The sequence below is a fragment of the Cavia porcellus genome, unplaced genomic scaffold (assembly GCF_034190915.1).
Source record: "Cavia porcellus strain 051 isolate PalLab524CR breed Dunkin Hartley unplaced genomic scaffold, mCavPor4.1 scaffold_17, whole genome shotgun sequence".
In the NCBI taxonomy this organism is placed as follows: Eukaryota; Metazoa; Chordata; class Mammalia; order Rodentia; family Caviidae; genus Cavia; species Cavia porcellus.
In genome coordinates this window covers 41,933,494-42,075,454 of record NW_026947500.1, presented here as the reverse complement: position 1 = coordinate 42,075,454, position 141,961 = coordinate 41,933,494, and the positions used below count along the sequence as shown (strand labels likewise).

General features: G+C 52.2%; 2 protein-coding genes across 6 annotated transcripts; one reads left to right on the top strand and one right to left on the bottom strand.

Annotated features, from left to right (window-relative positions):
- The first annotated feature begins 17,445 nt into the window (after positions 1-17,445).
- Syt13 (synaptotagmin 13) lies at positions 17,446-55,147 on the top strand. Its single transcript, XM_063227816.1, has 6 exons — positions 17,446-17,756; positions 39,528-39,753; positions 41,611-41,745; positions 43,995-44,296; positions 49,555-49,684; positions 51,418-55,147. The coding sequence occupies exons 1-6, from the start codon at positions 17,574-17,576 to the stop codon at positions 51,720-51,722; spliced, it is 1,281 nt and encodes a 426-aa protein (XP_063083886.1). The 5' UTR covers positions 17,446-17,573; the 3' UTR covers positions 51,723-55,147.
- A 5,779-nt stretch (positions 55,148-60,926) lies between these two features.
- On the bottom strand, positions 60,927-135,149 carry Prdm11 (PR/SET domain 11). 5 transcript variants are annotated; one of them, XM_063227812.1, is made up of 8 exons: positions 135,018-135,138; positions 107,855-107,979; positions 107,507-107,610; positions 106,744-107,006; positions 88,122-88,189; positions 75,218-75,405; positions 70,524-71,150; positions 60,927-69,495 (listed from the first exon to the last, which is right to left on the bottom strand). In XM_063227812.1, exons 2-8 carry the CDS (start codon positions 107,971-107,973, stop codon positions 67,331-67,333), a joined length of 3,534 nt encoding a protein of 1,177 aa, XP_063083882.1. In that variant the 5' UTR covers positions 107,974-107,979; positions 135,018-135,138; the 3' UTR covers positions 60,927-67,330. The 5 variants fall into 5 exon arrangements, 4 of the variants coding, with proteins under 4 accessions (XP_063083882.1, XP_005001620.1, XP_063083883.1 ...); XM_005001563.4 differs by lacking the exon at positions 135,018-135,138 and adding an exon at positions 108,526-108,662; XR_010040217.1 differs by lacking the exons at positions 60,927-69,495; positions 70,524-71,150 and adding exons at positions 81,267-81,917; positions 84,796-85,223 and having other exon boundaries at positions 75,266-75,405; positions 135,018-135,149.
- Between the last annotated feature and the right edge of the window lie 6,812 nt (positions 135,150-141,961).

Sequence of the window (141,961 nt, the reverse complement as noted above, 5' to 3'; positions counted from 1 at the left end):
AAAAGAAAAAGACATAAATCAGGACTGAGCAGAGAGAAACAGAATTACACAGAAAACACAAGAGAATCCACAAATTATGAGCATCCAGAAAACGAGGCAGTGCTGCTGCATGTAAGATCAATGAGCAGGGATAAGACACATTTCCATATCAAAGCAGCACAGAGCTGGAAAGAGCAATTTTTAGTATTCCATTAAATATAGCAATGGAAAGAAGCAAACAAAGAATAAATCTAGCCAAAGATATGCCAGATCTTCATGTACCAGACGATAAAACTTCACTGAAAGTCACTAAAGCGGGTCATCGTAACGGGGAGAGAAGCTATGCTCACAGCTGGAAGGTGTGGCCTCCAGGCATGAGAATCTCCCCCATGTTGGCTTCTAAATTCAATCCGATTCCAATCAATGTCCCCAAAAGGTTTGTCTTGAACTTGACAAGGAGATCCTAAAAAATGTGCATGAGGGAGCAAGAATGACCAAGACGTTCGGAAGCTGGTAACATTGTCTTGCCAGGTAAGTAAGATGCAAGATGAAGCCACTGTCACCACGAACATGCACTGCAGGGACGAGGATGGGTGTGAGGGATGGGATAGAAACATAAAGAGCAACTTGAGGGTGTCATCTTTATTCTTGCCCAAAGTGGCACCACAAATCAATGTGGACAGGCGATAGTCAATCAACTATGTCCAGTAATTAAACTTCCTCACCTAAAAAATAAAAATAGAGCCCCACTTCCGACCAAATGCAGAGCGAAATGTCCTAAGCAGACCAATGATCTGAATGTAAAAAAAACAAGAGCTTAAAACATTGAGAGTAAAAGGTAGGCAAAGGTCGTCATTATTTCAAGGTAGAAAGTTGGGAGGGATCTCTTAAATAAAACTCAAGGCGCAGGTATGGAGCAAGTTTATAAATTTAACTATCTTAACAGTAAAAATGTTTGTACGTCAAGCAGTCGCTACGTTTGGAGTGAAGCGGTGAGCCAGTACCTGGGAGAGAAAATCTTCCCTACCGATGACAGAGCCAGAATTAGGACGCATAGTATATAAAGAAATTCTAGGAAGCAATAAAAAAAAAAAAGACAAATGACTTGACAGCAAAAAGAACAAAACAAAACCAAAAGACCAGTAAAAAACATTTCTCAGAAACAACAGAGTTAGTAAAGCATCTATGAAAAGAGCATTTCACTGGTAATGAGGAGAGTACGAGATTTTATTTTACCTTTATTGTTATGGTGAGGAGCTGGGGTGACTCCCTAAGCCTCGTGTGTGAGGAAGGGGACCTGATCATGGGGCACCACGGCCCACACCAGATTCACCCACTGCTACTGAAGTGTCACAGCTCAGCTGCCGTTTGGAGGTGAGACCTGACTGGTCTGTCTTCCTCTACTTCCGGCCTGGGCCTGCCGTGCTGTGAGCAGCTTCCCTCCACCAGACCCTCCCACCACGCCCTTCCTGCCTTGGAGCCATGGACTGAATCCTTAAAAACTGTAAGCCCAAGCCAACCTCTCTCCCTGTAAATTTTGGTTGTCAGATCGGCCCAGACATTCACATTATCCTCTGGACTATTTTTTGCTATGTCAAAGTATTTCATGATTTATCAATGGAATAACAGAAAATATAATAGACAGCCAGAAAGTGCCCCAGCAACAGGGAAGGACCAAGACACCTATTAATGGCAAAAATTGAAACTCAAATAACAATGAAAGATGGCAAAGGCACGGGACAGCAGAAAGCGTCCTTCAGCCCCGGGGGCACCCTCGGGAGTGGTCCTTCACAGTGAGCTCAGGTGTACATCTCTTACAGCCCGCACACTTGCTTCTTCCTTGCACACACACCCTGTAAAATCCTGGGCACCTTCTAGAGCAACTCTTGTGCAGAGAGAAGACACATTAGAGCACTGGGCTTAACAATGTTCATTGTGGGAAAAACTGGAGACAACTTCTTTGCCAATCAGCAGGAAAACAGAGAGACTCTTATGTGCTATGTAACATATGAATCAGTGCTAATGCCATATTTGAACGAAAACATACGCACCAGTGAAAACAAATGTACCTATACTATAGATGCAACATGGATAAACTTCACAAACATAAAACGGGGAAGAGGGCTGAGCTAATAAAAGCATAAAATAAGATAGTATTTATCTAGAATTTTGAAATAGAAAAAGCACAATATATAAAAACAGACATGTGTAGCCAGGTGGTGGGACACACCTGTAATTCCAGTGCTCTGGAAAGCTAACGCAGGAGGATCACAAGTTTGAGTCCAGTCTGGGCAACATAATACTTTACTGAGACTCTACCTCAAACTTTAGGGCCCGGGATACAGCTCAGTACAAAACCCTGTGTTTAATCCCCAGTCCCACAAAAAGAGAAATAAGGCTGGGTGTGTGGTGCACATCTGTAATCACAGTACTCTAGGAGGCTGAAGCAGGAGAATTGCTGAGTTTGGGACCAGCCTGAACTGAGATCCTATCTCAAAAAAAGCAAGCACAAAACAAACCAAAAATCCTATACATGAACTGCACAGTAAAAATACAAAAATGCGTGAAAATGATCACTATAAAATTCCAGACTTTCCAGGTCACCATAGAGAGTAGAGAAGGGTGGAGAGAGAGCAGGACTTCTAACGGTTCCTGCCATGGTTTCTTTTACTTCCTAGGGGGTGGGAGATCAGACATTCATGTTATCCTCTGGACTATGTTTTTAGTTTTTCTTTGTTGTTGTTGTTGTTTTTGCTATGTCAAAGTATTTCCTGGTTTACCAACTGAGTAACAAAAAGTAAAATAGTGAATAAGCAGAGGCTTTTGTAAAGGCCTGACTGTACCAGTTATGAAGGGAACAGGGACCATGTCCCTGAACGGGTCCAGTGTGGGGACGTGGGGGCTGAAGGAGGAAGCCATGCACAGCTCTGCATCTGGCATGGGTGTTCACTGAAGGGACAGGGGTTGGCCACAGTCCTAGGGGCTGTGGGGATACTGTCCAAGGATCATAGAAAGACTGATGCTCCCTCCCAGGACCATCAGCTGCAGGGACTCTCCAGCCCCTGGTGTTTACTCAGGACGCACAAGGAATGAATCGCTGTGGTGTGACAGGGCTTGCACCTCAAAAGTCTGCTCTGGCGACAGTGTCAAGTGCTGGGCAGAAGGCAGACAACCCTGTCTGTGGCGGGAGGGAATGCAAAATGGCACCACACGTCAGGAAACAGCCTGGTGGCTTCTCATAAACACACACTTGCCATCTGACCCATGAGGAGTGCAAGCTTGTTTTCACACAAAATCTTTACATGACTGCTTGGTTCATAATCACTAGAACTGGCCACAGCCCAAGTGTCCTTCAGCAGTAAGTGGATAAACAGTCTGGTACTTGCATATGATAAATCCAACAGAAAGAGCAACCTCCTGCTATACACACCAACGTGGACACATCTCATACGCAGTCTGGGCGAAGACAGGAGCCAGACGCACAGGGCTTCGTTCTGAATGATGCCATGTGGTGATGGGGGACAGGAAGTTCTCAGGACAGAAACTGATTGGTGGTGGCCAAGGACTTGGGGGAGGGGTGATTACAAAGGGGTACAGGGGGCATTTGGGGGATGTTCCATTTTGCTTATGGTTATGGTCCATGACTGTCTACAATTATCAAATCTTAGAACTGTACCCTAGTCAGGGTGAATTTTACCACATTTAAATTGCCTTAATTAGAAACTAAAGTCACTCTGACTGCCCTTGGAGAAGTGTTAGAAAGACTTCCAGGCAATATGGCGGCCTGGACTCCATCCAGTGGTCCCTGCCCCCTCCAGATGCAGACACCCGACCAAGACAGCCTTCTTCCCACCTACAGGGGGCGCAGCGGGATGGAGCTCAAGAAAGGAAAGGTCACCATGCCAGAGCTGAAGGAGAGTTCCCACATCAGGGTTTCATTAGAACTGAGGCTGGGCGTCACCGAGGTTCATAAAGACCCTGCAGTCTTTCTCACGGCCTGGGGGAGCTCTGGGTTCTCTGTGGGTCCAGTGATTCAAAGGGCTTAATGACACCTTGGGACCAAAGCTTGTGGGGAGGGCGTGGAGTAAAGCAAGCCACAGGAGCATCTTGCTGTCTTATTGGGGTGAGGCTGCGTGGACCTCTTGGAGAGATGCCATGGGGACACGTAAAGACCATCTCTGGGGACCCCTCAATTCATTCATTCATGAAATTTAGGCATAGAGGACACCACAGACGAGCCCTCCATCCATGCTGGGCAGGGAAACTGAGGCACTACACAGGTTCGACAAAGTCACCCAGAGATGACTGACGCCCAGCCCAGAGGTTGTCTGACTGACACAGAGAACTAATCCAGGAGCCAGCAGTGCTCAGTCTTGGAGTCCGGTGGGTTCTCTGTGGCTCGGGGGCCTCCGGGTCCCCATTGCTCTGCTAAGGCCCCCCTTCTCCACTTCTCACAGACCCTCAGGGAGGCAGTGAGCACCTGGCCGTGGTACGGCGCTGCACTGGGAGCAGGGAGGAAAAGGAACGGGACATGGTGACCGTCCTCAAGGTGTTTTCAACCCCAGCAGCCGAAGACAGGGGACCCCCAGGGAGCCCAGGCTCAGGGCTCTGTTTTGAGGGCTTGGCTGGCACCCCACATGTCAGGAAGACACAAAACGGCAGAACGTAAGCAGAGATACGCAGAGAGAAGGTGCAGACAGGCTCTGACGGGGCTTCCCAGGGCAGGGCACTGAGGGGTACAGCCGAGTGAGGCGCGATCCATGGGGGAGGAGACCTCACTGGGCCGGCCCAGGGTACTCCACTGTCCCTCTGCCCTCCCACGGGCCCCGGGGCTGTGTGTGGTGAGAGAGAGCAGATGCTCCAACCTCAAGGCCACACTCACCCGCTCCCCGTACAAAGCTTTGGCTTTTTCTGAGCAAGGAGGCTACTGCTCAGGGGAGGCCACAACTGGGGAGCAGGACCAAGGAGCCGGAGAGCCAGGAAATTGGGGGTTAGGGAAGTGCTGTCCAGGAAGCCTTTTCTCTGGGCTTAGGAACAGCCCATAGGCTCTGGGAGCCAAGGGGTGTTTATAGGCTGCTGAAAATGCTTAGTCTGCAGCTGGGGGTGCAGGCAGGAAATGGAGGTTTAATGCATCACTGAACATCAATGGAAATTAAGCTCAGCTGGAGGCCCCGTGGCCCTCTGTGGCCCACCCTAGGCCCGAAGCACTAAGCATGCCTGCAATAGGAAAGCCATCTTTTCCCAGAGATCCTCTCTCCCAGCGTCCAACCAAGCCTCTTCCTTACACGAGTGCCATTAGTTTAATTTAGTTAGCTTTGACTTTCCAAAAATTACGGAATTTAATGACTCTTTTGCTCAGAAAAAAAATGAGAGAAAGAGAGAAAGCAAAAACCAAAAGACAAAGAAAAACATACCCACCCAAGAGTTTAATAAAAGGATAAGAGGATGGACAATTACGAGGTGAACTGCTTACAGCAGTGTTTCAAGGGTAAACATATTCCCTTACCCACTTGGTGCTCCCCCCAGACTTTCAGGAGCAGGAATTATCACCGTCACTGCACAGAAGAGAAAACGGAGGTTCAAAGGTGCAGAGACTGGCTGAAGGGCAGCAGGTGACCTGTAAGTGACGTTAGTTGGGATGCGGTGACTCCAGAAGTGGTCAGGTTCTGTCACCTGGCATTCTAGGAGCCTCCCAATAGAAAGGCTTGTGGGAACTGTGGGTTCTTCCATTGGCTATAAGACAAGGCTCCTAGTTCCATAAGTGATGCATACAGCTGTATTATTCAGGGCTTTCCAGAGAAATAAGGCCAATACCAAGGGTAGTGGATGGATGCATGTATGCATGGATGGATGGATGAATGGATGGATGGATGGATGGATGGATACAAGAGTGGTTGTATGGGTGAGTGGATAGATAGATAGATAGATAGATAGATAGATAGATAGATAGAAGAGGGGATTTTTTAGAGGAATTGGTGCACATGGCTTTGGAAGCTAAAAAGTCCTACAGTAGGCCATCTGCAAGCTATAGAACCAGGGAAGCCAGAAGCATAGCTCAGTCCGAGTCTGAAGGCCTCGGAATGAGGAAAGCTGCCTCAGGGTCTCCTCTCAGCCCACAGGCCTGGTGGTGGGGAGACGCTGGGACAAATCCTGGCATCCAAAGGCTGGAGAACCTGGAGTTCTGATGTCTAAGGGTAGGAGACAAGTCTCAGCTCCAGAATACAGAGAAGGAGAAAGGTGCAGGGTGGAGGGAAAGAAAAAATTTGCCTTTCCTCTGCCCCCCCATCTCAGTCTTTATCTGATTGGATGGTGCCTCCCCTGATGGGTGAGGTCAGGTCTCCCCCCATCAACCCCCTGACTTCCAATAATGCTCTTCCAGAAACACCCTGTGTTAGTCTGTTTGTGCTATTAGAGAAATACTTGCAGCTGGTTAGGTAATAAAGAACAGAAGTCTCAGCATTCTGGGTGCTGGGGAGTCCAGGCAGCATCGGGAGGGGGTGCCTCCCTACTTCCAAGATGAGACCTTGAATTCTGGAGGGGAATCTGCCTCCTCACTCGGTGGGAGGGTGAAAGGGACAAACCCTCTCCTGTCAGCCCTTTCCACAGTGGCAACTGTCCACTCGTGAAGTCTCTGTCTTCCCTCCCTGAAGCCCCCACTCCCAGCACCACCACAGTGGAATCAACTTTTGAGCACATGAATCTTGGGGGACACGTTTGGATCCCAGTACAGGCACATCCAGAAATAATGCTTGGCCAGCTATCGGGGCATCTTTTCCTCCTTAGCAAGCTGACCTTTAAATTAACCATCGTGACAGCTCTTGGCACCTTCTTATTGCTTCATGGTAAAAAGAAAAGGTGGCTCTTAGAGATGAAAAGGATAAAATCACAATATTAAAGAGAAAACATAAGACAAATAAAGGCAAGACTGACTCTAAAGGAAATGGAGTTAGTTCAGGAAATAGGCATTAGTTTCAAACCTTCTTCCAAAAGCTTCTAGAAGATGTGGACTACAAGAATACCTAAAATTCCTATGAAGCTATAATTCAGAAAGTACTTGAGAAGTAAAGAGATGCTTGAGAAAATAAAAAATCGAATTGAAAGGTTGAAATCCAAAGTCTAGGGAATGTCCCAGAAGGTAGAACCAGACACAAAGAGGTGGAAACTGAGAAAGAGGACGTGAAACAGGACATTGGCCCAGGAAGCCCCAGTGTAACTAATAGGAATTCCAGGAAGAGAACTCAGAAAACTAAGAGAACAGAAGTGTCTCTGGGGCAAGAGCACACAAGCACGTGGATTGAAACGGCCTCCAAGTGCCCTGAAAAATAGATGAAAGACACCATACATTGTGGTGGAGTTTTTAAACACCAGTGGAAGAGCACTTCCTTGGTCCATGCAAGGCTCTGGCTTCCATTCCTGCACAAAACGTTAAAAGAGGAAAGGAAAAGAAATGAAGCAAACTCTTTAAATTATGAGGGAAATTAATTTTAATTTAGAATTCCATGAACAAAAGATCATCAGAGTTTAACAGAGTCCGAGGATAAGAACTTATTTCCAGATTTGTTTAGGACTCACACTTTTTTTTCCCACCAGCTTTTCTGAAGAAGTTACTTAAGGGTATGCTCCAGCAAATAGACTGCTTTTCTTGAACTAAAGAAAGAAAAGCCATATCAGATAACTTAGGGGAGTGACTGAGGGACATCTACGACCCGGCCTTGAAAAACAGACCTAGAGGATGATCTATTCTATTGAAAGAAGGAGATGAAGGATTCCCTCCTGCGTGTGTGTGTGTGTGTGTGTGTGTGTGTGTGTCTTTCTGGTTAATGCAGCCTTACCTGGGGGCAGTGTGGGGGGAGTTGTCTATGGCACTAAGTGAGCACAAGATCTGACTACAGACCTAACCTTGTCACCAAATCTGGGAGAGTCCCAAGGCAGGGGAGAGCTGGGCTTTGCAATGCAAGGCTTCTCTGGACACTGGGTGAAGATGGGGTCACAGGTTTGTGTAGTCACAGAGTCCACACTGTTCTGAGGAAGCCACTGAGGAGCCAAGTGGCCACAGCTCAGCATCTCCTGGAGGCCGCGTCCATGAAGCCCTCTGGACAGCAGACCTCAGCTGGATACCTTGTGGGCAGTAACTTGGAGTCGCCCTGGTGGGCTGCAGGTGAGGCCAGGGCGGCCTTGCAAAGCTCTTAGGGCAGCTCCCCAGAGGTCTACTGACTTCAGCAAACGCCCATGTCCCCATCGTAAGTGAGGGTTCATCAACACGGGTTTCCCAGGTGCATTGGAGCAGCTCTGGTGCTCCTGAGGGTGCCCAGGGTGCGGGGGGTGAGGGGGCCAGGAGATGAGGGGACCCAGGCGATTCTCCTCACTCCTTGTCTGCAGGCCAGCTTGCTTCTGATCCAAATATCCACATGTAAGTTGTGGAGAGGTTTCCAAATAGCAGCAATGACAGGTGCTTCTCCTGCACCCTAAGATTGCTAACTGGCCTTTTAGCATTAATATTTCAAAATAACATCGGCAACTTCCAACAGTTCAGGGCTAACCATGTGCCGGGGATCGGGCCAAGCCCTGGGTGCCCATTATATCATTCCACCCTGTCCATTTTACAGATGTCAACACAAAGCCACATGGAGATCAAGTGTTTTGTCTGGGGACACCCAGCTGGTTCTCCTATAGCTCCTGCGTTCCTTAAAGTTTCACATGTGCCAGGGCCCGCTCTCAGGCTTGACCGTTCCCCTGTATCACTTTGCAGCCAGTCTAATCACTGGCTCAGACTGTGTTTAGATCACAGTTTAGCACTCTGTTCAGTTCGCCTGTGCTCCAACCCTGGAGGGTTCAGCAGGGCCTGGGACTCCCCTGCCTTCCCTCAGGCAGAGGGTGGAAAGGGAGCCACAGAGCAAACTTGCAAAGCAACTGTGCGTTAAGGTGCAGCAAAGCCCCTTGTGTTGAGGCCGACAGACAGGGACGGGGCCTGAGACAGGGACACATTCCCTGTCTGTGTACTTGTCATGTTCATGGAGGAGCTATGGAGCGCCAGCCCTTGCTCCAGGGCTGGGACTGACCAGGGAACACAGACCGCTACCCCTGCCTTGCTCTGAAAGGGAGACTCCCACCGTCAACCAGGTAAACGAGGCAGGTCAGGAGCATTGTATAGAATAGCACACAATGACTGGTGCTAAGTGTTCGCAAAAGTAAGGCGGGGAAGGGGGCCAGGAAGAGCAGGGACAACGGATGGCAGCCTGGTAATTTAAGATAACGGCAGAGAGGGAGCCCTTGGAGCAAAGTGATGCTGGGAGTTCAATTCCACCTTCATCCTCCAGGTGGCAGCATCTCCCCATCTGCAGGACAGCACCTCCCCCACTCTCTCCCACCCTAAAGATCAACAGTTTAACCTATCCCAAAATGTCTCTAAAATGGGAATATTCAGCCAGGCGTGGTGGCGCACTCCTGTGAGCCCAGCATTTGGAAGGCTGAGGCAAGAGGATCATTCCAAATTCGAGACCAGCCTGAGCAACACAGTGAGTTCAAGGCCAGACTGAACTGCATAGTGAGACCCTGTCTCAAAATGACAAAATAATAATAATAAATAAAATAGGGATATACTAGAAGTAATACATAAGAGTTTCTCGAGCATAAACGTTGTCCTATTTTATGACCTAGGTCCTAGAGGAATAGGTGCGTCATTTTGTAAAGACTGCCAAGCTATCCTCAGGACCTTGGTGCTATTTAGATTATACATCAAAGTAAGTTCAAAGTGACAGCAGCACCTTAAACACCTTATTTTAATCTAAGTCATACCTTCCATAGCTTTTGTCTCCCGGTTGATGATTATAAGTCTGTGTCACAATTTATTCAGTATATTAGTACCTACGAAAAGCTTGGAGCTGTGCTGGACAGGTAGGAAGCACTTAATAAACGCCGTCAGTATCATGTCCTGTGCACAGCCACATGGCCTGGCTTACAATTGCCAGTCTCGTGTTCTTTACAGTGGAGGAAGAATGTGCCCAGCAATCTGATGGCAGAATCCTAGCATTTTATTGTTTTCCCCAACCTTTGACAGATAACTACCTACCTTGACAGCAGCATACCTATGTGGATGTCTGCAATGAAAAAACTTTAATTTTCATAAAACAAACTTTTTCCTGCTTCTATTTCATCCGATTTACCAGTTAAAGTGTTCAATTCGATAATGAGATCAACTGACATAAAAAGATGTGGAGACTGTGTTAGATGTATGCCACTGGGACAAAATGTCTCAGAGGATCAGTTTAAAAGGAGAAAAAGGGGGTGCGATGATGCATGCCTGTAACCCCAGCATTTGGGAGGCTGAAGCAGGAGGATCACAGTGAGTCTGAGGCCAGTCTGGACTGCATAGTAAGTTCAAGACCAGTCTGAACTACATAGCAAGACCTTGTTTTTAAAAAATGGATCAATTCTGGCTCAGTTTAGACTTTTCAGTCCATGTATAGTGAGCTGGTTCCATTGCTGTGGGGAGGAAGATCATGACAGGGAGCACTTGCTGGGCAAAGCCTCGCATCTCATAGTAGAGAGAAGAAAAAAGGCCTTGGTCCCAATATAACTTTTCAAAGACTCACTCCTCAGTGACCTATTTCTTCCATCTTCAAGGGCATAAAATTTCCACTGTTTCTTAATTGTGGCATTGACTGGGACCAGGTCTTCCACACATGAGCCTTTGTGGAACAAGTGGGATCCAAACCACCAAGGACAAACACAATAAGCCTGAGGGCGTAGACACTTCCACCAGAGGCGGAGAAAGGGTGGGATCAGCTAGGGCGCCGGCTGGGGACTCCAGGGCTTCATCCCACTGTGGGCACCAGACACCAAGTCCCGCAGATGGAGCGGAGAACTGGGGTTAACAGAGAAGCTGGCTCAGTGCAGATTGGCCGGACAAGTTAATACTGTCCCCTTGTAAGTGCTGGGATCTGCCAAATCAATTTTTATGCAATTGCTAATGACCATCAGGCCTTGCTAGAAGGGCTTGGTAAGGCTGGCTGTGGGAAGCTTGAAATTTGTTTTACAGTGTAAGCCATTTATTTTCTGCAAAGGCCCTATGCTAGGTGCCTTACAAAAGCTAGCACCACATAATCTCTCAGGAATCACCAGAAAGATAGAATCTCATCTCTTCTTTTATATCAGTTAGCTCCTGACATGTAACAAACCTCAAGACTTAGTGGCTTCCAGAGACTCACAGGTTAATATAGCTCTTAGCTCTGTAGATCAGCCCCTGGTTGGGCTCAGCAGGGTGGTTCTTCTATCTCTAGCAGAGCTGGGACATATGTCCTTGATGAGGGCTGGGCAGCTGGGCTCTGCTGCTGGGAATTGGCTTGTTGTAGGTTAGGGTGGTAGGAATAATTAGCATCCCTGATCTCTCATCACCCACAGCATAGACCATGCTTCTTAACACAGGAGTTGGGTAGAACTCCATAATGGAGAACAGAAGCTTCTAGGGTATCTGGAGACCTAAGTTTACAGTGATGCAGGGCCATTTTTACCACAGTCAAGAAGCCATCCTAGATTACAAAATGGAGCAATAGACGTGACCTCTTTGCAAAGTCACACTGTAAATAGGTTTGGGTCCAGAAAAAGGAAGAATGGTGGCCATGTCTGCAACCAATGTCTCCTTTCCTTTTTGCAAAGCAGGAAAGAGAAACTCAAGTCAGTGCTACCTGTCCATCCAAGCTTTCCTCGCTGGTCAGCCACATAACTGGGTTAATAGGTATCCATGGGACTGCACTAACTAAACTTTCACTGACCTAAGCTGCTTTATTAAAAAATTCAGGGATCTAGAGCAAATGAGATCATCTTAACTTTTAGGGTTTTTTTTTTTTAATTTGGGGTATTTTTTTTTTTTTAATTCCGGGAATCAAACTCAAGACTGTGCGCTTGCAAGGCAGGCACTTATGCCGCTTAGCTAAATCCCCAGGCTATCTTAAGTTTTAAATCAACAAATCCTTGTGAATGTTCATTACTTAAACAGCACTGTATGTTAGGTCATCCCCACAGCATCCTTTTGGGGTGCAGATGATTATCTCTTCGTACAGATTAGGAAACTGAGGCTCAGAAAAATTAAGGCCACAGCCTATCGTACATGTTGGCAAAGACATTGAACCCAGTTCTTCTGTTTCCCTCTTCTTTTAGGCATGCTTGAGTCCCCTCCCTAATCTGAGGTTCATACACGTCTAGAAGGCAGGCCAAGGTCCTTGAGCAATTTAGGGTTACACAGAAAATTGCAGTTATGTGTAAGTAGCATTCCTCTGAAAAAAAGGAAATATTTTATTCAGTTCTCAAAATAGACTGTGACTGTCACAAAGTCAAGCATCATATTTGTAGAAAGGTCTGAACTTTCTTTCAACCAGGAGGCAGAACCCTACAAACTGACCCATTATCTCTGTATGTTCCAGAAACCTCGAAAGCAAAGGAGCCTCCTTCAGGGCTATCTCCTGAAGAGTCAGAACAGAACCAGGTCCAGTGCCTCTTAGCAAATCTCACTGTGTCCTTCAGACTGTGGTGGAACATGAATAAATGCCAGGTGATAAAACAACTTCACCAAGACAGCAGGCAGCTGCAGTGGGCAGAACAGTGATGCTTTGATGTCAGAATTTTCTACACCATCTGCAGACCTAGACTTGTGAATCAGAGCCCCAAGGCCTAACACCTTTCTCCTTAAGGCCCATGTGGTAATTCATCACTGGCTTTGAGATGTGGCCCAGTGGTGGATTTTTCTCTAAGTACCAACTTCCTTACAATCCATGAAATTTCATCTTTGCCATTTTGATTTGTGCTGACACTTAAAAACATTTTTTAATTTTCTTTATGTTTTCCTTGCCTTATGAGTTATTAAAAGTGTTTTTAGATATCCCCAAAAATGTGGTTCGGGAGATGCTCAGAGCCAGCCCACGAGTCCTGCAGGTGGCCTCCCCTTTGGGCCTGTGCTGCTCTGAGCTGTCCTCTCTGCAACCACTGGCTCAGCTGTACTGGGATGGACAGGGTGCTGTATGGGGCCCAGGATCCCCCCACACCCCAGGCCACTTCCTCCTGCACATCCCCCTGGGCTCAAGGAACTTCTAGTGAGCAGAGACAGCCACAAGGCATCAATGAGAGAGCCAAAACACAGAACTGGGACCAATACCAGCGAGGAAAAGTAACTTCCCTAGTGGCACCTGCCCTCTCTGAGTGCTGTCCGCAGTTCCAGCTGCTGCACAGCTGCAGGTGTCTGGAGGCAACTACGCCACCCTCCCCTGGATGCCAGCTGTCAGCTCCTCCCTAGTCATTTTCAACACTGCCAGGGGGTCTGAGAGCAGCTTCTGGCCTCAGAAGCTTCGTGGTTTCCCATTTTGGTCCACAAGCCCTGTCCCCTGTCTTCTTCTGTGCCTCACTCAAGCATCATGACATGGTGAGCTTCTTCTGATGGGTGCCGTGACCCGCTCCTCCTCGCTCACAAGAGCCAACTGGTGAATAACCAGGGCTTTGCTGGTGACTGGAAATCGACCACAATGGGAATAGACTCCACCAGGAAAATCAGCAAATGCTACAAATCAGATTCTCTCCTCTTTCTCCCCCTCCCTCTCTTTGAGAGTGAGTAAATCAGCTCCCTGCTAGCCCAGGCCCCATGTGGTATGTGGTCACAGGATCTTTGCCCATTCTATGTCCAGCCTGGAACGCACTGTCCTCTTTATCACAGAGCTGACTCCATTCTTCAAACCTCAGTTAATTGTCACATCTGGCAAAGCTTCCTTGATGTCTCTGAATAAAGTTAAACTCCAGCCATAAACCTTTGCTTCTGAGCTGGTATCACAGTTGAAACTCTCCACAGGTGAAGGATGATTATTGTCCCTCATCCCCAGGGGAATGTCAGCTCTCTGCAGTGGGAGGGACCAGCTTGGCTTCGCTCATCCCCGGGCCTAGTGCTTGGTAGTAGACGCGCACATCTGGGGAAGAATGAGTGTCTTAGAGGGATGCACGAGCCAGCGAGGCCTAAGTTTTGGCTTCTGCAGTAGAAACCATCCTCGCTCATGCACCCACAGTCCCCAGTCTTCTTGCGTTTATGTTGCTCCTGTTAATGGCTCTGACCCTTGAAATGTACAAGTGTCACCTGTGCCTCGTTGAATTATGGTGAAGATGCACTTCTATTGAGCTCATTTCTGAAGTTTTGAGCTGATTTGTCATTGCAAAAGAAGCTAGTCTACCCTTGACCTGCAATCCCTGCCCAGCTCTGTCATTCATTCCTTCTCCCCTTGAAGCAAGCCGCAGTTTCTCTAGAATTGAAAGGATCCTACAAAATGATCTCTGAGATCTTTCCAATGCTAAAATCCAGCTGTTCCCTTTGTGTGTTTTCCTCGCTCTTAGCACCGTCTGCAGACACCAGAGATGCTGGCTAAACAAGAGGATCTTATTAGGTGTGAAATGCATCGCAGCGATATTTTACTTAATGACGGGCAGCGGATACAACAGTGAGCCCATGACACTACGATGGAGCTCATGGATGCCCACAGCACATCGCGGTCTTTCTGTGTGTGAAGTGGTGCTGTGTAGACAGACCTTGTGCTCTGCCAGCCATAGAAAAGCACTGTGCATATGGTTGTGTATGGTACCTCATACTGGTCAGGAGCTGTTCCCAGTTTCTGTATTTACTATGCTATACAGTTTTAATCATGATTTTAGAGTGTGTTCCTTCTGTGTACAAAATATAAGCTTGCTGTCCTGTAGAGTGCTCGGTCACACTGGCAGCAGCCTCATCAGTGTTGTGGTAGCTGTATCGGAGGCCACAGTGCGTGGCTGACCTCTACCATGCAGGTGAGTGTAACTGCACTGCCCTGCACAACCACGATTGCCCCATGATGAGTACTCGAAATACACTCCTGTATTTAAGAGAATCTTAACTGTATTTGAAGTCCTTTCTCCTGGGTAAAAGCATTTTAAGACTTTAGAAATTCGAAGTGATGCCTCAGAGTGCTTAAATAGCCAGCAAGTACAATATTGATCAGAATACCAAGGGTGACATTTCATCCTGAGACTGGGGGACTCTTGGGGATTCCTCCCTCAGCCCTGCATCATGACCTTGTCCGCCCTTGGAGCCTGGCGGCCCCAAAGTTCCCAATTACTGTAGGCCTCTTCCTCAGAGGCTGTCTAATCGTTGTGCATGGCTGACTCTGTCAAATGCCTTCCTCAGAAGACACAGGCTCATTCTTAAAGAAAAGGCAGTGGTGCCTTTTCTTAGAAAGCTGCCGTTAAAGCCACCATCCACACATCAGTAGCCAGAAGCCGAAGTCACCTCTTTGATGAGATGTGTGAGGATGTCAGGTTGAATCACAAAGGCTCCCCATATTCTGATGATTCTACTGGAGTTCAGCTTGACTGGGGTCTATTTCTGGCTCTTTCATGTGAAAGAGGGGAGGTGCAAGCTCTTCCTTCTGGGCTGGGGTCCCTCTTCCTGTTATAAATGAAGGCCACTGCAGCTGCTTGCATCCCAGTAACCATAGTAATGGACCACATGACAGGTGTCTGATCTCCATCAGACATTTCCTGCTATTAAGCGTTGTTCATCCTTCCTTCCACCCCGCCCTGGATCCTGTTTAAATTGGTGGCATTGAGGGCTTCCCAGAGGAGCAGCTCAGGCCTAGGAGACCTGGAGCTGATTGCATTAATTAAACCTCTTATTTTCCCAGAACATTTGGATTGCCAGGTCCGGGAGCCAAGAAAACCTCCCAGGAAGCTCTGATGAGAGAGACTGCTAAATCTAACACCAGGGATTGAGGTAGTTCAGCTCCACAGCTGGCAGCAGTGGGACTCGGGGGTAAATTAAGCCTGGTATACAGCAGGCACAAAATCAATATGTGTGGAAGAGTCAAATTAATGAAATGGAGCTCACATAGCAAATGAGAGTCCTTCTAAGCCACGGCAATTCCTACATGACATGATGTGACTCATTCAGCATTTAGTCCCCACTGTATGCACCCATCGGTGAAGCTGGAATGCACTAAAGATGTTAGCTCCTTGAATGAACCGTAACTTGCTGGGAGCAGTTGAGGCTCAGGACCTTAATGGGAAGTAGGTGGAGTCTGGAGAGGCTCACAGGGATCATCTCACAGAGGGCTTGTATGGAAATTACTTCCGGACTTTTTCCCTGGAATCTGGGAAGGTCACATGCACAGACAGGATGAGTTTTGCATTTCAGAAGCACCCTTTTTGATACCCTGTACAGAAAAGATCAGGGGCAGACTGTGGCTCCGATCAGAGGAACTTCTGAGCCCAGCTCCTAAGAGAACAGGTGGCCTTCCCTCCTGCCTCTTGGAACCCGGCCACCACACTGTATGACGCTCCTGCTGCCTGGCTACGCTCAGTGGAGGGGAACTGAAGTGTGTGTTAATTGTCTTGCCACTTTTCCTGCTGCAGCGGCCACTATTGACTGGCCACGTGAGTGAGCCATTGGACATCCAGCTCAGTGGGACCCCAGATGGCTGCAGTCCCAGAAGGTGTAGCCCTGAAAACCACCCAGCTGAGCCTGGCCAACCCACAAAGCCAGGGTCAGTAGGGAAGTGTTCTAAGCCACTCAGCCATGGGTAGTTTTTATTCGGGCATCAATAACTGAAAACCTAGATGGGGGCACCCAGCAAGATTCAACCTGCAGGTCAGCAGGAAGAGGCTAGCTGGAGAGATGGTGGACTGGGCCCTCACTGGTTTCTTGGGAATTCATGTGTGAAATCCTGACAGCCCTCCACACCAGAGTCCAGCTCACCTGGAGCACAGCCAGCTTTGCCGATATTTGCTGAATCGGACTCTGCTCTTAATGGAAAACACCGTGATCACTGTCGTCTTGATCCAAGACGGCCCCTCCCCCATGCTTGTGATTCTAATTTCCCCGAATGCTGAGCATGCTTTTATTCTGAATCGTGTGTACTCCTAGGTGCTGCATCTGATGCTCTCTGTCCTCCATAGATGAGTCCTTCTGAGCCTAGGCTTGAGGTTGGGTTCCACATGACCGTGTTTCCAGCTGTCCTGTGTGCCCTCTGAGCCCAGCACCCTCCTCTACACATGGGATGGGAATTTCTGCAGATCAAATGAGATGAGAAAGGTGAACGGCAAGGTCGAACCCAGGCAGGACACAGATGCAAATGGAAGTACTGAAGTTCACCACGACATTGGATTGTCCCGAGTTGGTCTCCCTGTAGGAAGCCTCCCTGCAGGTGAGCTGGGCTGTCTGCCGCTTTACCTGTTAGCAAAGCTCGGAGGGCACTGATGTAACAGCCCCTTTCTGGAGGAGAAAGAGAGTGGTGCACAGAGGGTTAACAGCCTGGTACAGTCACAGGCCTGGGTCTGAGCCCTCCTGGAACCCAGCTGTCCCTCAGGCAGGCAGAACAACCCTAGGTGAGGCTCCTGCCACCTGGCAGGCTGGGCTCCTGTCGGTGGGGGTCCGGTCACATGTTGCTGTCTGACGCGGCTCCAGGGTCAGCCTCCTGTCTGACGTCCTCCCGGTCGCTGCCTCCCTCCCCGCCCCTCTGGCTCGCGGATCAGCGGCAGCGGGAGAGCAGCCTGGCAGCGGGAGGCGGCGGGAAGAGCCCCGCGGAACCAGCACCACCATGGTGCTCTCGGTGCCTGTGATCGCGCTGGGCGCCACGCTGGGCACGGCCACCAGCATTCTTGCGCTGTGCGGGGTCACCTGCTTGTGCCGGCACATGCACCCCAAGAAGGGACTGCTGCCGCGGGACTGCGAGCCCGACCCAGAGAAGGCGAAACCGGGGGTGCTGCAGCCTGCCCAACAGGTGAGCGGTCCCAGTCGCGGGACACCTGGGGAGGTGGCCTCTCCCTGGCGTGATAGGGTTTGACAGGGAGGGACAGAGGATGTGCTCAAGAGCGGCCGGAGGGCTGGGGGATGGGGTCCGGAAGGATAATTGGAGGAGAGGGGCGTGGGGGCTAGGCGAGGAGCCTGAAGGCAGCGAGGGTTATAGGGAGGAGCACGGGGGGGGGGGGGCGGATGGGAGTGGGGGCGGGGAGTGTAGGGCTGCAAGGCTGTGAGGGGACAAGGCGCTGGGAGGGATGGGGGAAGAGTCTGAGAGGGACTGCGGTTTAGCAGTGGCTGGGGACAGGGACTGTGGAAAAGGCAAGGTCTGCAGGACCCGGGGACAGGGGGAAAGTGGGGTCCACGAGAAGGGGGAGCACAGTGGTGGGGCTTGTGTTGGGCACAGGACACAGTGCAGAGAAGAAAACCTGAGCTGGTTCCTCCCACCCCGCTGGCTGTCCCCTAACTGGGGAGCCCGGTGCAAAGGCCAGGGTAGCTGGGGTCTGCAGAGACCACTGGGGGGGGGGGAGGCTCCAAAGGACCCTCCCTGCCCTGAGCGGCTCTCAGCCCCAAGATGCCTCTGAAGCCATCACTGGAGACCGGAGGGCTTTTATCCTATGCCCTCATTCAGTCCAGAAAAGGGCTGTGTCCCCTCAGCCCAAGGCAGCAGCAGGGTCTGCCAGGGGTCCAGACGTGTCCCTGGAGCAGCTGTGATCTCCAGTGTGGTTTCTCACGTGGCTGGCACCGTGTCCCCGGGGAATGGAGAAAGGTCTTGTCAGAGTGCTTAGAGGAAGGAAGCCGACTTAAATGACCTTCTCCGCCCACCCTGCCCGCCCCCAGCTTCCTTAAAGGTCCTGCAGTTCTGGGAGCAGCACTAAAATCCCCCTTTTTCCAGTCAATTATTCACAAGCTTCCAGGACCCCGCATGTGGGCCTGTGTTGGTTACCCGAGAGCGAGCGCAAGTGGCAGGGGAATGGCTGCTGTCCTTGAGGCACTCAGAATCCCAGCAAAGTGACATTGACACTGGTAAACAGGCTGCGGGATGCCACCTGGAGCAGTCTGGGGTTGGCTTTGGTGGGCCTCCCACTGGCAGGGACCCAACGGGCTCCCATCGGGAAGTTGTGACCAACCCTTCAACCTCCTGTCTTGCTCCAGGGACAGTCACACTGCTGCTTTTCAGAGGTGGCACTGCCCTCCCTTCCCTTCCTGGAAAGAACTGCTAGGGACACAGCAGGTGGGACTGATTCCCAGTGGAGCGGACCCCCCACCTCTGTCCTGCTGACAACCAGAAGCCCACACGAGGGCTGATCATCTGTTCAAGCCAAACCAGACCGTGTCTGTCCCCGGCTCAGCAGAATAAGCCAAGGCGAACGGTGGCCTAGCCCTGGGCCAGGCACTGCTTTTAACATACTCCTGAATGCATTGAACAACTCAGCCAAGGCGCATGTGCTGATCTGACTTAACGAGAAAGAAACAGAGGTTCAGAGAGCAGGCGACTTAGCTAAGACCGCACAGAGAAGGTTCAGTCCCCAACTGGAGCTGAGCTGGTCTGACTTTGGGGTCTGTGTCATAGCGTTTCCACTCCATCCCCTCACCTGCCTGATGTATCTCCAGTGTCCCCAGGATGCTTCCATCCTTCCGCAGGCTCGGGCCTCCTGGATTTCCGATCATTCGTATAATACGCCACCTTCTTTCTGCCCGTGTCTCATTTGCTTCTGGCTTCGCACCCTCTAGGCTTCTTGCTGTTGACATGAGAAACAAAGAATTCCCCGTTACACCTTTCCATAATCGTGGCCTGGGTCTTTCACAGCACTTGTTACAATGGGGCCGGGCTTTCAGATCCGCCTACTTGGATACGATTGATTCCCACCTCCTGAAACTAATAGGGGTCCCATAGGACACTGTTGACAAGGAAAGGCATCCTAGCATCCCACCAGCTCGGCTGTGTCTGGGTTCTCTCTCCATGTGCGGCCAGTTACACTGGGCTTCCCCAACCTTGTGTGCTCGCTCTGTAGGGATCTGATAAACACTTGGTACTTGGCACCTGTCCCTCCACATCCTCTCCCCTGCCCTGTTTCCCCCCGGGGATATGGAATCAGGCAACCTGGGGCTGGATCGAGAGGTGTGAATGTGGTGACACTGATTTGTCATAGTAGCTTGGCCGCCACTGTGCTCAGCCACTGACCTAGATAAAGTAAATAAAGAGAAGAAACACAGTCCGTGTCCAAGAAAGTCCACAAGGCGGTGTGCAAGGTGGCCAGGGAGCGGGCGGCAGGTGACAGCGCCAGATGTAAGCAGCACAGGTGCACAGGGAGGGCCTAAATCAGGAAGGCTCTCTGGAGCTGTGCCTAGTGAGAAAGGGTGTGCAGCAGGGGAGCGGAGTCTAATTCCCATGGCCCCAGGAGAGATTTCTGAGGTGTAACCCGTGCCACTGGAAACTGGGGTGTTTGTAGGGTGAGACCCACTCACTGCCTGTGTCTCCAGATGGCATCCTCTCCCTTGCTGGAAAAATTTCTTCCTCTCATTTCTAAGCCAGACTTAGAAATCTGATTTCTGACCTGGATTGGCTGCAGGAAGTTGATATTTCTAGTGATTCTGAAAAGAACTCTGAAACTTTCCCAAGGCTTTGCCAAAGAGTCTAGATTAAGTTTAAGTGGTCTCGGATGGAAAAAACTCACATCTCTATTTACCACTCCTCCCGGCAGATGGTGTTAAGTAGCAGGAAGATCATAAGTTCCACCCCAGCCTGACTAACTTAGCAACATAGCAGGAACTCGTCTCCAAACTTTAAAAAGACTAGAGATGTAGCTCAGTGCAAAGGCCCTGAGTTCAATCCCCAGTACTACAAAAAAAAAAAAAAAAAAAAAAAAAAAAAAAATATATATATATATATATATATATATATATATATATATATATATGAAATGACAGTAGCATTATTAATCCCCGTGACTTTGTCCCCAAGAGAAATCATAGATGGTCCTGGAACTACGGATGTTGCAGCTACTTCCCAGTATCACTGATGCTCATCCATCATTCTAAATTACGGTGTTCAGTAAGGTCCCTGCTAGATCCTGTCGGCTAATGCACTCATACAGAAGCACACACATAGCTAGTTTGCAAGTTGATCTCATTAGGTATTCCTTTGTAGTGTTCCGTCTTTCATTTTCTGCTTTTTCAAGTGCACAGAGAACTTCTCTAGACCACAAAAAAAAATATCGTAGAGCCCGGAAGGTCAGGAAGCCCTGCTAAGTGCGAGGTGGTGGGCTACCGTGGAAGCCTGTGGTTATGGTTCCCTTCCAGGGCCCTGGAGGGTTTCTGCTTGCTGGTCTTAAACACACACGCAGCTGGCTGGGCCTTTTATCCTCCTTTCTTGGCCAGCCCTTTGTTGAATTCAAGGGATTCGGCATGGTCACACTGCCCTCTCCTGGTCACCAGATCACCAGAGACATCCCTGTCACCAGCCCAGCTCTGGAAGCTTGACAGTGACCTGGTGGCTTAAGCAAAGAGAGAGAGGCAGGCATCTGGTGACTGCATCCCCTTCGCTGGTTGCTTCTAAATTTATTTGCATGCAGTATCTATGCCCCTGGCTTCCTTCTCCCCAGAAACTCTTCTTCCTAGGCATCTGTGCAGTGCCCCTCAGCTGGTGCTGGTTCTTTCAGACCAAGACTCTTTCCCAGCAAAAGAGCTGCAGAGCGACAGCCCACTCCTTTCCCACAGCCCAGGACCCTGAAGCCCAGTACCTGGTAGGGTGTGGTCCTGTTTTCAGAAATCTTGCCTTTTAGCATCCTCCCACATGGCCTTGCGACCTTAAATGGATCTTTTCAAATGCATAAGAGGTCTGCAGGGGAACCCTGGTGCTAGCCCCAGAAAGCTGACAGGTGTTCCAAGACGTTAGCAAAATTGCTTGGCCTGTAGAGTGGTCACCACCCCTCTCCCATCCACACCCACAGGTCCTCCTGCCTCGGTGCTATCAAATTATAAAATCCTATCCTCCCTCCACAGACTTGGCGCACCCAAGTGCCTTTCAATGGAACCCTAGTAGATTGATTCCAAGTCTGGTGAACTGATATAAATGAACGCTGAATTTGTATATAATATGTCCATCAGTCCTTTCCCAGTGGCAGGTCCTCACTCTCGGACCCCAGGACACCTCCACCCCAGGTGCCTTCATTATGCTTGTAGGAGTAAAGGTGGGCTGACATTCTCTGCTAATTACTTCATTCATTAAAGGTTAGTGAGCAGTCCCTAGGCCTGGGACATAGCTTTGAAAAGACATATGTTCTTCCTGAGATGGGAGCCACATACAACAGAACAAGCCTCACCATGAGCATGTTACCGGCTTGGGAAACCTTTCAGAGTTATTCCCACCTTGTGTTCAAAACATAGCTCCTGCTAGTTCAGGCTGCTTGTTGCTCTCCTGGGGGTCTCCCTGTCCATCAAAGATCAAGGAGGCCACAGTCATTGCTAAACCCTGCTAACCCCACTTCTGGAACTGATTCAACTCTGGGCTGCTGTGGAGCTACAAGAATTCCTAGTCATGTATTTACTTACTTATTTACTCACTGACTCAATTTTGATCCTGGGGAATGAACCCAGGGCCTCCTGAACCTACTTTACTGGCCCGATTCCCAGCCTTTTAAAAGATTCATTTCTCAGATTCCTATTAGTATCCTGCTGACTGATAAACTCTCCCACCTAGGTAAACAACGACAGCAACAATGACAGCTCCATTTCCATAGGGTAATAAATAACAAAGGTAGAATCGCTTGCATTTATGGAGTCCCTCATCTGTACTAACCACTGTTTGAAGCACTTCAACCACATTAATTCCAATTCCGACAAAAAACCTATGCAATATGCATTATTACTGTTTTCATTTCACAGATGAGAAAAGTGAACCACAGATTGCTTCAGTCACCTCTTCAGTGGCAGAGCCGGGCATCACATTTAGGGAGTTTGGCTCCAGAGCCTATACTCTGGATCACTTGGCAGAACTTAGCAAAAGGAAATTAGTCAAAATTATATACAGACCCTTATGAGCCCTGCTCCTCTGTGTGTCAGCACCCAAAACCTCTGGTGCTGTCATAGCTTTGCTGCCTCGAACATCCTGGCTTCAGGCACAGGTGCAGTTTGGGACCCTTGGGAGAGATTTGACACAGTAAACATGTTTGGGCTGGTTGCTTAGCAACAGAGAAGACAGTAAGAATTTTTCACCAAGAAATTAGCATAGCTTATTTCAGGGGGATGAGCACATCCCTGCCGGAAACACTAAGCCCTTCGAAACCCTCAGCCAGTGGACCGCTATGACTGTGCCTGTTGGTCCTGTCCTTCCAGAGGCAGGTCCTCACCTGTCACATCTCCTTTTCCTTCCCTAACTTCTCCCCTGGGTACAGAACCAGATAGATACTGAAATGCATGGTTCTTCTCTTTGTAGAACTGTGGGTCACCAGAACCTTTCATTAACTCTGTAGAAAATATTGCTGTACCCTTTTCAGAGTTTTAGGGACTCTGGTGCATGATTTAGACAGTGTCCTAGTAGCCAATGACAGCTCCAGTGTCCCATAACTCAGCACCCCCAGAGCTTCCCTGTTGGGAAATCATGCTTTGAGGGTGGAGGAGAACTGCTTCACAGAGCCAAGCACTGGGCACTAAGGGCCTCTGCTCATGCAAACAGGGCTGGACATGCCTGTGCATACCAAGAACACCCCTAGGCAGTTTAATAAGTGGAATGAGTTACCAGAGCGCTAAAGAAAAACAGATGAAAGGGAGTATTCTTTTCTCTCTTCTTTCTACCCTTCTTCTGTCCTTTCCTGCACTTCTTCCTCTCTTGATCATGTTTATTGAACACACACTGTGTGCCCTGGACAATGCTAGGGGTGGGAACCTAGTGGTGACTGCCCCCCCTCCAGTACTACAGTGACCTACTCCCAAGATATTTATGCATGGGGGAAGCCACAGGAAATAGAAGCAGAGAACAAATAAAGTGTGTGTGTGGTGGTGAGTGTTGCTAGTTCTATAAGGGTGCAAGGTGGAGCTGATTCAGTTACAAAGGACAGGGGAGGCTTTTCTGGGCATTGTTGGTCCAGCAGAGAGTTGGAGCTGGAGGATAAGTTAATCAGAACAGTACGGCAGGGTGTCTGGGGCTCCACTCAGAGGAAGGAGCTTGTGCAAAAGTCCTGGGGCAGGAGAAAGTCTCGAGGGGCTGAGAGATAGGCAGGGCTTGGGTGAGCAGGGTTCTTCACTCATGTCTGTACCAAAACATTTACTAATCCTCCTAGGAGGCCATGGAGCTATGTGTGGATGGTATGAAAGCTGTGATTCAAAGCATTTTTGTATTAAGGTAAAATTCACATGAAATTAACCACTTAAACTAGTCTGAATCTGTGCATTTAATACATTCACATCGTTCAGTCACCTCACAACAGGCATGTGGACTATATTTGAGAACATTCTCTAGTTCTAGAACATTCCCTCACTCCAGAAGAAAACCCTGCATCACTCTATCTCTCCCTTCTGAACATTTCATATGAAGAGACCTGTGCAACAAGGATCCTTCTGAGTCTGGCATCTTACACTTAGCATGTTTTCAATTCTATCCATATCATACCATGTGTCAGTTTCTTATTTTTGTGTCTGAAAAAATGTTATACACACGCACAATTTATGTTAGTCTTTTTATCCTGTGGTGGCCATTTGGGTTAATTCTGTTGTGTTTTGTGAATAGGACAGCTGAGTTCATTCCTGTGTATTTATTTGAATATCTTCTCTCAATCCATTTAACTGTACACCAAAGAGTTGAGTTTCCTATCTTACAGTCACTCTACATTTAATTTTGGAAGAATTGCCAAACTGCTTTCCCGAAAGGCCACATCATTCTCCTTTCCCCCGGCACAAACTCTGAGGGCTCTAATTTCCCATCTCTTCCCCATCACTTATTACACTCTTCCTTTCCTGCTCACTGTCACTCTAGTGGGTGCAAACTGTATCTCATAGTAACGTTTTTAAGTGTTTCATATTAAAAATCCCAACATCTTATTTTAGAGTTATCCTTATGTATTCCAATTTACAACCCTGAAAAGCATATTTATTGAAAAACTTAGCCAGTGAATTGGCATGTGAACAAAATGCAGCAAGTAAAAATTCATATAGTGACAAAATAATTGCTAATATGTAATATTCTCTGTATGAGGCAGGAATTTTTAAATTGGTACACAGTAATCGTATTGTATGCAATGTCGTTTCAGCACATCTGTATATTGTGGAATGATCCAATAAGGGTGGTTACCATAATCACTGTAGTGAGAGGACTCATAAACCTCTCTTCTAGAGATTTTGAAATATTGAGTACATTATTGCTGTTGTGGTTTGATCTATAACGCTCCCCGATACCTCATGTGTTCAGAGGTGAATCTTCTAGAAAGTGACTGGGTCATGGGTGCTCGATACTCATCAGTGTTTTGATCCATCTAGGAATCCATAGCTGGAGTGGGGGCAGGGCTGGTTAGTAGAGGGCGTGGCCTAGAGGGTGTGTCTCTCCTTGGCTCCACAACTTTCTCCCTCAGCTTCTTGGCTGCCTGGTAAGAATCACTCTTTGCCCATCATCCCCTCTGCCATCTTGTTTCTGCCCTGGAGCCAGCCAACCACAGACCGCAACCATGAGCCAGAAACCTCTGCTCCTTTGAGCTGGGCCTGTTGGGTATGGTGTCCAGCAGTGGGAAAGTGACTGGGACAGAACCACAGTGACTTCCCTGTGCCACACAACACGGGCACTCATTCCTTCTATGTAACTGTAACTCTAAACCTGTCGGCCAGGCTCTCCTTACCTCCCACCTCTCTGCCCTCCGAAGCCTCTGTGACACGATTCTCCTCTCTACTTCTGCGACATGAACTATTTTGGAACTTACACATCTGAGTGAGATCATATAGCGTTTGTCTTTCTGGGTCTGACCTGATCCACGTTGTCACATATGATGGGATTCTGTTTATTTCCCAGCTGGATAATGTTCCATTATGTGTACCTACCGCATTTCCTTTATGCATCCAACCATCCTTGACTGTTGAAGTTGATCCCAGTCCCAGCTAACATGGGAATGCAGATGTCTCTTCTTTGCATGTATACCCAGAAGGTGATTGCTGGATCACATGGCATTTGCATTTTTTCAGGACCCTCAGGAAATAATGGCTGTGCCTTACTTTTATTCTCCCCAACAGTGCAGAAATTCTCTTTCCCCACTTCATCCCCAGCACTTGCTGCCTTGTCTTTTTTGATACTGGCCATTCCAACTGGAGGAAGGTAGCTCCTCTATGTGGTTTGGATTTGCATTTTCCTAATGATTTGTGACTGTCTTAGTCACCTTCTCATTGGTAGAACTCAATACCTGACACCAACAGATTAAAGAGGAGACATTTATTTTGGTTCACATTTCAGTTCTTAGCTGGCTCCAAGGCAGGACAGCATGGCACAGGAGACAGCATGGCACAGGAACACGGCAGAGGAGGGCTGCTCATAGCCTGGCAGCCAGGCAGCAGAGTGAAGGGAGGACCTGGGAATGGAGATAAACCCTTCCGGGTCAAGCCCTCCGTGACCCACCCCTTCCAGCCACACCCCGACTCCCAAAGCAATTCAGCTATAGGCCCCCAGGATCCAGTCACCTTCCAAAACCCACCTAAGTACACTTGGGGAGACCTCTAGACACAAACCATGATGATAGTGCTGAGGAGTTTTTCACGTACCTGTTGTCCACGTGCATGGCTTCTTTTGAGGAATTACTTAGGTCTTTTTCCCACTTTTGAAAAGGATTGTTTGGGCTGCTCTGACTTTCATTTTTAACACACTCATCCATCACTGGCAAGGTTTTGGTTTTTTGTTTTTTTGTTTTTTATCGGTACCAGGGATCGAACTCACGACTGCCTGCTTGCAAGGCAGGTGCTTATGCCGCTGAGCTAAATCCCCAGCCCACGGCAAGGTTTTAACACACATTCACTGCTGTGGTGAGTACTTATTCAGATAATCCACATGGGCGTGGTGAAAGCTCGGTGTGGCCCAGGAGTCTTACAGGAGTGGGGCCGGTGGTGTCCTGACTCTCCTGTTCTGCCCATCAAGTTGGCACCTGCTGCTCTGCTCCATAATTATGTTGAATGTCTGTCCTTGCCCCCCCATTCCCAAGCTTTAGCCCCCCATGAACCTCATCATGCTTCGCCCCCATCCCTGGGGGCCCTACGATCCCAGGTGTTATATAGCATCTTCCCACATCATTTCCTCATGTGTGGGCATTGCCAGGCCAGTGTGGCATCCTCAGCAGGGCTGCTGTGATGCTCTCACACATGGGTTTTCTCCCCCAGGAGATTCAGTAAGCGCTGATTCTTTAGGTGACGCGTGCTTCCGCCACTTTAGATTATAGAAAACTCCTAGGCAATTTGTGCAGGACGCTGACTGGGGGCTTAGGGGCAGACTTGGTCTGCATTATCATTCTCTCCATTAAACTAATGGCATACAACCAGCTGCCTTGTGGAATCCACCGGCCAGCGCACTTCCAGGAACATAGTACAGTTAAACGACCAACAAGGGAGGGCTCTGCATATGTAACTATAAACAAGGCAGGAGGGAGAGCCCTGTGGAATTCTGGGATGCTGCACCTTTGACCCACACTGAGCCTCCAGTATTTTGACATCTTCCACTGACTCACCCACCCTTGTCTGCTCATTAAATCCAAGGCACACGTTTTCTTCTTAGAAAGCTGAGCAGGGCTTAGTAGATATCAGAAGCCAAGAGGAAGCTCGAGTGACTGAATGAGAGAGACTGGGTGAGCAAACGAAGCAGGAAGCGAGGAGGGGCTGCTGCCTCTTCCGGAAGCCAGAATACAAATCCCAGGCGCAGAGAGGCGAGGGAAGGCACTGAGTTTTCCAGTGCCTCTTTGGGCTTGCCCCATCTGTCAAGGAATCCACACAAGCAGGGAGTGTGGCAGCTGTGGCACTGACCCCAGGGCCTTCACACTGAGCTAACCTCTAGCCTTTTCATTAGTAAAACTTTTTTTTTTTTAAATTTTGAGACAAGTTGCTCAGGCTGGGCTCAGACTTGCGATTCTCCTGCTTCAGCTTCATACAGTGCTGGGGATTCCAGGCATGTGCCTCTGTACCCAGCTAGCTTCACTTTTTATTAAAGTGGGCTTTTCCGGGTCTCCACTTCCGGTCCCTGATCCCTTGGTTAAGGATGAGTGGGGGCACTGGAGGGGACAGAGTTTGGAAACCAAGGTGTGGTTAGAGAAAGCAGATGGGGCTGCAGGAAGAGCTGGTGGGAACTGCATTTTAGACAGCTCCCTCCCTTGGAAGGCATGTAACTGGCAGCTCCACGTACTCTCGGATTTGCAGGCTGGTGCTTCACCTCCAAGAAAGCACATGGCTCTCAGAGAGAACCCAGCAAAGGCAGGGGAGCTACTCCAAGAGCAAACATCCCAGACCTGCATACCCGCTAGAAATGTGTCATCAGATGAGCCTGTGACTTCCACACCAACAGAGCCGGTCCTCAAGGCAGGAAGCAAGGCTGCCATCCCTTACAGACACGCAGAGGACACAAAGGGACCTGGCCTCATTCTACCACCCTGGAGGCTGTCCCTTGATGTCAGACACCCACGAGATTCAGTGTCGGGTCACAGTCTTTGGGATGGAATCTGTCCCCAGTATGACAGTGGTATGAGGTGCTGGGACCTTTAAGAGGCGGAGCCTAACAGGACTGGTGAGATCACTGAGTGCACTGCCCAGCCCCCAGGAGGTTAAGGTAGTTCAGGACAGGGGTGCATAAGAGTGAACAGCACCCCAGAATCACTTTCTGGCTTCCTGTCTTGCCATGTGACCTCTCCATCCTGTGTGTGTCCCCACTCTAGTGTCATGCTGTGGGCCCTTGATGCCATGCTACTGGGACTACCAGCCTCCAAAATTTTGAGCCACGAAATCTCTCTCCCTTTTCTTTTTTTTTTTTTTTTTTTTTTTTTGTATGAATTACTCAGCACTGGGTTCACGGGAGTGCAAAAGATATAGCTCAGCAGGCACAGGGCCTGCCTGGCAAGTGCAAGATCCTGAGTTCAATTCCTGCTACCAAAACAAAACAAATATATATATATATATATATATGTTCATTCATGGAAAATGGACTCATCTGCTACCCAAAAGAGAAAACTGGCCCTTAAAATGAAAATACTCATCTCATGATTAAAACGATGAGCTATAATAAGATGCAAACAGACTAAAAAAAATAAGCCTGAGTGTGAATTCAGAATCAATCCTGTTCTAGCTAGGCAGCCCCGCCAGGCTGACCCTCAGCTTCCTGGAGGAGGAAACGAGGCAGGGGTAAGGTTCGCTGAGAGACGCTGAACACAGAATGAGGCAGCGCTCACAAAAGCCCCCGGCAGCCTCCGCACTGACTCAGAGCACACTTAGGTGCCTGTGAATCATTTCCCTGTGTGTGACAGGAGTGGTGCGGGAGCTCAGGGGCCTCCAGGAAGTGGTCACTGAGACCTGCTCTGATCTGCCGCAGAGCTGGAGACCCCTGTCTTTAAAAACTATGTATTTCCACTGGACTTCAACTCAGTATGAAGCCCAGGCAAGCCCTGAACTTGCAGTGATCTTCCTGACTCAGCCTCCCCATTGCTGGTATAACAGGCATGCACCACCCTGCCTAGCCTGTAAAAACATGTTGAACCCCTTATGGTGGATCCATAATTTCTTATGAAGCACATATGTGCTTATGTATTGTTTATGCATTTACATTAATACATCTTGTACCTAATACAGCATGTACAATCACACCTCTTTAAATAATAAAATGAAAATAAATTATAAGATGAAATGCTATTATTTTATGCCCTTCCCCAAACAGACTATCTTGCACACCTGAGTTGCATACAGTGAGTGTCACTTACTGGGTAAAGGGATAGAAGATGAGGCTTTCAAAGATGCTAGGCATAAGATACATGCAAAGGCCCTGTGGCAAGAAGTATCACATAGGAGGGACTAAATGAGGTCTCAAGTGAGGGCACAAGAAGGAATGGTAAGGAGTGAATGGTGGGCCAGGCTGGTATAGCACCACCCTCCCAGGGGCTCCAGGGCCACCACATGTAGGCTTTTAACACAGGAGCAGCGGGAGCTTCTGAAAGGTCTGGAGCAGGTAGGGATTGGATCTGAATTTCGGGAAGATCTTCCCGGGTGCCATGTGGAGAAGACTGGATGGAGGAGAACAGAAATGGGGAGACCTGGGGAGATCTGGGGAAGGATTGGAGAGTGCCTTAGTTACATTTACCCGTTGTCAAGACAAAATACCTGACGCCCAAAGCTGGGAAGGAAAGGTTTATTTCTTACAGTTCTTGGAGATTTCAGTGCATTCCCAGCGGCTCCAAGGCAGGGCGGTGTGCCAAGGCTGCCATTCATAGCGGCCACAAACAGCAAAAGAGAAAAACTCACCTTCTTCCGGCCACTACATCATATCCTGGCTCCACCCCTAGGTGGGTATAAGCACTCACACGACCAATCCGAGGACTAGACAACAAACCAATCACAAAGGCTAGATTTGGTCGCATCCATAATTGCATGAGTCTTGGGAGCCACTAACATAAATCACAACAGAGAGACACGGGTGGCCTGACCAGTGTGGTGGCAGAGGTTTGTAAGAAACAGACTGGCTTTCAGGGTGGGCCACTTGTGAGCTCAGGAAGAAAGAGAGGTTAGCAGATGACAGTGGGTTTCATGTATCCAAACAGATGGGGATGACATTTAGCAAAACAAGAAACACTAAGCTACCCAGGCAGGGCTCAAACTCACAATCCTGCTGCCTCAGCCTCCCAGAGTGTAGAGTGAAACGCTGATGTACTTACAGTCAATATGGAGAAGGGCAGAGTCAGTCAATGGCCTGTTCTACCAGCAGCCCCTGTGCCATACAGTGCTCCTGGGGGCTGAGCGGTTCCTGGGTCTGCAGCCTGTGACACCGTGCAGGATACAGCTAAGGTGTTCACAGCCCGGACCTGGTTTCTGGCTCAACTAGTGGTTTGGAGTCTTTAAAAAATGAGCCAAGGCTTCCACAGGGAGCCTGGCAAGCTCCACGGCTCCACAGACTGTCCCCAGGCCAGCACCCCACGGACCTCTTCAGGGGCACAGAAGGGTGACCACACCTGCAGTCCCTGCTGCCAACAGGACCCTCAGCTCCTTGGCGCTGCCTGATCACCTTGGGGAGCCTGAGCTGACTGCAGCAGAAATGGAAAGGCAGCTGGATGGATGAGCAGCGTGGGTCACCACGCCATCCTTACAGGACCAGAGCGGAGTGATTTGATTTCTCCGCCACAGATGAGCAGCCGAGGAGCAGACCACAGGGCTGTGGGTGCAGCCCGATCCGTCCTTCCCTCCACGTGCGACCTCCAGCCAGTGACAGGAGCTTCCCACGTGTCATCGGGCAGCCCCATCGGCTGTGTCTTAGCTGCTGAGCTGTCCTAAGGACTCAGTCCATGAAAACGCAATGCCTTGTGCCCGGAATTTGTGGATATTGCAAGGAATTGAACATTGGAGGGGTGAGAGCCGGATGGGAAACCACTGCTGCCGCCAAAGCCCCTCTGAGTCCTCCTGTGCTGAGCCCGGCTGACCTGTGCCACACTTCCTGTCCCACTGTCAGCGGTGTTCCAGGCCCGAGGGAAGCCCTGCTGGCACAGATGGTGACAGGACGCTCCCTCCCTGCCAAGTTGCCCCTTCCTTCAACGACAGCTTGGCTCCTGCCTGGCAACTATCTCTGTTCAAACAAACTGGCCTGTGTTGGGTGGCTTTCGTCCACTCCTGAATGTCACCTGTGCCTGCTACTCCAGGCTCCACAACACTCACCCTTCCATACCGAGTCCTTCACTGCCCGAGGCTCTGCCCATGTCTCTGTCCATGCCTGCCAAGTGGCATGTCCTTGTCTCCCAGGAGGACTGTGCACTCCTTTCCTGCCAAGACCTTACTGAGAGGGGCTTGGTTCCTGTCAGCCGTGGCCACCAGCCCCTACAGTCAGCAAGAGGAAGTGGACAGGCAGAGAGTCAGGCAAGGAGCAGGCCTGTGGCCCAAAGCCGGGGTAGCTGCGGCCATCCAGGGACGCTTGAAGTCTCCACTCTTCAGGAAGGGAAGTCAGAAAAGAAGGCATGCGGTGCCATTCAGAAAACAGAATGCAAATCTTCTTCTGTGTGGCGTTCAAGGGCCTTTAGCAGCTGGCATCGCGACTTCTTTCCAGCTCCAGCTGCCCAGCTTCCTCTTTCTCTTCTGCTGAATCTGTGTCCCCTGCTTGCTCCCTTCCTGATGCAGGCTGCTGCCTGTCCATATTAGAGACACCTCTGCTCCCCATGATTAGTTCTCCCTGAATGCTGGGTCTGCTCAGCTCAGAGTCTAGACTTGAGCACCGCTCCCAGACTAGGGGTGGAGCTCAATGGCAGAGCATTGGCTCAGCATGCTTGAGGCTCTGAGTTTGGTTCTCAGCATCACAAAAAAGAAAAAAAAAGCACCTATATTTACTTATCTTTGTATCAAAGGAAAAGTATCAGGAATAGCAAACAGCTTTCATCTTGCTATGGATTCCTACCCCTCGCTAGTGGCTTCCTAGAGTACTGAGCTGAGCAGGCTGTGTCTCAGCAGGAGACAAGGCTGTGATCGATTAGCCATGTCTGCCGTGAGCATAGGTGGAGACCATGGCAGGGCGCTGAGTGTGTGTGGTTTCATCTGATTGGCTAGCAGCCCAAGGTGGAGGCTTGGGGCGTCAATCTGAAGTATAACAAGAATCCAGCAAACCAGTCCCTGATGTGAAGCCCTCCTTTACAACTCTATCCTTGTTTTTCTACCCTTTCGCACATCAGAGGACAGGTGTCTTAGATTAGTGTTCCCTGCACTTTTGACACACCACATCACCGCTGATAGATCGAATTTCATGCTTGAAGGATTCTGGAGAATGCACTTCCTTCTCCTCCTCAGAAAATTGTCTGAGAATGCAAATGTGTAAAAGGGGTATTGTTGCAAGAAGAGCCCTGAGTGTGCTCTAATCAGTTTTTACATGAGTGGAAACAATCAAGTTTTGAAGCTTTAACTATCGTTTCTGATAACCTGGCACAATAACAGGGCTGAAGATTGTCCCTGGAACCAGTGTCTTCACCAATTACACAAGAATTACAGAATCAAAACATTCTGGAGCCTCTCTGAAAGATCCCAGATTCAATGTCAAGAAAACTGATATTCTGCTATTCAGCATCCTGCGAGGCTGAGGCAGGAAGATGGTGAGTCTGAGCCAGCCCGGGAAGCTTAGCAGTTTAGCGAGACCTGTCTCAAATTTTTTAAAAAGGGAACGGGAGACGTGATCCAATTTTCAAAAAAAGACTTTAAAAACAAAATTACTGTCTTAGGAAAACTAACGTTCAAAACTTGGTCACCCCAAATCAGAAATCAAGAAAAGAGATCTACAGATTAAAATGAGCTCTGCTGGTCCAATCACAGAGACCACATTAAACACAATGATTCCCACTTGCAGAAAACACAGACAAGGCAGAGCTGGGCTCTGCCCTCTGCCACTGACCTAGCGCAGCAGAAAGACTTGGGGTCCCTCGGAGAGCAGTACAGTAAGGGGCACGGACACCCTGGAAGACACAAAGAGCCCGCTGGCAGGTGGGGGTGGTGAAACGGCACTTTTATGCCCAAAGAAAGTCCAGCCCCAAGTCCAACCTGAAGAGAAGAAACAAAACTGGGCCACTAGACTCCTGGCCACAGGGAGGTGGGAGATGGAGCCATCACTAGCTCTGCAGCACCTGATAGAGCATCAGAAGCAATGACCTGGACCTTGTCATCTTTATCTGCTGTGGTTGGGTCCAGAGACGCACCCCACAGTCCCATGCAGGGTCATGGGCTGGTTACCAGCGCTGGCTTTGGGGTGGCCTTCTGCTCAAAGCCCAGCTCTGTCACAGATTAGCTGTGTGAGCAGTTTCAACCTCTCTGAGCCTCAATTTCCTGCTCAATAGAGAAAACTGTTATGTTGTTTTCACTTTCCTTTATAAACATTAGGATATGTGACATAAAAAAAAAATTCAGCGCTTCCATAAAGGGCTGAGTAAAGGTCAAATGCACTGAAGTGTGCACCATCACAGTGTCCTGTGCATAGGAACACAGGGGAGGTGGGGGCCACATTGCCCGCGTGGGTACTAGGCAGCTACCTCTGAAATCAGGGCGAAGACCACCCAGAGAAGGATGACTCTGGGAGGAACATGGGGCCTCTGGGAAGTAGCCAGATCATGGGGATAGTCTTCATGTGGGGCTTCAGTGCCCTCCAAAGGAGAGACATGGAAGAGAAGAAAACCAGGCAGTCTCACCAAGCATCAGGTCCCCTGGCCTTTCCTCTTGGACTGCTGACATCCAGAACTGTGAGAAATAAGCAGCTGTTGTTTAAGTCACCCAGCCTCTGGCAGTTTGTCATAGCATCTTGCACTAAGAGATAGGGATGTCTCCTGCAAGGAAGGATCCTTAGCAGCATTCCTGGCATCTAACCGGTGATAGTTCGCAGCCCTTCGTGGTCCTACAGTGTCAGTAGCAGTAACACAGTCCCAGATATGACGACCAAAAGTGTCTCCAGGCACTGCAGGTGTCCCTGAGGTACACAGTTGCTTCTAGTTGAGAAGCACTGATGTAAGTGGATTTAGGCACTGTGTATTTTTAAGCCTGTGCCTTCTTTTTTCTTTGTTTGTTTTGTTTTTGGAGGGGGTTTGGTCTTTTTGAGACTGTGCCTTGCTATGCAGTTCAGACTGGCTCTGAGCTCACTTTGTAGCCCAGGTTGGTCTCAAACTTGCAACGATCCTCCTGCCTCTATCTCCTGAGTACTGGGATTACAGGTGTGAGCCACCATGCCAGGCTTGTGCCTTCTTTGGCTTAGCATGTTTTATGATTCCTCCATACTGCTGACTGTCCCTAAAATCCCTTTTATTGTGGAGGACACATCCAAAACTTCCTCATTCTTACAGACCTGGGATGTTCTTCATTTGGCAGTAGTATAAATAAAGTTGCCATCATTAGCCACGTTTAAATCTTTTTGTGTATTTATTTTTCATGTCCCTCTGTAAATAACAAACAGTGCCTCTAATGGTCGCCTTCCCATTGCTGGACAGGACAACATACACCTGGAACTTAAAGGAGGAGAGGGTTAACTTGGCTCACGGTTTCGGAGGGTGCGGGCACAGTTGACTGGCTCTGAAACAGGAACAGCATGACAGAGAGTCTGGTGGTGCAAAATACTTAGTTCATGATGAGCTGGAAGCAGACTAACGGGAAAGCACCAGAGAGAAAGGAGCCGGGGATTAGACAGCTTCCGTGGCCCACCCAGACACATTTACAAGTGTGCATTACTCATCTGTTAAGCCAATAAAATTGACAGTTCAGTTTAGCAGTCACAGTAGGATTCCTGGGTCATAGTACAGTTATATATTTAATTCTTAAAACACTTTTTGGTCAAATCAGCCCGCCATTTTCCCTCCCACCAACAACAGACAAACATTTCCATGTTTCCTATCTATGCCAACACTGTTTATTGTCAACATTTTGAATTGTAGTCATTCTACTGGGTGTACTGTTGCACATTTGTGTCTGTATTTTTTAATACCTTCATGGATAATGCTCACAAGCAACTGTATTTGTTAGCTATTGCTGCGTAACAAATAAGCCTAAACTTAGTTGCTTAAAATGACATTATGCACTAGAACCTGTTCAGGTCGAGCATGGAGTCTTCCTAGCTGCAAGGCACTGGTTGCAGCTGTGTCATCTCAGGGCTCCTCGGGACAGGTTCTACCTCCCCACTGCTCAAGCCTGTGTCCTAGCCACTCATTTTGCACACCACCAATCAAAGCTTCAGGGTTAAACAAATCTGGCTGGTGCTTATAGGGGTTTGCTGTGCCCAGCTCTGTGTTCCAGTGCCTCTCCTTGGCCACCTTCTCTCACCCTCAGTCAGCCCAGGACATAGATCCTGTTACCAGAATCCCAGTTGTACAGGTGGAGAAACCAGGCACAGGGAGGTTGATGAACGGGTCCAAGATCACACAGCAGGCGCCTGACGGCACTTGAGGTCCAACCAAGCTGTCTCACATGCTGGCCTGACCACCTGACCAGCAAGCCACAGTTCAGACTCAAACTCTCACACACATTTACTGTGCGTAGTCAGCACTATTAGAGCCCAGAGTTATGGAATCCCACGGGTCCCTTCCTCAGGACTCTGCCCAAAACTCTCGCTTCTCCTCCAAGTTCAAGTTCAAGGGCAAAGCTGTGATTTCCACCCCCAGCTGGGATACTCCGCCACTTGCATTTCCCCGGTGCTGTAATTTAAGAAGGATGTCCCAGCACGAGTCCTGAAGTTAATAAACAGCCTTTAGATGAAAAGTTAATCATGTCACGGTAGGGCTACAAGTTTGTTTACAGATCATTAACTACATAATTAATTTCTGCTTTCCCGGCAGAAGCCCCGTAAGAGACAGCATCTGTCTGGTTCACCACGCTTGTGCTCCTAGCACTCACCTAGGACCTGCCCTGCAATAAGGCTTGATAAATATTTGCTCATCAGATGACAGTGTGGGTCCACCTCTCCCCTGCCCTGGCCATCTGTCTTAGCCTGGACTGCTCTTAGGAAGCAGGGGCAAGTGCTGGGCACAGTGCGGAGCCACCCAGTGCCATTAGGGGACAACCCGGTCTCCAGGGTCCCCCTTCACTCAAGGGCTCTGTGGGGAAGAGCGATACAGAGGAGGGAGAGGAGCTCACTGCCTGCTTCCTGCACGGACAGATGAACTCCTCCCTGAAGAGTTTTTCGGCTTTTAGTTTTTCACGTTTTTAATTGTAGGAAACACACATAATGAATTTACCAGCTTAAGGTACTTCATAATGGCATCCAAACATCCCCACCGTTAATCTCCATAGTGCTTTTCACGCTGTAAAGCAGGAATTGTGCTCACTAAACCCCACCTCTCCACTTCCCTTCCTTTCCAGCCCCTGGCAACCTCTGCTCCACTTTCCACTCTGACGGTGGTCACTCAGGGATCCTGTGTGGGGTAAGCGGGATTATACAGTAGGCAGCTTGTCACGGCTGGCTTCTTTCAGGCACTGTCCTCTAGTTAATGTCACCTGTGGGGTAGCGTATGTCAGAATCACCTTTTTCAAGGCTAAATAATATTCCAACGTGTAGCCCATCTTGTCCATTCATCTATTGGTGGGCATGGGGGTCACCTCCATGCTGTAACTATTGTGCATAATGCCCCTGTGAACTTGGGTATGCAAGTAACTCTTTGACACCCCTGCTTCCAATTCCTTGGGGTACGTGCTTATGGATATGGTAATGCCATAGTAAGTTATTTGAGGGAGAGTCATCTGTTTTCCACAGCAGTTGTGACACTGAAATTCCCAACAGTGCACAGCTTGCTAATTTTTCTGTATTCTCACAACATTTCTCATTTTCTATTTTACGTTTCGTTGTTAGGTGTTGAACCAGCGCCTTTGCACTGAGCTACATCTCGGTCCTTTTGTGTGTTTTATTTTGAGCCAGTGTGTCACTGAGTTACCCAGGCTGGACTCGAATATTCGGTCCTCCCATCTCAGCTCCCCGGAGTGCTGGGTTGTAAGCGTGCACCGCTACACCTGGTATTTTCTGGCTTTTTTGACAGCAGCCACCCCAGTGGGTGTGTGGTGACTCCTGCCACAGTCTGACTGCAGTTTCCTATCAGGGAAGCTGAGTGACTTTTCACGCACTGGGCGACCCTTTGTAGATCTTCTTTGGAGAGCATCTGCTCAGGTCATTTATCCATTTCCAAATCGGGTGGTTCAGATATTGACTCTCAGCACATCTGGTTAGTTTGCTGGTGGACAGTGGCCCTGCTCTGTCTCATCCCAGCAACCACAGAGAAGCCCCCGATAGAAGGCAGCGCTGTGCCCATCCGACTCCGACAGGTGCAGAGGTGGCCACAGTGGGCAGAGCCTGTGACCCAAGGTCCAGGGAGAATCTGAGAGGCTCCTCAGAGGGGTCTGTTGCTGGGCTGGACGGGCACAGCTGGGTGCCTGCTCCCTAACTTTGGGATTCTGGGCCCCCCTGGAAACCTTCCTGACTCGTTTATCTTTCCCTGGCGTGGGGCCGTGTAGACAGAGGATACCCGGTGTGGAGTCTTTCCCGCCCCACTCACTGCGGGAGGCCTCTGCTGGGCCAGGTCTCCCCCTCCTGCCTCCCGGGCATGCTTGCCCTTCACCTCTAATTCACTCCCTGGACTCCCCAACCTCTGCTCTGCTTCGACAGTACTGAGCTCTTTTAAGATGCATGTGGAAGGTGTGGAGAAACCAGGGAGTTAGCTGCTGGATGTGGCCAGACCCGGAACACCGCCATCAGGGCTTAGAGAGCCGCTCTAGCGAGCAGCTGGGATTTCCCCGCTTTGAGAAGCGACTGCAGCATATCGAAAATGACGTGAAATTTGAAGTCAAAATATTCAAAGGTGCAATTATCCATTCCAGTTCATCAGCTGCCTGACAGTGAGCTCCTGGGCCTGTGTCCTGCCTGTGAAATGTGGGGAGCGATCAAAGTACACAGCAAATGTTTCAGTTTATAAATGCCTTTCAGCAAAAGATACCTGGCCAATTCCCCCTGGCTTCCAGCACACACACACACACACACACACACACACACACACACACACACACACGCACGCACTCTTGTCCCATGAACCTTGACACTCTCTGAAGCAGCTCCATAAGTGCTCCTTCGTGAGCATCGTTGTAAGACGAGATAAAATAAGAGTCAGGAAAACACAGTGAAGGCTGCTTGAGTGCCAGCCCACAGGCGGGCAGGCTGGCAAAAACCGTGTCCTCATCTACTTTATTCGCTAGACCTGACCCGGGGTATCTTCTGCCTCTTCCCACAAAGTCAAAGTCATCATGAAAGGGAAATATCATCCATCAATTCAGGACATCCAGGCAGCTGCCACAACACAACCAAAGACCCTCACGAAAGAGGATTTCCAGAGCTGCTTCAGAAAGCTGCAGACATGATGGGATCAGTGTGTTCAGAGTGGTGGGGGACTCCGAGGGGCATCCATGGCCATGTGTCTTTTAATTTGCATGTTCACCTTGTATGTAATCGCATCTCATAGTACAATACATGTAACTCCGGTTTAGCTGACAGCAGAGGTGGATGTGACTTTGGGAAACATAAAGGCCACAGACGTGAGCGTGCTTCTATCCTGTCCTTCTGTCTGGAGCCCTTCTCCCACCCCTCCCTCTGCCTTCCACACTCCTGGTCTTCCAGCTCTAGCTCACCCTCAAGATCCAAGGCAGACAGATTTGGGGTAACCTCCGGGATGACCAGGGCCAGGCTGGGCAACCCTCTGCAGGCCACCACAAGAAGTCTGGACTTGTCCCAGGGTAGTGGCAGCAACTGGCCTGTCTGAGCCCTGGGTGGAGAAGGGAGGGGAAGAATAAGAGAAGGCAGAGACAGGGGACAAGAGCCGAGTGGTGAGTGGTGGCCACCCAGATGGAGAGGGCAGGGATGGATGACTGAGGCCACATCTCCATGGGCCCCGCAGTGGCTCGTGGCCCTGTGTGCTGCTGGGCTGGGAGGAGGCCTTTTCTCTTCCCTTTTGGAACACAACAGAACCACACCTCGCCGGGCTCAGCCTCAGGTGAAAGGTCAGGTCACACCTTTGCGCCCCTGGGTAGGAATCAGCAGGACGCCCCCTAGCCAGCTGATTTGTGTTTGCAGTTCAATGTGAAGAAATCCACGGAGCCCGTGCAGCCCCGCGCTCTCGTCAAATTCCCGGACATCTACGGCCCCAGGCCGGCTGTGACAGCTCCGGAGGTCATCAACTACGCGGACTACACACTGGGCACCACGGAGGAGCCTGCTGCGCCCGCCAGCCCTCAGCCCCCGAACGACAGTCGCCTCAAGAGGCAGGTCACAGAGGAGCTGTTCATCCTTCCCCAGAACGGTAGGGGTCTCCTCTGCCTGGGGGGCCAACGCAGGATGGGGCTGTCCACATCACTGTGATGATTTGTGTGACCTGGCCACATGCAGTTGAAAGGGACGTCCCTTTCCAGTCAGGGAATGCAGCTATGGAGAAAGAATAAAGCATAGTAATTAAACTGCAGGCTACACTTGCCGCATAGCATCAGTCATGCTGCTAACCTTTCTGAGCCTCAGTCTCCTCATCTATAAAATGGGATCATCCCATCACCATCCTGTCAGGCTTGTGGAAAAATGTGAATAAAATTATGGCTTTACATGTTCAGTTCAGGGCCTGGCACATAACCAAAACCTACACTTTACGTTACTGTTTGATTGTCCTTTCCATTGGCATCAGAGTGGGCAGAGCAGCGTCCACAGGTGGACAGTGCCAGGCGGGGCGTGGGGTGACACAGCAGGCAGATGTGGTCCCTGATTCAAAAGACCGTGGAAGCTTTTTAGGAGTGGGAAACAAAGCCAGGGAGCAGACACAGTGTTTTGAGGTCTGGGCTTTGTTTGAAGAGGGGAAGACAGAAGCAGCCCATGACTTTGACCTTGACTTCACCTCAAAGCATTGCCTGGCCTGGATTCTCCTGTACCCACACTCCCCAATGGACGGGGCTCCAGACCGGGAGCCCAGGGACCAGGCTGGCATGGGAGCATGTGTGTGTGGCACCTGCAGCCCGGAGGAAGGAATCTGGGGGGCTTTGAACCTCCAGGTTTTCCCATCTACACTTTAGGTCGATTTAGAATGGATCCATTCAGCCAAGTGTGATGGTGCACACCAGTGACCCCAGCCTTCTAGGAGGCTGAGGCAGGGGGAAGACAGGAAAAAATCAGCCCCGGGCCATTTAGTGACTTAGGAAGACCCTGCACCAAAAGAAAAAAGTAGGGTAAAGGGCTGAGGATGCAGCTCAGTGCAAAGGTGCTGGGTTCATTTCCCTGTACCACACACACACACACACACACACACACACACACAGATCTCAGGTAAGTGGAGCTGAGACGACCTAAGAGCTGAGGGCTCTGGGTGCCCCTGAACCCCTCCCAAGGCCATCACTGCTGCAGTCACCTGTGGGATGGTCCTGGAAGCCAAGTTAGCCTTTGGCATCCATCCATCTCAATTTACACATTGGTCACTTCCTGGTCCTTTTCTTAGATGCCCTGGGGACATTTGTTACTATCTGCAGGACCTAATAATGAACCACTTTAGAAATTAACAGCCGCCTCTATTTCTAGTCTCTGAATTGGTCCTGAGCATCGAAAATTCAGTTCTGTTTTGCTTCAAAAGGTATCGGCAGCAGCCACTGGGTTCTTCCAATTCCTACCTTATGTTTGTGTCTCCAGCCCTTTGTTCCTGGAAGCAGGAGCTCTGTGGCGTTGTCGGTGGAGTGAAGCTGGCTGAGATTTGCCTACAGTACAGTCACCAGAATCACACAGGTGTGACAGTTTTCTTCCCCAAAAGAAAGAGCCTGTGGACCAGGCTTCAAGTTAAGAATGTCCCCTGCCTTATTTCATTTACTGTTCACAATAACTTTGGGGAAAAGGGGCTTTAAAGATGAGAACTCTGAGGCTCAGAGAGGTCAAGTAACTTGTCCAAGGTCACACAGTTATTGCACAGGAGCTCAGGCCTGACGCTGCAGCCCATGTCTCGGCCACTGGAATATGATGTCCCTTGAAGTGCAGTGCTTATGACCTCTGGTGTGACCTTTGTGTGACTACCATAGGGATTTTCAGAAACTTTGCATTTGGACTCACGGCTTAGGTGGTAGAGGTGAGGAAGATGTGGCCGGTGAATAGGACACCGGGGTGGCAGTGGCGCTGACAGCTTTGCCTCTCGCAGGTGTGGTGGAGGATGTCTGTGTCATGGAGACCTGGAACCCAGAGAAGGCCGCCAGCTGGAACCAGGCCCCCAAACTGCACTACTGCCTGGACTATGACCGGCAGAAGGCTGAACTCTTTGTGACTCGTCTGGAAGGTACTGCAGGCGGGATGGGAGGGCCTGCATCTGGGGGAGCAGGGGTTAGCACCCCAACAGACAGCCCCAAAGCACGGTCCTCAGTACAGAGATTTTCCTTCTGTTTTTGGTAATCCAAAGTGGGGGTTCCTGGTTGGTAGACATCTTTCCTCCACATCAAGGACCTGTCCTCCCCTCTGAGGCTCCATGATCCGGGCGGGGCCTCCTTCTCAGCTCTGTGTAGTGGGTATAAGGAGCACAAGAACCAGAAGGGGGTGCAATAGCCATGTTTACATGGACACGGCCTGTATCATTTCTGCTTACATCACATTGGCCAGAACCCAGTCACATGACTACGTCTCACTGCAAAGGAACCTGGGAAATGTGGCCTAGTGGGCTGCCCAAGTAAAAGAGGAGTTTTGGGGTAAACATTAATGGCTTCTGCCGTAGGTGCTTTGACAATGGACAGGGTTTGTGGTACACACCGAGGGTCTTCAGAACAGTCAGAAAAGTTTCCACAATCTGAGAACCCGACAGTCTTTCTGAGGGGTTAGGATGTGCCCGTTGTCCCTCTCCTGATAATGCACTTTACCATCAGTAAACAAAGCTAAGACTTTGCAAAGGAATCAGAACCAGAAGTGAAGCCAGATAAACTGGGCTTCTGTGATAAATTATCCTTTGTTTTTGTGTTGACTGGCTTTCTGTTGGTGTGATAAAATACCTGAAAAAAATCAATTTAAAGGGAGGGAAGGTTTATTTTGGCTAATGGTCATTTTGTCCTCTTGCTTTGGGTCACCATCAAGGCAGAAGGTCACAGCAGGAGTGCAGGGTAAGGGAGGCCAGGAAGCAAAGAAAGAAAAAACCCAGCATCTCCTGTCCCATTCAAGGCCACACCCACAATGACTCAACTTCCTCCCTCGAGGCCCCGCCTCTTAAAGGTCCCGCCTCCACCCATCAAGGCCATCAGCCTGAGACAGAGCCTTTGGGGAACACCATGACAGTTTTTGTTTTGTTTGTGGTACTGGGGATTGAAGCCAGCTAGGCATGCACTTTACCACTGAGCTACATCCCTGGCCCCTAATTTTTTTTCTCTCTCTTTTTTGAGTGGTTTTCCTTTTTGCTGTCTTTTAAATTTTTTAAGCAATTCCATATATTTTATTCTATGTGGTCCTCACGATAGTGCCGTTTTACAGACCAGGAGCCTGAAGTCTAGCAGCTCCTGTGGCTGGTCCAAGATCGCTCCAATTGACTGGTGACCGAGACAGGACAGGGCAGCCCCTGACCCTCAGCAGGGAGTTCCATCCATCCCGACAGCAGCGCTGGTTCTCCAGCTTCTCTCCCTGAGAAATACCAGCTCCCGCTTCCCAAATTCTCACTGAGAAGCCAGTTACCAAAGTACCACAGAGGGGAATTCTGGGTAAATCCACATGGTGACCATTAAAAATACTCTGATTCAAGGATATAAAGCAGCACACTGAGAAAGCACACAGAGGTTCAGGGAATGCTAGGATTTGAGTCTTAAGTGTTCATCAGAGGCCCCTGCGGCAAAGGCAGGCTTCCCTGGGTGGCACTGATGGGCGCAGGTGGACCCTTTAGGATGGGAGCCTGGTGGAAGTTCTCTAGCTCATAAAGGGGGCAATGGGACACGGGTCTCTTCCTCTTGCTCCTGGTTTTTCATTGGCCATGATGTGCTGCCTCACTGAGGACCACAGATGATGACGCCAATAGACCGTGGGTGGAACTTTCAAAACTGTGAGCCAAACAGACCTTTCCTCTATTTAACTTGATCTGTCTCGGGCATTTGTTATAGTGACAGGAAGCTGACTAATACAATGCACATTGTGACGCATTAAAACACCAGGGTTCCAATTGGAAAACAGGATCTATGAGGGAGCAGCCAGATGAGTCACATCCCAAGGGGTAAATATTTAACTTAAGGACTGAATGAATCACAGCATGAGTAATAACCCTGATTAAAGGGGGGACCCTGGGCCTTGGGGAGATCTCAGACTCCTGACCACAGAAGGGCTCTGGGAAGTGTTATTCCGGTCAGTGCTCTTCAAGAGGACCCACAGTGCTGAGCTGTACTGACCTCACTCCTCCACGAGCTCCTGTTTATGTCTTGTGCCAGGGATGACACTGTGCCTGGGTGCTCGGCCTGGGGTTCTGCATATGCCCAAGGTCACGCCCTTGAAGCTGGCTTCCACAGCCCTCATGAGGAACATGCTTCCTTCTCTCGGTCCTCAGAAAGCGTGTGTTTTTTCCCACAGCTCTGACCAGTGACCAGGATGGTGGCTGTGACTGCTATGTGCAGGGAAGTGTGGCGATCAGGACAGGATCTGTGGAGGCGCAGACGGCTCTGAAGAGGCGGCAGCTACACACATCCTGGGAGGAGGGCCTGGTGCTGCCCCTGGCGGAGGAGGAGCTGCCCACGGCCACTCTGACGCTCACCCTCAGGACCTGTGATCGCTTCTCCCGCCACAGCGTGGCTGGGGAGCTCCACCTGGGCCTGGATGGGGTGACTGTGCCCCTGGGAGCTGCCCAGTGGGGCGAGCTGAAGACTGCGGTGAAGGTAGGGGCCGTCTCACAGGGATAGGGAGAGGCTGACCATCGAGCGTTGGGGCAGAAGGCTGGGCCAGAGTGGACAGAGCACACCTGGAGACCGTCACGTTGGGAGGAGAGGTGCAGAGAGGCCTTGGACAGGGCTGCAGCTGGAGCAGACTTGTGGCCTGGGACTCAGAATTGCTGGGGTTCATTTGGCCAGTGTTCGTTGCCTACCAGAGATACCCCCTCTCATCTTCACGCAAAGCTCCCTGGGTGTCCGTTGGTCACATGCAACAGCAGTACCATCCATCCTTTTTTGGCTGTATTTTTTTGGTTTTTTTGAGATAGAATCTCACTGTATAATCCAGGCAGGCCTTGAGCTCACTAGGTAGCTTAGTCTGGCCTTGAACTCGTGGTAACCCTCCTGTCTCAGTGCTGGAATTAGAGGTATGCCCCACCACATGCAGCTAGCATCCGTGTTGAATTCCACTCACCCTCTGTGTGTACCTACTATGTGTCAGGCACTGCAGGAAGATGTGGACCAGGGGTGGGGGAGGCAGTGCTCCCCACTCACAGAAAGTGCAGGCTACAGCGATAAACCATCTGACCAGTGATGGCGATAGTGACTTCTGACATGTGGGATTCTGTGGACTGAACCAAAATGCTGCAAAAGAAAGTTCTAGAAGGCCTGGTGCACAGACCGCATGGCCCACAGCACTGTACACATTTCCTGTCTGGCGCCTTCTAGATTGTTCGCGTCCCCTGTGCTGCAGCAGTAAGACTGCTAACCAGGCACCTGCCTCTCTCCCTTCCTTTTTCCTTCCCTCCTTCCTCTCTTCCCGTCTTCCTGTCTTCCTGTCTTCCTGCCTCCTTTTCTTTTTTTTTTTTACAGTACTGGAGATTGAACCCAAATTTCACACTGAGCTACTTTCCCAGCCCGGTCTAATTTATTTTTTAATTTTTGAGACTGTATCTCAAAGTCGCCCAAGCCAGGTTTGAACTCGTGACCCTCCTGCCTCAGCCTCCCAGAGGGCTGAGCTTGTAGATGTGTTATCACTGTGGGCTCAGGCTGCTTGTATTGGTCAGGGTTTTACTAGAGAGAACAGATATAACCCAGGATATACAGAAACAAGATTGGCTTACAATAGTCACAGAGTCCGATGAGGAAGCGTGCAGAGGGTGTCTACGCACTGGAAGCCTAAGGATTTAATCTAAGGTTTGGAGTTCACCCTAGTGTCTTGTGCAAGTCCACATCAGCAGGCTGATGGGTCTGCGACAGAAGGCCGAAGGCTCTGTGATGAAAGGTGAAGAGCCTACACTGGAAGCCAGGAGGCGAGATCCAAACCAAAGGCGAACACTGGAGCTTCTCCCAAGAATGGAATGGATTCGTCCTTCCTCCTCCCCTTTTATACCTCGAGGTGATGACCCACCCTGGGGTGGGTCTTCTTCTACATCCTTGGGTGTAGAGTTGCTAAACCCATTTAGTTAGCTTCTAACTATCTCAAGTTGACACAATCAATCAACCACTACAATCCACTCCTTGTCACCTTGGCCTGCTTAACGCCTCAACCCTCAGCACCTCCCCCTCTCCACCTATTTATGCTGGTAACTTTCCTCAGGTGGAGCATCTTTGCCCAACACCATGCTGACGTAATCCAGCTGGTGTTAAGTTGACCCCCAGTTCTTAATCCCTAACACTGCTATTTCTGAGTCCTCCCATACATCAGCAGCCATCATTAGGACAGCCTGAGTTCTTCCAACTACTTTCCAAATCCACCAGGGAGAGAGAGACTCTGTGATGGTCCCATTTGTGACCTGACGCTTGCTGTCACTGAGGGACCTGCATGGTCACCAACCCGGACACCGACAGCGCAGCCTGGAGGCCGGTGATTGGACTCTGAACCCTGCTGTCTCATCCCGCCACACGCTTGCACCTGGCAAACAACAGGTGCAGGTCTCAGGAGCCTTTCCTAACAGATACTCAGCGCTCAAGGGCAAGAATGGTGCCGCTCCCCACCTGCCCCCCCAGCCAGCCTTTCTTCCTTGCCTCATTTTCCCCTTTTTGCTCAGGCAGGGAAAATGGATAAAATAATCACAGCCACTGCTGCATGCAGCGAGATGGTTCCACAGCATCTTGGTAATTAGCGTGTGAGCCGGGCTCGGGTGGAACAGACGGGGGACCAGCTTCCTCCCGAGATGCAGAGCCCCTCCTCCCCTCCTTGCTGAGCCTTGAGGCTCTGTTACAACCCTCGAAGGGCTGACCAGTCCCAGGCACCTCCCTGGCTTTGATCTCTCTGCCTTGAAGAGCAATATTATTCATTCATTCTGCAAATACTGTCTCCAGGGGACGCAGTCCAAACTGCAGTGGAGCCCCATTACCACAGCCACAGCTGCTGATGCTCACCCCTCTGCAGCTCTCCCCAACATCCACTTCCCTTGGGAATGCCAGGCAGAGAGACCCTCCAGCTAGCCAGGGACGCCCCCCCAATCTTGGTAAAGGGCACAGGCTGATTTAACCCTGGCTGGGGGAGCCTGCAGCTGTGGGGCCCCAGGGGTTCACTTCTCTGGGCCAGAAGGGGTTAAGAGAGGCATGGGCAGTGCCCTAGTTCTAGCCAAAGACACTCAGCCAAAAGTGGCTTGTGCGTCACCCGGCCCCACAGTGAGACTCACTCTGAGAACAGCCTGGAGTGATTCATTGAGAGCCACAGAGAAGGAGGGGTGAGGAAGCAGCCAGGATGCCAAGGGGCAGATGCCAGCCCACGGCACTAAGGTGCAGAGACAGGGGCCCCACCCCCACCCCAGGCTAGGGAAGCAGAAGCCTGCGGCCGTCACCCCACAGCTACAGACAGCGCCAACCATGGACCCCTGACACAGGACCTCGAGGCAGGAGGCAGGTGCCCATTCCGGCTCTGCTGCCACCCTGCTGGGTGCCAGGCACTTGTGCCCAGACCTTGGTTCCTTTTCTGCGAAATGAGAGGCTGGGTGTGTCCACCTGGGCAGCCAGCAGCCATGAATTTAGGACTCAGGCTTCCGTTTCTGACCAGCCTCCCTTCCCTTCCCAGTGCAGGTGGCTGTGCCTGAGAGGAATGAGATCCTTATCTTCTGAGGGTCACTGTCAAGGTTAAGTGGGGTGTCTCACCTGTGAACAGTTTTATTATTTTTTTGACATTTATTTGGTGCCTACTGTGTGCCAGGAGCTGGGGTACACAAGGAACTTCCAGCCCCGGGAGCGATGGTGTAACTACATTGAGCACATAGTAAATGTTTAATAAACAGTAGTTGCTGTCACTCAGATTCCTCAAGGTTCCTTGAAGGTCTAAAACTAGTTTTTCATAGATGAATCACTTGTGGCTGGCCGAGTCACTGGCATCTTAACTAGAGACGTTTTTCCTGTGTGGAAGGTGTGACCCATGGCCAAGTGAGCCTGGGCAGAGGGCCGGCCGCTGCTTCATCCAGTTTCATTCGCAAAGCTCCTATGGACCCAGAACCAGTGCTCAAGAAGTGGCAATGACCTTTCCACAACTAATGGTGACAATCCAAGCTGACAGTGCCATAGAGCCCAGGACACACTGGGCTTTGATCTGAACCTTTGCTTATGAACTCAGTTTAATTTTTACAACAACCCCATAAGAGAGAGATAATAGTAGTCCCATTTTACAGATGGAAAAATTGAGCCTCAAAAATTTAAGTTATTTGCCATATCACACAGCTATGAAACTCAGACCCAGCTTTCGGAGTCTGCACCCTCAGCATTACCAAACCTTGCTCTGGGTTATTAATAATCACTGTAATTTTGACAGCTGTCATGATAATTTACAATCTTTCATGAGGACTTGTTAAATGCATTTTCTCATTTGATCTCTGCCATCTGTATTTCCTCATAGCGCTGAACCACCCATGCAATCACTTCCTGTCTGTCACCCCCACCCCACCCCACTGCAAACTCCGTGGCCACTATGGGTTGTTCATTGCAGCACCTGAAACATAGTAGCAGCCTTTTGCACGCCTGCTGCATGGATGAGTCTCTTTTTGCTGCACAGGGAACCACTATGTGGAGCAGGCAGATCGCTTTCTTGGGTAGCAGTTGTCACCACACATGCTCATGCTCAGCGTGATGGAAGGAAGCCCGGGGCACCTTGGTGAACTTAGCCGGGGCGGCTGGGTGGGGGTGCTCCCTGACGCACCTCCACTGCGTAGTGGGGGAAGGAGGACAAAGCTGAGAAGGCGGGAACGGGACTGAACTCCGTGACATCGGGCGAGACCAGCTTCCGTGGTCATCCGCCTTCCCCACCCCTACACCGTGCAGCTGGCCAGGTGGGTGGCGGTCTCCAAACCCCCAGCTCCAGGGAGAAGCTTTCGGTCATGTTTTTATTTGCTTGTTCACTTGTTTTCCTGTTCCTTGATGAACATATTGAATTCAAGCAAACTCATACAGGACCATCACAGAAGAGACGCTCTGTGAAGTGCGCAGGGGACAGTTGTGTCCCGGTGCTGCCCGGAGGCTCTTGTCTCTGGGGCACTTTCTGCCACCCTGTGTCTGCAGTGTCTTGTTGCCTTTGGCCCTCCGTTGACCAAGCCAGCCTCTGCTCAGCATTATTCCAGCATTTTATTGACTCTGGCTCCCCAGAGGAAATTGGATTTTCAAACAGAGAGATGAATTACAACTCTCCATGCTCCAAAAACCTGATTGGTCAATGCAGTGATTCTCAGGCTGTGTGCCCTGGATCCCAAGAGTGCTGCAGTGGAACCCCAGGAGGCTAGGGATGAGGTGGGACCACAGGGTCAAGGGGATCCCAGAGTTCTGCCCCTCCTGCATCTTGAGTGTCATCTCCTTGTTCTGCATGGGACTGAAAACTGGAAACTTATTACAGTAAAAGACACATTACCATTCACCTCTCTAGAGTTGCTCCAGAAAGTGGCAAGGACAGGACAGGACAGGACAACTGTGTTCGAAGCAATGGGAGGATTTGGGGGGAGGAGTCATGCAGTGCGTCTTTGGGTGTAATAAACCTTTTTACTTAAATTCTCACCATGTTTTTGATCATCCCTTGTATGTTGGGTCTGAATATATGACACATAGAAAAATCACATTTTGTGGCAAGCAGCAAACTCCTGCAGATACCCACACCTCATAATACTCCACTGCTCTGCAGCGGGAGAAACCAGGGGTGAGCAACTCCTGGACGCCCCTTTATACCAGTTCAGTGCCACCCCAGGCTGGGCAATGCTTGTGGGCAGAACCCACGCCCGCTGCGACTCCCTGCTGTGTGTCCCCGTCTGTTTCAGGAGCCATCGGCAGGGACGGGAGAGGTCCTCCTATCCATCAGCTACCTGCCAGCTGCCAACCGCCTCCTGGTGGTGCTGATTAAAGCCAAGAACCTCCACTCCAACCAGTCCAAGGAGCTCCTGGGCAAAGGTGAGTGAGATGAGAGGGCGGAGCCAGGTGCCGGGTCATGGGGACGTTGGCAAGGGGCACGACAGAGTCGCCCTCCACCCAAGGTCACGGCCACATCTGAAGGCCACATTCTGTCCTTTGAGTTCACACTGTCATTCCAGCCCATCCCCGCCACGTGGGTCCAGCAAAGTGCTCCCTGGGCTCCCTGCCTAGGAGATCCACCATGGCAGCTGTCAGCCTGCGCACGGATCCAGGAAGCCAGGGGTCAGGCTCTGGCCACGGCGAGGAGTCCTGCTCCCAGGGACCTGCTTCCGGGCAGGTGCTGAGTGGGGAAGCCTGAGTGCTTTTCCTCCCATCTCCTCCAGCCTCCTCGGGCTCCTCTCTCCCTGTTCTCAGCCTTAGCTGACTGCCACCCCCGCACCAGCTGAGTGTGGGTGACACAGAAGGTATGTGGGTGCCGGGCAGAAGCTTAGGGAGTCTGTGCCCCATTTATCCACATAAGCCTCTTTTCAGCACTCTGGACGCCTCGGTTGTTCCTTTTGGGGGACTCCGGTGCAGGACCCAAGGCCTGAGACCAATGCAGGCTCTTCTGTCCAAGTAGGAAGGTGGCTGGGTTAGCACTGCCATTGTGTGAGGAATCTTGGAACAAAAGTTTTGGGCAAATGAAATCCAAAAAGGTCAGCCAGAGTTCAGTGCTTTTTCCCGTTCTCTCTGTCTCTCTGTCTCTCTGTGTCTCTGTCTCTGTCTCTGTCTCTGTTCCTTTACAGCTCCATTAAGGACAATCACAGCATAGCATTTTGTCTCTCAAATATCTGTACTGAAATAACAAACTAACCACCCAGAGGTGATAATTATAGCAATAAATACAAAGTAACAATTATTTTCCTATTAGCTTGGGGAACCTTGACTAAATGATTTGGTGCTGAACTATGAAAGTCTCTCTGGTGGCCCGTTTGTGGGTTTTTCTGGGAGCAGCAATATTGGTCCAGCCCCAGGACAGGGCAGGCAATCTGCCTTCACCCTCCACATGATGCTGGGGTTCTCAAGAAAAGCTTACAGCAAGTACAGATGGGATGAGAGTTTGATAAAGTCACAAAAAGACTTGGGAAGAGTCTTTTTGTGGGAGGGAGGGAGTCAAAAGATGGCTTGTTTTTTTAGCTTGAGTTGAAAATGGAGGTGCATGGCACCTCAATCATTGTGCTGGACTTGGTTTGGTCTGGGGCCAGGATGTCACTTGGGCTCAAGGTGGCAATGATTCCCTGCACCTCTGACCTGCACCTGTATAGGCCAACCCACCACCAGCCTTGAGCGTTATGCTACAGGCCGAGCATCGCTCATCCAAAACTCCGAAGTCCAAACTCCGGAAACTTTTTGAGCCCAAGTGGGGAATTCCATGGCGGGAAACTTTGTTGTATATACAAAGTTATTTTTAAAACTTGTATAAAATCGCTAACCGGCTGTGTGTGTAAGAAACATAAATGAACTTCATGTTTAGATGTGTTTTCTATCCCTCAGATATTTCATTAGGTATATGTATACATTCCAAAATCTGAAGGAAAAAAAATGCCAAATTTGAAACACTTCCGGTCCTAAGCATTTTGGAGAAAGGATACACAACCAGTGTTGCCCAATTTCCATAGGTTACTGTAAGTTCTACAGAGGCAGAGGCTTCTGTATAAACACAGCCCATCATCAGCCCTCAGATGCTCACTTGGTCTTTCTGTCTCTTTCCTCTCATCCCCTGCCCCCTCTAGATGTCTCCGTCAAGGTGACCTTGAAGCACCAGGCTCAAAAACTGAAGAAGAAGCAGACGAAACGGGCCAAGCACAAGATTAATCCTGTGTGGAACGAGATGATCATGTTTGAGCTGCCCGACGACCTGCTTCGGGCCTCCAGCGTGGAGCTGGAGGTGCTGGGCCAGGATGAGGCGGGGCAGAGCTGCACCCTGGGCCACTGCAGCCTGGGGCTGCACGCTTCCGGCTCCGAGCGCAGCCACTGGGAGGAGATGCTCAAAAACCCGCGCCGGCAGATTGCCATGTGGCACCAGCTGTGCCAGTAGCCAGCCACCGAGACCGCTCCTTTCTGGGGCACAGCCCTCTCCTCCAGCCCCAGCTGCCCCGTGCAACCTCCTCTGCCCCATCCTCATTCTGACAGACTGGGACTCCATGCCTCTTTGCTCATCCCACTCTTGTTTCTAAAAAACAAAGTAAGTGTGGAAATGGGCCATCACATTGGGTCCCACTGAGGAGTGCAGCTTGCTCCTCTGTGCTGTGGAAAAGAGGCATCTATCAAACACACCTGTGCAAGATTTGCAGGCAGAGGGTGCGGTGGGGGTAAAATGCAGAGAGAATTTAATTCAGGGACTTGTGGGTGCAAAGAAGATGGTTTCCTAAAAATCAGCATTTTGACGAGGAGGAGAAGGAAATGAAATGATCCTGGATCAACGCAAAGCATTAGAGCTGGTCTGCATGAGATGAAACCGAACCCCCACCCAAGCAGCCCTGGACCCTGAGTGCTGAGACTCAGCCGCCAGCTCCTGGGCCCTGAGGAATCCCAGAGCAGAGATCCTGGCCAGACTGCTCCTCTGTCCTTGTGAGCGCTGAGATTCCAAGGCAGAGGTGGGACCCGGAGAGGTCCTGTCCGCAACACTCCACGTGGGCTTCCAGCCTCCGTCCACGAGGGGCCCCGACACCTGGAGGCAGCTGCCCCAGCCCTGGGCACCTCAGTCCTCCGTGCAAACTCGGAGCCTCTGTTTTTCATTCAATTCATAATGGTGAACTGTGTGCTTTTCCAGCTCCTCTTCTTGGATTACATTTTGTGCTTCTTATGGAAGGATTTTATTGTTTTATCTTGAAGTCAGCTTGCCCTTGAGGAACCTTCTCCCACAAAGTGTAGGCGGGATCCCCGCTCCGTGGGTCGCTGGGCTGGATTCGGAGCATCCTTGTCACTCACATCTACCAGCATTACCAAACTGAGCCTGTGTGACAGATCGATCCCTTCTCTGCACTCCAGCCGCTCCTGGAGAAAGCTGGTTATAAACGTGGCCTACGCCATCTGACTGCACGAACGTGGAGAGGAAAGACAGCTTCACCAGGCAGTGAGGTCTTTTGCAGACCTCCTCCCTCCCCGGGTTCTGGAGTTCTTATCATTTTAACCAGTAAATATTTTCAACCTCCTTATCCCCACATGGATGTCCCCGTTGTGACTAAATCTAACCGAGGGGACCGCACTACTCACCTGTGATTCTGCTCTCGTTACCCTACATAACCCCGTAGCTTGGCCATCTGTAAAGAGGGACCCACCTCCTGGGATCCTGGCTGTGTGCGTGACATGGCAGGTGCACAAGCGTTCAAAAGCTGAGGCATTCCTCAGCTAAAAGCAGACTCTGAGACCACTAGCAGGTCACCTTCAAATGGGGTCCCTGTCCTGCACTTCAAATTGGCAGCTGAGAATGCCCAGAAAGTTGTAGAGCTGTTCAAATAATTCCAGAACCACGGATTCTGTATTTGAACTTCTTTCCATCTAATCATATCCAAACTCTGGACCCTCCAATATCAGCCCCATTCCCCGGTGGGAGGGAGGGTTCCAGGATGAGTGAAGAGCATCGTTCTTAAGTCCAGCTGTTCTTGGCCTCTCCTGAGCAAGGACTTTCTAATCTTTTGTCATTATTTGTTCCTTCTATGCAGAAATGGGAAACTCCTAGAAACAACTTCTACCCACTCCGTACAATTGAAAAAAAATCATACAACCCCTCTTTCATGCGCAAGGCTTTCAGATAATGGCACACCTTGATCTTTCAGGTTGAGCAGCCCTTGGACTAAGTGGTTTTTGCAAAGGTGCAGTGTTGTCTTTGGTTTCTTGAAATGTTTCTGAGTTCATCTTCTGGCCTGGTCTCTTTTTGGTTGGCTTGACAAAAAGAGAACCAGGTATTTCCTAGGTGACCTGAAATCTGGCCAGCACCTGCTACCCTAGAAATGTTTGGTTTCTAAACTTAAACATCGGGAAACATGAGTCTGCTTCCTTATCCATCAGAGCACTGCCTTACAGCCCCAGCAGAGGACACCTGAGCAGTGCTGGACAGGGCCCCTGGTCCAGAATACCAACGCCACCCCAAGTCATCCCGTTCACTTCTTTGGATCTCAAAGGTTTAGTTTTCTACAATCTCAACTAAAGGTTGCCCCTGATAGGACATCTTATGTGTCACCGTCACCCCACTTAGCAGGGAAGTACAGAACTGACAGAGGCCTTACAGGGGCCTCATTTGGATCTTCATTGGTGGCTTCCAAGCGCTAAGGATAAAGCTGTCTCATGGGGGCTCCATCCAGGCTTGCTGAATGAGTGAATGCAGGATGGATGGGCTGTCACCAGAAAAGGACAGTGCATGGCAGAACAGGGAGGGCCCTGGATGAGTTGGCAGGGAGAAAGGTGTCAGCCATTCCAACAGTTGGCCTGGAAATTCGTGACACTGAGGATCAGCCTTCACCTAATGACAGCCTAAGTTCTCTGTGTAAGTGGATTTAACAAAAGAAGAGACTGTAACTGTTATGCTTTCCCACCAAAACGCTATGCTGGTGAATTTTAAATTACTGAAGAAGGTTGTGTATGGTGACCCATGCCTGTAATTCCAGCACTCTGGAGGCTGAGGCAGAAGGATCGCTGTGAGTTCCATGCAGCCTGGGCTACGAAATGAGCTCCAGGCCAGCCTGAACTGCACAGTGAGACCCTGTCTCAAAAAGACAAAACAAACAAACAGAATTACCCAGAGATGTCAGACTGCCATGTCAAAAAATTTCAGTAACCTTTGCCTCAGTTTACCTCGTACCAGACACACTTGCAATTTACCTTTGAATTCGAGTGATTCAGTCTGTGTGGACAGTTGACCACTTTTGAAAGGGGTACCTTGTTCTCAGAGGAGCATTTTCTAAGAAAGGCATGAAGCAGAGATGGAAACAAAACAGGAGAGTATTTCAGGCTGGCTGTCACCCTAAGGGGGATCTGCTTCTGTCCTAGAGACGGCCAAGGGCTTGGAGGGTGACGAGTCCATCTCCATCCATCGGGGACTTCACTAACCCAACACACACTTGTTGAGTCCTGCTCCTCAAGACCTTGCATGTGTCTGTCTCTTCCGATTGAAGATGTGACTCTTGGTGGGGGTCAGGTGACAAGCCACCCTAGCTGAAGCCAGGCAGAGTGGGCAGAGGGGGGCAGGAGTGCTGCTCTTGGGGGCCACTTCCTTCTGGGTGGAAGGGAGCCACATGGAAGTGGGGATGTGACAGAGACCTGGTCCTTGTGATGTGTTGCCGCCTTTGTTATTTCCTGTGGTCAGTTGCTCTGTGTGTGTGTGTGTGTGTGTGTGTGTGTGTGTGTGTGCCCATCATGAACCGAAGCACAAAAAGATGCATGAGATATTGTAGTCATGTATCCTGTGTCACACTCTGGAACCAAACCATTGCAGTGGTAAATAAATAACTTCCAACAGGGTCAGCAGCTTGGTGTTTCTCTTTTCTTCCCTTTCACTTAATATTTCAGGCATATAAAATGCAGGGGGAAAAAAAGCACGCAGTAAGCTCTCTTGAGCCACTAGAATCTAATGAACCTTGACAGCTGCAGCTCAGGCTGCTCTGTGACTTTTAACTTCAAAGACTGGCATCCTGGCCTCGGGTTTTCATCCTAAGAGGTCCTACGGACTTGAACACATGTACATATGAACTCTGAGCAATAGACCTATTTTGTGAGTGCTGTAAAGCAGTATTTAAATTACATAACACTATTTTTGCTCAAAATTAAAATTTTGAACTTCAGCTATGCAGGCAGAGGAGTTCTAAACGGAGACATACATAGTGTTAATTTGTTTCTCTTTCACTGCTGTATAATACTCCATGGTACAAATATACCACATTCACTCTTTTTCCTTCCTCTCCTCCCTCCCTCTCTTCCTTCCATCTTTCTTCCCTCCCTTCATTCCTCTTTCTCTTACAAGAAATGCTGTCATGAACACTCTTATGCAAGTTTCTTGAAGGTATACACCTAAGAGTGAGCAGAATTGCTAGGAGAGAGTGTCATGTGTTTATGCATGCGTGTGTGCCTTGGGGGTCTTTTGCAAGCACTGGATCAAAGGGGCCACACGTTATTAGGGATGCAAGGGTTTTAACCCCTTTAAGCCCTCCTGAGAGCTAACCCTCACTCCTGATGAAGAGTGGGGTGCATGCCTGTCTTTCTTTCACAGCCCCCAGAGCAGTGCTCCTGTCTCTGAAAGCTCCATTAGCAGCAGTGGTGTCCCTGAGCGCCAGGTGGCAGCAGAGACAAGGGGACTCCCAGCGTCCTCCCACGCTAGGCCCCAGGTGGCCACTGCAGGGTGGTCTCCAGAGGAAGAGGCCCTGGCATTTCAAGGGGCAGGGCCTGCATTTTAAATCCCTGGGAAATTAGCCAGGGCACATGGAATTAATTGAAGCTTCTTAAACAGGATAAATGGTCTGTAAAGAAAGCCATGAAATGTCTTTACTTTCTAAGTCTGTGCACATAATTCTTTATTTAGTATTATATATGCATATTATATTCTAATGATAACCAGGATTTTTACTGTCATAATAAAATATGATAAGTGGGTTTTATCCCACAGAGCCAGCTATGACATAGACTGCGCTCCCCAGAGAGCTACGAATGGCTGCAGGAGGATGCATTCACTGATTGCCACGGCTGGGGCTCCCCTCCGATGTGCCTCACCCTGCTCCTCCACACCAAGTTGCCTCGTAGCCAGAGGAGCATGATGGGAATTCAGGACCTCCCGCTCCAGTGGAGCTTGGGTCCTGGCCACCATCATGGCCCTGCGTGAGTCACTTGCCTGTGAGCCTGAGTTTCCACCTTTGTAGAATGAATTTGGACCAAATGAGCGCTAAGGACCCTTCTAGGTCTAATCTTTTGTGATTTCTCATCTAGATTGGCTACAACTTACTTTGCACACCTTAAGCATCCTGGTTCATGCATAAAACAAACCCACCCCACGTGCACGTGTGTCTGCACCCCTGCCCCACTCCAGGTAGAGCTCATGAGCACCTCCTGAATGGTTCCTCCTGACAGCCACTGCTCTCCTAGACACTGCACCTGAGACTCTGAGTCAGCCTTGTCTCATTTGCTTAATTGCTGATAGAGTCACTGGTAATTTTCCACCAAGAGTTTCTATTTTTAGAGCCAGTTGGAAGCACCATCCTTTCAAGAGCTTGGAACTTGAGCATCTGTCCCATCTCCCTCCAAGCCCAGATGCCTGGCAAGAAGGGTAAAGCAGATGATGTGGCTCTAGATGGATGTAGGTTGGCTGCTGTCCTGGTGGTGGTGCACTTCCCCCTGCTCTCTGTCTCATCTCCTCCAGGTGAGCAGCACAGATGGTCCCTGGCAGGGACCTGAGCAGCTTTCCCAACTAGAGACAGAGGCACCTACCTGGGAGGAGGATGCAGGAAGTTAGTCTTGGTACTGGAAGACAGATATTGCCATGGCAACCAGTCTAGCAGTGATCACCATGCGATCAAAGCCATATGGTGGCTTGTTCCTAGTCAGATTTGGTCTCCAATTATTATGGTTCCAATTGTGACGTCCTTCCAAAGCCTCATGTCCTCATGGAGGAACTTTTTGGGATGGGTGTTTGATACTGGATTAACCCACTGATTAGCGTAGTTCTGGGTACAACCAATGGATTTTCTGAAGAGGAAAGACCCACCCTGGGTGTGGGTGCACCAACCAATAGGTTTGCAACCTAGATGGAATAAAAAAGGAAAGGAAGCCTGGCGGCCTCCTGCCTACCGTGCTATGGACTGTTTCTCCTCTCCAGTACACCTCTGCCACGCTGCCTGGGAACCAGCCAACTATGAACTGAAGCCTCTACAAATTGTGAGCTAAAACAGATCTTTCCTCCTTTAATTTGTGGGTACTAGGTATTTTGCAGCAACAGGAAGTAACTAAAATACCCATCAACACGGCCCATTTTGGGGCATGATTTACCATCCCAGTTTCCTGATGATCATTCTCAATATTTCAGGCCTTTTGGCAGATGGGGAGGGGAAGCAGCAAAAATCCTTTTTCAGGAGACCACAAATTCCAACCAGAAATAATTGAGGACAATATGCCTTTGTAGCCAAAACAAAAAAAAGAATTTTGAGGGCTTTCTCCCTTGGAGGACTATGGGAGATGAATGTTAGGAGCAGGAGAGGGAACCCTGGGGACACCCCCTCACCCAAGGTAGCCCCTTCTGGATGAAAATTATAGCATCGGGGACTCCCAACACTGCCTGGCATTTATTTAATCCTGGTCTGAGAGGTCATCATAATGATGCTAGTAATGATAACTAATTAACACAGAGTAAACTATGCTGTGAGCTAAACAACTAAAGAAAGAGGCTCAGTGACTTGGCCAAGGTCTTGTGGCCTAAAAGGCAGACATAGCACAGAATGTGGTACTGTCCCATCCTGAAGTTTACCTTCTGGGGTACAGTCAGTGGCTAAGGTTCTTTCCTGGGGGGTCACTTTGATGAAAAGGTAGTAACCTCAAAATGCTACCAGGAACCATGAAATCCAAGCACTACTAAGCTGGTAAGAACTAGAGAGGTCCCCACAGGAGACTGGGAGCCACCTGAAAGACAGTGTGTGGTGTCTTAGTCACCTTCCTGGTGCTGAGACGCAATGCCCAATACCCACTTTAGAGAAGACGTTTATTTTGCTTCACAGTTTCAGTAGTTTTGGTCCACATTCAGCCAGCTCCATGGCAGAAGCAAGATAGTAGAGGAGTCTTGCCAGAGGAGAGCTGCTCAGCTCATGGTGGCCAGGAAGTAGAGAGAGAAGGGAGGAGCCACGGAGGCAGATAGAGGCTTCCAGACCACGTCTGCAGGGACTCACCTCAGCCAGGCGCTACCTCCTAACAGCAAGTCAGCTATGGGACCCCCACGATTCAATCACTTTCCAAGAGCCCCATCTCTGAGCATGAGTCTTTGGAGAGGAGGGGGATATCCACGGCATTGTCCAAGGAGGAGGGCAATTTGGAACAGAGGGGAGCTCAGTATGCAGCGGTGGGCAGCCTGAGCTTTTAGATAGGAGGCTGGGTCAGGGTCAGGGTCAGGGTCATTCTGCTGACATGAGGGAATCCAACACAGAGGCAGGCAACATGGAAGAACCCAGGACTTCCACTGTGACTAATACAATTGCTAGGACCACACTTCTCTCAGGAGTTGCTTAAATTCATCAACCCTTCAATGGACACTTGTTCAGCACCTGCTCTGTGATAGGTGCTGTACACAGTGGCGCTGACAGCCTTGACTTATCCCCAGTGGGAGAGGGGAAAAGTCATAAGCACGCATACACATTCGCAGTAGTTACAGGCTGCAGGCTGAAGTAAGTCTTAGGAGGGAAGTATCAGGAAGAACGAAAAACAATGCCTTGCAGGTGGCTATTTGGGAAACGTGATCAGGAGAGGCCCCTCTGGGAAGGTAGCATTTTAAACCTAAAAAAAGAGAAGACCTTTACCCTGTAACCAACTTGAGAAAAGCCACCCAGGCCGAGGGTTCAGGATATCCTGATAAGGTCTCAAGGTAGAAAACAGCTGGGCAGTTGGGAGCCAGAGTGACCAATCAGGGCAGGAGAGGACCAGGCCAGGCAGGCAGGGCCTAGGGGGCTGGTGACTCGGAGAGAGTCTAGATGGAATCCCCGGGACAATGGGGAGTGACTGGAGGGGTTCTGTGGAGAGGATGCCATGATAGGATCTGTGTTCTGGGAAGATCATTCTAGAAATTTTCACGTGGAGCCCTTTGGGTCTTTAGGCAGCTGACCAGGCCTCTGAGATGTCCTCTGGGGTGAACTAACTCAACTTGTAGTTTGAACCTTGCAAACAGAAGCAGGGGCTAAGTGGGAGGGAAGGGAGTGGAATGGACTGTTCACCCTTACCACATCCTCCAAGCCCCACTTCTGGGGCTTTTAGCCAAGTATGGATGGGGATTTTTCCTTCCCTCAAATCCCAGAGACAAAATCAACACATTCCAAAAACTTTTGTACGTGTGAGTCAAATCTGGGTAGCCTGGCGGTTGTGGGAGGGGGAGAGTGGTCCAATAGCTCAGGCTCCATGTGGATAGCTGAGCCCCTTTGCTCCTCCTCCTCTTCTCTTCTGGGATGCAGAGAACTAGAACATTCCATGGGGACCATCAAGGGGCTTTCCCAACAGCAAGCTTCTAAGTGCTAAGTGGGGGTGGGGGCACTTCCTGGACTGCAGGAAACTGCCAGACACTCAGAAGGCATCGGTGGTGAGAAGGGAGAGATGATGTCAAATAAATGATGCTATTAAGGAGGAAGAGCTCAGGCAGGAGAAGACTCAGCATCTCAGGGGGAAGAGTAAGAACAGTCTGTATCTTTATTGGATTTATGCCCATCCCCTTTATAAAACCACCTGGGCAAAACATCATGTATTTCCCAACCTCAGGCCAGTGCCACTGGCAAACTATGAGGGAAAGATCCTTACGGTGTCCAGCCCTGTGCACAGAGTCAAGCTTGTTTACCTACAATGGCTCTGTACACTGCCTTAAAGAGAACGCTGCGGGGTAAACATGTATGGGGAAATACACCATTTAAAATGGCTTTCGTCACACCCCCTGTTAGTCAGCATTCCACTGCTGTGACAAAATACCTGAGAAAAATCGACTCAAAGGGAGAAAAGATTTATTTGGGCACATGGTTTCAGTGCATGTTTCTTGGCCTGATTGCTTTGGGCTTATCATGAGGGAATTCATCATGGCAGAAGCATGTGGTGAAGAAAAACTGCTCATCTTCTGATGGCCAGAAAAGAGAAAGGGGACAGAGACAGAGAGAATTGGATCCAGGACAGAATATATACTTCAAAAGCATGTCTCTGGTGACTGGAACCCACTTCTTCCAACTGGGTCCCACTTCCGGGAGTACCCACCACTTCCGGGAGATCCACTACTTACCAGTAGCGCCACCTGCTGGAGCCTAACCCGTTCACACCTGAGCCTTTGAGGGACCTCCCTGATCCAAAATAAATACTTCCTTTAGTTTGACAGGTGAGCTAGGCATGTAGATTGCCTGCTAGAAGTGGGCTCCCCTCGGGGGAAGTGATTTATTGTCCTAAAGAGGCTTCTTCTAGTTCCTTCCAAATTAGGAGCAGGCAGGTTTCTACTCTGCCCCCTGAACTCCTGCAATGGGAACCCTTCAAAATCACCCGGAATACAGGCAGGGGAGAGAGGCAAGCAGACAATAGATTTGACTTCGGTGAGTAAATTTAAATGCTTTTATTAACAATCTTCTTACATTACAAGGATAATATGACAAAAGGAAAGTTTCTGCGTACATATGATAAACCAACATAGCTCTATCTGTATCCAGTGTCCTAGGTCCCATCACACAGGTACTATAAAGCGAAGTCTGCGAAATAATAACATTGAGAGGTTTTTTTTTAAGAAAGAAAGTATTAACATATTAATATGTATGTGATAATAGACTCCTAGGTATCTCCCCCCACCCCCACTTTATTTTTCCTTTGTGATTGAAACGAAAATGGTCAGCAGCGTGGGGGTGGAGAGAAGGAGAGAGATGTGGGGCTGGAAAAAGACAGAATCAGACTGCTGGTTCTTCGGGAGAGACAAAGTGGAGACTGAGGGGTGCCCGCAGGCGGCCCGGCCTTTGTCTTCTGGTGAGCAGCGCTGTCACCGGCTGTCCCCGTGTGCACGGAGGCCGGGCCCCTGGATGCCTGTGGCAGCTCTCTCTGAGGTACAGTGCATTGTGGGGTTGCTACTGGGCATGCCCGTGCCCTGGCCGAAACCGACCCACTGCATGGGGCGAAGGCTCGGGCCTGGCCTGGGCTCTCTAGAGCCAGACCCTGGCGGGTGTTCCCAGACCCAGCTGGCAGCTAGCTGTGGCTCAAGGAATGGGCATCGGCAGAACAGACCCGTGCCCAGGTGCGGGGCAGGGGCCAGGTCTGTTGGAGACTGAGGTACGCTGGTAGGATGGTGAGGAAGAGCAGACAGGGGCCCCGGGAGGCCCGGGGAGGGGAGCGGGTGCCCTTGGGGGCCCACAGGCCAAGGCCTCTCTCCAGAGCAGCGCAGGCAGCTGCCCTCCGAGCCGTCACCCGCAGCTCGGCCAGGCCCTCTTCCCACCTTAGGGAGACAAAGGACGGAGAGGAAACTGAAGCCGCGGGCACCGGGCTCCTGTCAGGGCTGCACGAGCCCTCCGTCGTGATGCAGCCAGCTGCGCCCGGGTCCCTCTGGCTGCCAGATGTCCCCTTCGGGCCCAGAGTGGGAGCCGGGGACAGGCTGAGGACGGTGTCTCGCCCCACGGAAGTCCATGGGCCTGGGCGCGGGGCTCAGCCTCTGCCTGGTCGCGGAAGGAGAACAGTGTACATGAACCCGCAGGTTACAGAGTGGGTGGGGCCCCTGGGAGCAGGGGTCGCAGTGTCCTGAGTAGAGCCAGCAGAGGGCGCTGGGCCAAAGCCCTGTTTCTGAGACTGAGTTACCACTGAACTATGAGTGTGCGGATCTGTCTCTCCCTACCCTCCCTGTGAGCAGATGCCCCTGCCCTGGCCAGAAAGCCTCTGGGTGGCGAGCAGCGCTGCTCTGTCCATCTGGGCAGCCCTGGCAGACAGTGGTTGAGCAGGCGAGGGGGGCCAGGACGGCTGTCGTTCAGAGGCTTGGCCTCTAGGGGGCGGCAGAAGCACCCGACAGGGAGGGGGCATCATTCTGGACCACCTAGAAAAAAACCAAGTGCATCTTTCCTATTGCCAGCGACGCTGCTTAGTCTTGGAGGGAGAGGGGACTGGGGGTTTGTGCAGTGGACCCTCCAGAGACCACGCCCTTCTGCCAAGCAACAGTGACCACGGAGGCGTCGGCTTGTGGTGGGGGGAGGTAAGTCAGGGAGTATCTCCTTCCAACCTCAGACTAAGCACGGGAAAGGAGAGAAAGTGCATGAGGAGGGCCGGGGCGCAGCTGGGGCTCGAGGGCCCCCAGAGCCATCGAACTGCTGTTCCCCATCTTCCCCACCCCGAAGCCCGGCCTCCTTCCCTCCCACGACAGCGACAGGCCACCCTCCCACTACTCCTCCAGCTCTATAGACTTCTATTTTTTATATCTATTTAAAACATAGAAATGTATAAATATATAGGATATTATTTATAGATATAGACGTGATTTAATCTCTTCTTCTGTGTGTAGCCGTACTGGATATGTCCATATATACAATCTAGATGCTGTAGGTCAGCAATTGTACACTGCACACACCCCTGTTTCCATGCAGGTCTCCCAGAGAGACCGGATTGCATAGGTATTTCCAGGGCCATACCACTTGAAGGGACAGGGGAGGGGATGGATGGAAGAGAAGGGCCGTACCATTTTCCTCCCAAAATGGCACCTTTTCTCCTTCCAGCTAACTTGCAAAGACCATCTCCAAGAATCACAGCTCCAAGCACTGGGCAAAAGCACCAGGACCCAGAGAGGGCAAGGGGAGGGCCACCCTCCAAGCAGGAGAGGCACCTTGGGCATCTCCATTCCTTCTTCCTGAGGAGCGGAGGAGCACAGGCTAGGATCCAGCATGGTGTTCCCGATGGGCTCTCCTAGCTCAGCTGCTCTCTGCACGCCCTTTCTCTTGCCCTCCTGATGCCCGGCCTGACTGCTTCCACCATCTCAGCCCAGCCTGGCTAGAGACCCAGGGGCGTGCACACGAACCAGCGTGACTGGAGCCTTCTGCCAAAACAGGATGCATGGACCAAGAAAAAGTACAACTTCTCCTTGGAAATAAGCCCAGGCCCTAAGCCAAAAGCAGACCTGCACACGGAATGGCTGTTCCTGAGTCAGTAGGAGGAAAACTGGAAGGTGAAGTCCACAGGACAGAAGGTCTGTTCTAAGCCACTGGGCTCCAGGTGGGCCGCTAATGTGGGTGCCAGCTGGGCTGGGCCTGTGGCCCGTGTCACCCTGTGCTACTGTGCTCAGCCTTCACATGCATTTCCCTTTTGCCTCTTTCTTGGCCTCACCTCCGGTAAATGGAAAACATATTCCAACAATGCCGTAAGTCATTACAAAGTCCTTTCCCCAAATTAAAGGGCTGGCATAGATGAGTCCAGGGGAGGAGCTCGGCCTGACAACTTGACCTGGAAACACGCAGCGGAGGTAGAGGACGGGGTCCCCACGCCCACCCCAGCCCCAGTGCCATAGGCCCCAAGGCCCAGCCCCGAACTGGGCCATCTGGGGGTCCTGGAGCTCTGTCTCACCCTCATTCCAAGGGAGGATGGGAGAAGATGGGACTTGCCCAGTATCACAGGATGTCACAGACAGTCATTAAAATAGAAGAAGAAAAGGCTACCGTCTCAGATGCCCCAGTGCTCTGTCTTACATGACAGGCAGAGAGAACTTGAGGACTCAAACCCAGCCAGAGCTGCAGAGACGAGACCTGAGGGTAGAGGATCTTACTGTTCCTCGATTCGGGAGGAGCAGGTGATTCTTATCAGCGGGCATCTGGTCTCTACGCTCTGCAACACAGCTGATCAGCACAACTGGCCACAAACCTGGGCCTCGAACTTGATTCACTTCTCACCTTTCCATGAGCCAGGACAGTCCCTAATCAGCCAGCTGAGCGAGGACAAGCCTCAGCCCTAAGACACATCTCCTTCCAATCTATGGGGTTCACTCTCAAGCCAGGGGCTCAGTCAAAGGGCTGCATCCATCCAACGGAACCGAATTTGGGGTACACAGGCTGCCTGGCCACAATCGTTCCATGTATCCAAGGTATCAGGCTAGTTCCACACAGGGCTCCCTGGCCAGATTCCAAGAGCCCCATCAACTAAGCCCTTTTTCAGGACAAGAAAGAGAGAGAAAATTGCCTAGGACAGGAACAAGGAGTCATAGAAACCGTAATTCACAGGACAGAGCTTCTGGACCTCCCAGGGAGTCTGTGGGCTGAGAAAAATCCCTGTGAAAACCGCAGTGGCTTGTCACCCTTATGGTCCCCAGTTACCCTATGTCCCGAGACAAAGTGACCTACAGAGCATATGCCGAAGCCCAGGCCTGGCCGAATCTAGAGGAGCCATGAGCACCTAGAGCTTTAGAGGCCCTTGCCAAACTTAATACCCCTGAGGGCTCCACTCCTCCGAGGCCTGGGGACTGTGGTGGGGGGTGGTGGAGGTCCCCATCCCCAAGAGCTGCAAGGTAGGCCAGGCATGGGCTCTTGTGGGAGGCCTGAGCTCAGTTTGGCCTTGGTCCCCTGGGAGGGAACAGTCACAGCCCGGACTTGTTCTCAGACACTGGTTCTCTCCTGGCTTCATGTGAGTGGTCTGGGCCCAACCCCTTCTCCCCAAAGAGGGTCCCCAAGCAGAGGGCAGGGAGGCTGGGAGGGGAAGAGGAGGTGTAAGGCAATCATTGGCGAGAAGAAGGGGCCCCGACTGATCGTGCCTGCCCCACACCGAGGCCTGCCTCGCCGGCTTCCCCTGCCCTCTGCCCACCCCGGGCTCGGGGAAACCCCAAGACTGTGGTCTGTGTGTGCAAAGCGATGGGAGGCTGGAGCTGGGAGATGGGGCCCTTGTGCTTTGCCACGGCTTCCCACCTGACCCCGACTCAGCGAGACTGGGGTCATCAGAGCATCGGCCAGGAGCGTCAGGCTGGGGCTCTCCTTAGGAGTCCCTGCTAACCCTCCAGCTCTTGCAGGAGGGTGTGGAAGGATGTGTGTGACTTGGGAAGTGGGGGATGAGGCTCACCGGTAAGGGTGCATTGATTTGTTGAAGAAGGCAGCATATGAGGCCTGGCAGTAGGACAGTTGAGAACCCCAGGATTTCTGTTGTTTGTTTGTTTGACATGCTACATCACCGTTGAAAAACAAAAACATTTCAAAAAAATAATATATAATATATATAATATATTTATATAATGAAAAGCTATTGACTAGCAGCAATGATTCTAAAGTTACCTTAGCACCACGACCATGGGGGCGAGGGGAGGAGCTGTGAGGGACACAGGGACTGGCAGGACCAGGGAGGGACAGCAAATGTTCAGTGTTGATGACGTTCCCACTGTGGTTGTGAACAGTGGCAGGGACAAGATAAACCAAGGAGGAAGGAGGCTCCCGCGGCTCCCCGGGGAACTGACCACGGACGGCCAAGCCCATCTCCCTCCCTTCCCCAAGGACGACCTGTGCCTCCGAGTCACAGGAGCTCTGCAGATAAACTGTGCACAGATCGGATGGCAGAAGAGGAACACAAGTTTTGAACAGCTTACGCACATTTCTGAAAACTCCCTTGCGAGGTATACTGGTAGTTGAATGAACGAAAGAGCACTGATCAGACTCCTCTAGCTTAAACCACTGCTTGCCCCAGGGAGTAGGCAAGTGGCCATATAAAGCTTATATCATGGGTGTGTGTGTGTGGGTGTGTGTGTGGGAGCGCACAGGCGCACGCGTGCGTGTGTATGCAGTCTGACGCCGTGAGAGCCCCGTCTTATTTCCTGTTCTCTCTACCCTGTTCAGAAAAGGAAGAGCTCACAGGCACAGAAACGTTGTGCAGTCCCCCACAGCCTTCTCGCCGAGCTGTAGAGCATGTTGGGGACTCTCACTTGGGTCGTGCATAACCCCGGACACACCTTACACTGACGGCTCCAGCCCCGAACCATACAGCAGGTGCTTCTTGATTATTAAAGGAAAACAAAATACTCTCAACACATTATAGGATTATAAAGACAGAATATAAATAATGCATGGACATTGAATATATACTTTTTCATTTAACTTGTTTTTAGCCAAAAATCGCTGCCCTGCTGGGGTCTGGATTTCTGGCTCTGTCTCTCACCCGCAGCCCTGGGTGTGAATGGAATCCTATTGTTTTTGCCCTCCACCAAGGATAAACAGGAATTCGGAACAGCCTCATCCCTTCTCCCTCCCCCCAGGTTTCAGGCTACGGTGAAAGGCAGTTTTGCTTGCAGTAAAATGGGTAACACCGTTAGTGTCCAGGGGTCTGCGAGGAGGGATGCAATGCCCAGGGAAGGGGCGGTGGCAGAGGGAAGGGGACATGGGTTCACAGTTTGACCGCCGCTTTTATCTGTAGGACAGTGAAGGAGCCCTCATCAGGAAACAAAGAGAACTCTGGAGCTAAAGTCAGAGGGAGGAAGGAAGATCCAACACCCTAACCCAGGGACACATCCTGCCCTGTGGAAACCAAAGATCCGACCACGCGTCCACGAGAGGCCAAGAAGGCCCCACCGTGAAACCCTATGGAAATAACCAAGGCGAGAACCAAAACCCGAACCCAACCCAAAGCCCCCGAACCCCCAAAGGAAACCAGAAACAAAACATACTACCTAAAGGCGATGACAGAGACCCGTCATGTTAGCTTATGCCATTGGCTGACTGGTGGGGGACCCGCGCGGCCCCGGCACACGCTTCTGTTTGTGGAAATGAGTCGCCATGTGGACTGCAGCTGCCAAGGGTAATCAAGAGTCAGTGTCTGACATTATTCTCTTCTGAAAGCTCCCAGTGGCTTCCGGTGGATGTGTCACCTTGGTTTTTAAAAATTTTCAGTGTGAGTTTTTATATATATATATATATAATAATAATAATATAATATAATATATATTTATATAATATATCAAAGCTTATGAGTATAGATTAAAAAAATATTCAACAGCTTAGCGAACTCTGCAGTGCGGGTTTCCTACATGTCCGGGTAGAACATGGCCCTGTGGTCCACGGTCTGCAGCATGGGCTTCTGTTCCAGGGCTGACATCCTGCTGAGGACCTCAGCCGACAAAGTATAACTGTTACCAGACTTCTCCTCAAACCAGCTGTCCAGGGCTCTCTTGGCATCAAAGTTGGCGATCGGGGGTCCATTGACGGCGATTGTCAACAGGTCGCTGAGCTGCTCCAGGGTGAGACGGGAGCGGTGGTTTTTGCGGACCCGCTGGAGGGCCATACGGCCTTTCTCGCAGCAGGCGGTGGAAGTGGGGAGGACTTTGAGGACCTGGATGACCTTGTTCAAGAGCGGAAACCTCTGCTTGTATTTGCAAATGTGGCCGATCAGGTCTTTAAAGCCATTTTTGGTGTAGTAATCGGCCTTGAGCTCCCGCCACTCCATCAGCAGGCTTCCCCGGGGGTCTAGGCCTTCCCGGCACACCTCCCGGGAGAAGGTAGGGATGGCTTCCAGGTGGTCAAATATCTGCACCATGTCCTCCTTGCCGTAGCTCACCAGCTCCTCGCTGCTCCTGGGCCAGGTGGCCAGGTCAAACACCTGGCAGGCCTTCACGAAGATCCGGCTCCGGGAGTCAAACCTCTGCGCCAGGATGACCTGGGTCTTCTGGCAGATCTTCTCCCTGATGGACTGGAACTTGGCTTCTGCCACCCTGAGGTTCTTCATGGCGATTCCATTGAAGCTCTCCCGGAAGTTCTCCTCGAATTCCTGCAGGTACTCACCCGGGGAATCGGCCAGCCGGCTGATCTCCTGGATGGCCTCCTCGATCTTGTCGTCCACCTGGGACACTAGAAGATACTCGCCCTGGAAAATGTAGGCCAGGCGTGACAGCACAGCGATCACGTCCAGCAGGAAGTAGATCAGCTTGATGGACTGGTAGTCCAGGAGAAACTGCAGCAGGGCCAGGGCGATGGCCGAGGCGTCCGCCCGCTGCGTCTGGCTGCTGACGTCCTTGAGGTGGGCCACTACTTCCAGGTAGTCCTTGATGAGAGCGTTGAGGACGTTCTGCTCGCCGATGATCCACCTCACAGCGCGGATGTCGCCCAGGAACTCGGTCTCCTCGCAGAGCGTGGAGGCGGTGGTGCGGAGCTCGCACATGAGACGTGGCGAGTATCGGTAGAAGCTAAGCAGCTGCTTCAGGTTGTTCTCCAGCTCCTCCAAGCAGGGAAGCTCCTTCCCACTGATGGCATCTAGGATCTCCAGGTGGGGCCGGTGCACCATGAAGGGCAGGCACAGCAGCCAGGGCAGCGTCTTGCGGATGGTCATGAACATGCTGGCACGCAGGCTGGCCGTGATGTTGGCCCCATCCACACCCAAGCCGACAGTTGGCTTCTCATCCTGTAACCGGATGCCCAAGCCTGAAAAGGCTCGGTCCAGCGCCTGGAGATAGCTTTCCGTGCTGGAGAAACCGAGTTCCTGCAGGGACAGGAACTCGGTAGCCGGAGGCCCATCGCTGCTGGTGTACTGGACATAGACAGCCACTGTGTCAGCCAACAGGTCGTCACTCTGGCCATCCAGGATGATACTGAGATAAGGCGACTGTCGGATACGCTCCACCAGGTCCTCCCGCAGCGCGCGGGCGATGTGATGGATGAGGATCTGGCAGTCCCCCTCGTTCATGTACTGGTCCACCACCTTGAGCTCGCACTTGCGCAGCAGCTCGGCCAGCGGCCGGAAGTCCAGGTAGGGCCTGCCCTCGAGGGCCAGGTGGTAGGCGGTGTTGAAGAGCAGGGTCATGTTCCGGCACATCTCCTCCGTCTTCTCGGGGTGCATGCGCAGCTTGTAGAGCTGCAGGCACTTCTTGTGCAGGTTGCTTTGGCTGTGCAGTTTGATGGTGTGGATTTTAAACTGCTTGGAGCCGATGATGAAGGCCGAGGTACGTGATGACTGCACCGTGTACTGGCGGCAGACGTGGCACCACATTTCGTTGAGGGTGGGTGAGTACCGAAGGAACCAGAACTTCTTCAGCCATTCCTGCTTGAAGCGCCGGATCCGTCGTCCGGTGGCTGAGGACATCTTGGAGGGCTCGTCAGTCGAGGTCATGATATCGTTGGAAACAGACTCATCTGCTGAATCCACCTCCTGGTCATCATCTTCCATGATAGCGGGGCCGGACACCATGCTCTCCGAGGCTACAAAACAAACAGGAAAGAAACATTGATACCAGGCAAGGAAAACAGATTTTCCCGAAATGAACAGCAAATGCTGCCCGGGAGGATGTCGCACTGTAAAAACCCAAGTTCTGTACGGCCTGTGATGGATGGAATCCTAGCCTAGAATTTATTTCTAAGCAGTCTTGCTCTCCATGAATGACTCTTCCTCTTTGTGGATTATCCGTGGTGGCCCGCAGACCCCTCATCCCGACCCCACACTCCAGGCTGCCTGCCCTCACCTGCCACTTGTGGGTGCTGGAGGGACTCAGTGACCCCTATCGACCAGACAGCATGAACTGGGAGAGAAGGTCTGGTGCAGGGGAGAAGGCACACCCACCACACATCTCTAGCCATGCCTGGAAGCCTGGGACTCCTACGCTCCCCACTGATTTGGTTACGGGGGAGGCAGGCTGGACTGAAGGCAGCCCAGAGGGGCCTCCGAGGGACTTCAGGGCCAAAATGTAGCTTCCTTCAGATGCATGCTTTGAAGATCTGCACCCCCTCCCATCCTGAACTAAGGGGTGTGCCCTACACCCCTTGGGCGCCACGTTGGGGGACTAGGATCGCCTGGGGCAGAACAGATTCTGGAAGAGAGGAAGGAGGCTGTGTTCCTTGACTCAGGGGAGTCATGAGAACCTCCCAGAAGGACACCCTCCTTGGGCCTGGGGATACAGGGCACGGGCTTTGGAAAAAGGCACCAGCCAGACCACCAGAGAAAGGCAACGGGTCAAGAACACAGCACACACCCCTCCTGCAGCGGAACTTCCTTTATTGACAAGGAGGATACAAGGGCGACACGCAAAGCATCCACCAGGGCTGCAAGCAGGCCTACCCCTGGCACTGGGGGACGCTGGCTCCCACCGGCTCCCACCCACGGAGGTGGCCAGTTGCGCACCGCGCTCCTCAGGCCTGCCGGCAGGTGGCGCCAACACGGAGCTGTAGGCCACCCTCCATACAGACCGCTGCGCTCTCGTCCCTCTACAAAACTCTCATCCAGACCAACTTACCTGCGGGGTCCGAGAACTCTGGGAGTTCCAGTACCTGTGGTGGCAAAACGGGGGGCTCAGGAAGCTTCCCAGACTTAAGCATGTCTAGTTCTGCCTGGAGTTCTCGGACCTTCTTCTTTAGGCGAATACAGTTAGGGCAAAAGGAGGTGGTGGGGAGCTCATGAGGGTCGGAAGCCAGCGAGGCCTCGGCGGGGCTGTCGGCCTTGAAGGGTGCCGGCTCCTCATCCTCATCCTCCAAGGGGCCCGGCTCCTTGGCAAGCCCTTGGGGGGTCTTCCAGTCCCCTTCCCCCTGGGTCCGGCTGACGGTCTGCACACCGTGGGTCATGGTGGCTGCACACCGGCCGTAGGTGTCGTCCTGGTACTTGGGGACTTTCCGGATGACCAGCGAGGTGCTCAGGGCCAGCTGGTGGGCTTCCACCTTCGCCGATTCCAGGGAGGCCTCCAGCACATCCTTGAAAATGAGGTCGATTTTCTTCTTCTTGGTCTGGGGATGCACATCCCCCTCGTCAAAGCCACGCTTGTAGGGACTTTTGCCCTGTCTCAACACGGGAAGATGAATGGGACCCCTCAGGTCTTCTGGGTTATCCAGAGCCTGCTCAGACTTCTCCCTCGGCAGCCTCTTCTCGCCTAGGAAGGAAAACCAGGGTGTAAGGACATGGGGAAAAGCCCCCAAAGGAGACACCGACAGAAAACAGAGCTCTGGCCTTCTGGGATGGGTGTGAAAAATATGGAGAGGTAGACCAGATGGAGGATTGGGGGAGCTAGTCATAGGACCCGGAGGGCAGAAAGAGTTCTTAGGAAAGGACAGATCAGAAGAAGCCTGCTCCCTGGAAACTGCACTTACAAGTTGAGCAAAGTCTACAGGGGAGGGCGACTGCACATTCTTTCAAGGATTGTGCCACCTACGTGCCATCCTAGAAGCCAATATTCTATCCAGACAGGGTAGATGGCAACATCCCAAGGAAATCAGTGATTCAAAGCAGATCAAATAACGGACAAATGTAGTGGATTCCACACCTCGGAGGAGGCTGCCCCTCCAGCCTCAGCGATGAGAAGATGCTGCTTGGTCTTGGTAAAAGGTACACGGGGAACATCAGCAGCCCCACTCCACCTGGCTGCTCGGAGACAGCCCGCTTAGGGAAGAGTCCAATTCTCCTGGCAATCGGAAGCCTGGGAATACGTGAGAATATGTGATCGGGAATCCTGCGGCTCACAGTGATGATGGATGCTGGAGACAGAGGAGAGGCAGAGACACAACCGCAGCTAAAGGAAAGCCTCCAAAGAGACAAAAGACACCGTGGCCACAACGACTCCAAACATCCCTGCAGTGCCCAAAGATCCCTGTATTGCTTTTCCTGACAAAGGGGTCTTTTTCTATATTTCTCTATCATGTGAATTCTTTTTTTTTTTTTTTTTAGACAGAGTTTCACTAAGTTGCCCAGGCTGACCTTGAACATGTGGTCCCTCTGCCTCAGCCTCCCAAGGAGCTGGGATTACAGGTGTGCCCTGCTGTGTCTGGCTCAGTTGGCTTTTCATTACTGTGAATTAATCCACAAGCCCCAGTGGGCTCCCCAGTAATACATGTGTTTAGCTGGCTCTTATAAACAGGGCGGTGTAGCATAGACTGCTGCACAGGGTTCATACACACAGAGGGAGGGATGCTAAGGAAGCAGGGCTGGGTCCGCAGCCTGTAGATTCTGACAGCCATCTGCGGGGGCTGGGAGATCTGAACGGTCTCCTAGAGCAGGTGTCTTGAGTGATGTGACCTGACCTGAATGTGTATTGTGGCTGGGCTTCAGCTCCCTGGATCTGCTGACAGCCCTGAGTAAGGGCTAAGAGACCCCACGAGCACTTCAGATGCCCAGGGTTGACTGCCCACAGCTGGCATGGGGTGCCAGGTGCTGCTCCAGGTCCAACTCCAGGTTTCCAGCAGGTAACAGTCTAACCTGTTCATAAGATTCCGGTTCCATAAGATGCCCCTTTTCTGTCCTCACCTGAACTTAAGGAACAATTTCCTTCCACAGGCTTTAGGACTGCGGTGGCCCAGCCTGTATTTTTGTAGCAACTGAGCTACAGAACAGAGAGAGATGAAGGAAATCTATAAAAAATGCAACATATTTGTCATACAGATCAGGTAAGCTGCTTGCTCATTTCCAAATCTCTGAAAATCAACAGTTACTCTTCCACATTCTCCTGGCCAGTCAGGCAGCAAAGAGCCAAGGATGTTTGGAGCTCCAGGGTGTGAGACCGGGGACTCCTCAGCTCTCTTCTCAAGGACCAAGTCATCCACACCACATGAACAGGAGACCTTTTCACACTTAAGGCTTCCATGAAAAATGTCCGAGAGGACAAATAACTTTTCAGCTCTATGAATTTGATTGCAAAGCCTCTATGAACTATAGGGGGCGGGGGAACAATGCAAAACAAAAACCTCCAAGGAAATCAATGACTCAAAATAGATCAAATAACGCGAGAATACTGAATACAAGCAGGAGATGCACCTTATTCTTTAAAGACAACCACAGCGCAATGATTTATACCCGCTTTCAGGAAGTAATGCCGGGCTCCAAACCACATTGCTCCTTAATAAGGATTAATAACCTGTTCAGGCCCCAGCTTCCAATTACAAAGACACCCCCTTAAGTGACTGAGCACAGAGGTTAGCATGCCATCTACGATGCCACCCAAAGTACCCAGAATCTGCTAAAGCTCAGGCTACAAGAAACACACGGAAAAGCCACACGGCTCCATGACTGTCTTGTGGTGGCTTTCAATTTCCTGCCTGCTTCCTACTGCTCAGCCTGGCCAGGGACACACACTGCTTCCACCCGCGTCTTCACACATCTCCGAACACACCCTCCCTGTGTGTTTACATGTCTCCTTTGAGCCACCACTCCTGGAAAGCCACTCCTTCTCAAAGTGGTCCCCCGGGCCCCAGGGCTCTCTGAGCATGACGCAGCTTGAGGGGTTCAAAAGAAGACACTAAGGGGAACAAAGGATCATGAGGGTCCAGAGGGATTCAAGAAGATTACGGCCAAGGGCTGGAACCTGCGTCCTTGGGTACGACTTCTGCTGGTTTTCTTTTCTTCCGATGGTTCGGTTCTTTTGGAAACTTATCAGCTGTCTTCATCCACTTCTCTCTTTTATCCACACAATAAGGATTTTCCGTGCACCTACCATGTCTCAGACATTTTTAGAGGCATCTCTACAGGTCAAATGGGAACAACAGCTTCATCATGGAAGCACAGCTTCCCAAGGGAGACCAGCATGTGCCCCACCTCCACACCCAAAGAAGACAAGAGATGCTCTCTGCCTACTGCGTCTCCCACCGGTCACCAGATACCTTTTACCAAGCCAGGCAGCAGCTGCACACTCAACAGCTTACTTTGTTGTGGTTTGTCCTTCAAAATAGTTTGATTTCAATGAGTCACCACCACTCATTTCTCTTCTTCTCCGCTCATTTTCCAAATGAAGACTCACTGGCATGAAGTAGGTTGGTTGGGAACACAGCATTTTGGGACTTGGGCATAGGCTGGGTTCTGGGAGCAGGTAGACTCTGGGCATTTGCATATGTGGCCTTTGTGCAAAGAGAGCTCCCTTGAACAGAAGGATGTGGACTTGGTTACTTGGCCAGGCTGAGGATGGAGTGAAGAGATAGGGGCTTGGAGCTGGGGTGTATTTTCAACCACTTGCAAAGGACTCATTCAAATGGAACCTGGATGGAAGCCCAACCCACACCTCCTGTCATCTTTCACCCCCTCCCAGACCCCTCCAAAAGGGACTGTACTTTCACATCATACTATTAGGACCACCAGTGAGGCCAGGAGGAAGCAGGGAACAGACTGGTTTTGTCTGGAAGGTCATGGCAAGATAGAATTTAAATCCAAGTTAGAAACCTAGCCCCATCTTCCTAGCCCTAACCCTGGGTAAGTCACTGTATTTATTAATTCTCAGCTTACCCATCTGTGAAATGGGGCTAATAAACTACATGGGCTCATGAGTATTAACAATTTACAACCGGGGACTTCCAGTGGTCAAGGCAGGCATTGCTGTAGATGTGGAACGTCTTGTGGAACTTGCCTCCGCTGAATCCCCCAAGCACACCTACAGGCAGATACTGTATGTGACTGTCATACAGGAGCACTGAGAAACCCCGATCCGAACACAGGAAGTAAATGTCGTTGAAGGGTGCTAGGATTATCGAGGCAGCCGCAGTTTGTAATGTGTGTTCGTCAATCAGAACTGAGGGTCAGGATCGGTGTTGATTCAACTTATTCGAGTGGTTGTGGAGGCTCGTCTCTCTTCCCAGCACTCCGAAGGCGCGAGGTAGGACTGTCTCACGGGAAGAATACCCAGAGTTGGTCACTGCTGGTCACTGCCTGGCCGTAGCTATTCAGGTGTGGCTCATATGTTCCCTGAATCACCCTATGTCTAACCCTATGTCCTGAGCAATGGTATTTCCCCTTGGCTTCCCTTAGGAAGCTCCCAGAGGAGGGATCCTGGCCAACCTAGGAGTGGGCGTGGCCTCCATGGCGTTTGTGGGTGTAGTATTCCTGGTGGGCGTGGCCTCACTAGAGAGGTGGAACTTCTGGAGTGGGCGTGGCCCTGGCAGAGGTGGCCTATGGTGGAGTGTGACCTCTCTGGGTGGGCGTGGCATCGTTGTGGGCGTGGTCTCCAGGCGCTTGCGCACTCACCTCTAGCCAGATTGCGGTGGATGGTTTCCTGGGACATGCTATGCAGGCGCTTCATGTAGTCCTCGCTGTACCAGACCCGCAGCCTCTCCCCGGGCCGGATGTCCCTGCAGGCTCGGAAGTAGATGCGCTCGCTGTGCTGGAAGGCCAGTAGGTTCTGCTCCCTCTCCTCCCGGGAGATGACCACGTACCTGAGGGCGAGGGGACAGGTGAGAACCATGGGCCACCCCTTGTGGAAGGCTTGCCAGGGCTGGGCACAGGTTGGGGTGATTCTGGTTCCATAATATCGCGGAAGAAGTTGACAGAGCACCTGCTCAGCGCAGGAAGGAGCACCAAGTAGGGGCCAGCCTTGTCCCAAAGCTCTCTATGACCCCAGTGCTCCAAGAGTCTCTTCCGTGAGGCTGGAAATGACACCTGCCCTGCCTCCCTCAAACGTTACTTCAAATATAAGATTCAACACCCGATGTAAAGGCAACTGGAAAACAATAGCTCATCTCTTACTGACTTCTAGTTACCGTGGTCCCTAGATTTCTAAAGCCTGTAAAGTAAGTAAGGGTGTGGTCACTGGGCTGTTTTCAGTATTTCAGAGCCCAGCAGAAATAACCCACAGGACCAAAAGGTCATTTAATACGTGCTAAAGATGAAAAGTTTTTACAGAGGGACCATGGAGACGGAAGAGGAAGTTAATAAGAGACAGTGAAAGGTAATGTGACTCAATGATTTAAACCAAACGAGGCTCAGAGAGGCAGCTTGTCCAAGGTCACGCTGCTAACCAAAGGGACACGCAGCCGTGTGGCTGTGCTTTCCCACTGTAATTTATGGCTCCGTTGTGGGCACGTAAAGTATCAACTCAGCAACGCCAAGAAACCTTTAAAGTTCTGCCAAACTCCGAATCTATGGCCCCCGAACCTGACATTACCACCAGCCAACCTTCCACCTCCTCCATCTCCAGGAGATGTGAGGATGCTGAGAAGTGGGGGGGTGCACGCATCGAAGGGCAGAAGGAAACTGTTCCTTAGGATCTGCGTGACATAAGCATCTAGGAAATTAGTTGCCAAAAATAAACTTTTCCTTACGCTATGATTTTATTCAAAAGCCTGAAAAAAAAATCGAAGTCTGTTTGGCTTAGCCCAAAGAATTAGATTTGAAATAGTCCAGGAGAAATAATAATTCATGGAAAGAATTCAAGTGCATAATGAATAAATGAAAAGTATTCAGCACCACTAATAGGAAAAGAAACATAAAGAAGCATATTGTATCGCTGGCACAGAATTTTTAACATGAATAGTAATAAAGGTGCCACAAAAGGCATTTCCCGTGGCCATGTTACAGAATAACCTGCCACAGCCTTCTGGGAAATAAACCAGCAGTGTGCACCCGGAATAGAAAGATACGGAACAAGTCCGAAGCCCTGCACACCAGCACACTGGCGGCTTTGTTATTTATAATAGTGCAAAAGCCAAAACATCTTCATGTCGAATGCCAGATGTCTGCTTTAGTAAATGAGGGTACATTCGCCTGATGGAATTTCATCTATAGGAAAATTATTTTCAAAAAATCTTTCACGGCATAGCAAAAATACCACCGGTAATCATGCAGAAGGAGGATAATAGGAATGAAAGCTGTTTACCATCCTGGTTCCAATCATGTTTGAGAAACGAGCCTCAGTAAACTGCTTGAAGGAAATACACCAGTGTTTTAACGATGATTATCCATTACTGGGTGAATCATCTTCCTGATTTTCTGTGCTTTTCAGGTTTCTTCAATGAGCAATTTTTCCTATTCTTCTCTCCCCCACACAGAAAAGAAATACACGGATGCCAGTAATAGTGTGCAGTGGCACTGGTGGCAGCCACCATGACCAAAGGCACTGGAAATCTACCCTGGAGATGCCCCAGTCACCCCTCCTCGCATCCTGCCCTTATCTGAAGAGGCCTTTGCAGATTTCCTGGCTGGGCCTTGAGGAGGGTATACCTTTACAGAGCAGTCCAGGGGACAGACCCCAGAGAAGGCAAGGACAAGGTGGACAGGACGACAGGCTCCAACATTAGCTGCTTTACCGCCTAGAGAGAAGCAAGTCACAGACCCAACTCTGGGAGAAAAATGGATGGTGCTCAGATCCCCAGAACGTGTGTCTGGTCCAGGCGCTTAGCCTCCGTACATTGGGGTTCTCCTCGGTTGGTATCTGCCAGGAACATTGGTCTCCCCACGCTTGTGGGGAATGATCTGGTGATTCCCATGCACCCAGCCAGAATGCCATTAGCCATGAATAAAAGGGAAGGGAAGGAGAAGCCCAGTCCCACAGAAGCCATTCCAGTGACAGCCACTTCCCTAACCCTCCAGCTGTGCACTCAGCTTCTCTGGTTCCCCTTGTAGTGAGAAACTGGGAGTGAACATCCAAAGATGCTCAACCTAGTGGTTAGCACAAGAGGACATCACTCCTGACACCCCCAGATACAAACAGAAAGCAAACCCTCCAACCCCCTTTGTCCTGGAGAAGAGCTCCGTACTCACAGAGCAGCGTGGGGATGGGGGTGAACACCCTTCCTGCCACCCCTTTCCTAGGTTTCTAAACAGGTGCCAGCTAAGAAAAGCTGACCTCTTTCCCCATCACTCAGTGTTAACAGGAAAGATAGCTGAGAAGCATGTTTCTAACAAAGATTTATTTCTTCAAGAGACCATCATTTAGAGTGTCAAAAGGTTTGGAAAGACTGAAGCTAATTTCCCCTGCCATTCCCTGGTGTTTTCTACCCACCGAAAACCACTGTTTAGATAGAGCACTCCAAATCTTTGAATCGATCACAGTGTATTTTCAAAGGCAGATCAAAGAAACCTGGAATTTGAAATAAGACAACCAGTGAATCACAACAGACCTTTCCCTTGACAGGCTGTTGACGCGGTGTCATTTTTGAGTAAAGCTAAATCAGCCAAGCCCCAACACCAGTCACTTCTAATTGGGCATCCCGCTTTAAGTATCCTTTGGTAACCAACATCTAATGGCCTGCTGGTTCTCAGAATCTTCTTGTCCCTGTCATCACAAGTCCTTTATGAAGAGTCAGCCCTGTCCCATCTTGTGACCACAGAGAGCCAGAGCCCCCGCTGCCCCTGCCCCTCCAAGGAGTAAAAAGCCTTGCTGCTCCTCATGGCTGAGCAGCTAGCTGTTTGCAAGGAGATCTGAGTCACCACACTGAGACAGAAGGCACAAGAAACGTGTGGAAAATGCTTGGCTGGGACTGTCTCAGAATCGGCCTAAATCCCAACCTCAGACAATCAAGGTGCTGGGTGACAGTGGCAGTAGGCGTGGGGATCCTGGGCTGAACTTTTCATGAGGATAAGGCACTGTTTAAATTCCAGCCTCCTAGCCAACCTGGGTTACCAGATAGCGGGCATGAAGACAGTTCTCAGACCTCACTCACTGGGTCTTATCAAGCAGATCAGATTTTCGGGCTGGGTCAGGAAATGAGTATGGTTCCAACTCTTGAGAATGAAAAAAGTCCACAAGGCATCCCCTTGGTTGCAAGTGAGGCCCAAGGCCAGGTCCACCCCTCCTGCTTTCCAAAGGACAGGAAGTCATCCAAGCCGGAGAGGCAGAAATGGGAAAGAAGAAAGGGTCTGGGCTCCAGGTTCCATGTGCTTAGGTCTGGGCTGAGCAGGATTTGGGGTCCCGTACCTCCCCACCAAGCGATCCCCTGGCCTGAGGCCACCCAGGCAGCCTCTCCATGGCTGGAGTCCCCCTGCAAGGCTTCCTACCACTCCCCCTTCCCCTCTGGTTTTGCCACACACTCCTCACAATTCCACTGACGCCAAGACACATCCGGAAATCTTTCCCATCCCAAACCACGAGACTCTACACCCCTGTGCCTTTGGCTGTGACCTCTGTTCAGGGTTACAGCATCTTCCACCTTGGGCCCTCCCTTCCCAGCCAGTCACATTGACCCTGGGGGTTAGGGAGACCCCAGGCCTGGTTTTATGGCATCTCTGCATCTCTCAGGACATGGGCAGCCTGGGTCTTGCTGGCCATGCTGTTGAGGGTAGGATGCAGCGGATGGTCCGGACTGAAAAGCCAAAGGTAGATGAAAACCATCCTGAAAGGGGTTCTTGATCAAGACGGAGGCCTCCGGCCTGGGGCAGGCGCTCTGTGAGACAGGCAGAAAGCCCAGGTGTTCCCATCACCTGGACAAGCCTCAGCTATGGTGAGTGGGACCTTGTCTGGGACGCAAGGACCTCAGGATTCCTGTCCAAAAAAGGTTCCTGTCTCAGGGTGGTCCCTCAAGCGCTCTGGGAATGGACAGCCCTGACTGTCTGACGTCCTCTGCCAGAAAAGATGCTCATGGCCCTGGGAATTTTAACTGAATTTTACAGAACCAGAAGGTAAAATTAACTTAGCTTTAACACACCGCTGATGTGAGAAAAGGAAACACACTGAACCGGGGTGGGGTGGGATGTAGGCCCTGTGGCTTCAGGGACCAGGGAAATGCAGGGGGCCACTGGGGCCCCCTTCCCTGCCATGCTTTTCCTGAATCTGTTCAACCCTGCTGTGGGGTCTGTGAGGTTTCCATAGGAAGCGGAGAAAGAGGATATACACCAAAAAAAAAAAAAAGATCCTGGAGCCTGGGTATGTTCAAGGTGTGAGATCAATTTCTTTTTATTGCCATCTTAACAAAAAGATTCCGGAAGGCAATCTTCGACTTCCCCATAGGGAAGCTGGGCAGTAATCAAGCCACAGGGCTGCTGGACAGGTCAGTGTTCAGTCTGGGGGCAGGAACCCCCAAAGGACCACAGAATGGGGAGATGAACTTGAGGGCAGAGGGACATGGCAGGTGCCCTCTATTCTCTCTGGGTGGGACAAAGCTTGGCCTGGGTGATAAGCAGCCCCAAGAACCACCTCAGCAGGTACCAAGCACAGCAAGCCTCCTGCCCCTGCCGGGGCTCTAGGGTGCAGGATGAGAGGGGGCAGGCAGGGGGCGCAGGAAAGATCTGTGGGGTTCGGGCTCAGGCCACGGAGCAAAGAAGACACAGAGCGGAGCTGTGCTAGGGTGACAGGTTAAGCTTGCACCTGCCACCTGCTACTTCCCTTCCTGACTGCAAGATACCCGCTCCCTCCCCACACCCCATAATGAAACACGAAGCTGGAGATGTATGTGGACAGTGCAGGGGCAGCCCAAGCAAGCAGAGGCAAGGCATGCTGGGATGTGAGACAGACACAAGTCCCGCAAGACTCCTGCGGTCTGGGCCCTGCCTCTCCCTCCCCAGCCCCTGGCCAAGCAGCCCAGGGCCACACAGGATAGTAGATCCACCTCACTGATGCCTCTGCCACCCAGGAGGCCGGACAAGGAGCAAGAGCCCCTGCTCCCACTGCTCCGGATCTGGCCTCCAGACAGAGACACTGGCAAAGTCCCCAGTCCTGGCTCCCCACTAAGAGGCCATGTCATCTGTCATCTATGCAACGCAGATGATGATAATGATAGAAATTCCTGGCTCAGCTGTCCCCCTGGTTGTCCTAAGAACACCCTGAGATCACATAATGTCTGCAAAGTGCAGGAAAAGCATAAAGTGCTCTCTCTAAAGACACGACACGGTCCTTACACCATCACACTTATCACACGCTCCGTGGAAGGCAAGCACAGCAGCTGAGCACGCGCACTGCACAAGGGCAAGCGGAAGGGACCGCTCATGGGTCTTAGCATTCCACGGAGGGGAGGAGAGACCCCTCCTCAGAGGGCTGGGCCTGGCCTCAGCAGCCTCAGGCCACGCCCCCAGGAAAGCAGCAGAATGGGGGACTGGAGTCAGCGAGGCAGCCCCGAGGTTGGAAGCAGGATCCATTCAGATGCTCCCCGCTCACGCCCTGTCCGCACAAGGCCTACTGCGGTGGGCAACAGACCAAGAGGACAAAGACCTCTGGGCAAGCAAGCGTCAAGCGGGGTAGCTGTTCTCTCATCTGGAGCATCCACCAAAGACCAGGGCGGGAGTGGGCTCAACACAAGCTCTGCCTCTGAGCACAGGCAGCTGACCTGGGCTCAGTGAGGAGGTGTCAGTGCCCCCAGTGTCCTACCAGGGTCCTTGGTCCTGTGCCTGGCCTCTGTGTCGAGGCCAGACAACCCCTCCGTGTCTCTTCCTCCAGGTGCAGACTGGCCGGGTTACAAATTGTGCTTCCTCTTCCGAGACCTGGTAGTCCGTGCCGGGGCTGGAGCCGGAGGAGCTGGTTGGGGACCCAAAGGAGGTGTCTGAGCCTGTGGGGTGGAACCCGCCAGGGCTGCTTCTCCCAGACCCCGCTGAGAGGCCTGAACCCCATCCCGGATCTCTCTCAGTGTCTGGCACATCTCACCAACGCGGCTATTCAGCTCGGCCACGGCCTGGCCTATGACATGCATGCTGCTGGCCATGTCCTGGTGCACGGTCACCAGCTCTTGGCAGAAGCGCTGGAACACCTCTGTCTGCTGAGTGTGGATATGGAGGAGCTGCCAGTCCAGGCCCTTGGTGGGCGAGCTGGGGTGTGGCTGTGGGGTTCCATAGGCAGCCTGGGCCTGGGAGGAGGACTGGTGCATGGCCTCCGGCTTGGGGCCTACCATCTCGCACTGGTCCGAGGAGGAAGACGAGCGGAGCAGGGAGGGCCTGGCCGGCTGGGCCTCTTCCCCCAGGGACCGCTGCGGGGGCTCCTGAAGAGGCTGCCTCGAAGGCCCAGGTGTTTCATCATCTTCATCATCTTGGGGACAGAAGCAGAGATGGACAAGTGATTACAACAGGGAGAAGGGGGCACCCCTGGGCTTGGATGCACCCCTGAAAACATGCCAGCATCCTCCACCCTGCCACCCCTCAGCCTAAACTGGAGAAATGCCTGTCCCCTGAGCCCCTGAGGGGTGTATGTGTGAGCCTGGCACAGGAGTAGGTCCCCTACCTCCCCGAGAACAGCTGCATTGCAGGAGGATTCCAGGCCAAGAGAGCTCCAGCCCAGGCCCCAAAAGGGACTGTCAACCCCATGGTGGTCCTGACCTTAGCTAATCCGATCCTTCTGTCTGACATTCATTCCGTGTGAAACACAGCAGTGGCTGCTCTATCTACCTGAACAGACTGGGGCCATCGCCTGGTTTGTAAGAATAGTTGCAGTCACAGACCCCATGACACCTGCCTAAGACCAGCAACACCATGGTCCCCATAGTGTCGCCTAGGGGTACCATGTGGCCTTGCTTGAATCTGCAGCTCAGGGAGGAATGGGTGGCTCTGCAGTGGGCAGGAGAGAGCAGAGCAAGCCGCTAGCCCTGTGGTCCCCTCATGCCGAGGTGGATTGCCAGGCTAGGCATATCCCTACTCACAAGTGCTTGGTCACACAAGGAATATCATAGACTGCAGGGATGACGCCTGCTCCCCAAGGTCCCAGGGCCTCTCTGGGGACAGCACATCAAATCCTGGTGCCACTTGGGCCTGCTTGGTGGCACAGCAGCCATTCTCTCGTTCCAAGATCCGAGAAGAGTAAAAAGCATGAGACCCACCAGAGCTGAACCAGCTGGTCACTGGCAGGGTGGGGCCAGCCAGGTATCTGCGGTGACCCTTCAGTGTCAAGAAGCTGAGGGTTGATCAGAGCAGGAGTTGGGGAGTCCCCTTTTCTGGATGCTGGGCTCTTTCTTTCTCTTGTCACTGGGGGGACCCTAAGACTTGGGCAAACCTTGATTTTCGCAAGGAGCTGGCAGACCTGGGTTCAAGCGCTGGCTTTGAATCCATCTCAGGCCACCTCTGTTCCAAGAGGTTCATTCTGGGGCCAGACTAGCTCATCTCCTGACCCCCTCCCAGGCCTGGCAATCACCACCTGTCAGGAGCCCCAGGAAAACAGGAAATGAGTGGATCCCCATGGCCAGGGGCCTGGGAAGGGGCCTAGAAAGGGAAGGCAGGTCTTTGTGAATCCCTTCCTGCTGCCTGGGCCCCTCCTGGCCTGCTCCTGGCCTCCCAGTCTGTCGATGACTTTGACAGAGTGGGGAGGGGACAGACAGGGAAGTACAAAGGCACAGAGTGGAAACGGGGTGCAGTCCCGCGAAGATAGCCCTGACTGCTCGCCTTTCTGACGAGTGCAAGGCAGGCAGCCCCAAGGTCCCTGGCCTCCAAGGCTGCCTGAGACACTGGAAGCAGAGGGGAAAGGCAGGAGGAGCCCTGAAGGCCAGGGTTGGGGGGTAGGGGTAGCTGGGAGACACGGTGGGATGGGCTGGGGGGATGGGACTGAGGCGGCCTCAAGCAGGCAGAAAGAGGCAGAACCAGAAAGAGGCCAGAGAAGGCAGCTGGGCACACAAGATGGGCGTGCAGGAAATAAAACAGAAATAAAAGCAAGTGGCCCAGACAAGCAGAGAGAGAGAGAAGCTGATCTTTCGGGGCCAGGCCTTGCCCCTCCCCCGCCTGCTACCCCGGGGCGTCCCTGGCTCCTGTGTTCCCGGAACGTGCCAAGCGCCTTCCTGATGCGGGCTGCGTACATGCTGTTCTTAGTCTGCGCGCTGCTCTCCGCCGGCCCCTCCTCTGCGCCTCACACCAGGCCCGGTTAACTCCTCCGCACCCTCCCTTCCTCCCACTCCTTACTCCCAGGCAGGGCTGCTGCAGCCCAGGGCCCAGCCTAACTCAGAAGCAAACGCAGCACCCTGGGATGCACAGGGCTGTTGTGAGGTCACATCATCCACAGAGCCTGTGACCCGGGCGTCCATGCAACTGCGTGGTCGTGAGATCTAGAAGTCAGTACTTTCTTCATTCACACAACCCTCATCCCTCCCTTCCTCAGGGATCCACTGCTGCGACTATCTAAGTACATTTGTGTATTCCCGCAAATCCAGGACGTCCACAAGAGCAGGCTCTGTATGTGGAGGTACGGTCAAAAATTACAGTTAAGTGTTTAAATTTTTTAGAAAATTATTACAGCAAAAGATACACTGCTTCAAAATCCTCCCCCTCACTTCCAACACACAGAACCCATTTTCTGGTGCTTTCCCAAGCTGTCCTGGAAGTCCTGTTCCGTGTCTTTTACTGTACAGTGGCGGCTGCCTTGATGTCCTGAATTGATTCAAGATGTTTACCTGTCATGATCATTTGGACTTCTGGGAAGAACCGGAAGTCTCAGAGTCCCACATCGGCGAACATGGTAGACGGGGACACAGTGTCATGTTTTTATCAGCCTGCCTTTCTGCCGGGTAACACTCAGCGGCAGCGTTCACTAGAGTTTTGATCACTCCTCATAAAGACACTCACAAAAGAAGCCTTCCAGAAGTGCTTCAGAAAGTGGCAAGGATGACAGGATAAATATGCCCGAGGCAAGGGGAAGGATTTTGGGGGAGACCAATAGTAACCTGTCTTTCCTGTAATATATTTCTTAAATTAAATATCTATGGCATATTGCGATCATCCTTCCTATATTTTACACACAGCTGCCTTCCCTGGTCCTGGCACAGAGATGCTCAGTGAATTCTCTAGAATAAAGGCACAAAAAGGGGTGACAGCACAGATGTGGGGGTGGGAGGAGTGAGCAGGCTGGAGGACAGGAGAGTGGAGGAGGGAGGGCTCTTGAGAAGAGCCACCCGAGCTAGGCTGGCGGGGCCCAAGAGGGCGATACTCACAGCTGGTGGACGGGCTGTCAGTGACGGTGCCGTCCAGCTCGGCCCTGGGGAAGCCGTGCCCTGAGCGGGCCATGAGCAGCGCAGACTCGATGGCCCTCTCGTGGGCAGTGAGCACGACAGCGGGCGCCCGGCTCCCGGCCCCAGGGCCCGACAGAGACTGCTGCATGAAGGCCAGCTTGTCCTTGGTCCTCCGCTTCATGTCATCCCATCGGTGTTTAATGTCCTTGACGGAGCGGGGAACCTGGCTGATGGAGGTGATTTTCCGAGCTATGCCTTCCCAAATCTTGTCCCTGTCGGCATGGGACAGCCGCATGGTCTCCCTCCCAAAGAGAACCGCTTCGTGGCGGGTCACCTCCGTGACCAGAATGTCCAGCTCCTCCTTGGAGAACTTGGGCTTCCTCTTACGCTCGGCCAGGGGCACCACATTCCTTGGGTTGAATATCCCACAAAGCACAATTGGGTAAATGACCATCACCGCAGGTGGTTCTCTCCTTCCTAACTGAGCCCCCAGCTGGGGAGCCAGCAGGCACCTGGGTCAGGGACCGGGCCCCACCACGCCCTCCTCCTGCTCAGAGGTCCCTTCTGCTAGTCCTTGGAGAAGACGCACGTGAGCTGGGTAGAGGCCCTGGACTCTGCAGGGCAGACCCTGCCTTACCCCTTACTAGTCAAGAGTGCTACTCCCCACGCAGAATGCGAATAGCAGCCACACCAGCCTCTCCTGTAGGAGGACGAGAGCTCTGAAGAGGAGTGTGGAGCCCTTACTGCGGTCAGGGTGAGACCACTGCAACTGCAAAACAACACTTACACTGAGCCCTGTGGCCGAGTGAAAGGCTTGGAGGAAGAATGCTTAGCCGGGGAGGCTGTCCACCCCGGCTGCTGACTTGTGACATTCTCTGGTGACACCCCTTCTGAGCCTGTGATCACACAAGGCTTATTCTGTCACTCACGCTCACTTTCCTTCTGTCTGTGCCCCAAGTTCCCGAGCCTCTGTGTTTACACAGGAAGTGCAGCTTACAGCGCCTTTACAGTGCCTTTTGGGGGCTGCTCTGGCTTTCTGGTGGGGTTAGAGGAGCCCGAAATCATCTACTGCTTCAGTCCCCACCAAGCAGCCAGGCTACTGGGTAAGGGACACAGTATGGCTCTGTCTGGCCTTTAGTTAGTGCCACGGGGTGTGAAAGGTCCACCCCAGAGAGTCATCAGGGCACAGCAGGCTCCCAGAGCCAATTCTTTGCCACAAACCACCCAGGACAGTGACTCCGAGGTCTCCAGCATCCCCTCCCCAAGCTCCCTGCAGAGCACCAGAAGTCAGAAGAGGAAGGCCGGGGACCTGGGACCCAGCCAAGACACTGTAGGGAAGGGGGCCTTCACTCAGACCTGATTGGGCTGAGTCTTGGGGACTGCCAGGTCTAGAACATTACAGAGACCCCTCCAGGACCATCTCCCAGGGCTATCAGAGGTTTTGATGCATTTTTTTTTTCAACTGAAAAATTCCTCGGGGGCAAGGAGTGACCTACTGCTAAGAATTCTTACTGGCATCCTTGGTTTCAACCTGGTGCAAACTGGTAGCATCTACCCCTAAAACTACGACCACCAACCATGTCCCAAAGCCGCTGCCAAAGGACCCTGCAGACATAAGATAGAGCACTGAGCCTCGGGTGGCTGCCGGCCAGAGTTCAAAACAGGAGTGCCTCGTGCCTTCCGCATACTCTGTAGAAACTAACTCCACGGCACTGTCCCCAAAGCCCAAGTCTTGACAGTGCCAGTAAAGGTGTCTAATCTTTTGCAAGAGCTGTCAGAATGGAAGCTGTACTCACGCCCAAGCCCACCTGCTTCTTGAGTTGGTTTGAGCTGGAGGCCGCCAGCTGGGACCTCCCAGGACCGGCCTGGGAGCAGAAGCAGGATGGAGCTCACACTAGCATGAGGCATCTGGGACTCAGGGACCTGTGTTCTGTTTGTCCCCATGCACAGACAGAGGGAACTCCGTCCTGAAGTCCAGAAACTCAGGCTCCAGTCCTTGTTCTGCCCCTGACTACATAATATTGGGCAAGACCTTGCCTGTTCTGGGGTGCCAGACGGTGGCCGCCTTGTCCAGATGGGTGCTCCCTTTTGGGGGGCTATGGGAAAGACTTGTCCCCAGGTGAAAGCTCAGAGGTAGAAGTTGGATGGCAGAACTGACTCAGAGTCACAAGCCAAAGGTCCTAGAGCCTTGCAAATGACAGTGTGGGATGGCCCGATGCCAGGTCCCATCACACACACTCTACCGGTTGCCAAGGCCAGGCCCGAGTGACCTGCAGAGCCCAGTGGGTGGTCTATGGCCCCTTTGGAGGCCCACATCGAGTCCCCCACCCCGACCTCCATCCCACAGCCATACTGGAAAAAGCCAGTTCTGTGGTACTGGTGGGAACCTAGGAGGCCACCCCAGTGCCTGGCCTAGGATCACAGTGGACACAGGCATAGCTGAGCTGTCCCAGACCCAGGGGTTGGGGAGAAGCCGGCAACAGCATCCCAACAGGTGAGCGGAGAGCCCAAAGTACTCTGGTAGGGGACACCCAGATGGGCTCGGGGGGTGGGCAAGGACCTCATCCCCTTCCCCTCCTCCAACCCACCTCTCACTGCTGGGAAACTCAGAGCTGAGACACAGATGTCCCTTAGGGCACACACATCCTGGTGGGAGCACCTGGGACCTGTGTCACCATCCACAGCCAAGACTGCTGCACAGACATCAGTGGGGCCCCTGCTGCAGCCACCAAGGCTCCCCGTGCCCAGGTCTGCATCCCACTCACAGCCCCTGGTCCCAGAACTAAGCCACCACGGAAGGGACAACCAGGCAGTGTGATCTCTCAGCCCGACACACCACACAGGCCAGACACAGCCAGCAGCTGGGGTGACCCACGGCCTACCTCCTGTCTCTCTGGCTGGCCTTTTAAGTCCTCCTGGCTCAAACTCCTGTCCCACATGCTGAGCCAGGGCACATCCACTTTTGAAAGCCCTCAAGCCTGGCAAAGGACGAGTTCCAGATCAGAGCTGGAGACTTCCAGGAAACCTCCTGTCCCATGGTGGGCTATTGACAAGATTGCCCCAGGGCAGCTGCGAGGTGAGGAACCAAGCAGGGTGCTCTCCACCCCACCCAGGGGCACTGGCAAGGGTACAGCCTCTAGGAAGCCCTTACCAAAGCCTGGAGAACAAGGCTCTATGTGGCCCCCACGGCTCTATGTGGCCCAAACTATGCAAACAGCCACCTCCTCCCTGGAAACCCTACAGGCCCCACATGGCCTCTTCTCACAGCCCTCCAAGCTCCCGGGACACCAGCAGGGGTCAGGACTCACCTCATCCAGTTGGCCTTGGTCTCGTCCGACCCATCGATGGATTTGTAACGGTTGTTCTTGTCTACAATCTGGAAGACACAGACAGGCTAGAGCAGGCCATTCTAGAAGGGGCTCTTGGGGCCCCAGGCACAGGGCCTCAGGGGTCTGGTCCCACCACTGCCCCATCTCCCTTCCCTCTACCATAAGACTGAAACCCAAGCTGGCCACCCACCCTCCGCTCACTGCCACCCCACAAGGGTTACTGGAAAATACAAAACCCTCCAGGATGTCCTGAATCCCTGGGAGAAGGGAAGACCCAGACAGGAAATTCTCTCTCCTCTGTCTTGATGGAAAACCCAGCTACACAGCCAGTGAGCAGCCACTCCGACAGCCCCGTATTGTGACAGCTAAAGCGGGATCCAGCCCACTCTTTACACTTCCATGGAGACACTGGCCACCACCGGACGACCGGGCACGTGTGACTTGAGAGGGCCCTGCCTTTCCCCAACCCTAAATATTCAAGGGGTCACTTCAGTAAAAACATCTTTATTTCACCAGATCTCTTAAACATCAAGGCAGGGAATTCTAAGCTGGTTTTTCTTTCTGTACACATTCAAGACTGACAGAAAGCTGTAGGATCATAACCAATCTACTCCCAAGTCTGAAGTTGGTCTTTTGTGAGTGGGCTGTCTAGGGTGTTTTGGTTGGCCTTTGTTCTTGGAAGAGTCTCCCTATGTAGTCAGGCTGGCATCCTTTTGCTATGTAGCCTGGGCCAGCCTTGAACTCATGATCCTCCTGCCTCAGCCTCCCCTCTGCTGGGATCAGAGACATGCACGCCTATGGCAAACGTGATGACTGTCTCTACTCATGACTTTCTGTCATTTTGCTCTGTGGTTTGAAGACGAGGCTTATTCTATAAAAATCTTTGCCTTCCTTGATGAGCACTTTAAAACTCGAGACTTGTGTCTCTTTTTGGATTCCCCGTTATGTTCTGAGTGCAGTTTCCCAGCCAATTTGTCTACTCTGTCCTGGTAGAATCTGTATTAAACACACATGGAGTAGCGTGTTTTTCTCTCTGGTCGATCTCCAGAAACATTTCTCCAAACCCTCTCCTCATGCAGTCCTCTAATTCTCTGAGATTTTCCCTTTCTCTTTTTGTTTTCTGTCTAAATGGATACCTTCCATCCAGCAAAAAATTTTCATTTCCAGAATCTTAGTTGGTCCTTTCTCAGATCTGTCTTTTTTCCTTCATTCATTCTGGTTTCATCCTGACACGTGCCCCTGTCTTCCTCTTCCAGTAGCGGGACGGAGGCAGATATCCCGAGTAAGTGTGGGTACCCGAGCGAGTCAGCCCCCCACAGGCCTGGACTCCTCACCAGCCCTCCACTGCCATTCTCAGCTCTCCATCAGTGCTGCCCAAGGCCACATCACTCATGAGCTCAAGATTTTAAAACCACACTTACGACAAAATTCATACTTCTGGTCAGAGCCTTCAAGACCTGTAGATCCCACAGGTCTTGAACCACGGACCTGGGGCTTATCTCCGCCCCGTCCTCCCGCAGCCACTGTGCTCTGAGAGTTAACCTTGAATCTGCAGCAGTCCCATACCCAGGCTTCTTTTCTCTATTCTTAAACAATCATAAAGTGCTTCAAGCATTCAGAAGTGACAGAGAATTGCACAGCTGACAACCCTGTGCCCATTCGCCAGAGCCAAGAAAAGTTCACACCAGTTATGTTTATCTCGGAGCCTTCTCTCCTTTTGTCTCGAGAAAATTCCAAGATGCAGCTGACGATGCTCTCACCCTCCAGCTCATCCTCCTTCTTGTCCTCCCCCAAAGGGATGACGTCCACAGAGAGCCGAGGGCCACACCCTCTCATTGCCAGGAACCGTGGCCATGAGCTGTTCTGCCTGACTGTCCAGTTTACGCAAATAGCACCCAAGTGAACGTATCCTTTGTCAACTTTCTCCCAGCAACTTTTGGGTGCCTGGAATCCCCTTTTACCTCCTGGGTCTCAGATTATGTCACCTCCAGTGAATACACCTTTCCTGATCGGACCTTAAGCACATGGTTCTCCCATCGTGCTGGTGATCCTGTTCCTAACACAGTGAACCAGCACATGCTAAAGGAAGGAAGAAATGACCCCATGAGGAGTCTTTTGGATCAAAAAGAGGTTTAAAAAATATTACATGGTCTAGTGTTTTAGTAAAACAGAAAAGAGTGGTATGCTGGAGCTGGCTTGCACTGACTAATAAGGGGCCGACGTTAAATTTTCAGGAATTTTGTCATGCGTTATTACACACAGCCATTATTAACACTGGATGATACAAAATTATGATTCAATAGATTATAAATTTTTAAAGATAACGCTCAAAACTTACCACTTCCCAACTGTTTCACTGTTATCTATGCCTCGACAGTTTGGATTTAAAATGTCCTCTCTGAATCTGACAGTGAAAATAAACTCTTCCTCTTATAAAGGTGATTATCTCAGGCATTTTGTTACAGTAGTAGAAAGCTGCCTGACAAAGTGCCCTGGAGGGTCCTGTGTCTGCTGTCTATAAGCAGTGACAATACCACATTCTACTTGCTCCTGCATATTTCTTCCCAACTGCACATTCTGAGAGCACGTGTTACATAGCTGGGACATTTATACCACAGGCATCGGCACACCGTCACCAAGAGATTGTCAAATGTTCATCAGCGTGGCACCACGTATATATGTTTTGTTGTGATTCCTGCTGTTTGCACCACTGGGGGCCGAACCTGGGGCCTCACGGTCCTACCACGGAGCCACATCCCCAGCCCACACGCGTCTGTTCACATGGGCATGGAAAATCCAGAGACGCCTGGACTTTCAGACTCTCGACTCAGGTGAGCTCCACAGGGCAGGAAGAGGGAAGTGAGGACACTTGTGTATGAGACCTTTGTGTTTTAAAAGAATAAAGATGAAAAGATGAGCTACACAGCTCAGGCTGCCCCTCCCCTGCAGTCCGCAGTCCCCACCCACACAGCCCCGGAGCCACGGCAGCCCTCCTTATCCAGTGCCGGCATCCTTGCCTTGTCCTTTTCCTATGACTCCTCTCTGTCCTGAGGAAAAAACCACTCAGAGTCCCCAGCAAGCAGGCAGAGCACCTGGAGTCAGCAGGAATCCTGGAGCCTCAGAAACTGGCTAGCACCTCAGTTGTGTCGCCTTCGAGCTGAGCCAGCTTGACTGGCCATGCCTCAGTTTCCTTCCCTATAACATGGAGCAGAGACCACGCCTACAGCACTGCTGGCAGGACTGACATGGAAGACACTGTCAGCACTGCACCTGTGACCATAACAATGAGTGGAAAGGTCACATGTTAGTCCCGGTCAGGTGGGTCAACACTGAGTCACTGTAACCAGCCTTTTACAGTGTGGCACCCACTGGGGACAGAGGCCTGCGTGGGCTGGGGGGTCCATGGCAGTGTGTGGGGAGATCCCGGTGTGACATGAGAACTCTGAGCTGCATACACAGTCTACGCCAAGGTCTTGGAGAAGATGGAGCCAAGTCACAAGCCTTCAGTTCCACGTGACTTCCGAATTCTAAAACTTAGGTCAGATGAGTCTATGTGGACAGACGCTCACAAAAATAATATGAATAGGTACATTCTAGCCACCTGGTGAAGGCTGGTCCATGTAGACAGAATGTGATTTCTGATCATGGTCAAGATCGATGACAGCAGGGACAATAAAATGTCACCAAGAGCTGCCACTCTTGGGGCAACTACCTTGAGCCAAGTTCTCTGATATTCTCCCTGTCACTGAAAGCTCATGAATTATGAAGTGGATTTGGGGACTGTCATGATGCAGATCAGGAAGCTCAGGTGTAGAGTTGTTAGGTAAGGTGTCCCCACCAGAGAGAAAATGCACAGGAAGCTGGAGTGGCAATCGGGTCCCTGCTGGCCCAGTCCAGGTTTTACCCAAGCTGCAGGGCAGAGGCTGATGCCCCTCCCAGCTCTCCCAGAGCCTCTGCTCCAGCAACCAAGCATCTGCTACCATCGGGATTCGCTGCTGGGCGCCTCCAAATGAAGCCATGACCAGATGTTGCAGAAATTGGATTTTCAAAAAGCTGATCTGTTTGCAACTTTCTAGGAACCCACGGAATCCATTAAGCATCCTGATTTTCCACCCTGCACCTCCTCAAAGCATGAAGTAGGCACAGAAATCATGGGAGAAGACATTCTCAGCAGCCAGTGAGCTTTACTGTGTCTCTGAGGTTTTTCCCAAGACCTTCAGGAGGTCGATGGCATTGATCGCCTCTTCTCCAGCCTCTCGCCAGCTGGGTCAAGTGAAGACCACGAGGACAAGGTGGCCGTCCTCAACCTGGACTCTGGTTTCTGCTGTCCCCAGTCATGGAGTAGAGAACACACAAGCTAGACAAGGGCTCAGAGATAATCGTGACGCAGGTTCCTAACCTGCTGTCCAAGCACATAAAGTGAATTTCTTGTGCATGGGAACCTAAAATTTTGTGCACAGCATTCTATGAACATTCGCTGTGTGTATAACTCCCTAAATGGCTAAACATTTCAAGCACCAGGATGTCACTTGTTCACCCTCATTTAATGGAGAAGGAGGTGAGTACTCCCTTTCTGTGTTCCAAAGCCACCTTTTACCAAAATTTTTCCTTTGGTATACAGAGGTATGAGTGAAATATTCAGAGTTGTACATATTCAGTGCTTACAAATTCATGAGTGTGGACGGAAGTGTGCACCCAGAAACCCACCGCCACAGATGTATTTAGTGTCTACAAATGTTTCTTTCTGCTTTTCAAAACTTCCTTACTGCGAGTGTGATACCAATCTGAGATTCACCTCCCTGGCATGGTTTAGGTGTACAGTGTGGCACTGAGTGTAACAGGAGATCTCTGACCGCCTTTCTTACGCTACGCTTCTGAGTCTGCGACTCACATGCCCTTTTCTCCCTGCACAAGGCGCCAGCAACCATCATCCATCTCTGCTTCTGAGGGTCTGAATCTCTCCGACCCTTCATGGAAGTGCTGCTGGGCAGCACCCACAGGCCGTATTAAAGGCTTGCTCGCCACTTGTGGTGCCGCTGGGAGGTGGTAGAACCCGAAGCAGGTGGGGTCCAGTGAGGGGTCCCTGGGTCACTGGGTATACCCTGGATGGGGACCGTGGGACCCTAGCCCCGTCCTCTCTTGCTTCCAGCCATGAGGTGAACAGATGGCTCCTCTGCGTGTCTCTCCCCAGAGGCCAATGGTCACAGGTCTGTCTGATCTTGGGCTGGAACCTCCAAAGCTCTTCCTCTTCATAAGGAACTGGCCCAGGGGCTTCATTACCATGACAGAAAGCAGACCCCAACATGGGTGGTCTCAGGGAGCGTGGTGCGTCCCAGCCTGCTCATCACTTTGCTTCAGCTAGACCATGGTAAGTGGCAGGATCGCCATGTTTCTTAAGTCTAAAGAAGCCCCAGAGACTTGGAAATGAGGTCTGTTCATGTCCGACTGCAAGCCCCACATCTGGTCTCACACTCTTCACATCTCCCCCTGGTGTAAGCCTTTCCTGAAACCCAAAGGAAGGCAGCTGAAGGTGACCCGCTCGGCACTGCCAGGCCCAGGCCTGCAGTGGGCACCCATTCACGTGACAGTTTGACATTCTGTGACACGGTGCACCCCAGTTACACAGACAGAAGAGGCAATAAACCAAAGACACATGGGCCTGACAAGTGGCAGGGGCGAGTTGGGAGCCGAGGGCCCTGTCACCGACTCAGACAGCAATTGTGTCTCCAGGCCCTTGGATCTGAGGCGCCAGCCTCTTGGGAGGAGCTCCTTTGGAGAAAGCAGTGAGCACCTTCAAGTGCTAGAATGGCCCGGGAGGAGCAGGGAGAGCCGCTCACACGGACACCAGCCTGAGCCTGGCTTCTTAATTAGCACTGGCACAAAGGCTCTTGGGCAAAGGGGGCAAGACAGTCAGAGGAATCTGCCTATCCAGGAGGCAGCAACCTGGAAGGAGCCTGTGGCCAGTGAGAACCTAGAGAGAAACCAATGTCCAATACAGTGTAGCCTGGATGGGTCTTTGTGGTCCACGAGGCACAGGAAAGCTGTTAGCCGGGCTTCTGTGAAAAGCACTCCATGGGATTTTCAGTATACAACCTGAACTGCCATCCTGCTGGCTCTTCCCCAGTGAAATGGGCAAGTGATATAAAAAGAAGAGGAAAAACCCCTAAAATTCTACAATGTGACATCACTTCACATCACTAGTGTGGCTAGCATCAGAATATCGGATACAAACAAGCATTGGCAGGAATGTAGGGAAAGCCAAGCCCTCATAGACTGTCATGATTCATCTGCTCTCTGGCAGCTCCTCAAATAATTAAACATGAGCTACCACATGACCTAGAACTTTCACTCCTGAGTATTAGGCCCAAGAGAAATGAAAACATATATCCACACGAATGTTTGTGGTAGCAGCCAAAAGGCAGAAACCACCCACTGGCACCTAGAGATGAACAGATAGATAATCATGGTGTAGCCACACGATGGGACGTTATGTGCCACGGAAAGGAACAACACATTCTATAACATGGATGAGTCTTGAAGACATCAGGCTAACGGCAAGAAGCCAGACACGAAAGGCCACACACTAAATGATCTTGTTCATATCAAAGTTTAGAATGAGAAATCCGAAGAGGACTTCGGAGAGGCTGGCTAGTGGTGAGCAGCAGAGAAGGAGCGTCTCCGAGATTTGGTGTCCAGACACTGGAATACAGTAACGTGAGGAAGAGAAAAAGGAGGGAAGTGGGTCTCCGGACCCAGGAAGCATCTGAAGTGAGACTTGAAGCCCCTGGAGACAGATAATCCAGGAATCCAGCAAAAATAAGAGAAACAGCACCATGGCCGTGGGTCACAGTGAGGACGCCACAGCCCCAGGAGAACTGGCCACACAGACTGGGGAAGAGGCCACACCCCCAGGGCAGCCCCACCCCAAACAAGTCCAGGAGACACAGACACAAAATAAATCAGAAGTCACACACCTGAAATGGAAGCCACACATTTCTAAAACCATAGCAACTGAAGCAAAGAAACAACTTAGGGCTTATATTGTCTGATGAACTTTGCATGCATGCCTATATCTCGTAATCTGAGCAACTATTTGGAGGATAACAATGTGCACTACTGTTGATTTCCCACTGTTTTATTTTTGAAACCCAAGGTTGTTCTCATTGTATTGTATTGTTTTGTTTCATTTTATTGTTTTGTTTTATTCTTTTTTAAAAAAAAAATCTTAAAGAAAAAAAAAAAAAGAAATCGGAGGGTGAGAAAGCAGATTCATGCTTCCTTAGGGCGAGGTGGGTCGGGCAAGGGGTGGAGGGAGAGACAGCTATGGGGCGCAGGATTTCTCAAAGTCATGAAAATCGCCCATGGCGATGGCTGTGTCTGCATGTGAACACACTGAAAACTACCGGAGTTAAACAGTCTGCGTGGCTGGTTTGTAGGGCATCTGAGTTACAGCTAATAAAGCTGTCTTTCAAAATCTGCCAAAGACTCAGCAGCAGCAACTAGACAGAAAAAGGGCCAGAGCTTGCAGGCACACACTGGGACGGCATTCCCAGGGGACGCAACGGCTTCCTGCGAGTGGCAGGAGGGCCAGAGGGTCCCGTGGGAACTCAGCTTTTCTCATGTGGGGCCCACAGCCCACAGGCTCAGCTCAGGCTCTGGTTAACCGCCCTGGTCCTGTCGTTAGCCGTGTAGCTGTGGGTAAGGAGTCCGAGGTTCTATAAAAGGGAGATGCGACTTGCTCTCCTGCAGGCAGTCCTGAAATGCTGCTGACCTTGAAGATCACTTAGTAAGCATAAGTAGTAGCTACTGTTCACTGCTATTGTTGTCATCAGGCTTCACCAATATCTGCTGAGGGTCCCTAGGGTCTGGTGCCGAGTGAGGCTCAGAGAACACAGATCCAACCAGTCCTCTCTCTCCAGATGGGAAACTCAAGTCCCCTGTCATCAAGGCCTGGAACTTTACTAAGAATGAATGCCCATCCATCTAGGGTCTTTGGACAGATTGCCAAGGCACAGCAATTTTCAATTCAGTGTTTTCATTTTTAAAAAACAGCCAGGTGCGGTGATGTACACCTGTAATCTCAACACTTGGGAGGCTGAGGCAGGAGGATCACCATGATTTTAAGGCTAGCCTGGGTTACATAAATCAGTTCGAGGCCAGTTTAAACTGCATAGTGAGAATCACCAGGAGATTTCCGCACACAGAGACTAGAATTGGTCAGGGTTCTAGGCCCCTGTGTGCCAAGCATCCTGTCACCTGTTGCCATGTGGCTCTACACTAGACCGTATTTCTTCGCTCCTGACCTTGGGCTGAGATATTACCAACCATGACATAGGTGGTCTTGAAACACAGAACCTCCCCAAGGAGCCCTCATCCTCCAACCCAGCCAAGATGGAGGAGCTCAAAGCTGCACAACCAGGAGACAAGAGACAGCTACACTGCAAGCGACCAACAGATACACAGGCACAAAGCAGGACAGCGGCCAACCAGCCGGCGCCCCCACAAGATTACATGACTGTTGTTCTGTGCCAGGGTCGCCACGGGTGGCTGCAGGCCAGCGCCAGCCACCACCTGTTTTCACACGGCCCAACAGCTGAGAACGGCTGGTACAGTTTGAATTGACTGAAAAATAAGTCAGGGGCTAGGAATGTGGCTCCGTGGTAGAGCGCCTGGCTAGCACGCCCAGGGCCTCGGCTCCGTCCCTGGCGACAGAACAAAAGGGAAAGAGAGCTTGAAAGAAGAGTCACATCTTAGGAGGTGGAATCCGAATTTTAGCCCTTAAAACACCGTTAGTGGAGTTCGCAGCAGCTATCTACAGCTGTCCTGGGCTGGTCAGGCGGGATGCCTTGTAGATCAGAACCGTTTGACTTAAGATTGTTCTACTTCCTGACTCTTGACAGCGATAGCCACTCAGCAGAAACTGTGCTTCAGATCTCACCTCTGATCCTTTCCCAGCCCAGAAAGACGCTGACAGTGAGTCATGGCTCCCAGCAATATGACCCTGGGGAAATGAATGACCACTCCAGCCAGGGCACCGCTATCCTGGGACATCGCGGTGGGCAGGTGCTCAATGCTTTCCCTCTCAAGATATCTCAGTTGCCAGGGGTGACTGGGACACAGCCCCCTCGTAGCCAGAGGAGCGCCTGTACAAACAACAGGCATCGGATGGTCCACAAAGCCTAAAATGCTTCCTGCTTTAGCTGGTCTGCTACAGAAAAGCTTGGCAATCCCTTGTTCTCCACCACCTACCTAATTATCTATCTATCTATCTATCTATCGTATTGGCACTGAGCCCAGAGTCTTGAAACTGACCTATGTCCCAAACCCTTCCCCTCCTCTCTGTCTCTGTCTGTCTATCTCTGTCTCTGTCTCTGTCTCTGTCTCTCTTTCTTTCTCTCTGTCTTGACTCATTTGTTTGGTTTGGTCCGGTGTTGTTTTCAGGCAGGGCCTTGCTAAACTGCGCAGGTGAGACTCAAATTTGCATTCCTCCTGCCTCACCCTTCCAAAGTACTGAGATTACAGGCGTGCACCTGTCTATAAGCCACTGACATTTGGGGTACTTTGCTTCACAGTGAGAGAGATTACTCCTTGCCACAAGCCACTGGAAAAAGAACAGATGCAAAGTCTGCACCCTGACGATGAAAAGGCCAAGGCACATTATAGTAGCTGCACTAATCAAACCTGCCCAGTGCTTCAAGCAGTGACTAACAGAGGCAAATAAAGAAAATGCAGGACACACCCCGGCACCAGACTCCCCACTGCCAAAAATCTGTGCACAGTAACCACTGACCATGTCTGTTCACTTTATAAACACAGATGTGTATGATGATACAAAGCAACACTGTCCATCACATTAAAATGGCTTTGTTAATCTGAAATATGTTAGTGTTTGTTAACCATATTCATTTTATATTTGTGAATCTCTGTTTTATAATATAGTTATTTAAAAGTTACAAGGAGCTTTATGTTTACCTAAACTTCTGTGTATAACTTTAAAAGTAGCATTAAATAAAATTAACATGATATTGGGGGATATACAAGGTACACAAAAGGCCAGGTTAGTCTCTGTCTACGCAGGAAACACTGGGCCAGGTCAGAATAATTTTTCACTCTCTTCTTTTATTCCAGTACGACAGATTTTGAGAATCAGACTCCATTGCAGCCAGAACTGGTTCACTACCATATTATATATGGGGGAGGACCATTGGTTTGGTTTGTGATTCAATAACCAAACCACGAGTATTTATAAAACATCTACACAAACTGAACCCATTTGTCCTGGGAATCAAACTCATGACCCTGCTCTTGCCAGGCAGTCTCTGTGCCACTGAGCTACATCCCAGGCAATAATTCTGATGCTAATTCTGAAACTTAGGATTGAAGCACACACTTTTACCTCCAGAATGCTGAGATTGAATCATGTTTTATGACCTATGGCATCTGAGAAAACAAGAAAAGTAGCTTTTTTATTCCAGCTACTCAGGAAACTAAGGCAAAAAGGTGGAGCATTTGAGGCCAGTCTACATAGCACAGCAAGATCTCGTCTCCAAAAACAAAACACACATGTGACTTTTTTCTAGCATCGTCTCCTACTTTGCCTTCTAAATGCTCTGTACTTCTGCTGACCCCTATGGCCATTCTCACCCAGCATGACCTGGGTGCCTCTGGGCCTTTGCACATGCATGTTGCACACTGCTTGCAATGTCAGGTTCCTGGCTCCAAAGGCCATCTGCTCCAACTTACTCCTCACAACAGAGTTATGGCCTGGACTGTGCTCTGAGGCCGCTCAATAGGACTGTGCCTCTAGTGCTCTGCCATCTTGGTTGCTAAAGACAATTCCCACCAAGAGCAATCAGAACTCCTGGGAGAGGTAGCTGGAAAATCTTCAAGTCAGGAATCGTAAGCCAAGGATTCTTCGTAAGAAGGGACTCACCTAGCCCAATGCAGGAAATTTAAACATCAGAGTGAATAAGGGCCAGGGTGAGCTATGGGATAGCATAGTGAATAATTAAAGAACTCACTAGTCTGGGGCTGGGGATTTAGCTCAGCGGCATAAGCGCCTGCCTTGCAAGCAGGTAGTCGTGAGTTCGATCCCCAGTACCGATAAAAAGGAAAAAGACAAAAAAAAAAAAAAAAAAAAAAAAGAACTCACTAGTCCATATAGGTACAAACCACAGCTCTAAACAGGGATGGGCGAGGAAAGAAGGATGGACCCCACTGCCAGCCCGCGCCAGGAGAATGTCAAGTAGTAGAATAGGAAAGCATTTAAACCACGGATAACCGCACAGGCAAGACTCACCCACAGGTGCTCAAGCCAGGGCCAGAAGCCAAGACAGACCAACGTCCCGCCCTCCTGACTGCTCACAAAAGAGAAAGACACCACGTGGCTTGTGCCAGAGTCACAAGGAAACAATCTGAAAAAGCTAAGCCTTGAACATTCTGCACACAACTGTCCCAAACTCTTCAAAAGGCCGCAACGTCAGGAAAGAGAAAAGCCGTAAGAGGGGGTCATCAGAACAAAGGAGGCTGCCGAACAAGAGAACAGACTCACTCAAGGTGCCTGGGCAGTAATAACTATAAAGGACGTGGCTCAGAGGCACTGGACCCCAGTGAGACCGCACTGTCTCCAAGTGAAGCTTTCTGGCTAGAATAATCGTATTATAGCCGCACGGGACAGGGGCAGCCAGCAAGCCACGGCAGGTCCCATCCACCATCACCTTCCCTAGCTGCTTCCATCCTACTCAGGAGCCACGCATGGTCTTCGGCTTTTTTAACGATTGAGAAAAAATTACCTTCGCGTAAATTACATTTGTATGGTTTTTGCATTTATGCGAGGTTCGTGTTTCAAGGGAAATTACATGAGATTCCAAGTTCAATGTTCACAAATAAAGTTTTATTGGGACAAAGTCATCTGATTCACTCCTGTGGCACCAGGGGCGGCTTCGAGACTAATGGCAAAAGGGGAGGAGCTTTGGAAGAGACCAAGCGCTCTGCAGTCCTGTAGGAAGTGTTTGCCCGCGTGTGTTAGCGTCATGACTTAACTGTACTTTAAACAGTTTGGGGATAAAACCAATAAATAAACAGACAAGCAAAACAGCATGTGTCTGTGCACCCGTGTGCGTATAAGTACGAGATGTTAGTGACAGGCGACCCAAGGGGCGGAGCATTGATTGATCATGTTTACAACTTCCTACACAGCTTGTCTTTTCTCAAATTCAGTTAACAGAAATTCAACCAACAAGCAGGAAAAGCACGCACACACACGTCCCCTACTGGTCTCAAAAGTTCCTTCCTTTCTTCCTCCCTGGACACCTGGCTTCCCTGAGCGCCCCTCCCCGTAGCAGAGCCAGCCTGTTCCTGTCACCTCTGCTGCCACTGTCACTGTCTGCATTCACATCTTTGCAGCCCCAGGCGCTCCCTGACCCCGTTCTGCAGGGTGCACCCAGGTTTCCCCCAAGGTCCAGAAGAAATCTGTTTCTCGAAGGAAGCTGAAACTAGAAGCCTCAAGATCCCACCTGACACCTGCGTCTCCCCAGAAAAGCAGGAGTCCGACAGGTGGGGGGCTGGCCGACAGGAGCAAGCCATGCCAGCACAGTGCCCCCTGGAGAGAGCCCTGGAGGAGCTGCCCAGCGCCAGTGCCCGGAGGGCTGAGCACTCCAGAGCTCCCCGGCACCTCCCACCCCACAGTCACAGGCAGGATGCCCTGGAGCTGCAGGCTCCTACCCTGCTTCCCTGCGGCTGCCAGGGTTGGGCCCCGTCAGCCCTCAGGGCACAGCCAGGTGAGGGCACTGTCGCCTTGCTCCTGTTTCCCCTTTCTCCTCCCTCAGCTGTAATATGCTGTGCTTTATGCACCCTAAATCCTCTACGCCCCGAGTCCTTTTTGGAACAAGACAGGCTCCGAATGAAAACTCTAAACAGAAACCCTGTGTCAGCTCCTCTTCCTTCTGCCCTGCACCAAACCATGTGGCCGCATGGCAGCCTCAAGCACCTCCCGCCTGAGCATCTGCCCCACACGCAGGATCTAAGGGCAGCCCGAGCGACCTTGGCAGTGATTTATGGTGTGTGCATTCCAACGGCATGAGAAGGCAGAGGGAGGGGCTTTTTTTTTTCCCTAAACAGGCAGAAGCGAATGCAAAGCTCAGGCCACGGAGGCCGGGCTACAGGGGGAAGCAGGGGGGAAATGGTCCATGGGTGCATTCAGTCCTGGCCCTTGCTTGTGCTCTGTACTATGGGAGCAGCTCTCCTCCAGGTCGCGTAGATTGGAAGAGGCAGGACAAGGAAGAAGGTGGACAGGACCAGGGACAGAAGGAGGGCTGGTGCCAGAGCTGCACTGCACAGGTTGGAATTCTGGCTCAGTCACTCACTAGCTGCTAAGCTTTGTGCAGAACGACTCACCCCCTCCAGGCCTCAGTATCCCCTCCTGTGCAAAGGACACAATGATGTAGGCATCACAGGGGCTCTGTTAGGATCAGAGGATAAGACGCTATAGGTCACCGAGCACAGACACAAACACGAAGTAAGTGCTCAATAAACAGGAGCAGCTGTGCTGACCCTGCCCATCACCCCCTTGTCCACTGGAGCACAGGACACACACATTGTGGAGGAGTCGTGCACAGAAGTATGTTTTGTGGTGGCAGCTTTTGAAGCCAAGCAGAAAGTTTTTAAAAAAAAAAAAAAGCCAAGAAAATGGCAAGGAGGGGCCTGGGGACAGACTTGGCATGCACATGAGGTTTATGATGTGCAGTTCCCAGACCCTGTCCCCAAGTAAGAGTCACCGTTCAGCCCCTTTTCCTCTCCCTCCCGTCCATTACCTGCACAGGTAGAGCTGCTCCCTACTCCTGCTGTACCCCAGATGGAGGTCTGAGCATCCACTCCCCTCCCCACCCCTTACACACTTCTGGGGCCATTTTGAGCACCCATTCTCTCCAGAACTTCAGTGCCCATCATCTTTTGGGGTCACAAAGGTCAAAGTCCCCACCTGCATGGTGCTGCCCTCTCTCTACCACCAGTCAAGGTGCAGCCAGGACTTAGGCTGCCTCCTCCATCTGCAGAGCCATCAAGAAATCACCTCCTGGGCTGTGAGTGTGGCAGACATGTCGGCCCAGGATGGATGCCTCCGGTGTTTACCGAGACCCACCATGCCCAGACCTGGAGTGCCGGGAAACCAAGCAACACCACCACCACCACCACCACCATCAACCCACCAGGAGCGGCTGTGAGCCTACCGGCGTAGGCTGAGCATCAAACATCACATGTCCCCCACCCCACCGTTAGCAAGTGGGGGCCAGTGATCTGGACATCCCTGGAGAGGCTGACCACAGGCAATGTAGCAAGTAGGGGCGATTTCCTTCTCCCATCTCTTTGAAGGCAAATACTTTTATCCCTGTTTTGCTTTGTTCTAATTAACAGTGTTATTTTAGCCTGTTTCGTTTTGTTGAACTTCAATATACATGAAAGTATGGACAGCTATTTTGAAGAGAACCAGAGACTCTACAACAACCATTAGTGACTTCCCTTTTGTCTGGTTTTGAAGACCTAAATTGTCTTCCTCATTTTGTTTTGATCAGTTTTATACTCTGTTGTTTTGTATGAATTCTCTGTATGCGAAGACACGGACAACTATTTGGAAGAAAACAAGAGACAATATGATAGAGAGTGAAGAACTCAGGTCATCTAGCTTTGAAATTTGTACCTCCTACATTGCTTTCTTATGTCCTATTTTGTTCTGTTTTGTTGTGTTTAATTTTACCCTCTTTAAAATTAAAAAAAAAAAAAAAGAAACCACCTCCTTCTCCTTCTCCTCCTTCCATTCCCCTCCCCACCTTCCCCTTCTCCTTCTTTGGCTTCTCCTTTTTCTCCTCTCCCTCCCTCCTGCTTGTCCTTTAGAGATTCTAGCCTTATAATGACATCAGGTCTACCCAGCTAATCCAAAATAACCTCCCCTTTTCTTTTCTTTTTTTCTTTGTTTTTTTTTGCACTGGGAATCAAACTCAGAACCTGGCACTTGCCATGCAGGTGCTGTGCTACTGAGGTGCATTCCTGGCTCATGTTCCCATCTCAAGATGCTTACCTTAATTGCTCTGAAAATCTCTTCAGCCACATAAAGAAGCACAGTTACAGGTTCCAAGTACTAGGACATGGACATATTGGGGGGTCAGTATTTACCTGCTACACCTCTTTCCTTCCATCTGGTCCAATCTGACCAGCTGCCCTTGCAGAGGCACAAGAGACCCTGAACCTGCACCTTCCACGTCCAGTGTCTCCACTGGAATGTTTTAAGGTGATGAAAAGTATGACACGTCCTCCAGTCATTTTTCTTGCCGTCCTGTTGGAAAGTGCTTGTCTTCTTTTTAACACTAATCTTTGCAGCAAGCAAGCACTCTTCCAACTTTGCAGACCCCAGCTTTCTTTACTGGAGCTTCCTATTTGGTGAAACCGAAAACTTTTTAAAATCACTCTGTTGTGCTGTTTGCTCTTAATTCTCAATGCAGACCTGGCTAAAAGTCCCCAACAGTATCTATACCACAGCCTCAACATTGGGCTACCCTGAAATTGCCTCTACTACATTAACTTGCCCACTACTCTTAATCTCAATCTCCTATAAAGTCTCAGGATATGAGCAAGATATAGACAAATTTTGTGCCAGAGTAACACACATGGCCTGGAGTCAACTATCCCTAGAGGGTTGTTCTCAGCTGAAACCTCCTGAGCCTGGTCTTTACCATCTGCCTCTTTAACAGCATTCTAGTCTTCTCAGTTCCAACCAGAATCTCCCATCAGACTCAGCTTACAGCATTCTAGGGCTGCTTCTACAGCTATCACCTCCAAGCCTTTCAAACTCTGCCTGTAAACCAGTCCCAAAGGCTCCTGAACCATATGGTAGCATCATAGCAATGACCCTACTTCTCAGGTACCTAAATGTGTTAATTACTTCCTCCATTGCTGGGACAAAATACCTTATAGCTACAATTTAATTTAAGGAAGGCAAAGTTTGTTTTAGCTCACTCTTCAGTCCCTGGTTGGCTGGTTCTAAGGTAGTCTTTCCCCTACATCCCACCATTCCTGCAGCAAGTCCTTCCTGTTGGCTTTAAGCATGGCACCTCTCTCTAATTAACAACTCCTTGCGTGGCTTCCTCCAGTCTCTCTCTCATCTCTCTCCTCCACCCTCGTCTCCTATCGCAGCAAACTTCTAAAAAGTGGCTATTCTTGCCACTTCCAAATCAGACTGGCAGAGTTTCTGCAGGACAGCTCTGTTATAGGGGTGTGTCCTGTCCTGGGCATGGTACACTGTTTCCTACTAATCCTGGCCTCTACCTGCCAGGGGCTAGGAGGGTACCCCCACTCTGAGTCTAAGTGACTCCCACAATGCCAGCTGCTGTGGGGGTACAAAATTTCCCTTGGCTGAGACCCACCTCACTGCTAAAGTTACCAGTGACCGCCCAGGCACTAACTCCAACAGATGCCTTTTAGTAGGTTCTCCCTTGATTTTCAAACAGAATGTGACACAGTTGCCCATCAAAGCTGTGACAAACCCTCTTCTCTACACACTGCCCACACATCCCCATTCCCGCTGACCACCTGGGCACAGCCGAGTCACAAGTGACATCTCTGAACCTCTTCTCTAAGCTCCAAATCCTCATATCCAGCCCTCCACTACCTGTCATCGCTTAGACTTCTGCAGGTGACTCCGTATACAACAAGGATACAACCAAAGTCGTCACCATGCCCCTTCCGGCACGCTCCATCTTTACAAAGAAAGGTCCACCAGTGACCCATGCAAAGAGGAGGTCAGTGGCAGGGGTTACCCTCGACACTCTTGACTCCCTGGTCGAGGCCACCAGCAAGTCACAGCTCTCATCTCCAAAGAGTTCACAAGCTACTCCACCCCTGCAGTCCACATCCCCAGGTCTCTGCCATGCTTCCTCTGCCACAGTGCCCCCGGGGGACCCAGGCGCTGGATTCCATTCTTACCAATACCGCACCCTCTGCCCCCAAGCAGATCTCCAGGCTGCAGTCAAAGTCACCCTTCCAGACACAAATGTGACCCTGTTACTCCTGATCACAAGCTATCTTTCTTTTTCTTTCTCTCTCTCTCACCCCAGGGCCTTTGCTCATGCTGTGCTGGCTTCTGCATGTCCCTCCTCAGTCTCCAATTGGCCCTCTGCTTCCTTCAGTCACAGTTTAGTAGCAGGAAGTCTTCCCCGACCTCTGGCCACACCACTGGCTGTTCACTTTCTCCCAGCCTCACTCTTGCCTGACAGAGTCATAATGATAAGTGTATTTATCTTCTTCACGAATCAACTCCATCTGCTGCACAGAAAGTTTTGTGAGGATGGGACTGACGTCAGATCCAGCCCACCGTGGAACTGGCAGGGCCACGCAGGGGAATCGCCTGGAGCAGGCACATTTTTGTGATGAGCAATGGCCTCCCATCACTGTCCAGCAGTCAAGCTCAACTCCTGGGCATTGTCTCAAGACTCCTCCCCGCTACATCTCTCTCGATGTTGCCTAATCCAGCACCTGAGTCCAAGCCACCATCTTTGTTCCACATGGACTCTCATCCCAGCCTCCTACCTGGAAACTCCACATTCCAGCAGCCTGGCCGTGTCACACCTCTGCTAGGCCATATCAGGGGCTTGCCTGGCCCTGGGGATGAAGGAGGCACTTATCCTGCCTTAGGAAATGCTAGGACTGCCCCCACCTCCTCCACCACCAATTACTTCCCATTACCTCTTGGGCTCATCACAGTTGCCACCACACCAGACTTTTCCAAACTCCTCTTTCAGCTCCTGGGTCTACAGGGAGCCCGCTTCCAGCTCCTTTGCAACTCTAACTGCTACTCATTCGTCATAGTCCTAGGCTAACGGAAGCTTCCTGCCAAGCCCTCAACCTAAGCCAACAGTAGTATGAGCTGCTCGTCACTGTGATCACTAAGCCAAGCCTAATCCCAGAACATTAGGGTACTGACTCATTCCGTCCTGGCCACCAGCTATTACGAGCCTCATTGCAAAAAAGCAGAGAGAAGTAAACGACTTGTCCAAGGCCACGTTCAGTAGTAAATAGCGGGCCGGCTCACATGACACACAGGCTGCAGGCCCCAAACTCTAGGGCACTATCCACACCGCCATGCCCTCTGTGTCGAGGTGCCAGGGCAGCCTGTGTTTCCCTTTTAGGGACCACAATCACACGTGTTCCTGCTTGTGCGACACTTTTCTTCTTCCCACGACCGCCGGACCCCTGCGGGCAGAGAGGCCACTTCTGTCTTGTGCAAGGCTTTGCCTCCAGCACCTCGCCTGGTACCTGAAACCACTGCTCGCAAGGCTGAATACCATCACGTTCTTCATCCCCTCTGCCGCCAGCTCCAAGCCATCTGCCTCCGAGAGACCCCCGGACACACACCTAGAATCCACAGGGAAACTGCCCTGCACTGACCTGGTGATTTACTGATTTGCTGACACAGCCACTCAGCCAGGGGACGGGACAGCCAGATCTGTCATCTGCACATCCAAAGGTGGCAGAGAAGCTCTTGGGCCAGCACAGGGCTCCCCCTGCTGGTTTCCTTCCATGTACCTCTTCATGGAACAGTCCAGGGGACACTCACCAGCCAGGAGAAGAAGCCAGCCGACTTGTCCTGGGTGGAGATCTGCCCCTCATAGGGGCCAAAGATGTGGCCCTTGGGAATGACCTCATTTATGCATCGCACGTCACTCTCTCCGCCCGCCTCCTTGATAACCTCCATGCCCTGTGGGATGGTGAGGGCCGCCCGGTCTGGGATGCCCACGGGCACTGGTGTGTCAGACACAAACACTGGAGGTCCATGGTTGGGACATTCATCCACGAAGTACTCCTGGCAGGACTCGCAGACTGGATGGAGGGAAAAAAGAGGCGGGGCCTTAGATCTGACAGAAGAGGCACCGCTTCCCAGGAGGCCTTGGAGCTGAGGGGAGGACCACCTGAGGACAGGGGGCAGCGGACTCAGGGCTCCCAGCCCTGGCGATCCCCCACTCCTGGGTGCAGGCACCATCACTCATCATCTTCCTGGGGAACCGAAGGACATGCCTGCCATAAGCCCTGCACCTCCAGTTAGCAAATGGGGAAGAAGAATCAGGTGCCGGGGTTCAACAGATGGGGTTTGTGTTACAGTTGAACATTTATGGGCCGTGGATCCTGGACAGGGTACTGACATCTCACCAGGCCTCAGTGTTCTCACCTGGAAAGTAGGCCAACAATGAGGTCTAAGGGAAGCCCAGGCCTGCACCCGACACCACACTCGAATGCCTATCCCAGCACTCTTATCCCTACCCTTATGCCTATCCCTATCATGGTGAAGGAAGGGACAGTCCAGAGCCTGAAGCCCCACTTACACCAGAAGTCCACTTGCTGGAAGCTCTTGGGCACCATGAGGTCACGCTTCCCTTTCAGTTTCTTGGGCTCAACTTCCATGGCCAAAGGCTCTGGTCTCCTAGAGCTGCTCAGGTCAAGGACCAGGAAAGAAAGCAGAGAAGCCATCAGAATCAAAGCACATTGAGGAGCGTGCTGACCTGCCAAGGGGCCTGGGTAGGGATGGGAAAGGAGCGCTGTTCCTCGGGGGGCCTGCCCCGTGCAGGTTAAGGAAAGTGGGCGGGGAGCTGGAACTTTCCCCTAAGTCCCCAAGCCACCACGCAGCTGAGTCACCCTGCGTCCTGCTCCCCACACCCACAGAGGGGCCTCACCAGGGCTGGCCATACTCCTGGTCTCGGAGTGGAGAGCAGACCTCTGTCTTCACCACGGTCACCATGTCACCCACTGCTGCCTTGGTCTGGGCCAAACACTCCTTCATATTCTCAGTCATTCTGTCCTGGGGACGCGGGAGGCGGGACCAGCAGAGAGAGAGGATCAAAGAGACAGGGGAAGAGGGGTGAGTGGCGGCGGAGAGGGCAGGCAGGGGTCCCTCGGAGTCTGGTTACCCTCCCTGCATCCCCAGAGGAAGCGCTGGAGAACACAGACAACAAAAACAGCTGTAGCCCGGCCAAGAGGAAATGCCATTTCTATCCCGGGCTGGTCCTAGGGACGACTGGAGCCACCGGCCCCATGGGGTCAGGGACCGGGACAGCTCGGGCCAGGAGGCTGGGCTGGGAAGGGCTGCCCAGACCCCAAGACCGAAGGGCAAAGGGCACGAGGCGCCCGCAGGAGCCTGGGCATTCAACTCTGCAGAGCGGAGCCCCGAGGGGAGAACTCGAGCCCAACTCGGGCCAGGCGGGTGGGCACGGAGCCGGACCTCGGCGCCCGGACCTGCGGCGCGGCCCGGGGCGGTCCGGGCGGGGCTGGGGGCGGGGAGGGCCGGCCTGCGAGCCCGGTGCAAGCCCCACCCCTCGGCCGGGCCGCCTCTCCGCTGCGCGCTTACCGCCCTCGCCACCGCGCCGGGCTTCAGGCCCTCCCTCGGCACCCCGGGGTCCTCATGCCAAGCCCGGGGACACTCCTCGGGCAGGGGCAGCGCAGCAGCTCAGGCCGGGATCGCGCCGGGCCCCGGGACTGGGCGAGGGGCGGGTGTGACTCACAACCCGGGGCCCCGCTGGCCACACCCCTGCTCCGCGGCTAATCAGCCCCCTGCTCCCCACCGGGGCCCCAAAGCCGCCGGCTGCTGGGAGGGGTTTGGGGAGGCAAAAGGCCGGCCCCCTCCCCCGAGCCGGCAGGGCCGGGGGCGCGCGCAGGGGCCGGGGGCGCGCGGGGGCCGCCGGGCGGGGCGAGCGTGCGTGGCGGAGACGGGGCGGTGGCGGCGGCGCGCGGGAGGCCGGGGCGGGCACCCACCTTCCCGGCGGGGCGCTCGGCCCGCCCGCTGCGTCCGCCCCCGCCCGCCCGGCATTCCTTGCGGGGCATGTGGCTTCTTGCCGGCCCCGGGGGCACGCAGTTGGCTGGCGGCCGGGAGGGGCGCGCGGGGAGCGGGGCAGCGAAGCGGGCGCGGCAGGAGGAATGCCAGGGCCTCCCACGGGCCCGCGCCCACTCGGGTCGAGGGCGCCGAGCTCAGGCGGCGTCTGCTGGTCCCCACCTGCGCGCCCTCTCTGCCTCCGGTAGCGCTGATCCGGGTTTGGCCGCCGCGAGGCTATGGGACGGTCCCCAGCCCCTCCTAGGTTGGGAAGGTCACCGAGAGCAGGAAGATGTGGAGCGACTTGCCCAAGATCATGCACACCCTGCCTAATGGAGTCAGTGCTGGAAGCTGGGGCTTGGCCTCAGTTTACTGCAAACAGGAGCACCCCAAAATCCGAGTGTCCTGTCACAGGAGCACCCCAAAATCTGAGCGTCCTGTCACAGGTCTGGATGCCGCTGGCATCGCCCTGGTGTGGGTTCAGGCTGCTGCCCTCAGTCCAGCTTCCTGGTGGGAGTGAAGCTCTGAGGGCTGTAAGGATGGCCGGACACTCTACTCTTGAGGAGCAAGTGTCACTTGCATGAGCAAAGGTCACACACAGATATCCTGAGGCGGTGACATCTAGTGGTTAGGAACCTGGGCTCTGGACAGGCGAAGCCCAGGTTCCAATCCCAGGGGTGGCGACACCCTAGGGCAGGTCCTGTGACTGAACTGTGTCCTCCTCCATCTCCCATTCACACACTGAAACGCTAAGCCCCATTGTGATTATGCTTGGAGAGAGTGCCGTGATGTGACAAAGATTGAGGTCTTAAGGGTCACCATGTCCTTCTGTCTCCATGGTGCAAGGACACCACAAAAAGGTGGCCTTCTGAGAAGGTGGCCATGCACCGGTGGGGAGCCGTCACCAGGAGCTGTGTGCCTGCTGCCTTGATCTTGTCTTTCCAGGCTCCAGACCCATGAGAAAATAAAGGCACACTAATCCAAGCCACGCGGTCCACACTAGTGTCTGTGGCAGTACAGGCTGACAAACACCGCAGGTCACCTGACACCTCTGCACCCCGCTTCTGCATCTGGATGAAAATGTGCCTGATAATATGTTCTATCCCAGTGGCAGCTGTGTGACATAGAGATTGGGGGACAGTCCCTGAATGTCACTAGAGAAAGCTACTAGGACAGTGGAGACAAGACATCACTGAGAGATGGCTTTAAAGTCTCACCATTGGATCAGATTTATTTTTAAGCCAACCGCTTGCAAAATCTGGCACTTTCTTAGAACTCACTGCTTAGAAACCATCTGCTTGGGGCATCCCTGCCCAGGCACTGTGCCCTTCACTGCCCAACTGGGGTGTGCCGCTCCATCCTGCCACAAAGCCTGGGGACATGGTGTATCTTCACTGCCCATCTGCCCATCAGTGCCCTTTCCTAGCTCTGTGTCACACATCATGACACTTGTCACATGTATAACAGTCTTCTACTAGCACCGGTGCTTGGTTAATGAGCTCCAGCTCCTTAGTAGAGCGTAAGCTCCCTCAGTGCAAGGGGGCGGGCTCTTTAGCTCACCACTGACTTCTCACACCTGTGACAGTGTCTGTCACCAAGGGCCAGGCCAGGGAAGGTTGCGCCAGCTGCTGAGCCATGATCCTTAGGGAAGCCCTCCCTCCTGGGGCCACTGCACTTGCAAGGTTAACACAGGAGCGCGCGGCCTCCATACTCCTTGTACCCTAAGCGCCTGGCTTGTCTTACGCTAGTCTCAGCCCTGCTCAACATGTAGCACGTGTCTCGGTCAATCAGGATTTCCAGATGAATTCATGATCAGATGACTCACAGCACAATGTACTGTCCCTACGCCCACTGGAGGATCTCAGCTCTACAAGAGGCCTCAGAAGGAAAGCCAGGTAGGTGGATTATGCTTTTTCAATCCTCTTCCCTATTTTTCAATCCTCTTCCCTATGCAGGTCTCCTGCAGCGACCCTGGCAGGCAGGGCTGGCGAGGTGGGAATGGAGGAGCGAGGTTTGGCAGAGGTAGTTACATATGACATTGGTCTCGGGAGGCCTAGAGTCCGATTCTGGTAGCAGGCTGCATAGTCTGAGCTGCGCGACATGGCCTGTGCTCGTCCAGGCTCAGAGTCTTCGTGGTTAAGATTGCCAGGTTATTCCCAGGAGATAAAAATGATAAGGCTGAATCGAGGCCTTGGGACGAGCCGACTGCTCCTGGTGTGTGTGGGATATCAGGGCGGCCCTGGCCACCCTAAGAGGCACGGGGGCTAGAGGAGGGGGAGAGGGGCAGAGGGAAGGAGACCAGAAACAGGAGGGATCGTAGGCAACAATAGGAACTCTCTTTATTCAAAGGATGGAGGGAAGAGAGGAAACGGGGAGGGAGAGACAGAGGAGGACTGTGGGAAGGGGCTGACAGATGTTCCAAGTCAAATGGCCCCAGAAATCCACCCCCTTCTGAGAAAAGCGTTTGTTTTCCTCTGGAAGCAGAGCTGCCAAGGGGCCCCTTGCTTTCATGGCTTCTTGTTCACACCCACCCGTCATTCCATGAAAGATTTGCCGTGTCCCAAAGCACACACATGTGGAAGTTGACCATCCCTTATCCAGAATGCTCAGATGGGACCAGAGTGTTTCGGAGTTGAGAATTTTTCAGTTTGGGATGTCAGCTTAGACTTGACTGGTTGAGAATCCCAAATCTGAAAATCCAAAATGCCCCTGATTTGAAATTTTTTGAGTGTCAGGTCAGTGCTTTAAAAAGTCTCAGATTTCAACGTATTTTGGATTAGGATGGTCAACCAGTTACTATATAGGTTAAGAAACACCCACAGTGTCAGAGGCCCAGAAAAAGAGTGGCACTGATTACACTAATGTGAGATGGTTAAGGATTGAGTTTCCCATGTAGTTCTGAGCCTCCTGGCTGCCACAGCAAGAAGGGACATACAGTGAGTTTCAGCATTGTCAGTATTTGACAGCTACCTATGGACTGTAAGCACAAGTGAGTTCTCTCCATTCTTGGAAGACACCAACTGCCCGGCGTACCAGGACCAAGCCTCACTTGTACAACTCACATGTGTTACACTCTGGAGTGGACCCTCGACTCCACTACCCTGAAATGGAAAGAGACTGTCTGTACATGAATTGAAGTCTGGAGGGACAAGAAAGGAGATGGGTTGTGTCAGGGTCAGATGAATCTCCATTTGGGGAGAGAGGGAACGGGGCCAGTGTCCTTCACTGGGCCCACTACAGCTGGCACTGAAGCCCTGGGCCAGTGAAATGCCAGTTTCAGTGGAAACTGTTGGCACTACCTGCCCAGGGAGGGGCCTGAGGTGGGGGTCCCACGCCCGGTGGAGGATCCGGGCCTCTGGCAGGCCTCCCTCCGGGCTGGCTCCTCTGAGTCTGCACATGCAGAGATTAAGCTCGCTGCAAACCCAGGAGGAGGGGGCCGAGAGCAACCCAGGAGCCTGCAGCTCTGTTTTCGCCCCCAGGCTCAGTGCCAGGATCCTGGAATGCCCAGCAGCCAATGTGGCCAGGGGCCGGGAGCGCGTGCCCACTGGGTTTCCCTAGTGTTGGCACCATGCAAATTTGGCAGGTCTGGTCCAATACCCACCACAGTACCCTCTGCCATGCCCTCTGATAACAAGGGCCACAAACCCGCGGCTGGTACCCTGAGCCCTGATCTCAGTCCTGTTTGTGCCACAGACATTTTAGGAGATCCCAAGACGGTTCCTGCGTGTGCTAGGCTGGTTCCCTTAACAGTTCACCACTTGGAATTATTAAAGGCAGATTTATGCACCCATCAAGCACTGCCTATGCAAGGAGTAAATTAGGCGCCTTCCACTCATATGGAAGGCAGATTTGTAAATGCTTGGAGATACTTTAGTGATTCACAGATGATATAGTTATTAAAAAGCGCTATTTGTGAAAGCCATACGTCACTGTATGTTCTGTTAACCAACTGATAGCAGTACAGACTGATAACAGTACAGACTGACCTACAGAAAGTTCATTCACTGCTCGCACCTCAGTTTCCCCATTTGTTACATGGAACTAATGTCAGAACTGTTCTCCCAGGCCTGGCCTATGATAAGTACCTTATAAATAGGTTATTCATTACTGTCCTGCATTTTGTTATTATTTAAAAGTTTAACAGAGGGCTGGGGATTTAGCTCAGCAGCATAAGTGCAAGGTTGTGAGTTCAATCCCCGGTACCAATAAATAAATAAATAAAAGTTGAACCGAGATCGGGGTCAGTAAAACATCTTTGGAAATTAAAAGATGGGAAAGCAAAAATAAAAATTAAAAACCAAAATAGGGCCAGGCTGTGCTGTAGCTCAGTGGTACAGAGCTTACCCGGCATGCACGATTGGGTTTGATCCACTGTACCTGAAATGGTGGGGAATAATTCACAAGTGGCTACTATTCCTAGTAGATAAACATTTTTTTAACAGTCACTAAAAGCTTGCATCATTAGGGAAAAAAATGGGAAAAAACCTAAACAAGCAATTACAAAAGAATAGATAAGTGACCACTATACTTTATGGAAAACTGTGAAACCATATTAATGTGCAAACATATGTAAAAAATAAAAAATAAGCCAGGCATGGCAGTGCATGCCTGTAATCCCAGTGATCTGGGGGGCTGAGGCAGAAGGATCACAAGTTTGAGGCCAGCCTGGGCAATTTGGCTACTTAACAAGAGCCTGTCTCAAAATTTAAAAATAAATAAATTAATTAATTAAAGGGCTGGTAATAGAGCTCAGTGCAGAAGCTCTGGGTTTAATCTCTAGTACTAAAAAAAAAAAAAAAAAAAGAAAGTTTCCAGCAATAAACTGGCAAAACTTTTAAATCATGGTAAAACCGAGTAGTGATGGTTGCAGGGAAATGAGTATTTCAGACCCTGCCTGTTGGAGTGTAATTTAGCGCAGTGTTTCTGGAGGGCAATTTGGCATCTAATACCAACAGTCCAGCTCTTTGGAGGAGCAGTGTCACATCCGGGAATTTATCCTAAGGGTGTAATTAAATCACGAGCAAAGATTTACCTGCAGAGCTGTCCTTTGCAACGTGATTTATGGTAGCAAAAGACATGGGAAATAATTTAAATGTCCAAAAACAACTGAATACACAGCGTTCAGTGAAACACTACACAGCAGTTAACATGCTAGGGACCTGAAACACATGCTTAGCATACTGCAAGGTAAAAATGAAAGTCATCACTGGGGGAGGAAGCCAATCTGAAAAGGCTACTTCCTGCATCCCTGCAATCTGCAGACATTCTGGAACCAGCCAGGCTTCAGAGATCGTAAAGAGGTCCGCAGGGAGAAGGAGCCCACCAGGCAGAACACAGGACTCCCGTAAGATGCTACATCACCCGCTGTGTGTGTGTCCCCGCCCCAGAAAGATCACCATTGAGCAAATCCCAACGCAAACTGATGGCAGCGTGTCCCTGTAGGGTTATCGACTGTGCCAACACGTCCCCCACTTGAAAGTGTGAGTGCAGACAGCGGGCATGTGGGAGCTCTGTGCTTTTTAGTCTGTTTTGCTCTGAGCTTGAAGCTGTTGAAAACAATACTAAAATTATGTTTTTAAAACTGAAAGCTATGAAAACAGAGATATGAAATAATCTATTCAAAATGATACAAGTTTGCATACTCAGGTCCGGGAGGATCTATTTTGGGGTGCCACGGTAGTTCATTGGCAGAGGGAGTGGTGGTGGTGGTATGTGTTTCTTTCTTCTTGCTTATGAGAAACATGTCATTTAAAAATTCTTTAGGGCCCAGGATGTGGCTCCATGACACAGCGCTTGCCTAGCATGTGTGAAGCCCTGGGTTAGATGTCCAGGAACACACTCGGGTATGTACATGCACACATGCACACATGCACACACGCTATCTTTAAAGGAATTCTGTATACGTTGAGTTTAGAAATTGTTACAGAAAAGCAAGGATTCTTTCACCTTAACCTCTTTGATATTTGAGACCCAGCCTACCGGTTGGAGGAGTGTTGGGAGCCACCACATTGCCGAGCCGCCGCATATAGCGATCATGCGGCCTGTGGTAAAGAGTAAAGCCTGAGTTAGATTACCCCTCCCATCGAGCACGTTAGTTTCCTGCTTACCGCGTAAACAACCCGCTCAATAATATGTTAGCCAATCAGCTTGCCTTGCTTACTTTAACATGATTGGACACTGTATCCGTATATATACTGGTGCCACCCCTGGGGGGAAGTAGAAGCCCGGAAGGAGCCGCGGAGAGCGGACCGGTAGAGGCTTTGGAGCGAAGCCCGGAAGGAGCCGCGGAGAGCGGACCGGTAGAGGCTTCGGAGCGAAGCCCGGAAGGAGCCGCGGAGAGCGGACCGGTAGAGGCTTCAGAGCGAAGCACGGAAGGAGCCGCGGGGAGCGGACCAGAGGAGGCTTCGGCTGGGAGCGATCCCAGGGCAGGCTGTACGGAGAGAAAATAAAAGAAAAGGTTGTCCACTGCCAGACTTTGTCGTGTGTCCTTCCTGCCGGCCGGGAGCGACATCGACAGAGGAGGAAGAATCCAAATCAGAGGCTGAGTGCCAGAGAGGTAAGTGGCACTTTCTGGATACCTGAAGAACTAATCCATGGATCAGTGGGACCCACATTTCCACCAGGAAGCTCTCCTGTGTCTACTTCCTTGTGATTTCATTTTGAAAAATTTTGCCTGCTAAAAAGCCTTCGGCAATAGTCGACTTCTCTTCGTCAGTCTGCCTTTCATGTGAGGCACAGCTTAAGTGCTACTCGGGATCATCAGCACATTGGTTAGTGGCGATCAGCCTGCACAAAAGCAAAGCACTGTGCGCCTTCATTCACCTATCCTGCCTGGTCACGGGGACCTTGAGACCCACCGCACTGCCTTATGCTTTAAAACCAGCCTGATGATAGAATATGACAAGAAATCAAAGCACATGAACGGCAACTTCATGCTACAACGCGGCTGAGTCACAATGCCGTGAAAAGAAATGAGACTCCAAAGGGGATACACGGTATGATTCCATTTTTATAAAATTAAAAAAGAAAAAGAAAACCCCCAGGCACAGCCATGGGATCAGAGGTCAAGTTCAGATAACTGGAAACTGGATAATTTGGGATAACTGGAACGGGGCCGGCAAACAAATCCAGCTGGTCACACGGACTGGTCATGTTCTGTCTCAAGCTGGGTGCTGGCCCTTTGGGAGTGGAAAGTTTGTGAAAATACACTGGGCTGTGCTCTTAGAATGTGCATTTTCTGTATGTGTTTCTGTGTTAATAACCCCTTCCACACACACACACACACACACACACACAGATCCATGCAGGGGCACTGGAGCGAAGACCACTTCTGTCCAGCCCTTGATTTTGCTGAGGAACTGGGGTGTCAGGTCTTCATCCGCAGAGCAGTTTCCACGAAGCACAAGCCTGTGCCTCTGGCCGGGGCCAGGGGGACATGCCCTGCCAACGTGGTGCCTCCTGCACGACTTTCGAATGCCACTGTGGAGCTTCTCATCAGCAAGACTGTGCTGGGAAGAGGTTGGCAGAAGCCGCATGAAGGTCCATGAGTCCCGGAGGCGGTGCTGAGTGGCACTGTTTTTCATGTTTGCTTTTCATCACTGACAGGGTGGTGGCTTCTGTTCTACTTCACTAACAGGGTCACGTGCGGGTGCCACGCCACCTTTGCAGGACTTCTGAGGCTTGGGAGGAGTGGCGCCTACACCCAGCACCTAAGGAGGCATGGTCAATCTGGGCCACTCGTGGCCATCCCTTGTGCTTCCCAGTGACTGCATCAGAGGACCTGGCTGCTAGGGACACTTCCCTCCAGGGCTGCACACCTGACCTATTGAGGCACAATCAAAGGCAGGCAAGGGCTTTGATTCTGTGACTTAGGAGAGAAAGCACATAGCCACTGTTACAGACGACAGCAAGTCATGCAAAGGACCTCAGCCTGGGGCATCCTGCAGGCGACGCTGGTCCAGCAGAGCAGAGGGACTGGCTACAGTGAGAAATATGTTTGCTCTTTGTCCCTGATTCCCGGCACCTAGGCCCTGGGGGTCTCACTGGTGTCGAACGGAGCACACCTGAGTCTACGCTATTGGAGTGACAGGGTGGGGACTCCGATAGCTTTTGGATGGAGCAGGTCACCAGCAAGACCTGGTCGTGGCAAGGCTGCAGAAGGCTCCACTGACCTCGAGGAGAAGAACAGGTAACAGTGTTCCCAGAGAAGGCCCAGAAGCCTGGCGCCTGCCCCCTGTGCCCTGCCTGCAACATCTCTTCTCCCTGGCTCTTCCTGAGATGTGTGTGTCCTTCACATAAACCAATCACTGTGCGCAAAGCATTATCCTGAGCTGTGACAGACATCCTGCGATCAAGCCCAAGGAGGGGCGTGGGAACCCCTGATGCCGACTGGTGACAAGTAGATGACCAGGGACTTTGAGCAGCCTCTCAAGTGGTGCGGTCTCAAGGGATAGCAACTTTTATCCCATGAGGCCTGGGCTCACACTGGAGGGTCAGTGTTAGAACCGAGCTGAATGCTGGGCACCAGGTGTTATTGGGCTTTTGGGGACATGCCCAGGTGCTGAGCAGCAGGTCTGGAGGTCAGCTCTGCCTCTGGCCTCCTGATAAAGACTTTGCTCCTCCAGCCCACTGAGAACAGAGCTTCTGTGATGTGCAGCCATCGGCCACCTTCCCCGGCACCCTGCCCCACCAAAGGCACAAGCATGTCCCAAGCATGTCCTCAAGCATGTCCCACTGTCATCAGTCCCATGCTTGGCTTTGCCAGCTCTGCCCTGTGCCGTGGTCTTCCCGGCACCCAGGCTGGGAAGCACACAGTGCTCAGGGGCACGCTGGGGACCTGCTCAGACCTGCCCTCAGCTCTTGCTGTCTCCCCTTCAACGGCACCCTGTGCACCTCCAACATGGGCCTGGCACTGCTGGTCCCCCCGCCCGGAATGCTCTTCTCCCAGACCCAGGTGCCCTGGCTTGGGGTCACAGCCTCAGGCCACGATGTGAACTGCAGCCCCTTACACTTGCCCTCCCCCCGGTGTGCTGAACTTTTCTCCAGAGCCCACATCACCACCAAACATAGTAGCACTTCTGTGCACAATGCGCTGCCTGCCTCCCCAGCTGGAGTGCAAGCTCCAGGAGGGCCAGGAGGCCAGTCTGTTTTCCTCCCACTGTTTCCCTGTGACGGGAACATCCAGCCACAAAGGAGGGATGCAAGCAGCAGCTGCTGGAGGGGTGGCAAAAACAAAATCAAAATCACAAACTGAATGCTCAGTGTTCCTATTATTTTGAAACAGGGTCTTGGTAAATCACTAACTTGCCCAGATTGGACTTGAACTCGCAGTCTTCCTGCCTCCGCCTTCTAGGATGCCGCAATTACAGGTGTGAGTGGCACACCTGACTCAAACTGCCTGTTTGGGAGGCAGCAGGCAAGGGCCACATCTCATGGGTGTTTCAGGCAGGCAGCCGACTGTGCCAGGGGGCGGTGCTCGAGGAGAGAAGCGATCACCCCAAGTCCTGTCCCCACACATCCTCCTGAGCAGGTCAGTGGCAGGCCTCCCCACTCTGTGACCCTAGGCCAGTTCTCTACTAGTCCTGATGGTGGCCTGGAGGCCAACGTGACCACAGTTCCATTCCGAGGAAGGGTGCTGGTTCATGACTGCTTTTGACAAAAGGTGCTGAGCTCTCAGTCCTCAGTTCTTCCAAGGGGGCCCCGTGAGTTGGCGCATGGGACCTGGAGGTTTGCTAAGCAGTGCCACTGGGCTGTGAGCTATTTACTGTGCTGCAAATAATAAATGCCAAGGCGATTGTTTTTGGCCTCTTCACTATGAGTCTGGGCTCTTCCATGACTACACGTGTGTGTCTGTGTGTGTGTTTGTGTGAGAGAGACAGAGACGGAGATTTCATGCTCATGTACTAAGAACTGACTAAGTACCTCCTTATGTATTTGTGGAAAGGCTCCTGCACATGGGCTCTGCGTGCATGTGAAGCAAGCTCTCTGCCCCTGAGCTACACCTCTAGCCTTTCTGGTTTGATTTTATTTTGAGACAGGTCTTGTTACGTTTTAGGGCTGATCGGGAAATTTTGATCTTCCTGCCTCAGCCTCCAGAGCAGATGGGATTACAGTGCGCACCACCACACTGGGCTACACTACCCTGTCTCAGCCACTTGCAGACACCTGTGAGCGCAGGTGATGTGCTCACAAGGCTGTCAGTGATCACATGGCGAGCTTCGGACAGCGCCCAGGAGTTCTGGGGCTTCTCAGGCTGAGCTGTCACAATCAACACAGAGGTGGCTCTGCAGGGCTGTGACATGCTGCCAGTAAGGTGGCCTCAGAGGACAGGAGACCTTTGTCCTAGTTCGCCTGCCTGTGCCCATTTCACTCTAACACCAAACTTTGTGTCTTCAAGAGCCTCAAACTGCAAATGGTCCATCTGGGGAGGACGGTAACAGAAGATCGACCAATCAGAGTCTGTGTCTGGCCATGATGATTGGTCCAAAGATGGGGACTTAGCCAATCAATGAGCAGCAGTTAAGGGGCTTTAGAACAGTCTGGAAAGAGAACCTAGTACATTCACTGCAGTGATTGCTGAAAGAAGAGGGTGTAAGTATGGCGCATGGGGATGATTTCAGCCAGCCCCTGTGACACCACACACAACAACCTGCCTAGGAATGAGAAAAAGCGTGAGCAGGATGAACACACTAAGTCTCAGGAACAGTGTGAGCCCCTGGATCCAACTGTGCCTGAAGCTGTCAGGATCCTCCTGGCCCTCATGCTGAGCTCCCATAAGTTCCATTTTTGCCTAACCCTGCTTGACTTGAACTTCTGTCCTATCAGGAACCAAGCAAGTCCCATTTTAGTTTTTCCAATAGGAAATGGAGAGTCAAAGAGCTCCATCTAATGTGGTAGGTGACAAGCTACACCAGGAGCTCGAGAGGTCTTCTGTGGCAGGGGGTACAGCGATGTGAGACCCTGCTCAGACCAGTAACAGCCCCAGACTGGCAGCTGCTCTTTTCTCCTGTTTTTATTTTTGCTGGCTTTGAAGACACAGAAGATTTCATGCAGAAGTGTGGGTGTTCAGCCTTCCGAGACACGGGAAGGGTTACCAAGCAGCACAGCCTGCGGCCCCAGAGGGTGACAGCACGCCAGGGGGGTGGGGGGGCCTCCACTGTTCGGGTCTCTGTGAGCCTGTCATTGCCCAGTGCTCCCAGCCTGGGTGTCCAAGCCGGCACCCAGAGTGGCGGAGACCACGGCGTTGTGTAGACACAGTCCCGAGAACCGACTTCAGGTGACTGTGGGGCCGGACTGGGAACATCCCACCCCCACAGCCTGTGGATGCGTGATGGATGGACAGATGGATGGAGAAAGTACCAAGGTGTGTGCTATGGGCTCCCCGGCACCACATGGGGACAGCGTGGCGTGGCAGCTGGGAACTGGTTTGGCACGGGAAGCCTGGCTGTGCTGCTGGGGACATTTATCCCCTCCCGTGCCTTCAGTTGCCCTGCATAAAATGGATAGAATGAGAGTCACCCTGGGCTGCTGCCAGCGGTCAGTAAATGACAGCGAACCTCAGCCCCACTGATGCACACAGCTGCCATAAACCCCTCCCCCTCCCTGCCTCAGTTTACCCCTCTGTGCAATGTTGACCCTGGCAGTCCACCCCACCCCGAGGTCAGAAACGACCCTGGATTCCCAGCCCCGGTCCATTCGGCCCATATTACAGCCCCAGGCTTTACTGTGGCTCATTGTGCCAAAGTGTGACAACCCCAAGGCACAGCGACAGGGCTAGAAGGTGCCCCGACCTGAGAGAGGCCACAGAGGGCACAAGGGCAGACCTTCGCGTGGCCTCGCACTGCGGCCGGTGCCCGGCCTTCAGCTGGCATAGCTGCTCGCTCTCACCCCGGGATGGGAAATGATTCATGAAAACCAAGGAGGTAAAATTAGCCCACAGGCTGCTGCGGAATGTATGTGGCCAGCAGCCCCAGGAGGGGGAGAGAGGGTGAAGGAGGGAAGCAGGGAGGGAGGGATGCCCCGCACTGCCAGCCCCGGTGGCCTCCCAGGCCTGGCAGCAGGCAGCCTGGCCATCTGGAGCCTCTGGCTCCGCGATCTTCTATTTCTGGACCCAGCTCCCGGGGCAGTGGGCCAGGCCCCAGAGCTCTCCCTACACCACCACCACCCGCTGGCCCAGCCAGCAGACGAGGCGCACTGGCTATGTGCCATGGGGCCCTCTGTATGTCTGCCCCGTGCACCCCTCCCCGCCTCCACAGGTGAGGAAACTGAGGCACGCAGTGGGTACCAGAATTCAAACCCAGATTCCTGACATCAGCAATTGGTGCTTTCCCACCTCTGCTTCTACTGGACCTCAGCATCTCAGGAGGGACTAGAGGAGGACACTGCCACCAGCCCATTCCCCTGTGCCCTGTGTTCTGTGTTCAGTCTCAGGATGTGACCACACCAGAACTGGGCTCTCAACTCCAAGCCCAGCTGTCCCCACAGGCAAGAGGAGGGGCACCAATACCCCCATGTCTTTAGAAGATGCTGAGAAATTGTCTGTGGGGTCTTCAGGCATAAATTTTACCCAGTAAAGGCAGGGATAGAGCAGGTGTCAGTGAGCCCTGTACCCTTTCTCCATTACAGCATGGCGCCAAGACCCAGGGATGGGGAGGGGCTCACCAAGGGGCTCACCGGGGGCCACACAGCAAACCCATGGCAGAGTTCAGGCTAATGTCAAGACCGCTCAGGGACACTGCTGTCGGGGACTTAGGGAACCAGATCCAGAAGGCCAGGAAGGGGCAGCAGTGAGACCTGCAGGTGCACCCTGACTTGGCTTTGTCCTGGGCTCCTGCCCCATCTTCTGGAGACCACAGGAAACATGGGGGTCACGGGAGGGGATGACCCCAAGACAGGAGGTGAGGTGGCCTGGAATCCCATGGGGAGTCACCCCACCTGCCCGAGCCTACTTCTTAAAATGAGATCGCAAGACTGACTGACAAGAAGATGTGACAAGAAGACGTGTGTGTGCACACATGCGTGGGACTCACCTGGCAGGCTCAGTGTTGGTGTGCAGGAAGGGAAGCACACTGCCTGCCCTCAGAGGGAGCCCAAGGCTAGTCCCAGGTGACACTATCGCCACCATGCACAGAGACTGCCACTCGGTTGAGTGACCGCAGCTGAGCCAGGTGAGCAGCTGGAAGCAGCCCCACCCACTCCCCAGGATAAGGTCCTGCACAGCTCTGTCCACCGCACCAGAGTGACCCCAGTTGCCATGGCCTGAGCCCTGAGCTGTCACTTTCAAATGTCACTACTCAGGGACTTTCCCATCAAAATCAGTGCGCAGAGAGACAGTCATTTGCCCCAACTTCCCTCTCATTGATTCATTTCATGATAATTTACCCAGAAAATTCACGTGCATTTGCTGTGCATCCACACTGAGGGGCAAGATGCCTACTTGCCCATCTGGCCAAGGCAGCAGAGTCCAGGGTCCACAGCCAGCTCTGGAACTTTTTTCCACACCACAGGCCAGGCTCAGAGCGTGGCCTCTCCCCAGCAGGGCACAGGAGCCTCCACTAAAGCAGCCACTGCACCACCAGCCACCTCAGTGACCAGAAGGGTTGGGGCTGGCGCTGGGGAAGGACTGGACCCAGGCCAGCTATGGTGACTCTCACCTCCTAGGAGGTAGTCCCAGCTCTCTAGCCTCACTGGTCATGCACACCACTGTGCAAAGAGCAAAGGCCAGCCAGGACTTCCCGGCCAGGCATCCTCTGCCAAGATGACGGCAGGAAGTGGCCTTGGGAGAAAGAAGTGGACAGGGAGCCAGGTGGCCTGGGCACGGCACCCAGTCCTGCCAGCGGCTAACTGTGTGACTTCGGGAAAGTCACTTAGCCTCTTGCAGCCCCGGTCTGTACTTCAGTGAAATGACCGTGACCAGCTGGCCTGTGTCACAGGGGGACCATGAGGAGCTGGGAGGACATGCAAGCGGATGGGAACCTGAAGGGGTCAGTAGGAAAGAGCAAAAGGTCAGATCCCTTCCAGCATGGACAACAAATGGTGGCAGCAATGTGACCCAGGCTCTGAGCGGCTAACCTTCAGTGGGGACAGCCAGTGTGGCCCAGTGATGGCCCAGGCTCCCCAGGGAGAAGCTGTCCTCAAGCTGCTTTCTTCTCCTGCCCACCCTCAGGCCGAGGGAGATCAAATCTACAGCCACAATGGGCCCCATTCAGAGCCGGGAAACCTGCCAGTAGTGTGGGGTTACACAGCCAGGTTCCTGGCCACCTCGGCTGAGCAAATGGTCAGAGTGACCTCTTTCCCTCTCTTAGGCCTGTGTCCAGGAGCTTCAGGGCCAGCAGGGGAAATCCGATCATCCACTGCATTCCCAGGCGGCAGCCTCCTCCAGGACACCAGGGGACAGCGGGATGAGGCCGTCACAAACGCTGGAGCCAAGCCAGCAGCACAGGGCTGAGCCAAGTGAGAAAGCAGAGAAGTCACACCAGGAACATGGCCCTGCCAAGCATTTACCACATGCCTGGCACAGTGTTTCATGTTTCCATGTATGGCTCTGTGACACGGAACTATGGTGTCCCTCAAAGACTCGTGTATGAGGGTTTGACCCTCAAGGCAGCAATGTTCAGAGGTGACCGGGTCATCCATGGATTCATCACTCATGAATCTACAGCAGAACAGAGAAGATGGGTCTCTGGGGTGTGAATCTGGGGGTAGATCTCATCCCTGGCCCCTGTCGCCCTGGCTCTTACTCTCTCGCTCTACCTCCTGGCCTCCAGGGCTTGAGCAACTTTTCCACCATGATGTTTCTACCATGGAGCCAGAGAACCATGGACCAAAACCTCAGGAACCATGAGCCACAGTTAACCTAGTCTTCACTAAGGTTGTTGGTCTCACATACTTGGTCACAGCCGTGACTAACACACGTGATTATCTCTGTTTCAGAGAAGATGAAACCAAGCCCCAGAAAGGTTACCTAAGTTTCCCAGGGTCACACAGTTGGGAGCAGGGTGTGCAGGACCAGAACCGCACTGACTCCAGAATCCCTGACCTTCTGAGCTGCCCCAGAGAGGGCTCACTCAGAACCATGCCCTGGGTAAGTGTAGAAAACCCAGGATGCAAATGAGGGAAGGTTCCAGGGCCTCTGGGGATAACAGGGGTCAGGGAAGCAGATTTTCTCTCCAGTTTTAAAGAGGAGAGCCAGGAACAGTAGGGTACCCCTGGGAGGTATTTAGTTCTGTGCAAACTCTCAACCGACAAATTTTAAATATTGCACAATAAATTTTTAAATATGCAACAGACTCCCATAACCCAGCAGTAGGGACTCTAAATCTGCCCAAGGAGACACAAGAATAAAATCAGAATTAACCCAAATGTCCAGCAATAAGGGAATATCTAAATAAATAATGACCTCCAAAAACTACTGTGCATAGGTAAAATCAAGAAGAAAAAAACTAATGGTAGCATTCTATGCAAAACGTGGCTATATTTCCTGGAGAGAATGTTCAATGAGAGAAATAATTTATAGAATAACCTGTACTACATGAAATCATTTGTTAAAACACACACACCCAGTAGAGGCACATACTCTTGCACATTATGTGTGTTGATGTATACAGTAAGTCTAGTAGGATAGAACAAAATAGCTACAGAGACACTTAATCCTGCAAAGGACTACAGAATGTTGTAGTTGTGATAGGAAAATCTTAGCCTATTTGTATAATTTTGTCTTTTTTTACATAATTAAAACAGTAAAAAAAAATTTTTGCAAAGATTGGAGGAAGAATTCCCTTGGGAAGCAGTGAGTTGCCTGTCCCTGGAGGTGTGCAAGCATCCACACCTGGGTGGGGGCTTCCCAAAAAACCTGAAATGCCACAGGGGCAGGAAGGCCAGATGGCCCTCAGGAGCCTCGTTAGGGGAACAGGAGCAAAGGCACCTCTGCCTGCATCATGTCACTTTAAGAAAAGTAACTGTTGCGTCAGACTCTGGAGAGGGGACAGGTTGGCACTTGTGGAACCTCAATGTGACTCAGGAAGAGTCAGCTTGGACAGCAGAGGTGCATGGATGGGATACTGACAGCCACGTCCCCTTGGCCAGCTTATTGGAACGACTCGCAGCCTCTCTGTCACAGCAGGGTCTCAGGGGACCCCAAGAGCTGCATCTGTGACTAGGGGCACCTGGCAGGGAGAGAGGAGCCCAGGAGGAACACAGGACAGGAAGGTGGACATGGATGAGAAGCACTTCCAGGGCCATTCTAGATGGTGACGCTAAGCCCAGCAATGGCCTGGATGCCATGATGAACCCCCATCTTGACGAGAACTGTGGGCGCCCTGCCAGACCCAGCCTTGTGGGGAGCAAAAATCCACAAAGCTATCACCTTCAAGACAGCTCTGATGTCCAAAAGGAAGCCAGGAGCTGTGGGTCTGGGTCTCAGCGCTGCCCTTGACTCCCCACAGGCCTTCACAAAGTTCAGAGCCCTGGTGCCCCAACTCACTCATCTGCAAAATGTGCTAATGGCAGCCACCCCACCGCATCCCCAAGCTGGCCATGCGGGTGAAGTGAGACTGTGTCCACTAGCCCCTTCGCCTACCATGCTGGCTCCCACAGCATAGGCCAGTCTGTGTCCACTTCGGTCACCAGCAACAAAGCAGACTCGCCATATACTTGAGGCACAGGGGCAGCCAGGAAGGAGCCAGTGCTGGCCACAGGCAGCAGGCCAAGGGATTCGTAGGCAGAAAGAAGGGCCCCAGGGCAACAGAAGTGAGTCCAAAAGGCGGTGGAGACCTTCTTGGCCCCCAGCCTGGGCCCAGGGCCAGGGTGCGCAGGGAGGGGAAAGGAGTCCCTGGTAGGTGCCCAGAGGAGCCTGGGTCCTACCTGAAATGGGCAAGGCTCCCGGGAGCTGGGCCAATGAAGGAGCAGGTCACGGAACTAGGAAGGGGCACAGCCGTGTCAAGGAAGAGCAGAGCTCAGTATCCAGGAGAAGCTGTGACAGGTCACAGCAGGCTGTGCCCTTGAACCCTGGGTGCAGTCCCGGTGGATTCCATGTGGGCTAAGAGAGAAGCACAGGCAGTGCCAAGCAGGTTCTGGGTGTCCTTAGAGGACAGGGGCCAGCAAGAAACAAAAGGTTCCACCTCACTCACCAGGAATTGTGCCAGTTTTGGAGGGGATGCAGCAGCAAGATAAGCCCCGTCCCACAGGAGGCCAGGGCTATGGGGAGTACAGAGTCCAGTGTGGGACCTGGCATGGCAAAGTGGACTCAGGTGCCAATCTCCAAGTGTAACCAGTGCCACCATCAAAATCAAGGTACGCAGGAACACGGTGGTGCAAGCCTGTCGTCCCAGCTACTCGGGGGCTGAGGGAAGACGATAAGTTCCACCCCACCAGCACAACTTAGCAAGACCCTGTCTCAAAATTTAAAAAATAAATTAAAACAAATTTAAAAGTGCTAGGGCATAGCTCAGCGGTAGAACCCCTGCCTGGCTCCAGCACTGCCAAACAAAACCCACGGCACTGAGTGATTCCTCTCAGGCTGGTCCTGAAGCCTGGGCCCAGGTGGGAAGGGGGGCTGTTCAGTTCCACCTTGTAGGACCCTCAGTGGCCAGACTTGAGCCAAGCTGTAGCCAGGCAGCTGGGTCCAAGGCCACTGGGGCCCCGCCAGTCTGGGAGCTGTGGGCGGGAAGAGGACGCTGCAGGTGGGGCTGGCGGAGGGGCCCTGCCATCCCTCCCAGGCAGGCCCTGTGCCCTGAAGCGTCACGGCCACATGCAGGCCCCAGCACGACTCAGCAGCTCCTAGAAACTCCGGGACAGTGGAGGGCAGCGTGGTGAGGGACAGAGGCTGTGACAGAGCCACCAGCCTCCTGACACTGTATTGCACCCCCACACGTAGGACATGTGCTGTCCTTTTGATGGGCCCAGGCCAGGAGCAACACCCAACCACAGGGCACCCCTCATCCCATGCCACAGGTGACAGACCCCATGCCTGGCCAAGCCCTGACCTCTCACACTGCCCACACCAGCCTAGGCACCATGCCCAGGCTGTACCTGGACACCGCTGGCTGATGGACGCTTCCCGCCCCTGCAGCTCTGCAGGGTGATGCAGTGGGTCCAAGCAGATTCTGCACAGCCAGCCAAGGTCCCCAGGTGTCAACCCACAACTAGGACAGCCTGGGGAGGCTGTGCAGCCATGAGGACTGACTCACGGGACAGGAAGAAACCTGTCTACTCCCCAGGAACTAATCCTGCTGTACCCCCAACAAACTGACTTCCTGACACTAGAAACCTAAAGGACACACACCTGGGTGGCTTCTTGGGTCCTCTGATCACTGTGATCAGAATGGAATGTCTAAAACATAAAGCTGCCTTCTCCCTTACTTAGAAATTATCGGGAGCTCCCCAGGGCCTCCAGTGCAAAGTCCCAGCTCCTTCTAATGGCGCTGAGGCCCTCCCAGTCCAGCCCTAACCTGCCTCTCCAGGCTGGTTCCAGCTCCGGTTCCACTGTTCTTCCCCAAACAGCATCACGGCCTAAGCCACAGGGTCCTCCCTTAGTGGGTCGCCCATCCTGTTCCCAGGATGCCCTTCCCCCTTCCTCCACCTGGCAAACCTCCGCCTCCCCTTCCAGGGCCAGCTCCTCCGGAACGCCAGCCCACCCCTTCCCCCTGACAGCCCAGAGGCAAATATGTGCCTTGCTCCCCTATCCCCCATATGGCGGGGATCACTTCCTGCCTTCAATCACAGTCAGCATCAGGATCGGAGCCAGCGCTGTTCAAACTATTTGTGGCAGAGACTCCTTTTTTTAAGTCTCCCAATCTGTTGCCAACTGGTACTTTTGTAAAACACAATAAAAAAATGACACTGGATGTCAAGCTGCAGGACGGGTTGCTCAGGTTCACTCTGACACTGGTAGTGTCAGCCACTCATAGTTTGGTGGGGCGGTGGGGGTGGGGGTTGTGCAGTCCCAGCTTACTGTGCTGTTGGGGACAAGGTGGGGCCATCGTGTTCCTGGCCTTCCCGGGGAACTGTGCAGGGCCCACGGAGCTACAGATGCTTGTGTCAGGAAGCCCAGAGCCAAACACGTGCTTGCCACACATTGGAGGGGAAGGACCCAGCAACCCTGGGGCAGGGGCAGCACTTTGCCAGGTGGCCATTCCCCAGGTGGACAAGTAGAGGCAGAAAGATTGACCTCAGCTGTTACCCCTGGCAGGCCTGGGAGCCCTCGAGTGGCCCAGACTGCTGACAGATTCGCCAGGGTCAGTGACAAGGCCACTAGGCTCTGCCTTTCACGGGAGTGTGGCCTCAAGTGAGTCACTGGGCCTCAATTGCACCGCTGCCAACCAAGTGTAAGAACAGGGGTATCACACAGCAGCCTGGAAGGGGACACAGAACACACTGCCTGAGGCCAGGCCTTGCCCTCCTGGCGCCCCTGTCAGGCTCAGCAGCTGCTGATGCTCCCAAGCACCCCTGCCAATCTCCTCACTGGGAGCTCTACCCTGATCCCTCTCTGCTCACCCTGCACCCCAACCCCAGATCAGAACTCTTCTCCTGGAGCTCTGTTCTCGCCTGGCTGCTAGGTTTGCTGATTTCTCTCCCTGACCTCCCTGCTTGCAGCCTGAGGGGCTCAGGGGCATCTCCTTCCCACCAAGCCTGTCCCTGGGACTCTGAGGCCAGCCCCTTCCTCTCCACAGCCCGGCCCTTCTCGCCGGTCTGCCTGCCTTCGGGACCGGCTTGTTCTCTATCCCACAAGCGTGCACACATGCACGTGCATGCACACACTCAGTGCAAAAGCCGCTCTGCTTTGGGGTCAGGCAGAGAAGGGCTAGGCTGCCATCAGGATGGCCCCAGTCTCCCCCGAGACAGGCTCTGTCCCAAGCCAACCATCTGCAGCCCTGAACCAGGGCAGCAGGATCCTTTTCCGCCCTCTTCCTTTCCTTTGGGGACAGTGGTGGGCTCTGGAGAGCTGGCAGAGAAGGGACAGCTCCATGTCCACTTTGCTCAGGGACGTCCTCACCAGTGACCCTCCCTCCAGCCTCTCCCCTCTGACCATGTTATGAGCATGGGGCCAGAAGTCCACTCATTACCAAAGCCACCCACCCGGGCTCCTACCAGGGGTGGGCTCTGTGCCCTGCAGGTGTTCAAGCTGTGTGACAAGCTTGCTTGGGCGGGTACAGACCCTGTGCCTTGTAGGTCCCCGGGCTGTCCCGGTGGTGAGCTGTGGCACAGAGCAAGGATGGAATTTTAGCTTGGTTGCTGCCAATAAAGTGTGACCCACAGAGAATCACTTCTGATCTTTGAGCCTCAGTGTTCTTGCTGTACAATGGGGTGGTAGCAGCTGGCACCTGCTCAGGGGCTCAGAACACTGGGTGAGCCCCTGAGGGGATAAGTCTGAGTGGTCTGGGTCGCCCACCCTAAGGTTCCACAGGCCTCACTGCAGGGGACCCCAGTTCTGGGCAGCCATCCCTGCAGCCCCCTTGTTCTCTCCCCGGGTATCACTTCCCTGGAGGCTCCTCATCTGTCCAAAGTTGCCTCCCAGCTCTGTCCTTGAGGCTCCTGGGGTAAGGACAGCCGTTAAGTCCAACAGGTCCATGAGGACCTCACCAATTCAACCCTGTTTTAAAGCACCCAAGAAAGGTGCTCGGAATTGTTATATAAGATAAGTAGACGTCCCCTACGCCTTCCTCCATCAAAGGGGGTTTCTCAGGGAGAATGGGAAGATTGGCAGAGGGCTGTGTGACCTTGAGCCAGTCACTCAGCCTCTCTGGGCCCCAAATGTCCTCTTCCATAAGTAGATGTGGAAGAAGACTCAGGGCCCTGCTGCGTCGCCACCTGTTTCGTCCCTTCCAACAGTGTAGTGTCCCCTAGGGACGCTGCCTTCCGTGTGGTCCTGGTGCATAGGCCACAGGGCAGACTGATGTCCCGCTCCACTTACAGAAAGGAAACTAAGGCCCTGACCGGTTAAACGATTGGCCTTGAACATAAGCCAGGGGAGTGACATGGGGCCGAGGGTGTGGCCAGGTCACCTCTGAGCCCCAAAGCCATGGTGACGTATGCTGTCCCCGGCTAGGGACACACGACGAGCCCCTCTCCTTGCCCACCCAGCTGGCCCCACGCCGCTGTCTGGTGCTCGGTGAGTCTTTCTGAGAACTGCCTGTGCAGTCCTGGGCCACCACTGTTGTCACTGACTCGGCTCCACAGACAGGAAACAGGCAACCATGGAGGGACAGTATCAGCAGGATGGAACTTGAACCCTTGTCCTCTGCAGGGTATGGCTCTGGTGCCACTGACCTGCTCCCGGGTCTCCCAGGATCCCTTTCCCTGACCACTGTGCTGGGTAGTTTGCCGTCTGCCTCTTGGGCCATAGGGAGTCACAGAGGGTTTTATAAGGCGGCAGTAAACAGTGTCCAGAACCACATTCCAGAAACTGAGAGGGCACACGAGGGAGCGAGGCCAGTGTGGTTGTGGGGGCCAGGGCAGGGAAAAGGATGAGCCCTTGGTGGCCACTTCCCGGGTGAAGGAGGGAGAGAAGCGTCAGAGAGGGCGAGGCCAGGCTATTTGCAGTGGGGGGAGCAGTTTCCCCCAGGGTGCCCAGCTTCTGTTTCTGAGCATCTGGGGGCCCCCTGGGAAGATCCAGCAAAGTGCCTTGGGCTGGAGAGGGACCAGGATGGGATGACACCGCCCTTTACCTTCCCTCGAAGTCTTTGCTGGGGACACCACCCCGCGTGCGACCGCTCTGTTAACACTGACTGTCAACCCAGATACAAATCCGCAATAGGAAACAGGCGTTTTAAAAATAACAGCACGGGTTTTTTTTTTGTCTCTCTCTCTCTTTTCCCCCCCTTTCTTTCTGCACGGCTTATTTTCCGGCTCGGCCCCTGGGCCCACTGCCGGGAAACCCCTCCTTGGCCCCACTGTGAGAACACTGGCTCTGGGGCCTCCAAGGACCCTCAGGCTGCAGGGCGGTGGAGAAGACACACTGTGGCTTTAGGCCAGCCTGGTACCCGGTGCTCAGAAGCTCCCAGACCCAGATCCCAGCACCAGGGTGTGTCACTCACTGCCCTGTGCTGCCACACGATGGTCCTGGGGGGGAGGGGCTGGCGGTTCTGGGTCCTCTGCCCTCACTCCAGGACGACACCCAAAGGAGCTGGCACCATACTCCCAGGGTTCTCATCCTGATCAAGCTATGAGCCCTGGATTCCCTACCTCACATCTCGGAACCTCAGTTTCCCATCTGAGCCTTGTGGAGCTGTTTTTTGCAGAGGGCGTGAGCCATGGCTGTGGCATAAATGTCCCCCAACAGTTCATGTGGGAAACCTGGTCCCAGCGTGATCCTGCAGAGGTGACTGGACTGGAAGGGTCAGGGCCTGGAGGGGCACTGCCCTGGGAAGGGACTGATGGGGTTCTCCCGGAACCTGATTGGGTCTCTCGAGAAAGTTGCTACAGCTACACAATCCTAGCCCTCCTTGTGCTCGGGCTCCCTGCCTTGCTGTCACCTCTTCCTGCCCTGCTCCCTGCCCGCTTCCTGACATGTTCCTGCCATGATACCACCTGCCACTATATGAACACTCCCACCAGAGCTGATGCCATGCAGTTTGGGCTTCCCAACTCCAAAATGGTGGCTGAGATAAACCTCTTTCCTTTGTAAAGAACCCAGCCTTGGGTATTTGACTGCAGCCTCTCAGGTTATGATCAGTATGGCATATGGCATGCTTACTTCTATATCTGGCACATGTAACCCCTCCAAACCATGAGCTGCCATCGCCATCACCATCTTCACTATCCAGGTCATCTCCTCCGTGGCCCCTTCACTGTAAATCACACACAGCAGATTCATGGAGACCTCTAAGGTCCACTCAATCTCACCCTCCAGCTCTCCTGGAATTTCCACGTGTGCAGCCCTGACATGTGGTCCCCCACAGGATGGACGCTGGTCAAGACAGGGAGTTTGTTATCTGCACCCTACAGGTCACCTGCTTTGTCTAACACCTCCCTCCAGCTGCACCACCCAACACAGCGGAGGGAAGTGCCATCCCTCACCCTGTCCTTGTCCCTACCGCATGACATCCCGGGGCTCAGGGCCGGGCTCACAGTCTGTGGCAGAGCCAAACTGCAGCCATCTCGTCACATCAGAGATGAGCAGCCACAAGATACCAGGGAAGGTTGGAACAGGAGGGTCCCACACGATCACAGGGAATGTCCTTGAACAGGGGATGAGAAGCAGAAAGATGGAAGGTGAGGAGTCTTACCAGGAGAGGGGCAGAGGGGACAGCCTGAGAAGTGGACCATGGAGGGCAGGACCAGTGGGCAGCAGGAGGATTTCTTTCTAATAGCAGCAAGGATGAAAGCCAGGGCCTCATGTGTGCTAAGCAAGCACACTCTCCACTCTCTCCCCAGGTCCATAGGACATTTGTCCATAGAAGAGGTCCTGCTGGCTGCTTCCCAAATTGTGGTCTTCTCTGCACCTAGACCACTCACTCTGCAGCAGTCAGGAAAGGACAGGTTATGCTGCAGTAACAAACAGCCCCAAATGTTTCAAACAATAAAGGTCTGGTTTTCACAAATGCTATAGGACCATCCTGGGCCATCCAGGGACACAGCCCATGAAATGAGGCAAGGACTCAGATGGTTGAAGCAGGCCCCAGACCACAGGGGAAAAGCACACCCATATCACCCTGGTTTACAACTCACACCAGTCACACAGCTCCACTTTATCCTAAAGGGCCTTCAATTCACCCCTGCAGTGTATGTGGAAGAACTGGCTATTCAGAAGAGAGCATCAGGGACCACCAGACACTGTCCCCAGCCCCGCTACCCTTTGCTAACCTGGATTCATTCAGATGGCAACTGGGCCAGGTGTGGGCGGGGGTCACACACTGGTGGAGACAGCCTGAGGTCAGACAAAGCCAGGGAAAGGGGAGGCCGCGTCACCCAGAGGCTTCCAAGTCACAGTAAGAGTTTGCTTCTTTATTCCAAATGCACCAGGAAGCTGCACGCCTGGTTTAAGAAGGAGCATGGACGCCTGAGATGGCCCTACTCAGACTACTCCCTGAGGGCGTTACTGAGGCTGACTTGGTGGGCAGGCTGCAGGCGGCCTTGCAGGCTCTGGCTGCGGTGCTGGGGACAGACTGCACCTGACTCAGGTGCCAGAGAGGTGTGAGGAGACACAGAGGCCAGGACTTCTGTGAAGGACCATTAGCCCTGCCTGTGCCCTCATCAAGATAGAGACCTGGGGGAGGTCGAGGGAGGGCAACAGCATGGGACCGCTTGAGCTTGTCCTGGCTATGAGATGGCCCAGAGGACAGCCGAAGAAACAGTATGACTCCCGATTCCCCATCTTCACTCTCGCCAACACCCAGACAGGGAATGACACATAATAAGTCCAGAATCTTCCTCAAGGAGAATCCTAGCCGCTCCAGGTACCAGAGACCGTATCTACTACACACGACAATCCCAGGGGCCCAGGAACTCAGGTCAACATCACACGCAAGCATCCTGTCTTTGAAGGTGTCACTGGGGAAAAGAAAGACTCTGCCACCAGCAGCTCCTTGGGGGCCTCGTCAGGAAGGGACTGGATGGGCAAGAGATTTGATATTCAAGGATATCCCAGTCCAGGGTCAGAGAACAACTCTGTCCAGACAGGCTCTGTGGGCCCCGCTTTAGGGTAGAACCAGAGTCAGGGAGGTCAAAGGTGATCCTGCAAAGACCAAGGTTACACAGCTGTTCCGGGGAAGAGAAGGAAGAAAAAAATCCCAAGGCAGAATCCCTTTCCATTAAACTAAATAAAGCAAGGCTCTGGGCTGTGCGCCTGGGACAGGAGGTTTGCAGACAAGTGCCCAAGAGAAGCCTGTGTGCCCACCTTCCCGAGACCATGCCCACTCCCCTGGGAAGGTGCCCACCGTCTGTCTTCTGACCCTCAGACCCTAAAACCCCAACCTGCCTAGGAGAGTACCTCTCCTCACGCTGGAGGTGATCCGAGGGCAAAGGCCAGCCTGGCTCTCACAGGCAGCCCACTCCCTTCATGGAAAATTCTTTTGCTTCAGCACCGACAAAACCCCCAAAGTTTATGGGGTTTCCAGGCATCCAGAGTCATCTTGCTTTACAGCCTCCTGTCCCCATGCACAAAGAGCTGGGCGTGTTTCCCTTGAGCCACTCTAAAGTATACACCACAGCTCTTCTGCACACGAAGGAAGCAAACGGCTAAGAAAGAGAGGTTTAACATTTCTGTCCCCTAAGTCCCAACCCATCCAGGAGGTGGTCTGAGCCCTCCACCCCCAAACCGGCTCAAGACACCAGCAACTTTCCACCTGCATCGCCCACAAGACTTCTACAATCTGCAGCGATTCGCCGAGGGCATGCTGGCCTTGACGGAGGAAGGTCATTGGCCACCTAGTTTCTGCAGTTTCTGCATTTAAAAGTACCTTGGGGGACAGCCAGTGGGGGGCTGGCTGCAGGCTACACTAGGAGCTCTTCCAAAGAGTCCACACCGGTGACAACTGAGACTTTTAAATAAAGAAGCGCTCTGTGGCTCGGCCACGTTTAGCGGGCCACCAAGGGCCAGCTTGCAGGACACCCCCCTCTTCGATCCCCCTTAAGTGGCCCACTACCGCGGAGGCGACAGTGCCCCCCAAGAACTAGGCCAGCGGCCCCGGCTAGCGCCCCAGCGCCCCGCCCCCCGTCACCGCGTGCGCACTCCGCATGCGCGGCGCGGGCGGCCGCTCCCATTGGCCAGCGGCCCCGTCCGTCAGCGGGCGGGACGAGCGCGGAGAGAAAAAGGCTACATTGTAACAAGGCGAGCGCGCGCGCCAGCGAGCGGGGAGGAAGGAGGCGGAGGGCGCCCGAGTCCCGCGGAGGCGGCGGCAGCTACCTGCCGAGGGTTCGCCACCTCGGGCCGCCTGGCGCCCGCGCCCCCTGGCCCCCACGGCCGCCGCCCGCCCGGCTGCGCCCCGCTCCCGCGCCCCCCGCCCCGCGGCCGCCCGTGCGCCCCGCGCGCGCCTGGCCCAGAGCCGAGCGCTCCCGAAGCCATGTTCACGGCCACGGTGGCTACCGGGCTGACTCACCTTCCCGGGGACGCTGCGGCAGCCGCGGGCCCGGCCGGGCGGGGGCCGGGCGGGGCGGGAGGGCGGCGCGGCGGCGGCGGGGCCCGGCGAGCGCCCCCCGGAGGGGCGGCCGCGCTGCGGCGCGCGGGGCCCCGGGCGGGCAAAGTTTCAGCGCCAGCCTCGGCGCGGCGGCGGCGGCGACTCGCTGCGGCTCTCCTCCCCTGCTTTGACCACCATCTTATTAGTACAGGAAATGACATGGAAAACGGAAGAAAGCGGCGTTTGGGGCAGACGCGGACCCCCCAATTCAGGGGCCGCAGCCGGGACTCCGCAGCCGCGTCCCAGGCCGGCCCCGGGGAGCGCGCGCGGGGCCCCCTCACCCCCGCCTGCGCCCAGGGGGACTCGGCTCCCGCAGCCCCAAAGCGAGGGCGAGTTTATAACCAGCCCGCGCAGAAAAAGCGAGAGAGAGCGGGAAAGATATAAATAAGTGAGAGAAGGCAAGGTTGCAAGAACTTTCCAGCTGGACTACTTTTGGGGGGTCGGGATTCAAAGTTGTAGAATTTTAGGAAGTCATCCCCAGGGGGGCTCCCGCGCTCTCCTAGCCCCGTGGTTGCCCGTTTGGAGGCAAACAGAAGGGGGGAGAGAAATGCGTTTATATTTTTAACCCTTTCGGGGCTCGGAAGCTGGTCCCCTTTAACTCTTCCAGTGCTGCCAGTTTGGAGGTGCAGACTAGAGCTGTAAGATGAGTGTCCCGCAGGAGGCTGAGGGTAAGGGGTAGGAATACGTTAAAAAAAAAAAAAATTAACTATTTGCGTCGGGCTGCGGGACAGCACATGCCGTTCGAACTAAATTGGGTCACATGGGTTGACATTCGAGAAACTGCACAGGTTGGTCGCCGGCCGCGTAGGCAGTGATGTGTCAGCCGTGCTCGCTAGCCTGTCTCTCAGTTTCTCCGTCTGGGAAATGGGATTCAGTATCAAGGAGAGATGGAAGGCTGCGAGGGGAAGGCAGGCTGGAGCTGTCATAAAGACAAAATGCCTGGAATCCCACAACGCTTCTCTGAGCCCAGGAAAACCAAGGGGCTGCGAGGATGCTGGGAGCGTTTCCGCTTCCGGAGGGTCCAGTGCTGAGGGCGTAACCAGGGCAACTGTGCACCAAACTGTGCTCCTGGCTGGTCTTCAAGGTGTGTAGCCCAACTGTGAGGTCTGTCCTATCAGGGAGGCTCTGAAACGGGGTGTGTCCCCACTTGGGGTTGTCAAGAGGGGTGCACCGCAGTCTGACTGCCCAGAGTCCTGTCCCCTACTCTGCCCCAGCCATAAAAGCTTTCCAAAATTGGCCCAGACAGACTTTTTACTGGAAAGGAGTCTCTCTCAGCTTCACTGAGGGGGATCTCCACATGGGGCTCTAGGATTCTGGATGTCAGCCTGGACTAGAAGGGAAGCCATATCAAAATCTTGTCTGTGGCATTACAGGCACTCTGCAATTCCACAGCTGTCCCTTGCTGTGTGATCTTGAGTAAATGGCTTCACCTCTCTGAGCCTCAGTTTCCGCATCTGCCAGGTCAGGCACAGTAATCCCACCTTGCTGGCTCTGTGCAAGGAGCCTGAGGGTGGACTGATGGCTGCTCACAGCAACTGCTAAAGAAGCAGCCACAGGGCTGGCAACACCGCTGTTTCCTGAGTCTGTCTGCTCCAAGCAGGGCAGAGGACTGGGTATAGGAGACCAAGATGTGTCTTCAAAGAGGCCTCCATCCGTGGCTGCTGTAAGTTAATTCAGTAACTCACAAATGACCAGCAAGACCAAGCCTCTTGACCCGACGAGTCAGGGGATCCAGCAGGAACAGGGCAGCCGAGGAACGAGCCACTCGCCCCTTTGGAGAGGAAGAGGTCACCGGGGAAATGACATGGGGTAGGGACTGGAATGTTCACCAGGGGACAGGAAGGTAGCAGCACAGAGCCCTGGAGTTGTGCCTGGGGGGGGGGGGGCCTGTGTGTGGCCTGCAGTGACTACTGGACTGAGAATAGATGGCGCTGAGAAACCAAAAATGAAGCCAGAGTGGTGGGCAAAGGAGGGTCGGGCCACACAGCTTCTAGAAAGCTGCGGAATCTTTCAGAAACAGCTGGTGAGCGAGTGGGAGAGGGTGCCTTGTGCCCTGGCTCTATTTAAGCCCCTTTGGCTGTCCGATGTCCCTCTGTGCATGGGTCAGGCTGGGACTGCCTCTGAGAAGCAGGACGGGGTCCTCCCAGAAAACACGCAGCTGCCCCATCCCCAGCAAGTCTCCTGCACACCATGGAGTTTGGACTGGGTCCTCGAGTCTGTCCTCCACGACCTGCTCCTGCAGCCAGAGTCAGGACCAAGACCCCACAGGTCACTGTGGGCAGAAAGGGGCCCTGGGGCCTGAAGGTGACTGCCACAGACAAGCTATCCCAACAGGAGTTCCCTGTGACTGTACCTCAGTTTCCCTCTGCACTAAGTCAAGCCTAAAATCCGGAAGTGGAGTGCAGTGGGCAGGAGCTCACTGGAATGCTCTTGGGACAGGGTGGGCAGTGAAATGGATGGAGGAGGTAAATGCACCTTTTAGGTGTTGCCAGGGATCAGGCGACCTCAGTAATCCAAGGCCGATGTCTGCTCTGGTTAAACAGGGAAACCGTGTTCAGAGAGGTTAAGGGACTCACCCAAGGTCTCACAGCTAGTTAGACAGGGTGAGCTTAAACCCAGATTGGCCTGATGCCGTTGGCTCTGTGTCTTCCTTTCTTTTTGGTCTCTTCTGATCCCTGGGAGGACTCCAAGATGCTCTAAGTGAATGGAAGGGATTGTCAGTCGGAGGCCCTATCACTATTCCCAGTAATGATACCCACGCAAAACCTGCGGCCTGGGAGTGGCACACTGAATGGCCCTGGATCCTAGGTCACTGGAGAATCACTTCCCCGCTTGCTGCAAGACAAGGATACTGTTTATTCCATCAATGAATGATCCCTCCTAAACCCAGAGGGAAGAAATTTCATTCAAGATTTACTGCCTTGTGAAAAACTAAAATGAGACAAACTGCATCTCCCCTGAGGAGCAGCAGGCGTCTTCCTCGCTAACAAGAGGAGTTCCATAACTAATCAGGCTTCCCTTTTCACACAGGCTGCCAGGAAGCTCCCAGCCAAATTCCACTCTCATTTCCAACAATGTTGGCCGTTGCCTTTTTCTCATTCCTGCTTTCCCACTTGTAATCCTACTGGCTCAGCCTTCTTTTCTCTGCCTTTCATTAAAGCTATCTACTCCCCTTAATGGTGAGAAATAAATCCTTCAAATAAATCCACATTTGGAAGTGTTGCTGGAGGGACTTGGATTCCAGGGGCCTTGTGCTAAGCCAGGCACGGTCAGGAGCTGGTCTGGTCTTGTCCTCTTGCCCAGCGGCTCAGAGATCATATTCTTGGACAGAAGGAGAGGCTGGCTTGTGACACAGGACTGCTCCCCAAGTCACCGGCTAGCACTCAGATCAGAACGCCTGGGTTCCAATGGTCACAACTCCCTTTTGCAATACTGACAAATAGCTTGCTTCTCTCCTGCCAGCTGCCCAAGGGGCACAAACCACCATTCCCTGCCCTTTCCCCAAATGCCCATTAGTCCTCCTGTCGTGGCATGGCAGGGAACCACTCTTCTCTGCCAAAGCATGGCGTTTGCTGGCTGCTGTCATGTACCAGGCAAGGCCGGCGGAAGAGGGGCAGGGAAAGGTGAGGGGACAACTGCAGGTCCTGGGGACAAGGGTGCCTGAGAAGATGGCATTTCAGTGGAGATCTTGCTAGGTGGAAAGGAGCCAGCCATCTTGAGGGTGGATTGGAGGTGTCCCTAGGCACAGGGTATGGCCAGTGCAAAGGCACTGAGGCAGGACAAGCAGGAAGAGGCCCAGCACCGAGCACAATGCGGGCTGGAGGCCGGGGGGAAGATGAGCACGGAGTGATGGGATCGCAGCCAGGCTTCTCCAGGGAATTTATCTCAAGGACAATGGAAGCTGCTGGCAAGCAGAGCAGAGGGGACACGTGGTTTGGCTACAATGTGGCCCTTTCCCAGTGCCCGTGAGGAGGAGGCCACTGCAGAGCCCATTTCATCTAACACCCCCGTGCTCTAGAGTTCGATGCAGGCACCCTGAGCACCTGTGGGGGACATCCCACCTTCTGGGAGAAGCAGGGCATGGCCTCCGTGAGCCCTGGAGGAAGGGGAACACAGAAGCCCTTCCTTTCGGCCTCCCTCCAGGTGAGATCCCAGCCATGCTGGAGGCTCAGCACCCTGGATGCTTAGTCCGCCAGAGGCTGGCATGTGTGCCAGGGACACAGAACCACTGGCCAGGGACAAGGCTTGCTGGTAAGGGTGGGTGTGATGCAGGCAGCCCTTAGGGCAGTGGTGTTATGGCCAGATCCCACCAGGCCAGTGGCTCCCACTAGTCAGTCCTGGGTAGCAGTGCCCTCCCCACAGTGGCCCTCTGTGTGACTGTGTCTATGTGTAACCCAGTCCTGGTTCTCCGACTCTCCAGAGAGTCTTGAGCTGCCTGCATTCCCTTCACTGTGTTCCTCTTCTGCTTGAGTTAGTGTATTAGCTAGCTCTTGCTGTGTAACAAATGACCCGCATCATTTAGCAGCTGAAGACAAAAACATCTATTATCTCACCATTTCTGGGAGTCCAAGAAAGGTCCAGCATTTTATAAACTAATCTCAGAAGTGACATGCCATTCCTTCTGCCATAGTCCCCTCCTTGGAACCATGTGGGAAGGGGTGGGAAAATGCCGGGTGTGGCTACCAAGAGCAGAACTCCTTGATGATCACTAAAACCAGCCATCTCTGTTGCTTGCTTAACAATAACACCTAAGAAATTGCAACTTGTAAGTGATGGCACAGCTGTGTACCAAAATTCCCTAAGAGTGTGTGTCACCAAGGGATACTGCCCCAATCTCAGGGCATGCACCTGGGCTTCCAAGCCTGAGACCATCAGCCCTCCCTCCAGGGCCCAGTTGTGTTGCATACTGGGGTTGACGGCTTCTGCAGCATCCATGGTCTCCTTATCCGTCACCTGGGCCGGGCATGTTGGATTCAATCATCTTTCAAAATTCGGTTCATCAATTCCTAGTGCTGCCCCTTTCTCTTTGTCCCTAGGAGAAATGTAAGAAGGACAGAGAGGTGGGGATCGGCATTAACTATTTCCCAGTCCCAGAAGCCTCTGGATGAGTCCTGGATGCCCCAGCTCCTGACCCCAAAGGAGCCTCTGGAGGCTGAGGAACCAGCATTAGGGGTGCTGGGTGGAGCCACATAGAGATAAATTTCAACTCAGGGAAAAACAAACTGCCCAAGAATCGGACTCACCCAGCCACAAAAGGAATGACCCTCCGTGGCATGGGCCAAGCCTCCGGTCCACGTCCAGCCTGGACTCTTCCAGAGATCAATTATGCCCAGGTTGGAAGTGGCATTCAGTGATTTCCAGAGCCCCACCACGGGGGATATTCTTGGTGCTAGGAATCATGCAGTCATGGTGGCAGATGGTTGCCTTTCACCACGAAGGAACGGAGAGCCCTGGGCCACAAATCGAGAGCTGCAGGTGCTGGTCTGGCCCCTGCGGTTTGGCCACTGAGGGTTCCAGTCAGGTCCAGCTCAGAGCCTCAGTCTATTAATCTGGAAGGGAAGAGACGAGTTTCCACACTCCAACCCAGGCAGCTGCCTCAGATGGAAAACATCTCTTCTTTGGCTCATGCAAAGATAAAACCCACACGGTATTGTGGAGGCACCTCTGCTCAACGGTCCTGCTCAACGGTCACACCTGCTCTCCCTGAGATTCGGGTGTTAAATGTTCTCTTGGAGGAGGATGAGATCGCGGAGACCAAGCAAGTGCTTGTGGTACTTTCTGCTTTCCGGTGACCTTGTGGGGCTCAGTGGAAAGTTGGCAGGCGCACAAGTTCCCAGTCATTTTGGGAAGTGCGTTAGTATATGAAATTAAGATACACAAAAATCTCTCAATTAAGTGACTCCGTGTAAACACGAGATTGTTTCTCTTTCTCTCTCTTCCTTCTCTCTCAAACTCGCTCGCCAAGCTAACTCACTAAACCAGTTAGTTCCCACTTTCAGTCACAGAAACATTGCCAGAGGAGATCGTGGACACAGCTTTTGTGTGCTTCTCTGATCACTCCCTTAGGACAAGTTCTAAAAATGAAATGTCAGGGTCAAGAGATACACTTGGTTTTCTGTCCTAAAATATTTTGACGAATTTTCCTGCAAAATGATCATACCGTGTGTTTTCACTGACTTCGTATGGAAACACTTGTTTCCCAACGCCAGCAATCTGTTTATCCTCCAGTGGTTGAATGTGCACGTTATTTCTCTCATTGTTTTAAATGAAATGTTACTGCCAGTTGTGTGGGCACAAACCTGTAATCCCAGCATGCAGGAGCTGAAGCAGGACTGCCCCCACGTTGAGGCCACCCGTGGCTCAAGGCCAGCTTGGAACACACAGCCAAACTGTCTCCGACAAACAAAAAAATCAGAGGTGTGTCAGTAAGACAAGCAGGTTTTCATGTTTCTTCTTTTATTCTTCTTTTGCAAACTGCATGGTCATACTTTTTGTTCATTTAGCATTGGGGACCTTGTGTTTTTTGCATATTGTTTTATGAGTGTAGTTTACATATTAAAGGTGACAAAAGGCTTTGTTTTCAATACATGATGCCATTTATTTTCTCAAAGCAGCAACGTTCTGTGATTGTATTTATGCTGCCAGAATATAGATGTTTTGCATCTCTTTTTTTTTTTTTTTTTTTTGTCTTTTTCCTTTTTATCAGTACCGGGGATCGAACTGACAACTGCCTGCTTGCGAGGCAGGCGCTTATGCCGCTGAGCTAAATCCCCAGCCCCATTGCATCTCTTCTTGATGGTTGGTAGGCACAGGTAGAAAGGACTCCGGAAAATTGCAAAAACATTCTCCGAGATTTTCTTCGGCCT

What these genes read in the sequence shown, in the direction of transcription:
- Syt13 (XM_063227816.1), top strand. Translation starts at nt 17,574, where the DNA reads ATGGTGCTCTCGGTGCCTGTGATCGCGCTGGGCGCCACGCTGGGCACG. An exon ending in GTTCATCCTTCCCCAGAACG is followed by an intron (nt 39,754 to 41,610) that starts GTAGGGGTCTCC and finishes TGCCTCTCGCAG; the next exon opens with GTGTGGTGGAGGATGTCTGT. An exon ending in AGCTGAAGACTGCGGTGAAG is followed by an intron (nt 44,297 to 49,554) that starts GTAGGGGCCGTC and finishes CGTCTGTTTCAG; the next exon opens with GAGCCATCGGCAGGGACGGG.
- Prdm11 (XM_063227812.1), bottom strand. Translation starts at nt 107,973, where the DNA reads ATGACTGAGAATATGAAGGAGTGTTTGGCCCAGACCAAGGCAGCAGTG. An exon ending in CCACCGCAATCTGGCTAGAG is followed by an intron (nt 71,151 to 75,217) that starts GTGAGTGCGCAA and finishes TTTCCTTCCTAG; the next exon opens with GCGAGAAGAGGCTGCCGAGG. An exon ending in AGAGTTCTCGGACCCCGCAG is followed by an intron (nt 69,496 to 70,523) that starts GTAAGTTGGTCT and finishes TTTGTTTTGTAG; the next exon opens with CCTCGGAGAGCATGGTGTCC.